Source organism: Giraffa tippelskirchi, chromosome 6, assembly GCF_054371585.1.
Source record: "Giraffa tippelskirchi isolate mGirTip1 chromosome 6, T2T-mGirTip1v1.2.pri, whole genome shotgun sequence".
NCBI classification, from domain to species: domain Eukaryota; kingdom Metazoa; phylum Chordata; class Mammalia; order Artiodactyla; family Giraffidae; genus Giraffa; species Giraffa tippelskirchi.
In genome coordinates this window covers 101757667-101901845 of record NC_137280.1, presented here as the reverse complement: position 1 = coordinate 101901845, position 144179 = coordinate 101757667, and the positions used below count along the sequence as shown (strand labels likewise).

Sequence of the window (144179 nt, the reverse complement as noted above, 5' to 3'; positions counted from 1 at the left end):
AACTAAACCAAAACAAAACATATTAATAAGCTCATTTCCCCAGAGTGTCTGCTGTTAAGTGAGACATTTAGAAAGCTGAGTCACATTAACTTCTTCTGATCATAAAGGGATATTCATGAACTTTAAACAGAGTTTCTCTATATTCACCAAAAGATGGTAAGTTTTGGATTTTAATTAGGAATGAAATTTGGTGGCACAGGCAAGAAAAAATCTACACTTATCTAGTTGTTGAAAATTGGGAGAGTGGTATCAATTGAAGCACATATGGGGATGGTGTCATTTCGCTCCTTCATATCACCTCAACAGGAAGAATAAGACAAAGATTGACTTATCGCATCAGGGACTCATTTTCACATAGGATAAAAGGTGAAAATACTGGTAAAAAGTATCATTTTAATATTTCTGCCAGAAGATTGAAAACAAAGCCTATTATTTTCCTTTTGTTTGGGAATTACATAGTACTTGACTTCAGAAAAATTTGCTTTCCAGCAGTTATCCGTAGGCTGGATATGAACAATTAGCCTTTTTTTATATGGAATATTTTCTCTTCTATGCTAGTATTAAAAGGAAGATTCTGATACATCTATGGAGAAAAGAAATCGTCTTTGTACCCTCAGGAGAGAAAACAAGTATTTCCAATCTCTTCCAAAAGGTGGAGATGAGGGACTTCCCTGGTGGTCCAGCGATTGAGAATCTGCCTGGCAGCGCAGGGGGTGGAGGTTTGACCCCTGATTGGGGAACTAAGATCCCACATGCCGCAGAGCGACTAAGCCCGTGCCGCAACTACTGAGCCTGAGTGCTGTAATGAGGGATCCCTCATGACTTAACAAACATCCTGTGTGCTGCAGCTAAGACCAGACTCAGCCAAATAAATACATAAGGATCTTAAAAATACATATTTTTTAGATAAGTATTTTTTTTTAAGTGAAGATGAGTCCCATGTTTGTAAAGCCAAATTCTTTTTGACCTTAAGGAAATGAAACTAGCTTGTTTCCTGAAAATAGTTTTTCTGTAGTTTTGCTGAGATTATTGATATCAACCTCATAGTTTTACTATGCAGTCAAGCTTTTTCATGAAAGGAGAGAGGATATCCTTTGAGTTGAGACTTTAAGAAAAAGTAATAGGTCTGACACAGGAGGCCAGGAGGGGATGGATAATGGTACCATTAGAATTAGTTCTGTGTGACTACCTGATGCTTGTGACAACAGAATTCAACCTTGGTCCTACATCCCTGGCACTAGTTTGTTTAGCTGAATTTCTGCCTTGGCCCTGGTTCCCATTCTGCTCCAATACCCCCAAGAGAAATAAGAATCATGTCCAACCTGTGCCAGGCTCCTTTACTGAGGTTTGGTATCACCTCTTCCCTTAAAAATGGCAGGTCAAAAAGGAAGACCATTATTTAGGGACAAACCATGCAGGTGGTATTTCTGGTTTGCCTTCCAAGGTCAGCTAGCTGCTTTACCTAGAATCCACGTTAAACAGTTTTTACATCAAATCCTCTGTACCAAGATGATGGATCATCAGTCACTGAGAAGTCCGGCCTCTTCCTAACTTCTCTGCCTTCTGAATAATCTGTTTTATCCCCAGTCCTGAGCGGGCCAAATTGTTCAGTTAAGAGGACAGGTTTTCAGACTACCCATCGGTTAGCTGGAGAAAATAATATGATATGAGATGAATGGTCAATAGCATAATATAAGAAACTAAGAGTAACCAATATCCTTAAGATCCCATCAAGAAGGAGAATTATATTCAGAATAGCTTCAGTCACTAATTAGGAGTAGTTTTCATTAAGAGACATCTCTGTTTTAAGTTGACTTTTTCAAAATATCTTAAAATTGGGGAGTTAGAGTTACCAAGTTATTTGAATTGTATTGTAAATCACTGGGAAAATTCAGTCTAATTGACTGTAAAACTCCTCAATTATCTTGGTAATTTAGAAAAATTAATGCTTCCTATCCTGATTTACCCAAATAATTATGGTTATTGACCTGAACTACTGTCTTTTTATTGTAAGTAACTTTCTGGTTTGGATTTGCAATCTTTTAAGTGACATTTTAAGGCTTAACCTCTTTATTAGGAGAAAGAAAACAAGAAAGAGAACTTTTTAAATCCCTTGCTTTGTCACAGTTGCTAATAAATCAGCAAAAATTCCACAACCACAAAGACTAGAGTCTAAAGTTGAGTTTATTCTGACATTTCATAGATAAAATTCTAATTTTCTAGTATGAAAAGATCTAATCAAATGCCAAGATAATTGATTTTAAAAGAAATTAATGATTTATTTAATTGAAAATACTGAAATTATTTGTTTATAATCAAATTTCCCAGCACTGCCAAATTAGTTTTTTTCTTATGAATTTTGTCAGGCTGTTTAGTCAACTAAATGGATGTAGGGCTTTCCAGGTAGCACTAGTGGTAAAGAACCTCCCTGCCAATGCAGGAAATATAAGAAATGCAGGTTTGATCCCTGGGTCGGGAAGATCCCCTAGGAGGAAATGGCAACCCAATCCAGTATTCTTGCCTGGAGAATCCCACAGACAGAGGAGCCTGGCAGGCTTCAGTTCACAGCGTTGCAGAGTCAAACACAACTGGGTGACTGAGAACACATGCATAGAATCACTGAGGGGTTCTTAACTCTAGAATTCACTCCCCCTGGTGGTCTAACAAATTGTAAACTTACTAGCCTTCAGGGAATGGCATTAAATACTTTCTCCTTGACAACTTTGAACACAAAATTAAATAATACTTTCATGTCAAATGATCAACTATAGTTAATTTAAATGCATTTTCATAAATAAGATACAATATTTATTTTTAGAAACTGGTAAATAATTCTAATTAATATACTTATGAAGTGAAATGAAGTGAAAGTTGCTTACTTGTGTCCGACTTTGCGATCCCATAGACTATACAGTCCATGGAATTCCCCAGGCCAGAATCCTGGAGTGGGTAGCCTATCCCTTCTCCAGGGGATCTTCCCAACCCAGAGATCAAACCCAGGTCTCCCACATTATGGGTGGTTTCTTTACCAGCTAAGCCACAAGGCAATTGTGTATATTCAAAAGGGAATTGTGAGCCACAAGGGAATTGTTGTGGTATACTTATACCAATTGTTTAATATCATAATAAATAAAACTTTTATTGACAAATAAAGTAGCAATTATTTAATAGCAATTTACAGTAGTAAGTTAATAAGACTGTTTATACTCTATTGCATTTGTATAGACAACACCTAACATATTTCTATTGTCATAATGCTTTCGCAAGCAAAGTGAACCAAACATTTATTTGGTAAATTTAGGCAGCAGAAGAGAACATTTGCAATTTATATGTTTCAAGCCAATTTGAGGAGAAGTTACATACCTCCTTCAAGCAATACAACCTAATATCCAAATTTTCTAACCCATCCTAAAGTTAACGAGAATCTTTGTTCCAGAGACACCTTGTGTGAAAGTTCATAACATTATCAAATGGCAAAGAGATGATTCTATACTATGCATTCTAAGATGCACTTTTCCAACTAATTCATGGGGTGCTATAAATGCAAGCATTTATAAACAATCGATGACATGAGAGGGTTACAAAAACAAAGATAACATTTTTCTGTTTCTCCTCTGAGGGCCAAAAAGCCTAATGAAATGAGAAAGATACAAGTCAAAAACAAAACCCTCAAAAAACTCCACCTGCGTGACATCCCAGAACATCCATGGGAAACCAGGTAGAAGGTAGGAAAGATAGGGACAGATTTTAGCAAATGTTAATATTTTTGAGTTATCCAATTATTTAGGACAATTGCAATTAATTCCAAAGCAAGTTTAACACTCAAGAAGAAATTGATTTGGAAAAGGTAGGTTGCGAGTTTAACTGAATATGAACAAAAATGAATGAATCCGTAATTAAACATCTATATAAGAAATGCTTATCTGGGAATTAAGCAAACTAGCTGAGACCTATTAAATGGTTCTGTCTTCCCATAATTTCTCATCTGCTGCTGTTGTCAAGACAGAAAGACTAATTTTCAAATGTCGATAACAACAGCAAATATTTTTGGAATGCTGTGCAAAGAGCTTCACCAGATTAACCTCAGTTATTCTCACAGCAACCTATGGAGACCTATTCAGACCCCTGGAGTTAGTAAGAAGATAATTTTAAACTAAAGACATTTGAGATTTAACAGATGCAGAAAGAAGCCTGTTCAGAGCTTCTCTTATCGAAATAAAGGCAGAAATTTCTGGAAGAGAGGTAGACATAAATCCCCTGTCCATGGGGAGCTTTACTGCCCAGAAAAAAAGATAGGGGTGACCCGCTGTACCTGCACCAACAAACTTTATCACCTTATTCCTCATTCGCCCCCCTAAAAGCCCATCTGTTCTTCCCATGAAGCCTCTTCTCCCCCTCCCCATCCTTATTAACTGTTGGGAAAATCTCATTTTTCCTTATGCTCCCATGTACATAGTTGATTAAAAGCTGTCTTTTCTCTTGGTAATCTGACTTTTGTCACTTTAGTTCACATGTCCCCAGTTACCAAACCCAGGAGGGTAGAGGAAGAGTTTTCCTCTGACAAATCCTGCAGTGTAAGTGATTTCATCTTCATTGCAGACATCAGAAAACTTAAGGCTCAGGGAAATTAGGAAACTTGTTGAAGTTCACTGAACTAAAGGAATCAAGATTTTAAATACAAGATTATTGCTTCAGAGTACATATGCTAGTTATCATTTCATTTAATTATTCATATTGGGTCCAAAGGCTCTACCAGCCTAAACAAACTGTCAAAACTTTAAAACAATTCTTCCAAGACCCTACCATTGATGTCTTAATTCTGAATGTTTCAGTATTTACCAGGAGGAACATTATTTGGATGACTGAAATTTACTCAAATTATTTGGTAAAAACAAAATACATAAGGCAATTATCTTAATTTTACTTCCTTCACAAGTTTCTAAAATTGGTATGTTTAATTCATGGGAAGAAATTCCTTACAAACAATTGGAAAACTGACTCAAGGTGAAAAAATCTAGCAAGAGCAAGACTCCGTTGGTCATACGTTACAAGGAAGAAATTGAAGACCTAGAGCAGCCAGAGACCAATGTCTCCGAGGCCTTAGACATGCCCCAACTTTGCAAAGATGAGGAATCTGCCCTAGGGCAGCCATTACTAACAGCCACAAAGAAAGGCAGCTAGCCTGGTCACAGAGAGTAAACAGTGGCTCAGAGAATGAAGATTAAAGGAGGTATAACCTGGGGATGTCCCTGGGTTGGGAAGATCCCCTGGAAAAGGAAATGGCAACCCACTCCAGTATATTCTTGCCTGGAAAAACCCACGGACAGAGAAACCTGGCAGGCTATAGTCCATGGAGTTGCAAATAATTAGTGACTTAGTAACTAAACAACAACAAACCTGGGGATGGGAGTCAAAAGGAAGTAGGAAGCCCTACATCATACAGCAAATTCCCATTGTCTATTTATTTTACGTATGGTAACGTATATGTTTCAATGCTATTATCTCAGGGGTGCAAAGGCAGTAAGAAAGTTCTTGCAATGGACACAGAAAAGCAAGGAGCCTACAAAGCACTGAAGCAGGTAGCACCACAGAGCTAATTATGTTACAACAAGCCAGAATAAATATTACTACCTTCTTCCAGTGAAAACAATTGGGATGAACATGGATAGAGTTTCAGGATATTTTTCAGAAAAAAAATCAAGTAACAAAACACTATGTACGATATGACACTGTTTCTGTTTTTAAAAATCCATAAAGCATCCAAAGAAGACATATAGATGGCCAATAGACACATGAAAAGATGCTCAACAACACTAGTAGAGAAATGCAAATCAAAACTGCAACTGTACCACCTCACACCAGTCAAAATGTCTTAAGATAGTAAATGTTGAAGATGTTGTGGAGAAAAGGGAACCCTCCTACACTGTTGGTTGGAATGTAAGTTGGTGCAGCCAGTATGGAAAACAGTATGGGGTTCCTCAGAAAACTAAAAATAGAATTACCATATGATCCAGCAATCCCACTCCTGGGCAAGTATCCAGACAAAACTTTAACCTGAAAAGATACATGCATTCCTATTTTCACAGCAGTGCTATTCACAATAGCCAAAACATGGAAAACTAAAAGCCCATCAACAGATGAATGGATAAAGAAAGTGTGGCACATATGTACAATGGAATATTATTCAGCCATAAAAAGAACAAAATAATGCATTTTCAGCAACATGGATGCAGTTAGAGATTACCATACTAAATAAAATAAGTCAGAAAGAGAAAGACAAATGCCATTTGTCATCACTTACATGTGGAATCTAAAATGGCACAAATGATCCTGTCTACAAAACACACTCACAGACATAGAGATCAGACTTGTGGTTGCCAATGGGGCTGGGAGGAGGGGGAGGGATGGACTGAAAGTTTGGGGTTGGTAGATGCAAACTATTACCTTGAGAATGGATAAACAACAAGGTCCTACTCTTTAACACAGGAAACTGGATCCAATCTCCTGGGATAAACCATAATGGAAAGGAAAAAAAAAAAAGAATATATATATATGTAAATATGTGGGGGTGTGTGTGTGTATAACTGTGTCACTTTGCTGTATGACAGAGACTGGCACAACATTGTAAATGAACTAGACTTCAATTTAAAAAATCGATAAAGCGGTATATATTTCCCAAGGATACACATGAATATCCATCTGTAAAGGCATAATAAAAAGACTGGAAAACTACTGTGGAAATAAACAAATGAGAGTAATCAAAGGATATTTATGCAGGGCTTGCTATATTGAGGGAGTCAGTCACCATCACTAATGTTTGGCAGAGGCTGAAAGACAGGCGGGGGAATGGTAAAAAGAAGTGCTATAGTGGGAAACAGGAAGGCTTTGGGTATTCTGTGATTGGAAATTGTCGGCATGGAAAGCTAGAGACTGGCTAGCTAGAAGCAGGGGTGTCTTAAGTGATGGGTTTAGGGAGCATGTTTTGCTCTCTGGTCGGTCCTGAGTTGGAAACTGGCAGTCATTGACCAAACTTGCTGAGCTTGTGGTTTGACTTACCAGCCTGGGTGCTAGAGAGTGTGTGTCAGTGTTCTGTTGATATATGTGGTCTGGCTCTTGTTCATTCATATATGCAGTCCCTCATTATGCACTAAACTGATATTTCCGGTTGCCATTAGCAAGGTGGGAAGGGGTATGGTCATCAAATACTAAATTCCTTACCTGTAATGTTTTACTTTTTTATAAAAAAATAGTACTATTTTTATCTGTATAATTTTCTAAAATCCTGAAGCAAAATGGCAGAAGGACAGTAGTTGTCATTTCTAATGTTTACAACAGCATCAAAGGATTGATGCTTTTGAACTGTGATGCTGGAGAAAACTCTTGAGAATTCCTTGGGCAGCAAGGAGATCAAACCAGTCACTACTAAAGGAAATCAATCCTGAATATTCATTGGAAGGACTAGTGCTGAAGCTGAAGCTCCAATACTTTGGCCACCTGATGCGAAGAACTGACTCTTTGGAAAAGACTGATGCTGGGAAAGATTGAGGGCAAGAGGAGGAAGGGGCAATAGAGGATGAGATGGTTGGATGGCATCACTGACTCAGTGGACATGAGTCTGAGCAAATTCCAGGAGATAGTAAAGGACAGAGAATCCTGACATGCTGCTATCCATGGGGTTGCAAAGAGTCGGACACTACTGAGTGACTGAACAACAACAGTGTAAGATGGAGCCTATTGTTATTGTACTATTGAGAATACTAAGGCACTAGGAAGTTAACTTGCCCAAGATCATACAGTTGATAAATAGCAGAATTTAATCCCACATATATCTGATCCTAAAAGCTACTTTTCATTATGCCATTCTGCTGCTTATGAAAATATAGTTATTCTATCATTAAAAGAGAGAATGGTCATTTATACCAGCTAGAAAGGGTAAGCATAAGACATGTTGGATTAACACAATATTAGCATCTATGAGTATATTAGACTCTGTCTACCAATATGATATTAGAACTCAGAAATTATTGCTATTCTTTTTAAATTGAATTTATAAGCCTATCATATAACAGTCCTGAATGAATTAATACAAGTCTGATCCTTTGTATTTCCAGAAAGGTAGCTTTGGCTTTTGAAAGAGATAGCATCTAAAATGCAGTTATAACTAGAGAAAATATAGGATGGGATAGTATGGAACCTCTTATATCTTCAGAGAATTCCATTCAGAGCAAAACTTATCACCTCTATTGCTGATAAAATTGCATGTGCCAATTTCTCCTCTAGGAGATGCTAATGATTCCACTTCCTGTAGGTTTAAAGCAGAATGTGAACCAGTTGACTGTTTTTCAGTGCTAATGTAGCTAACCTAACTTCATCAAGTTGATTTAGAGCTTATACTTATAAATGTGTTATATTTACCTCTGGCTGAAGGAGTGCCAAGGGCTCCTTTGGTGGTTCAGCAGGTAAAGAACCTGCGTGCAGTCCTGGAGACACAGGAGATGCAGGTTCATTCCCTGGGTTGGGAAGATCCCCTGGAGGAGGAAACAGCAACCTACTCTAGCGTTCTAGCATGTGACTGAGCACATAAGGAGTGCAAATGAAACTGAACTCTTCCTTTTCTTTAAATCTTGTTGGGATCACAGGTTATGATGACCTATGAATTTTTAAAGTAATTTTTATATCAAGTAACTATAGTACTCACATGAGACCACAGATATGTAAGTATTTTTGCTATTTTTCTGCTTTGAATATTACTTCAATGATTTACACAATAATCTAGTAGTTTTACACTGAAAAGCACATTACAATCATCTGAAGAGCTTAAAAAACATTACCACTGCCTCACTCCTCTCCATCACCACGTCTTACCCAAGAAATTCTGACTGAATTGGTAGCTTGGCTGGCTAAAGTCCATGGGATCTCAAAGAGTTGGACATGACTGAGCAACCAACACTTCACTTCAGAGTATCTGCATAGCTATTTTTTAAAAACTCAACAAGTAATTCTAACCTGCAGCATGAGTTGAAAAGCACTGCTATAGACTGTGAAAATTAATAAATAGAAAACATAATTAAAATACTCAGGAGGCCAGAAGAGGGAGCTCTCATGCCCTAGGAAGCTAGCAGAGACCAACTCTTCCCGCCTGGCAGGAGCCCAGCCAATGAGAGACTGTCACAACTCAGCCATTAAAACTCACTATACTTTCAACTCTCAGTTCCTCCAGCAGACCCTTTGTTCACAATAACCCTTCCAACTTTCTTTCCCCGCTTAAAAGAATTCCCTTCTCCTGTACTTGTGGACTTGCTTAGAGCAGACCAAGGTCATAGACCTCAAATTGAAATTTGTTTGTTGATCCCAAATAAAGCCATTGTTGCTGGGGAAGTAACTGGCAGTTTGTTTTAGGTCAGTAAGACCAAGACAGTTGTAATGCAAAGGATTTCATGATGCAGTTGTTCAGTGTGTTTGTCAGCATCCATTTCTTTGGGGAATGATAGTCTCCTCTGATATGAGGTCCTAGCAAGTTTGACTTTACCCCTATCCAACCACAGCAGTCCTAGTGATGTGCATACAACCCAGTTAAAAGTGATCCAGACCATGGCGGATACCTACCTAAAAAGTTAATGTCAGCAGGTGGGAAATGTCAAAATTGGAAAGGGAATATGTCAAGGCTGTATACTGTCACCCTGCTTCATTCAGTTCAGTTCAGTCCCTCAGTTGTGTCTGACTCTTTGCAACCCCATGGACTTCAGCACGCCAGGCCTCCCTGTCCATCACCAACACCCGGATTTTATCCAAACTCATGTCCATTGAGTTGGTGATACCATGCAACCACCTCATCCTCTGTCAACCCTTTCTCCTCCTGCCTTCAATCTTTCCCAGCATCAGGGTCTTTTCCAATGAGTCAATTCTTCCCATCAGGTGGCCAAAGTATTGGAGCTTCAACTTCAGCATCAGTCCTTCCAATGAATATTCAGGATTGATTTCCTTTAGTATTGACTAGTTTGATATCCTTGCAGTCCAAGGGACTCTCAAGAGTTTTCTCCAGCACCACATTTCAAAAGCATCAATTCTTTGGCACTCAGCATTCTTTATGGTCCAACTCTCACATCCATACATGACTACTGGAAAAACTATAGCTTTGACTAGACAGACCTTTGCTGGCAAAGTAATGTCTCTGCTTTTTAATATGCAGTCTAGGTTTCTCATAGCTTTTCTCTCAAGGAGCAAACATCTTTTCATTTCATGGCTGCTGTCACCACCTGCAGTGATTTTGGAGACCAAGAAAATAAAGTCTCTCACTGTTCCCATTGTTTCCCCATCTATCTACCAGGAAATGATGGACCAGATGGCAGGATCTTAGTTTTTTGAATGTTGAGTTCTAAGCCAGCTTTTTCACTTTCCTCTTTCACTTTCATTAAGAGGCTCTTTAGTTCTTCTTCACTTTCTGCCACAAGAGTGATGTCACCTGCATATCTGAGGTTACTGATATTTCTCCCGGCAATCCCGATTCCAGCTTGTGCTTCAACCAGCTCGGCATTTTGCATGATATACTATGCATATGTTAATTAAGCAGGGTGACAATATACAGTCTTGACATATTCCTTTCCCAATTTGGAACCAGTCTGTTGTTCCATGTCCAGTTCTAACTGTTGCTTCCTGACCTGCATACAGATTTCTCAGGAGACAGGTCAGGTGGTCTGGTATTCCCATCTCTTGACAAATTTTCCACAGTTTGTTGTGATCCACACAGTCAAAAGCTTTGGCATAGTCAATAAAGCAGAAGTAGATTTTTTTCTGGAATTCTCTTGCTTTTTCTATGACCCAACAGATGTTGGCAATTTGATCTCTAGTTCCTCTGCCTTTTCTAAGTCACACTGCTTACTTAACTTCTATGCAGATTACATCATGCAAAATGCTGGGCTGGATGAATCACAAGCTGGAATCAAGACTGTAAAGAGAAATATCAGCAACTTCAGATATGCAGATGACACCACTCAAAGGGCAGAAAGCGAAGAACTAAAGTGCCTCTTGATGAAGGTCAAAGAGGAGAGTAACAAAGCTGACTTAAATGGCAGAAAGTGAAGAAGAAGCAAAGAGCGTCTTGATGAAGATGAAAGAGAAGTGAAAAACCTGGCTTAAAACTCAACATTCAAAAAACTAAGATTATGGCATCTGGTCCATCAATTCATGGAAAATGGATGGGGAAAAAATGGAAACAGTGGCAGATTTTATTTTCTTGGGCTCTAAAATCACTGCAAAGGGTGACTGCAGTCATGAAATTAAAACACTTGCTCCTTGGAAGAAAATCTACGACAAATTGAGACAGAGTATTAAAAAGCAGAGACATCACTTTGCTTACAAAGGTCCATATAGTCAAAGCTATGGTTTTTCCAGTAGTCATGTAGGGATGTGAGAGCTGAACCACAGAAAAGGCTGAGTGCTGAAGAACTGATGCTTTTGAACTGTGGTGCTGGAGAAGACTCTTGAGAGTCCTTGGACTGAAAGGAGATCAAACCAGTCAATCCTAAAGGAAATCAACCCTGAAACTGAAGCTCCAATCCTTTGGCCACCTGATTCGAAGAGCCAACTGACTGGAAAAGACCCTGATGCTGGGGAAGATCGATGGCAGGAAGAGTAAGGGATGACAGAGGACAAGATAGATGGCTTGATGCCATCACCAACTCAATGAACATGAGTTTGAGCAAACTCCGGGAGACAGTGAAGGACTGGGAAGCCTGATGTTCTGCAGTCCATGGGGTCTCAGAGTCAAACACAACCTAGAGACTGAACAGCAAAAACAACAACGGGAAAAGTGTTTTTCCTCTACTCACCTTAGGTTTAATGGCTGGAGTTTAACTGACAAAAGAGGGATTAACAAGAGAAAAACAAACAGAAGTTTATTAACACATGCATTGCTCATACTTCCAGGAGAGTTCAGTGATGAAAAAAATGACCTCCGAGGGGTGTTTAAAAGTGGGGCTTATATATCTCCTTAATAGAAGAAAAAAGTTCTTGAAGAAAAATGACAAAACAAAGGAAAAGGTTTTCAGCTTCAAAAGGGAGCAAACTGTTGGAAAGTAAGTATTAACACTAGGAGGAAACTAATGCTGCCAAGCAGGGCCCTGTGGGACTCCTGGGCACAGCAGCCTTTTTGTCCCCCATTTCTAAACCTCCATGTCCTTCTCTCAGTTCCACATGGCAGTACAGTGGTTAATCAAAGGAGGAACAGCAACAAAACCAGAAGATTAAAGAACCAGAAAGGCTCATCAAAATTAGGAAACTGGACCACCTAAGATCCTGTACACACTCTAATCTTGTCAGCAACCCCACCCTTATGAAACTTTGCAAAAGAAAGAATCTTACTGCCATACTCTTGTCTATTATAACCTTTCTCTACTCACCAGGGAGGGGGGCAGAGTTCTTGAGGCCCTAGCCTACTGTGTTTCCCCTTTGACTGGCAAAGTAATAAAGCCACTCTTTCCTTCTCTGTAATAGTCTCCATATTTCTGTTCAACACTGGTGCAGAGAGAACCAAGATTTTGGCAACACTAACGAAAGATAAGGGCCAGTTGGTAAGGAATGTTGTGTAGGTCCCTCTGGTGCCACCCAGTGCTGATAGGAGTCTAGAGTCATCTCCAATGACTAAGAATTTTTCTGCCCTTTGTGGTATAGACCAGGAGCTATGCATCTGTTTTTTCTCAATTGCCTTCAGCTCAAAATAATCCACATGCCAGAGTGGCATATTTTAGGGTGGTACACTCTGAACCCTTTCAGAAATCCTCTTCTGTGACTATAGCTGTAAGGACAACATCAGGAATGACTCATACCATCTTTATTACTGCATGGAAGTATTCATTCACCAATAGAAGAGAAGTGATGCTAACCTACAAAGAGAAAAAAATCTAGAGGTGGAGAAAGCACTTTGATTTTCTTTCAGTAAATATTTACTTATGCTGGTTGGCTGGTTGTGAAAATGAGCAAGGACCCCAAGGTCCTTGCTTCCCATGTCCTCCATCTGCCTTTTGTCTGTGGAAAAACTTTAACCAATGAGTAAGTTTAATCAGAAAAGTGAGAAAATGAAGAGACAGAGGGAAACAGTTCAGGAGGATTAAATCATAATAGTTTAGTTATTAAGCATGGGCTTCTTGGGTAGCTCAGCTGGTAAAGAATCATTCTACAATGCAGGAGATCTCGGTTCCATTCCTGAGTTGAGAAGTTCCCCTGGAAAAGGGATAGGCCACTCACTCCAGTATTTTTGGGATTCCCTGGTGGCTCAGATGGTAAAGAATATGCCTGCAATGCAGGAGACCTGGGTTCGATCCCTGGATTGGGAAGATCCCCTGGAGGAAGGCATGGCAACTCACTCCAGTATCCTTTCCTGGAGAGCCTCCATGGACAGAGGAGCCTGGTGGGGTACAGTCCACGGGGTCACAAAGAGTCGGACATGACTGAGTGACTAAGCACCGCACAGCACAGTCATTAAGCATAGTTAATGATCTTTAGTTCCTTCTCAAGGGCTACAGATAATATTCTGAGCCATATCCTGTGAGCTGTTTTGTGGATCCTGAAACCCCCCACCAAGTGGAATATATTAACTACATGATGACCAGACTAGCCATGACATTAGCTGCCACAATTCCAGGAACTTGCCTCAAGGAAATGGGAAAAAAACTGACTTTGGAACTAAAGATTAATTGTACTTAAAACAATCAACATGACAGGGATCAGACCACTGATGACTAATTTTAAGATGAGTGTCAGGGACTTCCCCGGTGGTCCAGTAGTTAAGACTCCACACTCCTAATGCAGAGGGTATGGGTTTCATCCCTGGTCGGGGAACTAAAATACAATATGCAGCATGGCATGTCCAAAAGAAAAGATGACCATCAGAGTTGAACATGCTGTTTCTGCATATAGCCCCCTCCCTCTGTCTCTAAAAGCTCTTGCCTGCTGCTTGTCAGTGGTGAGGAGTCAGCCTTTGGATAGGAGTCTGCCCTCCCTGCCAGTTGCTGGATTCCAAAATAAAGAAAACTTTCCTTTCCACCAACCTTGCCTCTCTATTGCCTTTTGAAAAGCAAGCAGTCAGACTCCACGTCTGATTACAGGGGTAGGTGACTAATAATAAGCCCCTGGATTCATCATTAGAGTTTCTATTAGATGTTCTATAGAATTAGCTTAAGTTACTTCATGCCAGTTTGAGTTTACAGTCTATTGCATGAAACCAAAACTGCCGCCCCAAATATAGTATGCAGTTAACATTTTTGCAATATCAGAACCATTTTTTGAAGTCATGGAATAGATGACTCCCCTCTCCTGACTTCCAATCATGGTTTTAAAATCTTTTGGGGTATGAAATAGAACAGCCTATTGCTGACTGTAGAAAGTTTTAGTGCTCTGGATAGAAGATCCGATCAGTCATAACAACATTCCCCCGAGCCATAGCCTAATCCAGAACAATGCCCTAACTCTCTTCAAATCCATAAAGGCTGAAAAAGGTGAGGAAGCTGCTGCAGAAAAAAAGTTTGAAGCTAGCAGAGGCTTTTAACCAAAGCCTAATCCAGAGCAATGCCCTGCTGCTAAGTCGCTTCAGTCGTGTCCGACTCCGTGCGACCCCATAGACGGCAGCCCACCAGGCTCCCCGTCCCTGGGATTCTCCAGGCAAGAACACTGGAGTGGGTTGCCATTTCCTTCTCCAATGCATGAAAGTGAAAAGTGAAAGTGAAGTCGCCCAGTCGTGTCTGACTCCTAGCGACTCCATGGACTGCAGCCTACCAGGCTCCTCTGTCCATGGGATTTTCCAGGCAAGAGTATGCCCTAACTCTCTTCAAATCCATAAAGGATGAAAAAGGTGAGGAAGCTGCTGAAGAAAAAAAGTTTGAAGCTAGCAGAGGTTGGTTCATGGGCTTTAAACTTAGAAGCTGTCTCCATAACATCAAAGTCCAAGGTGAAGCGACAAGTGCATGTGTATTAACAGAAGCTGCAGTAAGTTAACCAGAAGATCTAGCTAAGATAACTACACTTGGCTACACTACACAATAGATTTTCATTGCAGAAGATCCCATTTAGAACTCTTATAGCTAGAGAGGGGAAGTCAATACCTGACTTCAAAGTTTCAAAGGATAGGCTGACTGCTGCCAGGGGCTAATACACTTGTGACCTAAGTGGAAGCCAGGGCTCATTGACCATCCTGAAAACCCTAGGGCCTTTAAGAATAGGAAAATATTTGTAACAAATAATAGACACAAAGTTAATTTCTTTAACATAATTGGTTTTACAAATCACAAATGAAATAAAAAATGATCATATGGGGACTGCCTGGACACAAAAGCCTTTCCTTATTCCTCTTTTTCTCATTTATAGGAAAAAAGATCTGAACCGACTGTGGCTCAGATCATGAATTCCTTACGGCAAAATTCAGACTTAAAGAAAGTAGACAAAACCACTGGGCCGTTCAGTTCAGTGCAGTCGCTCAATCGTGTCCGACTCTTTGAGACCCCATGAACTGCAGCACAGCAGGCCTCTCTGTCCATCACCAGCTCCCGGAGTCCACCCAAACCCATGTCCATCGAGTTGGTGATGCCATTCAGCCATCTCATCCTCTGTCGTCCCCTTCTCCCCCCGCCCCCAATCCTAACCAGCATCAGGGTCTTTTCCAATGAGTCAACTCTTCGCATGAGGTGGCCAAAGTATTGGAGTTTCAGCTTCAACATCAGTCCTTCCAATGAACACACAGGACTGATCTCCTTTAGGACGGACTGGTTGGATCTCCTTGCAGTCCAAGGGACTCTCAAGAGTCTTCTCCAACACCACAGTTCAAAAGCATCAATTCTTTGGTGCTCAGCTTTCCCCATAGTCCAACTCTCACATCCATACATGACTAGGGAAAACCCTTGGTTTGACTAGACGGACCTTTGTTGGCAAAGTAATGTCTCTGCTTTTAAATATGCTATCTAGGTTGGTCATAACCTTTCTTCCAAGGAGTAAGCATCTTTTAATTTCATGGCTGCAATCACCATCAGCAGTGATTTTGGAGCCCCCCAAAATAAAGTCTGATACTTTTCCCACTGTTTCCCCATCTATTTCCCATGAAGTGATGGGGCCAGATGCCATGATCTTAATTTTCTGAATGTTGAGCTTTAAGCCAACTTTTTCACTCTCTTCTTTCACTTTCATCAAGAGGCTCTTTAGTTCTTCTTCGTTTTCTGCCATAAGGGTGGTGTCATCTGCATATCTGAGGTTATTGATATTTCTCCTGGCAATCTTGATTCCAGCTTGTGTTTCTTCCAGCCCAGCGTTTCTCATGATGTACTCTGCATATAAATTAAATAAGCAGGTGACAATACACAGCCTTGACGTACTCCTTTTCGTATTTGGAACTGTTCAGGTATGACCTAAATCAAATTCCTTACGATTATACACTGGAAGTGACAAATAGATTCAAGGGATTAGATCTGATAGACAGAGAGGTTTGTAACACTGTATAGGAGGTGGTGAGCAAAACCACTCCTAAGAAAAAGAAATGCACAAAGGCAAAATGGTTGTCTGAGGAGAACTTACAATAGCTGAGGAAAGAAGAGAAGTAAGTGAAAGGGAAAGCAGAAAAAGAAAGATATACTCATCTGAAAGCAAAGTTCCAAAGAATACCAAGGAGAGAATAGAAAGCCTTCCTAAGGGAACAATAAAAAGAAATAGAAGAAAACAACAGAATGGGAAAGACTAGAGATCTCTTCAAGAAAATTAGAAATACCAAGGGAACATTTCCTGCAAAGATAGGCACAATAAAAGACAGAAATGCTATGGACCTAAGAGAAGCAGAAGATACTAAGAAGAGGTGGCAAGAATACAGAGAACTACACAAAAAAGATCTTGATGACCCAAATAACCACAGTGGTGTGATCACTCACCTAGAGCCAGACATCCTGGAATGTGAAATCAAGTGGGCCTTAGAAAGCATCACTACGAACAAAGCTAGTGGAGGTGACGGAACTCTAGCTGAGTTACTTCAAATTCTAAGAGGAGGCTGTGAAAGTGCTGCACTCAATATGCCAGCAAATTTGGAAAACTCAGCAGTGGCCGCAGGACTGGAAAAGGTCAGTTTTCATTCCAATCCCAAAAGATGCTCAAACCACCACACAATTGCACTCAAGGTCATGCTCAAAGTCCTTCAAGCTAGGTTTCAACTGCACAGCTAGGCAGCTGTGCAACGCTGGAGCAGCTGTGAGGAGACACTCCACATCCAACGGCAAAGAAGAAGTCCCAGCAAGACGGTAGGAGGGGCAAATTCGCATTTAGAATCATACTCCATTCCCACCAGAGACACTCAGAGGGCTCAAACAAACCTTGTGCACACCGGGACCCAGAGACACCACAGAGACTGAGACAGAACAGTGTTTGAGCGTCTTCTATGGAGGTATGGGTCAGCAGTGGATTGCCACAGGGCCAAGGGCTCTGGGTGCCACAGACTTGAGTATGGCATAAGCCCTTTTTGAGGAGGTCGCCATTAACCCCACCACAGAACTGCCAGAACTTACACAGGACTGGGAAACAGACTATTGGAGGGCACAAACAGAACCCTGTGTGCACCAGGACCCAGGAGAAAGGAGCAATGACGCCACAACAGACTGACCCAGACTTGCCGGGGAGTGTCCAGCAATCTCGGGTGGAGGTGTGGGTCAGTGGAGGCCTGCTACAGGGTTGGGGGCACTGAATGTAGCAGTACATGCATGGGACCTTTTGAAGGAGGTGGCCATTATCTTCATTATCTCCACCATAGTTTGGCCCCAAGTAAATAACAGGGAGGGAACAAACTCCACCCATCAACAGAAAATTGGATTAAAGATTTTTCTGAGCATGGCCTGGCCCATCAGAACAAGACCCAGTTTCCCCCTCAGTCAGTCTCTCCCAGGAAGAGAGACTTCCATAAGAGACTTCCATCAGGTAGCTTCCATAAGCCTCTTATCGTTCTCCATCAGAGAGCAGACAGACTGAAAACCACAATCACAGGAAACTAACCAATCTGATCACATAGATGACAGCCTTGTCTAACTCAATGAAACTATGAGCCATGCCATGTAGGGCCACCCAAGACGGACGGGTCATGGTGGAGAGTTCTGACAAAATGTGGTCCACTGAAGAAGGGAATGGCAAACCACTTCAATAATCTTGCCTTGAGAACCTCATGAGCAGTATGAAAAGGCAAAAAGATATGGCACTGAAAGATGATCACCACAGGTTGGTAGGTGCCCAATATGCTACTGGAGATCAGAGGAGAAATAACTCCAGAAAAGATGGAGATGGAGCCAAAGCAAAAACAATACCCAGTTGTGGATGTGACTGGTGATAGAAGCAAAGTTGGATGCTCTAAAGAGCAATGTTGCATAGGAACCTGGAGTGTTAGATCCACGCTGCTGCTACTGCTGCTAAGTTGCTTCAGTCGTGTCCGACTCTATGCGATCCCATAGATGGCAGCCCACCAGGTTCCCCCGTCCCTGGGATTCTCTAGGCAAGAACACTGGAGTGGGTTGCCATTTCCTTCTCCAATGCATGAGTGTGAAAGGTGAAAGTGAAGTCCCTCAGTCGTGTCCGACTCTTAGTGACCCCACAGACTGCAGCCCACCAGGCTCCTCCATCCATGGGATTTTCCAGGCAACAGTAATGGAGTGGGGTGCCATTGCCTTCTCTGGTTAGGTCCATGAATCAAGGCAAACTGGAAGTGGTCAAACAGGAGATGGCAAGAGCAAACATCACCATTTTAGGCATCAGTGAACTAAGGTGGACTGGAATGGATGAATTTAACTCAGATGACCATTATATCTACTACTGTGGGCAAGAATCCCTTAGAAGAAATGGAGTAGCCATCATAGTCAACAAAAGAGTCCAAAATGCAGTTCGGTTCAGTCGCTCAGTCATGTCCGACTCTTTGCGACCCCATGAATCACAGTACGCCAGGCCTCCCTGTCCATCACCAACTCCCTGAGTCTACCCAAACCCATGTCCATCAAGTCGGTGATGCCTCCAGCCATCTCATCCTCTCTCGTCCCCTTCTCCTGCTGCCCTCAATCTTTCCCAGCAGCAGGATCTTTTCCAATGAGTCAGCTCTTCGCATGAGGTGACCAAAGTATTGGAGTTTCAGCTTCAACATCAGTCCTTCCAATGAACACACAGGACTGATCTCCTTTAGGATGGACTGGTTGGATTTCCTTGCAGTCCAGGGACTCTCAAGAGTCTTCTCCAACACCACAGTTAAAAAGCATCAATTCTTCAGTGCTCAGCTTTCTTTATAGTCCAACACTCACATCCATACATGACTACTGGAAAAATCATAGCCTTGACTAGACGGACCTTTGTTGGCAAGGTAATGTCTCTGCTTTTTAATAATTTGTCTCGGTTGGTGAAAACTTGCCTTCCAAGGAGTAAGCGTCTTTTAATTTCATGGCTGCAATCACCATCTGCAGTGATTTTGGAGCCCAGAAAAATAAAAGTCAGCCACTGTTTCCACTGCTTCCCCATCTATCTGCCATGAAGTGATGGGACCGGATGCCATGATCTTAGTTTTCTGAATGTTGAGCTTTAAGCCAACTTTTTCACTCTCCTCTTTCACTTTCATCAAGAGGCTCTTTAGTTATTCTTCATTTTCTGCCATAAAGGTGGTGTCAACTGCATATCTGAGGTTATTGATATTTCTCCTGGAAATCTTGATTCCAGCTTGTGCTTCCTCCAGCCCAGCGTTTCTCATGATGTACTCTGCATATAAGTTAAATAAGCAGGGTGACAATACACAGCCTTGACATACTCCTTTTCCTATTTGGAACCAGTTTGTTGTTCCATGTCCAGTTGTAACTGTTGCTTCCTGACCTGCATACAGGTTTCTCAAGAGACAGGTCAGGTGGTCTGGTATTCCCATCTCTTTCAGAATTTTCCACAGTTTATTGTGATCCACACAGTCAAAGGCTTTGGCATAGTCAATAAAGCAGAAATAGATGTTTTTCTCGAACTCTCTTGCTTTTTCGATGATCCAGCGGATGTTGGCAATTTAATCTCTGGTTCCTCTGCCTTTTCTAAAACCAGCTTGAACATCTGGAAGTTCACGGTTCACGTATTGCTGAAGCCTGGTTTGGAGAATTTTGAGCATTACTTTGCCAGAATGTGAGATGAGTGCAATTGTGCGGTAGTTTGAGCATTCTTTGGCATTGCCTTTCTTTGGGATTGAAAACTGACCTTTGGATGCAATCTCAAAATCGACAGAATGATCTCTGTTCATTTCCAAGGCAAAACATTCAGTATCACAGTATTCCAAGTCTATGCCCTGACCAGTAATGCTGAAGAAGCTAAAGTTGAATGGTTCTATGAAGACCTACAAGACCTTCTAGAACTAACATTCCAAAAAGATGTCCTTTTCATTATAGGGGACTGGAATGCAAAAGTAGGAAGACAAGAGACACCTAGAATAACAGGCAAATTTGGCCTTGGAGTACAGAATGAAGCAGGGAAAAGGCTAATCGATTTTTGCCAAGAGAATGCACTGGTCATAGTTCATCTCACACACTAGTAAGTAATGCTCAAAATTCTCTAAGCAAGGCTTCAACAGTACATGAACTGTGAACTTCCAGATGTTCAAGCTGGATTTAGAAAAGGCAGAGGAATCAGAGATCAAATTGCCAACATCTTTTGGATCATCAAAAAAGGCGATGCTGTGAAAGTGCTGCACTCAATATGCCAGCAAATTTGGAAAACACAGCAGTGGCCACAGGACTGGAAAAAGTCAGTTTTCATTCCAATCCCAAAGAAAGGCAATGCCAAAGAGTGTCCAAACTACCTTACAATTGCACTCATCTCACACACTAGCAAAGTAATGCTCAAAATTCTCTAAGCCACGCTTCAATAGTACATGAACTGTGAAATTCCAGATGTTCAAGCTGGATTTAGAAAAGGCAGAGGAACCAGAGATCAAACTTTCAATATCTGTTGGATCATGGAAAAAGCAAGAGAGTTCTAGAAAAGCATCTATTTCTGCTTTATTGACTACGCCAAAGCCTTTGACTGTGTGGATCACAACAAACTGTGGAAAATTCTTAAAGAGATGGGAATACCAGGCCATCCTACCTGCCTCCTGAGAAATCTGTATGCAGTTCAGGGAGCAACAGTTTGAACTGGACATGGAGCAACAGACTGGTTCCAAATCAGGAAAAGGAGCACGTCAAGGCTGTATACTGTCACCCTGCTTATTTAACTTATATGCAGAGTACATCATGAGAAACGCTGGGCTGGAAGAAGCACAAGCTGGAATCAAGATTGCCAGGAGAAATATCAATAACCTCAGATATGCAGATGACACCACCCTTATGGCAGAAAATGAAGAACTAAAGAGCCTCTTGATGAAAGTGAAAGAGGAGAGTGAAGAAGTTGGCTTAAAGCTCAACATTCAAAAAACTAAGATCATGGCATCTGGTCCCATCACTTCATGGGAAATAGATGGGGGAACAATGGAAACAGTGAGAGACTTTATTTTGGGGGGCTCCAAAATCACTGCTGATGGTGACTGCAGCCATGAAATTAAAAGACACTTACTCCTTGGAAGAAAAGTCATGACCAACCAAGACAGCATATTAAAAAGCAGAGACCTTACTTTTCCAACAAAGGTCCATCTAGTCAAAGCTACGGCATTTCCAGTAGATGACTACTGACTACATACATGAGTATGGATGTGAGAGTTGGACTATAAAGAAAGCTGAGCGCCAAAGAATTGATGCTTTTGAACTGTGATTCTGGAGAAGACTCTTGAGAGTTCCTTGGACTGCAAGGAGATCCAACCAGTCCATCCTTAAGGAAATCAGCCCTGAATATTCATTGGAAGGACTGATGCTGAAGCTGAAGCTCCAATATTTTGGCTTCCTGATGTGAAGAGACAACTCATTGGAAAAGACCCTGATTTGGGGAAAGATTGAAGGCAGGAGGAGAAGGGGAGGACAGAGGATGAGATGGTTGGATAGCATCACTGACTCAATGGACATTGAGTTTGAGCAAGCTCCAGGAGATGGTGAAGGACAGGGAAGCCTGGCATGCTACAATCTATGGGGTCACAAAGAGTTGGAAAGGAGTGAGCGACTAAACAAGGACAGCAGGCAAAAACGGCTCGGCCTCTTAGACCTTCCTTGAGTACCAAAGGCACATTCAGACAGCTGTTAATCAGAAAAGTAAGGAAATGAAAAAACAAAGAAGGAACAATCAAGAAACAACAGTACAGCAGTAAAACAGAGATCCAGTTCCTCCTCAAGAAGTATACATAACAATATATCTCTGAGTTCGTTGGTAAGAACTAAGCTCCCCCACTCCCCACCCCAGGTGGAGGATAGCTATTCAGACTAAGCACTGGAGTCCTACAACATTGTCCTGTTACCTTACCACCAACCAATCAGAAGAAAGCTACACATCCTGTAGCCCAAATTTTGCCTATAAAGACTCCCAGAAAACTGTCAGAGAGTTCGGGGGTTTTAAGCACAAGCCACAAGTTGAAACCTTGCTTGGCCTTGAAATAAACCTTCAGTTCATTTCAGTTCAGTCGCTCGGTCATGTCCAACTCTTTGTGACTCCATGGACGGCAGCACACTGGGCTTCCCTGTCCATCACCAATTCCCAGAGTTTACACAAACTCATGTTCATCGAGACGGTGATGCCATCCAACCACCTCATCCTCTGTCATCCCCTTCTCCTCCCACCTTCAGTTTTTTCCAGCATCAGGGTCTTTTCCAATGAGTCAGTTTTACTTATCAGGTGGCCAAAGTATTGGAGTTTCAGCTTCAGCATCAGTCCTTCCAATGAATATTCAGGACTGATTTCCTTAAGGATGGACTGGTTGGATCTCCTTGCAGTCCAAGGGACTCTCAAGAGTCTTCTCCAACACCACAGTTCAAAAGCATCAATTCTTTGGTGCTCAGCTTTCTTTATACTCCAACTCTCATATCCATACATGACTACTAGAAAAGCCATAGCTTTGACTAGATGGATCTTTGCTGGTAATGTCTCTGCTTTTTAATATGCTATCTAGGTTGGTCATAGCTTTTCTTCCAAGGGACAAGCATCTTTCAATTTCATGGCTGCAATCACCATCTGCAGTGATTTCGGAGCCCCAAAAAATAAAGTCTCTCACTGTTTCCATTGTTCCCCCATCTATTTGCCGTGAAGTGATGGGACCTGATGCCATGATCTTAGTTTTCTGAATGTTGAGTTTTAAGGCAACTTTTTCACTCTCCTCTTTCACTTTCATCAAGAGACTCTTCTTCTTCGAAGTTCTTCGCTCTCTGCCGTAAGTGCGGTATCATCTGCATATCTGAGGTATTGATATTTCTCCCGGCAATCTCGATTCCAGCTTGTGCTTCATCCACTCCTGCATTTCTCATGAAGTACACAGCATATACAAACAAAGCTAGTGGAGGTGATGGAATTCCAGTTGAGCTCTTTCAAATCCTAAAAAATGATGCTGTTGAACTCAATATGCCAGCAAATTTGGAAAACTCAGCAGTGGCCACAGGATTGGAAAAGATCAGTTTTCATCCTAATCCCAAAGAAAGGCAATGCCAAAGAATGCTCAAACTACCACACAATTGCACTCATCTCACGTGCTAGGAAAGTAATGCTCAAAATTCTCCAAGCCAGGCTTCAATAGTACATGAACCATGAACTTCCAGATGTTCAAGCTGGATTTACAAAAGGTAGAGGAACCAGAGTTCAATTGCCAACATCCACTGGATTATCAAAAAAGTGAGAGAGTTCCAGAAAAACATCTACTTCTGCTTTATTGACTATGCTAAAGCCTTTGACTGTGTGGATGACAACAAACTGTGGAACATTCTAAAAGAGATGAGAATACTAAACCACCTGACCCACCTCCTGAGAAATCTGTATGCAGGACAAGAAGCAACAGTTAGAACTCTGCATGGGACAACAGATTGGTTCCAAATCAGGAAAGGAGTACTTAACAAACCTTTCTCTGCTTCAAATGACAATGTTTCCATTTTTTGGCCTCACAGTGCATTGGGCACAGGAACTTGCGCTCAGCAATACTAAGAGAAAAAAAAAAATGCAGCTATCTAATACAAAAACAGGTAAAGGATATTAACAGGCAGTTGAAAGAAAAACAAAGCGAATCATGTGCTTAACTTCACTCATAATTAAGTAAATGCACACCAAAACAAATTATGCTTTTCAATGACCAGAAAAGCAAGCATAAATTATTCTGCTAATGCACAAGGCTGGCAAGTAACAGGTGATGGAAATGTAAATTGATACAACATTTGGAGCGCAATTTTGCAACATCTATCAGAATTTAAAATGCTTGTACACTGTGAAGTGTAAGTCTACAGGTAGGATTTCATCCAGTGAGGAAACTCGCAAAAATTACAAGGCATATTTTTCCATATGTTTACTGACCCATCACTGGTAATAACAAAAACCTGGGGAGTTCCCTGGTGGTCCAGAGGTTAACTCTCTGTGCTTTCAACTCAGGGGGCTCCAGTTCAATCACTGGTCAGGGAACTAAGATTCCTCGTGCCACACAGCATGGCCAAAAGAAAAAAAAACCCTGCACATGACCTAAATACCCATCAATTAGTCTGCCTGGTTAAATAAATTATTATATACCCAATCATCAACATTATTTAGTACTGCAAATTAAGAGTTATATAATACGTGCTGTTAAAAGAATGGAATCATGCGTGCTGTTAAAAAAGTGAACAAAAACAAAGAATACTATATGCATTATCATCTATATGTATGAGGAGAAATATATTCAAACATTTTCCCAGGAAGCATACAAAAGAAACTGTTAATTAGGCAATCAGTTAAGGCAGAACTTTAGGGAGAGGAATTGGTAGAGACTTTTTCATTTTATGACTTTGCTTAATTTAAACTTTTATTTTACCATATATATTAACCTATATTATATATTTATGCTATACTATATAGTGTATTTCATATTTATTTATACATTATATATTACACGAATTTATCATTGATAAATTATATATTTTGTATATTAATACTACATAATTTATAATATAATAAATATTTTATATAACATATTATCCATATTGAGATACGTTTCAAAATCATGACTGAGAAAGGATGGGTTTCCATCCTTTCCAGAAGGTATTTTAAAATTTATTTTATAGTAAAATACAATACCATAATCAGCTTGTTTCTGTCTCTCAAGAAACTTTTAGCAAACATTTGAAGATATGGTAAAGAATCTTAAAAATAATACCATTCTTGGTACAAGCACTTGGAAAACTGTTTGCCATCTGTGGTTTGTCACCATCTATTGAAGATGAAGGACACACCCTTTGATTGAGCAATAGTCTCCTAAATACAGACTCTACAGAAATATACACACATATTCAACAAAACATATGTACTAAGATGTTCACAAGAAAAATGTTCCCAATAGCAAAAACAAAAGCTGACCTGGAAACCACCAAAATATTCACTAACAGTGGAATGGCTACATCAGTTGTGATAAAGCCATTTAAGGCAAAGCTATAATGTTGTGAAAATAAATGTACCACAACCCATCAGCATGGATCAACTATACAAACAAAGGATGAAAAGGAGCGAGATACAAAAGAGACATGCAGTATGAATCCATTGATACTATGCTTAGGGTGTATACACAGATAGGAAAACCGAGGAAATGACTATCACAAACTATCTGGGAGTGGGACAAAAGGGTTGTAAGCTGGAAGGGGCACCCTTGGGGGCTTCTGGAGACCTGACGATGTTATGTGACCTAGACTGTGATTTATACAGATATTTGCTTTGTGATTTTTATCAAAACTTACACATATGTTTAAATGCTTCCCTGTATCTATGTTATATATCAAAATAAAAACTACAAAAATTAAACAAAGCACCTGATACCATTCTGCGTCAAAACCATAGTTTACACAAACCAATATTCTATCTATGATACCAAAGGGTATATTATGCTAGTTTCCAAGGAGTCATCTTTTGGGCTTGCAGGATGAATTCTAAGATTTGGGCATTTATAACCCCAAAATAAAGTACAGAGAAACAGGATGTCAAACTGTGTCCAAACCGACATAGTAAAAATCAGCCCCAGTACTGAGTATATTTAGAATAGATGAGAAGATGGCACTTCAGACTATTCTTCATTGTTAGATCTTTAATAGTTATTCCTATCTATACAGACCATTGCTTTTCAAGAATATAGTATTTCTTGAAGAATTTACTACATAAATTTCAAGTCCTCTTAAATAATACTATTAATATATTCTTCCTATCATCATTGCTCATATCTACCTACCCTGCAAAAAAGGAATCTGACAGCTGAACAAAAGAAGTATATGAGGCATGCCAAGAGGCTTAAAGTCATCTAACTAAAAGAAAATCTCTTTTCTACTTAAGCTCCACATCCAAACACCTGTTGGTGGTGATGGTGAAGGAAGAGGATGATAAACTTTGAATTGCTATGGTACACACACACACACACACACACTCACACACACACTCACACAGTCTCACATACACCACCATTTTGTATGGGGAACTCCCCACAAAACATTAGCGGCGTATTTCATTTTCACTTAATATTTGTTGGTACATTTTCAGTTCCATGTTCAACATAATTACTATTCTAATAGGATGTTTTACAAGCCTGCAAAATGTAGATTTCTACCCACTGGCAGGACTCATCATCACAGGGAATTTCAGCTCCATGGGTTTTTAGCTGACCGCATCGATTGCCCAGTAAATGGTGATAATTTCCAACCTGCTGTGCAGAGCCAAGTGTCTAAATTTTGGCCAGTAAGATGCAAGCGTGTGAGTATGTGTGTGTTAGAGTGTGTGTGTGTGCGTGTGTGTGTGTTTAAGGAAGCTGCTTGTTTTCCACTCTCTTGTTCCCTCTTCACACTGAATAGAAAAAAGCAAGAAAAGAAGTAACTGCCTCTGACCCAGAGATGACAGTTCCTGATGAGAACAGCAGAGCTACCTGATCATCTTGAGACACATTTCTGGAGTGCTGTCTGAGTAAAAGCTAAACATTTATTCTATTTCTGCACTGAAATTTGAGGATACTGTTAAATTAGATTTTAATATAAAAGCTGAAATAAATTATTTGTAGTGGTGCAGGGTAAAGCATCTGCCTACAGTGTAGGAGACAAAGGTTCAATCCCTGGGTTGGGAAGAACCCCTGGAGAAGGGCATGGCAACTCACTCCCATATTCTTGCCAGGAGAATTCCATGGACAGAGGAGCCTGGTGGGCTACAGTCCATGGGGTTGCAAGAGTTGGACACAACTGAGCCTGCACAGACTAAATGAATATGAGTTTCACTTTAGACACATCTGGCAACATGCTAACTGGTAAGAACAACAAAAAATAGGCAGTATAAATTAAATCACTGCCTTATATCAAACAAAAGTAAATGTGATAAGGAGAGCAAACATAAAACTTTAACCTGAAACATATATGCTAATGCTAAGTCGCTTCAGTCGTGTCCAACTCTGTGCGACCCTATGGACAGCAGCCCACCAGGCTCCTCTGTCCACGGGGTTCTCCAGGCAAGAATACTGGAGTGGGTTGCCATGCCCTTCTCCAGGTGATCTTATGTATGTATTTTATGTACATGGTTTGGTAATGGCAAGTTTCTCTCTAAGCATTATAAAAAGGGTAAAAATCACGGAAGAAAAATTGAGATACTTGACTCCAGCTGATTTTAAAAATAATTGCACGCCAACACTAGGATGAACAAAACTACAATGCAATTGATAAACTGAAGAGAACCAATTTAGTTTAAGGTATGTGTTTGTGATATCTGAAGACTCCTAAAATCAGTAAGTAAAAGACATTGAGAAAATGGCAAGGAACATTGTATTAATACTGATTCTTGTTTGCAAGCCATGGGGACCAACACTGGCTAACTTAAAAGAGTGAATTACTGGGAGGACATAGGAAAGCTAAAAGGAAAGAGAACTGGATGCAGAAAGGACAAGAGAAGTAGTTCCAGAGGAACTACAATACAGTCTTCTCTGAGTGCTATCACTGGAATAAAAGGACAGCTCCCTGAGACATTTTGAGGTGGACGATGATGGTTTCCTGGTGACTGCTTTCAGGAGATAACACCTGAAAGGAAATGAGGTGAGACTGGGCAGAAGGAGAGGCCAACTCAAGCTGCGGATGCAGCTGAAGCCTTAGCCAACCCCACAGGGTCTTCCTGAGAGCAGCCCCAAGTAGATGCAAGGGTCTTTTTTTGGTGCTTTTCTCCAGTCCAGCCTTGGCCTGTCCACAGGTAAGGCAGTTGTCTATAGCTAAGGAGGCAGTGAAGTACGAGCAGCTAATAGACACAGCAGTGGCCTTATTTTCTGACTTTGCACCACACCACAAAACATTCAAAACTCTTAGAAGAAACAGACTGGCACACTTGGTCATGTGCTCACAGTCTGACTGGAGCAGTCAAGGTCATCTAATATCCTGTCCTTCTAAAACTGCACAGAGAGGCCATACCCACACCCCCCCACCAAAAACAAACAAACAAACCATTTGTATGCTCTTACCAAAACAAGGCAGAGTGGAAGCCAGATTCCCAGGATAGAGCCACTGTCTATTATAGAAATCAGTGGGCAATTCAGGAATAATGATATATAAATGACTGGTAGGTTTTAAAAAGTTCACCCTCACTAGCAACTGATGATCTGAAAATTAAGCCTTGCAAATGAGAGTGACAGGGCTTCCCAGTTGGCTATATTGGTAAAGAACCTGCCGGCCAATGCAGAAGACATGAGAGACACAGGTTCGATTCCTGGGTTGGGAAGATCCACTGGAGGAAGGCATGGCAACCTACTCCAGTATTCTTGCCTGGAGAATTCCATGGACAGAGGAGCCTGCGGGCTACAGTCCATGGGGTCACAGAGTTGGACACAACTGAAGCAACTCAGCACAATGAGAGTGACAAAGATTAAGAAGGATCTTTCTCAGAATTTCTAAGGGTGGTGGGAGATAGGCACTCAAATACAATGCTAACAGAAGAATAAAACTGTATAACCTGCCTGAAATCAATTTTGCAATGTATGCCAAAAGTTTTAAAAATACACCTATTCTGCAATTGCACTTCTAGGAATTTAGCCTAAGGAAATAACCAATTAGAAAAAAAGTTAAATGCACAAAAAGATATTTAATGCAGCATTGCTTGCTATATTTATAAAGGAAGGAAGTAAACTAAACATTTAGAATAGGTTACAGAGTCAGTAAATTATGGCAAATCCAAATGATGCAATATGATGAAGCCATTAGGAATCAATTGGTTGCGAGATAATTATATATACAGAGAGATGGTCATGAAACTGTAAGTTTTTAAAATTACAAAACAAAATACATAATAAATCTTCTTGTAATATCAAAAACCAAAAGGTAAATGCTGTTTTAGTGTGATGGCATTACAGGTATGTGATGGTATCCCAAATCTGTAACAGAAAAAGACAGCTTACATGACACTCAAAAATTATTTAAAAGCCTCTCAAAATCAAAACAAAAAGCACAATTTAAAAACTGAAGTAGGACACACCCTCCAAAAGATACAATTGAAAAGTTTAGCCTTGGAACCATTTTTTAAATTTCAATAAAACATTAAATGTTTCAAATATTTAATGTTTATATATACTAGGACTTACCATGTATCAGGTACTGTCCTAAAAACCTTCTAGATAGTCATTCACATAATCCTCATAACTCTATGAGTTAGGTACCATTATTATCCATATTTTACAGATGAAGAAACTGAGGCACAGACACCCCACTAGCTACAGGACTAGTAACTAGGGAAGATGAGACTCAAATCCAGATAGTCTGGCTATGGAGACCATTATTGTCATCACTTGGCTATTTTGTAAAAGTATTTATTTGAGAAATATTAATATTTGAGCTATTTCAAATCCTCAAAGGTGATGCTGTGAAAGTGCTGCACTTAATATGCCAGCAAATTTGGAAAAATCAGCAGTGGCCACAGGACTGGAAAAGGTCAGTTTTCATTCCAATCCCAAAGAAAGGCAATGCCAAAGAATGCTCAAACTACCGCACAATTGCACTCATCTCGCATGCTAGTAAAGTAATGCTCAAAATTCTCCAAGCCAGGCTTCAGCAATACGTGAACCGTGAACTTCCAGATGTTCAAGCTGGTTTTAGAAAAGGCAGAGGAACCAGAGATCAAATTGCCAATATCCGCTGGATCATCGAAAAAGCAAGAGAGTTCCAGAAAACCATCTATCTTTGCTTTATTGACTATGCCAAAGCCTTTGACTGTGTGGATCACAGTAAACTGTGGAAAATTCTGAGGGAGATGGGAATACCAGACCATCTGACCTGCCTCTTGAGAAACCTGTATGCAGGTCAGGAAGCAACAGTTAGAACTGGACATGGAACAACAGACTGGTTCCAAATAGGAAAAGGAGTACGTCAAGGCTGTATATTGTCACCCTGCTTATTTAACTTATACGCACAGTACATCATGAGAAACGCTGGGCTGGAAGAAACACAAGCTGGAATCAAGATTGCTGGGAGAAATATCAATAACCTCAGATATGCGGATGATACCACCCTTATGGTAGAAAGTGAAGAGGAACTAAAGAGCCTCTTGATGAAGGTGAAAGAGGAGAGTGAAAAGGTTGGCTTAAAGCTCAACATTCAGAAAACTAAGATCATGGCATCTGGTCCCATCACTTCATGGGAAATAGATGGGGAAACAGTGGAAACAGTGTCCGACTTTATTTTTTTGGGCTCCAAAATCACTGCTGATGGTGACTGCAGCCATGAAATTAAAAGACGCTTACTCCTTGGAAGGAAGGTTATGGCCAACCTAGATAGCATATTTAAAAGCAGAGACATTACTTTGCCAACAAAAGTCCGTCTAGTCAAGGCTATGGTTTTTCCAGTGGTCATGTATGGATGTGAGAGTTGGATGGTGAAGAAAGCTGAGCACCAAAGAATTGATGCTTTTGAACTGTGGTGTTGGAGAAGACTCTTGAGAGTCCCTTGGACTGCAAGGAGATCCAATCAATCCATCCTAAAAGAGATCAATCCTGGGTGTTCATTGGAAGGTCTGATGTTGAAGCTGAAACTCCAATACTTTGGCCACTTCATGCGAAGGGTTGACTCATTGGAAAAGACCCTAATGCTGGGTAGGATTGGGGGCGGGAGGAGAAGGGGACGACAGAGGATGAGATGGTTGGATGGCATCACCGATTCGATGGACATCGGTTTGGGTAGACTCCAGGAGTTGGTGATGGACAGAGAGGCCTGGCGTGCTGCAATTCATGGGGTCGCAAAGAGTTGGACACGACTGAGCAACTGAACTGAACTGAACTGAATATTTGATAACAATTTTGTACTCTTTTGCAAATGTTCACTGCCCGCAGAATTTGAGATATATCACTGCAGACAGCTTTCCAACAGAAAATCTGAATGAAGGTGATGTCCTTGATTAGTTTTATGACAAACACATGTGTAGGTGGAAGTAAGGAAGAAGAAAAGACAGATTATGTTAATTTTAAATGTATTTATCAGGAATTTACTGTTCGGATGAGAAAAACATAAAAGATTTCAATTCACTAAAATCTTGGGCTACCTTTTCTGAAAGATATAATTTACAAATACAAATTTAAATGTTATTGAGATAAAAAGCACAGTCAGATTTTGATTGATGTGTAATTCTATCCCTAACTTTAAAATCTTAATACATTTTTGGACTTCCCTGGTGGTCCAGTGGATTAGGAATCTGCATGCTGATGCAGGGGAAACAGGTTAGATCCCTGCTTTGAGAAGGTATCACATGCCTTGAGGCAACTGAGCTCGTGTGCCAGAACTACTGAATGCACGTCCTGCAGTTACTGAAGCCCACGTGTCCAGAGCCTGTGCTCCCTCCGCAGCAAGACAAGCCACTGAAAGGAGAGGCCAATCACAACGAAGAGAAGCCGCCTCCCGCTGCAACTGGAGAAAGCCCGCGCACAGCAACGAAAACACAGCACAGCCAAAAACAAATAAATACAATTTTAAAAAAATTCTATATTTTTAAAAAAGAATATGATTGGACTTACATGAGAAAAGAAAATTGTAACCCTTACAGCATACACAAACTTCTCTAGGAAGCCTTTTTCCATAATAATCACTTTATTTCTCAAGAAAAATACTGTTGACCTAATCTGTATGTTGATTGCTAGCTAGTAAAAAAGGGAAATCATAACCAGGCAAAACGTGAACACAGCTAACTAAAACTCACTGTAAAAAAACAAAAAAAGATAAATAAAACAGTGACTTTAAAGGCTCTACATGGTTTTATACCTTACATCTTCTGTTGCTGTAAGATATGAAGAGTTGTAGGTCTAACATAATTTTTATCTCCTTCCAGGACATTTTAGCAGTTGTGAAATGAGAGGCTTGGAACAACATCCTAAGTCCCTTCTAGTCCTAAAATTCTAAGTACATTCAATATATAGTTCTAAAGACATTTATACATACCTTGGCCAGCCAGACTTTCTGGTGAAAGGGGAAGATGAGCAAAATGCCTGGGTTACTCCTTCATCATGGCCCTTACAACAAGTCTGCTCTCAAAGTTAGTCTCTAAATTGACAACCAGTATATCTGATAAACGTTTGTGAACAGCAAACTACAGAAGACCTCTCCTGACAATGTCTCTACACATTTCACATGCATACTTTGATTCTATCTCCCGGAGCCCTTGCTCCCTCTCTCATTACCCCCTCATCACGTTGGCTAACACGTCACTAAATTCAATGTATATTCACCTTTAACCTTTCTCCACCTCGTGGCCCATTTAACACAGCTGATCCTACTTTGAAAATCTGGTTTTCTCCTCATATCTTAGGCCACTGCTCCTTTAAGTTAGTCATCAAATGTTGGAGTTACACAAGTCTGGGCCTTGGGCCTTCATTTAAACTCTCTATCTCTGCTGTTTATATGGAAGGCATGAGGCCATGGGACTATTTAATAAACTAAAGTTAATAAAACAAAAAATTCAATTCTTTAGTTGCCCTAGGCATTTCAAGGACTCAAAACCCACAAGTGGCTCATTGTGTTGGACAACAGTGAAATAGAATATTTCCAACATTCTATTACACAGTGCTGCCCTATACCATCTCCCTGAGTGACTGTATTTATGCCCATGTTGTCAGTTATTATCATCTATTTGCAGAAAAATCTTCACATTTATATGCTTGTACAAACTTCTTTTTTGAGCAAAAGACCAACATGGCCTTAATTTTCCACTTGGATATCTCAAAGCCCAAAATGCCCAGACCAGATTTCTCAAGTTCATCTCCAAACCTAGCTTTAGAATGTTCTTCCTAATGTCACTGCCATCTAATTCCAGGTGAACTAGTTTGAAAACTCAAGCTGTCTTCTATTTTTCCTCATTCCTTCAATCCATTTCCAAGGCCTCTGCATTATCTCTTAAGTACCATATCTCTCAAAATTTTCCCCTTCCTCGTTTTTCTGCACCTCCTCCACGCCCATAATCCATACTCCTATAACTTGACTAGTGGAGAAATTTCCCTGAATTTAAATCTTGACTGAGTGACCTCAGGCAAATTTCTTAAACTCCTCCTTAACCAAGTTCTTCATCTGTAAAAATAGGGATAATACTATGATATTCTTCATAGTCTTGTAAGGATTGAATAAGATTATGAATGTAGAGCTTAGCACAGTATACAGGACATAAATTCTCTATAAATATTAGCTACTATAATTACTATCATCTCATGCCTAGATTACTGAAATTGTATCCTGTCTTTTCCATACTTACTCTTGTGCCTCTCCAATCTTCTGCCCACAATATAACTAGAGAGACTTTTAGTAAATGTAAACCTGATCATTTGCCCCCTCAATCTCCCTGGAAACCCAGCTTATAGGTCTTACAGGTCTTTTGGAATAGACCTCTTTTATCACACTCGTCCTTTAATCCCTGTGTTTTAACCAAAGTGGTCATATTCATTCCAAGCAGGCTTTTGCTCATGATATTTCCCTTTTCTGAAACTCCCATGAAAGTTGTGGTGAAATAGACAAGACCAAAAAAAAAGAAAAAAAAAAAAAGAAAGTTAAAATTTTATTCTAATCATCCTTCAGACCTCACTGAACAGTCACTCCTACCTAAGTTTGGTCCCTCTCTTTTGCACTCTCATTATGCTGTATTCCTCTCTGTCCCAAAACTCCTCGGTTTGCAATCACACATTTATATGAGTGGCCACTGTTTATTATTACTATGTTTCTTTGTTTCCTTCAACAGTCATGTTGTATTGAACCTCTGATATTCCTCCAACTCAAGTCTGCTCGGAGAAGGCAACAGCACCCCACTCCAGTACTCTTGCCTGGAAAATCCCACGGACAGAGGAGCCTGGTAGGCTACAGTCGATGGGGTCACGAAGAGTCAGACACGATTGAATGACTTCACTTTCACTTTTCACTTTCATGCATTGGAGAAGGAAATGGCAACCCACTCCAGTGTTCTTGCCTGGAGAATCCCAGGGACGGCGGAGCCTGGTGGGCTGCCATCTATGGGGTCGCACAGAGTCGGACACGACTGAAGCAACTTAGCAGCAGCAGCAGCCCCAGCAGCAGCAAGTCTGCTACATTCACCATCTTCTTCATCTCAGAAAATCGCAACACCATTTTTCTAGGTGCTCAGGCCAAAAGTCTTGAACTCTCTTCAATACTCCATAACCATCAGCATAGTCTATTGCCTCCACACAGTCTGACCACTTTCCTCTCATTTCCACTGCTCCACACAGCGGCCAAAACCACAATATAACTTCCTGGATTGTAGCAATATCTCTTAACATTTGCCTACTGCTCCAGTTGTGTCCGACTCTTTGTGACCCCTATGGACTGTAACCCGCCAGGCTCCTCTGTCCATGGGATTCTCCAAGCAAGAATATTGGAGTGGGTTGCCATTTCCTCCTCCAGGGGATCTTCCTGACCCAGGGGTCAAACTCAACTCTCTTACATCTCCTGCATTGGCAGGTGGTTTTTTTTTTTTTTTTTTTACCACTAGTGCCACCCACATGTGACCATATTGAAGATACTGCATTAAGGAGGTGATTAATGTTAAAATGAGCCATAAAGGTGGAGCTCTGATCAGATAGAAACGGTGCCCTATAGAAGAAGCAACACCAGAGTTCTCTTCCTCTTCCTATGTCTTCACTGAGGACATAGTGAAAAGGCAGCCCAAACTAACATACCATTCCACTCAAAGTAAAAGTCAAAGAGGTGCTATACAATCTGGTTTTCATGTTCCAAATCCCTAAATTCTGATTTAAATCTCCTTTGATTCTCCTTAACCCTTAAACAGCTTCAGCCACATCCACCTACATGCAATTCCATCAACATTTTGGGCATGCTCTCACTTTCCGACCTTTGCTTCTCCTCTGTCTGGAACACTCTTTTCTAATGTTTGCATAGTTCATTTCCACAGTCAAATGTCACCTTCTCACTGGGGCCATCCCATGAAAAATTTGGTACCTCCATCTTACACACATATCCTACCCCCTACTTCAGTTCAGTTCACTTGCTCAGTCATGTCCGACTCTTTGCGACCCCATGGAATGCAGCACGCCAGGCTTCCCTGTCCATCACCAACTCCTGGAGCTTGCTCAAACTCGTGTCCATTGAGTCAATGATGCCATCCAACCATCTCATCCTCTGTCGGTGGTCCCCTTCTCCTCCTGCCTTCAATTTTTCCCAGCATCAGGGTCTTTTCCAGCGAGTCAGTTCTTCACATCAGGTGGCCAAAGTATTGGCGTTTCAGCTTCAGCATCACAGTAGTATCATAGTAAGCACATAGTAGGTGCTTACTATTTGCTTAAATCAATGAATGCTGAATTCCTATAGCCACCAAATTAGCTCTGTAGCTAAAAGATACCACAAACGCCAGCTACTAAGGCAGCAGAAACTGTACTGCCACTTGATTGCTCTGGCCTCGTCTAGTTTTCCGAGCTTCCCTTGTGGCTCAGCTGGTAAAGAATCTGCGTGCAATGTGGGAGACCTGGGTTCGATCCGTGGGTTGTGAAGATCCCCTGGAGAAGGGAAAGGCTATCCACTCCAGTATCCGGGCCTGGAGAATTCCATGGACTGTACAGTCCTTGGGGTAACAAAGAGTTGGACACAACTGAGGGATTTTCAGCTTCACTTTCACATAGGTGACACTAGTGGTAAAGAACTTGCCTGCCAATCCAAAACACAAGAGGCATGGGTTCGAGCCCTGGGTCAGGAAGATCCCCTGGAGAAGGACATGGCAATCCACTCCAGTATTCTTGCCTGGAGAATCCCATGGACAGAAGAGCCTGATGTGTTACACTCCATAGAGTTAGAAAGAGTTGGACCTGCAGTTTTCTGCCAATATAACTAAAGCTCATGAGGGACTTAAATTGTGGCTACATGATCCAAGAGTGGTTCCTTCCTCTCTTCCATCTTTACAATAAAGATAATAAACTAAGATGAAAAGTGAATGTCAAATAAAATCATGGATAGGACAATTTTTTGAAAATTGCCTGGTTGCAGTCTTCTTCACAGTATTTCCAAACAGTTCCACAAACTCTGCCTCTCTGATCATGCTTCCAGGATTCAGCAAAGGATGGTTTTCATCTCCACAAATAAAATATTAAATTACATGAACAACAATACAAAAAGACACATGAAGGAAGAAGTCATTCATGGTTATGTTTTTATGTAGGGCTGTGGGTAGAACTCATGTTAAAAATGGATTCTCTCTACTGCTAAGAAAGTTACAAAGTTCCCCTGCTTTTGACAGAAGAAAAAATAGGCCTGGACAGGAGAGAGGTACCTTTCTATCTTACTTGAAATAGAATTCTTCATAACCCAAGCCACGTCGAAACTTCCAGGCGAGTGCTCCACTGTTGGTTTTTGCTCTCAATATGTTCATTAAAAAAAAATACTTCAAGTTAAAAATCGTCTTGAAACAATAAGTTACCACAACTAGCTCCGTTCTCGTCTTCAAACACCAAAGCTTTTAAAATGAAGGTGTCATCGTAAGAGTGAACACACCCACCGCATCACTACACGAATTAGTAACAGATTATGCAAATTAACGCTGCCTGGGGGTAAACGCCTCAAAGACGGTACAGAGGAAATCCTTCCTCCCCCTAGGCTCAGGCCTGCAGTGAGTGAGGGGAGTAGCGGCGGGCCGGATCTCCGCGCAGGCCTCGCCCCGGGCACATCTTGCCTAAAACTCCGGAAGCACCTGCGGGATGGGCGAGAAAACCGGCCGCATCACCCGCAGGCGCGCTGGGCGGTCAGCGACTCCAGCATCGCCTCGGGTACCAAGCGCCGCAGGGTAATCAGCCCAGTAGCCCTGCAGCATCTCGCGAGATCTCGCCTTCTAAGCCCCGTACTGCGAGCTCAGAACTTAAAAAAAAGGCGAGCGGGCGACAGCCCCCGGAGCCGCCGCCGTAGTGGCAGCTGGCGCCTGAGCATCAGCGATCGGCGTGCGCCGAGGCAGGGCCCGCGCGCCCCTTCTCCAGCCGGCTCGGGCTGGGCGCGGTCCGCAGCTGGTCCGCCGTGGCCTGGGTGCCGGTCCACTGACGCGCGGCCCCAGGGGCGGGGAGAAAGGGAGGAGGCCGGGGGCCAGCTCCTCTCCGCCGCAGAGTGGGGCGGGGGAAGGAGGTGGAGGGGTGGGAGGAGGGCGACGGAAGAGGAGGTAGCCGCGCAGAGATCTTCCCGGCGACGGCGACGGGCGGCCGCTCCCCGATCGCGCTGCTCGTGCTGCCGGAGGCCCGGCGCGGACTGGCCGGACGCGATTCCTGCGTGGAGCCGCGCAGAAGCCGGGACCGGCAGGGAACCGAAGGAGCCTCTGCCGCGCGCCTCTGCCAGTCCGCGGGTGGGCGGGCTGAGGGGCGGAGGAGCCGGGGGCCCCGCCTCCCGCGTGCTGCAGCCGGAGCCGCCACTGTCGCGGCCCCGCCGAGGCTTTAAACAGCGGGGCCCGCCCCGCGCCCGCCGCACTAGCGCGCAGACTCGGCCGCCGGAGGCGTTCGTGCCGGCTCGGGCTAGCGGCGGCGAGCGCGCGGCTGGAAGAGCGACTTCCCCACCTGGCGTTGCGGCCGCTACCACCGCCGGCCGGGGGCGAGGAGGGTGTGCAGCCCGCGAGTTCCGCCAGGCTCTCCGGGTCCGCCGGGGGTCGGGCGGCGATGGAACCGGGGCCCACGGCGCCCTCCTCCGGCGCCCCGAGGCTGGCCGGGGTTGGGGAGACGCCTCCAGTCGCCCCGCTGGCCGCCGCCGGGATGGACCTGCCCGGCACGGCCGTGCCCTCAGTGCCGGAGGATGCTGCGGCTGTGAGCCGTGGAGGCGGTGGGGTCCGCGGGGAGGGCGCCGCGGCGGCCGGCGACGGGCTGGGCAGACCCCTGGGGCCCACCCCAAGCCAGAGCCGCTTCCAGGTGGATCTGGTTTCCGAGAATGCCGGGCGGGCGGCGGCGGCGGCTAGCGCTGGGGCGGGAGGCAAGGAGCCCCCCGCGGACGGGAAAGCCAGTGTCGAAAGCGGGCAAGCTAAGGCCAGCGAGGAAGCCAAGGGCCGCTTCCGCGTGAACTTCGTGGACCCGGCTGCCTCTTCGTCGGCGGACGAGAGCGTGTCGGATGCGGCAGGGATCGGAGGCGACGGGCCCAACGTGAGCTTCCAGAACGGCGGGGACACGGTGCTGAGCGAGGGGAGCAGCCTTCATTCGGGCGGCGGCGGCGGCGGCAGTGGGCACCACCAGCACTACTACTATGACACCCACACCAACACCTACTACCTGCGCACCTTCGGCCACAACACTATGGACGCCGTGCCCAGGATCGACCATTATCGGCACACGGCAGCGCAGCTAGGCGAGAAGCTGCTCCGGCCCAGCCTGGCGGAGCTCCACGATGAGTTGGAAAAGGTGAGCTCTCCCGGCCCTCTCCCTGCAACCCTCCCCTCCTCCCCAGCCGCTGGTTCTCGCTGACCACGGGACGCAGCCGCCGGCTCTCCGCGGGTAAGGCGGCGGGAATGGACGTGCACGACTCGCTGGCATCTCTGGATTCAGCTGTCAAGGGTGGAATTGCAGAGGCATGTAACTTAATCTCTTGAAAGTTTGCAGCGGGTTAGGCTAGTTACGTGATACAGGAGAGGCTGCTTTTAACAACCTTCCCTATCCAGTTGTATATCTAGTATGCCTTTTTCTTTTTCTTACCCGCGCTTAACAATTACCATCCCTCTGAATGACAGTTGTGCTTTTAGGTCTGGAGAAGGGAATGTGCGGGAGGTTTAGTTGAGGACATCTCTCAGAAGAGAGTGGAGAGAACCTGCCATCCGTGTCTTTTTTTAAAGGTTGTATTGTATGGCTTTTGTACACCCATTAGGGCTCCCAAGAGTGGGAACGTTAGTGTTTGAAGGGAAAGCCTTAGCAGCGTGTGTTTGTGGTCTATGAATTATTAAAGCTCAGTTCCTGCAATCTTGAATGTGCAAAGATCATAGAAATCTTAAATCTTGGGACAAGTTGTACCTGATAATGGCATAAATCCACCTTTTATAATGTAAACCTTTTGGAAGAGGGTCACATCAAAAGGAGGGTGGAGTGGGCAGAGTCTAAAAGAGGGAGAGGAAGAGAGAAACAGGAGACTTGTTTTTTCTGTAGAGGATGTCTGTCTAGAAAAGACCTTTTGGGGTCTTGCGTAAGTAGTTACACTTTGTGAACAGAAAGCCATCCCTGTAAACTATTGATTTCTGTAATTCTATTTTTTATTACCCCATAAGACTTTTTATTTCTTCAGGGTACAAAATTGTTCTTTTGAGAAAACATTGATGCTTTTGAGATTTGATTAATAATTAACTTTTAATAACTTGGATTACTTGAAGTCTGCCTTTACAAGTGTATAATGACTACATTAATGGAATTTGTGAATGCTAAGAGTTAGTAGTACCATGTAGATTGATGTGATCATAGTGTCGAAAAGTTGAAATAGAAATACAGGAAGTATGTAATTTCTTTTGGATATGATTATTTGATTTCATACAGTCATTTTATACAAGATTGCACCTGTCCCGGTGTTTGAAAATGTGACATAACATTCACTGAAATAATTACTGAGGTCCCAACCCTTACAGTGATCGATTGTTTAAAAGCCTGGCATCATTTAACTTTGGGTAATACTACTCTTTTCATTCTGTAATGGTATTTTGTCAATTCAGAAGAAAACATTTTTTTACAAACACTTATTTTATTCATATTTCTGTTGTTTCTCTCAAATCTATTCTTCTTTTCAAAATTCCTTACATAATCCTTATAAAGTAGATTATGTAGCTGGTAATGTCCCTTTTCTTAGAGCATTTTTGTTATTGAAAATACTATATAGATATTTTCAGGTTTATTTCATCAAAGCCCTTAGCTGAGTAGTAAAGCAGTCTATATTTATGCATAAGTCTTAAAGGCTTTTTTTATTGAAGTATATTATTATATACCTTGAGCTTGTATGCTTCCTGGGAAAGTTTTTGTTATTTTAAATTAAATTCTCTAAATAGCAAAGCACTTCTAGTTCTCCCCAAATTTCAGGGTTTTGTTTGGTGTTTTGGGTCAGCTCACAGTGTATGAGAAAGAACACCTGCATTGTTTAGATGTATAGTAGTTGAAGAAGTCACCTAGCCTGTCAACCTCAGCTTCCTCATCTTTCAGAGTTATTTTGAAGATTAGAGAAAAAAATGTACACAAAGGCCCTTGTTCAGTACCAGCAAAATAATGGCTAGTATACTTACTATTTCAGTCTTATATTGGCCCTTCATTAAGTAAATAGTTAGGAACTTCCCTGGTGGTCCAGTGGTTAGGACTCTGGACTTCCAATGCAGGGGCAGGACTTCAATCCCTGGTCAGGGACCACCAGGCCCCATATGCTGTGTGCTGCAGCCAAAAAATAAAAAAAACAATTTTAAGTACATAATTAAACTTTAGGACTTCACTTTTAAGATTCTCTTAATTTCTACAATTTTCGATGAATGTAGTAACTAAAATGTTACGTTCAGAGTTTCATTTCTGTGGCATGTGGTGTAATAAGTTCTTTGTAGTTTTTTACCTTTTACTATTCAGGTGCTTTACGGGCAGTGAAAAAGGTTTATTTGGTTAAATAAGTACAGAACCTCATCTTGAAGATAATTTTGCTTAGAAATTAGCAAACGGATTAAAGAGACTGTCGTGTTAAGGAGTACCAATCTGGCCACAGATAGACCGCTGTTGAAGGAGGGCAGGGTGCGGCTGATAGTACAGGTTGGCAAGATTCCCAAACGTTGTTCTTCACTTTTTAGATTGACTTTTACTCCTTAAAACCTTTTCTACTGCTTGTAGCCCTAGATGAAATCATAGCGCTCAGAATTCTATAGCATTTAATCCTAGCTCTTGCTTGACTGTCATGGGGTCTGTTCAGGTCACTGAGTTCTTCATTATCTACCATGGATCTAAGTCTGTGCTGGGAACTATGGAAGAATAAAAAAAGTAAAAGAAAAGCACTCCAGGAACTTGTTGGGGGAAAGGACTACACTGTCTTCCTGTACTTGAGTTCCTTTCTTTGCCTAGCACTGTGACTTTTTAAAGCATTTTGCCTAAAAATCCAGCTGAAGGGGAATAGTTAAATAATCAAGGTGCATCTTGCTGTATTACACAGCCATTCTAGGGCCAGGACTCATGAGTCCTCCATTTACCAAATATTTATTAGGGAAAAGAGTTTCTTAGATGTAGGTCACATGACTGTGGCACTATGGAACAATGCAGTGATTAGCAAAATAGATACTGACTCTGTCATACTCTAGTAGGCATACATTAACCAAACAAATACTGTAATTAAATCCCACCCCCGCTGGTGCTGTGAAAGCAGAGTATAGAATGTTGATGAAGATATAATAGGTCCTAATTTTAGTTAGGTTTGGGGAGGCCTTTTTCACAAAGTGTGGCACTGAAGCCGAAACTTAAAGGCTAAGCTGATGACAGAGCAGAACAACGTGCCGGGTCAAAGGAACAAAATCTGTGAAGATAGCGAGAGTGGTGTGTTCAAAGAACTATAAGGAGGCCAATACAAGATTTATTTATAAAGGTAGTGGAAAGTGATTGATTTTGTGTGATGTAGCAACATGAACTGTTTTAACATCTTTTGATTGCTGGATTAAGAAGGGATTGGCAGGAGGGAAAACAGAAGCAGCTTTTGCTGTGGTCTCATTAGACATGATAAGGGTTGGGGGCAGAATGAGTGGGATGTATGTGGGTTGGATATGGGCATGAAAGAGAAGCTGACTCCTAGGTTTTGGACCTGAGCAGCTGAATATATGGTACTTTGCTTAAGATGGGAAAGACTGGAGAAGGAACATTGATTTGGGGAGGGAAGAAAGAATGCTTTTTGAGTAGCTTGTAAGACATCTTAGTCCAAGAGTCATTTTGAGGGAGAAGGGGCAGAATATATATGTATATGAAATATATGTGTGTATGTGTATATACATATGTATGTGTATATGTATTGATGGCCTAAAGTTGTACATGAAATTACTTGGGGAAAGTGGCCAGATAAGAGAACAGAAACATGGTCTGGCCTTCGACTTGGGGAATGCCTAGAGGTCTACTGGAGATTGTGGAGACACTGGCAAAGGAAATAAAGAAGGAGCTCTTAGGCTGGTGAGAAATAGCCAGGAGAGCAGTGTCAGGGAAGCTGAGAGAAAATAATTTTAAAGAGGACGGAAAATCTTCAAAGCTGATGCCAATAATTGATTTTTTTTTAAAAGAATAAAACTGACGTAGTGATTCCTGCCCCTATAAGAAGAAATTAAAAAGTAGATGGTAAACAAATAAGTATTTAATAGACAATTTCGACATTCAGAAAACTAAGATCATGGCATCTGGTCCCATCACTTCATGGGAAATAGATGGGAAACAGTGGAAACAGTGTCAGACTTTATTTTGGGGGGCTTCAAGATCACTGCAGATGGTGATTGCAGCCATGAAATTAAAAGACACTTACTCCTTGGAAGGAAAGTTATGACCAACCTAGATAGCATATTAAAAAGCAGAGACATTACTTTGCCAACAAAGGTCCATCTAGTCAAAGCTATGGTTTTTCCAGTAGTCATGTATGGATGTGAGAGTTGGACTGTGAAGAAAGCTGAGCACTGAAGAATTGATGCTTTTTGAACTGTGGTGTTGGAGAAGACTCTTGAGAGTCCCTTGGACTGCAAAGAGATCCAACAAGTCCATCCTAAAGGAGATCAATCCTGGGTGTTCATTGGAAGGACTGATGTTGAAGCTGAAACTCCAATACTTTGGTCACCTGATGCGAAGAGTTGACTCATTGGAAAAGATCCTGATGCTGGGAAGGATTGGGGGCAGGAGGAGAAGGGGATGACAGAGGATGAGGTGGCTGGATGGCATCGCTGACTCGATGGACATGGGTTTGGCTAGACTCCGGGAGCTGGTGATGGACAGGGAGGCCTGGCGTGCTGCAATTCATGGGGTTGCAGAGAGTCGGACACGACTGAGCGACTGAACTGAACTGAACTTCACCGTGTATGATAGAAAACATCAGATGTGGCAAAATGTCTTATGTTTCACTAAGCATGTTGGATTTTTCATTTAATTCCTAAGAAATAAGTCTTAGACACATTTTACTCATGATAAAGTGGGCTCATAGAACCTGAAGAAATTCCTTAATACCACTGTCATAGAAAGTGGTACAGATGAAATTCACACCCAGGTTTTTTTGACTGTTGCCAGGACATAGTAGCTCCTCTTTCTTTTTGTTTCTTCTTCCTCTGTATTCCTTGGGCCTGCTCTGAGATGGCAGGGATGTTGAGGGGGACAGTTGGGGGTTGCCAACATCACTCTTCTATCTTGACCTAAGAGTGGAATGGTTACGTAACTGAAAGAAGAGAGGAGGAATTATTGACTAATGTGACTGTTTCACTAGGACCTGAGCTGGTATCTCATTCATCCCTGGACAGAGAATAGGTAGTTAATAAAGATTTGCTTGTTGAGTGCATAAGGGTGATCAGTTCCTCCCACTTAACAAGGACTTTAAACAAGTGTAGCTACCGCTGTAAGTGGGTTGTGTTGAGTCTTGGACAAGAAATCCCACACACTGCTAATCATATCAGTACAGAGCTTGAGTTTTGAAAGATCACCCAGGAAGAAGAAGAATGGGTCAAATTCTGGGGATAAGGAGTAGAGTAGGTCCAGGAATGAGTACAGGTGGGACCTTGATCAGAAATATTTGTGTGTGGCACAAACTCGGATTGTTTCACGATTTTGCCAGGGGCCCCACCCTCTAAGGGCTTCCCTGTGGCTCAGCTGGTAAAGAATCCGCCTGCAACGTGGGAGACCTGGGCTCGATCCCTGGATTGGGAAGATCCCTTGAAGAAGGGAAAGGCTACCCCCGCCAGTATTCTGGCCTGGAGAATTCGACTGAATGACTTTTACCACCCTCTAAACCAGAGCCACCAGAGCTGAAGTCTGGTTTACCTATAAGACTATACACATTCTCCAAGTATACACCAACTGACTGCCTAGGAAGAAGGAAAGATAAATTTGGGGTTTAAAATGTGGCAAAAAATCTGTATACTGCTATTGTAATCAATGTCTTCGTGTGTTTGTGTTCACACTTACATTCCCAATCTTGTTAGACCAGAGTTTAAAGGACCAAAAGAGAGTTTCTTGGTTCTTATGTGTCGAGTATGTTCATTTTCACTAATTTTTTTATTACATGTTTCATATGTGTTTGTAAAGTCTGTGGTACTAATCAGATTGGCTTCATGCTGAAGTGAAATGAATATGAATTTTTTAGTTATTCAGAAAGTTTTGATTGAGCACCAGTAACAGCCCTGTTGTGAGTGCTGGGGATACAGCAGTGAGCATGAAAGAACTATAGAGCTTTCATCTTAGTGGTAGGAGAAGTAAGCCAGTAAGTCTGATGTAACTGCTGTGAAGAAAATGAAAGGTAGATAAATGGTAATGGCTGGGGTGGTGCTGTTTTAGGGGAGTTAGAGAAGCCCTCTCTGACTCATGAGCAGTCACTAGACAGGAGCTAAAGATCAGCCCATGCAAATACCTTGGGAGAAGAGTCGGCAGAGGACTGCAAACACCAGGACCTTGAGATAGGAGTGTGCCTGGGGTGTGCTTGACATGACTGAGAAACAAGGGGACCAACAAGACTGGGGTGACTAGCAAGAGAGTGATAGTTGAGGTTGAAACAGTAGTGAAGAGCAACAGTGTGGAACCTGGTAGGTCATGATGAAGACTTAGAATTTTACCCTGAGTGATGTAGGGAGTCATGGAAAGCTTTGAGCACAGACTTGACATGATCTGACTTAACATTTGTAAAACATCACTCTCATTGCTGTGTGGGGAATATCCCATAAGCACATAAGAGTGGAAGCTGGGAAACCAGTTAGCAGTGTTGTAGTTATGATGACTATTATGAAGGTGATAGTGTTTGATATGATGACAAGTGTTTAAATGCTGATTATGTTTAAAAGGTGAAATTGTTGAGATTAGCAACTGTTTGAGTGAGGAGTTTTCCCTTGTTGAGAATAGAGTCAAAGTTTATGAAGAGGTGAGAGACTGGGAGGAGCAAGTTTGGTAAGTGGACGCAAGAGTTGGGTTTCATTCTACAAGTTGGTTCTATAATGGGGCAAACACTTACAAAATTGCAGCTGCTGGTTTGTGAAGTAATAGAACCTAAGAAAATAGGTTTTAATTTCTAGCATAAAAATGTGTTTTTATGAGAACTGGCAGTTTTTCAAAGAGTATAAGGGAGTAGGTAGGGAACTAGTGAGTTGACTCCGCAAAGTGAAGGAGTGAGGGATGGACAAGGAAAACTACTTAACTACCAAAGTTTAAAACGTATCCATGGTTTCCCATTAAATATTACATTTATCATCTGCCATTGGCTTTATTATTCTTCCATTTTTCACTGGAACCTGTAATAGTGCTTTCCTAAAGCTATTTGAGAAAGATCCATATAGTCAAAGCTATGGTTTTTACAGTAGTCATGTATGGATGTGAGAGTTGGACCATAAAGAAGAGTGAGCCCGAAGAATTGATTCTTTTTGACCCTTGGTGTTGGAGAAAGCTGTTGAGAGTCCCTTGGACTGCAAGGAGATCAAACCAGTCAATCCCCAAAGAAATCAGTCTTGAATATACATTGGAAGGACTGATGCTGAAGCTCCAGTACTTTGGCCACCTGATGAAAACAGCTGACTCATTAGAAAAGACGCCGATGCCGGGAAAGATTGAAGGCAGGAGAAGGGGACGACCAACAGAGGAAGAGATGGTTGGATGGCATCACTGACTCAATGGACATGAGTTTAAGCAAGCTTCAGGAGATGGTGAAGGACAGCAAAGCCTGGGGTACTGCTGTCCATGAGGTGGCAAAGAGTCAGACACACCTGAGCGACTGAACAACAACAACAAAGCTATTATGGTAAAGAACCTGCCAGCCAAGGCAGGAGACATAAGAGACATGGGTTCGATCCCTGGGTCAGGGAGATCCCCTGGAGAAGGGCACGGACAGAGGAAATTAGAAAATCCCATGGGCAGAGGAGCCTGGCTGGCTATAATCCATAGGGTCGCATAGAGTTGGACATGACTGAAGCAACTTAGCACAAAGCTGTTATGAAAAACTTAAAGCCCATAGAAAGCTTGGGGACTTCTGATTAGAAGAAAAGGAAAGTCTGAAAAGCAAACATAGCTTAGTGGAATCTCATCTCTGTGTAGAAGCTGACTGCAGCTGGTGTAGTCATAGTACCCTTGGACTCAGAAATTTCTCTGCCTGAAATTGTTGCTATGCAGTTCCTGTTCAGTTCAGTTCAGTCGCTCAGTTGTGTCCGACTCTCTATGACCCCATGAATCGCAGCACGCCAGGCCTCCCTGTCCATCACCAACTCCTGGAGTCTACCCAAACTCATGTCCATCGAGTCAGTGATGCCATCCAACCATCTCAACCTCTGTCATACTCTTCTCCTCCTGCCCTCAATCTTTCTCAGCATCAGGGTCTTCTCAAATGAGTCAGCTCTTCGCATGAAGTGGCCAAAGTATTGGAGTTTCAGCTTCAACATCAGTCCTTCCAATGAACACCTAGGACTGATCTTTAGGATGGACTGGTTGGATCTTCTTGCAGTCCAAGGGACTCTCAAGAGTGTTCTCCAACACCACAGTTCAAAAGCATCAATTCTTCGGCGTTCAGCTTTCTTCACCGTCCAACTCGTACATCCATACATGACTACTGGAAAAACCATAGCCTTGACTAGACGGATCTTTGTTGGCAAAGTAATGTCTCTGCTTTTTAATATGCTATCTAGGTTGGTCAAAGCTTTCCGTCCAAGGAGTAAGCGTCTTTTAATTTCATGGCTGCAATCACCCTCAGCAGTGATTTTGGAGCCCCCCAAAATAAAGTCTCTCACTGTTTCTGCTGTTTCCCCATCTATTTCCCATGAAGTGATGGGACCAGATGCCATGATCTTAGTTTTCTGAATGTTGAGCTTTAAGCCAACTTTTTCACTCTCCTCTTTCATTTTCATCAAGAGGCTCTTTAGTTCTTCTTCGCTCTCTGCCATAAGGGTGGTGTCATCTGCATATCTGAGGTTATTGATATTTCTCCCGGCAATCTTGATTCCAGCTTGTGCTTCCTCCAGCCCAGCATTTCTCATGATGTACTCTGCATATAAGTTAAATAAGCAGGGTGACAGTACACAGCCTTGACGTACTCCTTTTCCTATTTGGAACCAGTCTGTTGTTCCATGTCCTGTTCTAACTGTTGCTTCCTGACCTGCATACAGGTTTCTCAAGAGACAGTTCAGGTGGTCTGGTATTCCCATTTCTTTAAGAATTTTCCACAGTTTATTGTGATCCACACATTCAGTGACAAACTAGCTATTTATCTAGAGTAAGCCTACTAGAAACCTCTGGGTGGTTCTTTGTTGAGTTGGTGTGAATTTGTTCCTTCAGTGACGTAGTTTCCGACAGAGTTTATTTAGTGTGTGAGTCCTTTCGGAGCTATATTGCAGGTAGGTGGCTTGGAAGGTAGGCTTGACTATGCTCCATTAGAGCAAGACTTAAAGGAACTATGAGGATCCTGGCCATCTTCTGTAACATGACTTTTACCCCATCATTTCACCTAAATCAGTTCAGTTCAGTTCAGTTCAGTCGCTCAGTCGTGTCCCACTCTTTGCGACCCCATGAATTGCAGCACGCCAGGCCTCTCTGTCCATCACCAACTCCCGGAGTCTAGCCAAACCCATGTCCATCGAGTCGGTGATGCCATCCAACCATCTCATCCTCTGTCGTCCCCTTCTCTTCCCGCCCCCAATCCTACCCAGCATTAGGGTCTTTTCCAATGAGTCAACCCTTCGCATGAGGTGCCCAAAGTATTGGAGTTTCAGCTTCAACATCAGACCTTCCAATGAACACCCAGGATTGATCTCTTTTAGGGTGGACTGGTTGGATCTCCTTGCAGTCCAAGGGACTCTCAAGAGTCTTCTCCAACACCACAGTTCAAAAGCATCAATTCTTTGGCGCTCAGCTTTCTTCACCATCCAACTCTCACATCCATACATGACCACTGGAAAAACCATTGCCTTGACTAGACGGACTTTTGTTGGCAAAGTAATGTCTCTGCTTTTAAATATGCTATCTAGGTTGGCCATAACCTTCCTTCCAAGGAGTAAGCGTCTTTTAATTTCATGGCTGCAGTCACCATCAGCAGTGATTTTGGAGCCCAAAAAAATAAAGTCTGACACTGTTTCCACTGTTTCCCCATCTATTTCCCATGAAGTGATGGGACCAGATGCCATGATCTTAGTTTTCTGAACGTTGAGCTTTAAGCCAACTTTTTCACTCTCCTCTTTCACCTTCATCAAGAGGCTCTTAATTCTTCTTCACTTTCTGCCATAAGGGTGGTGTCATCTGCATATCTGAGGTTATTGATATTTCTCCGGGCAGTCTTGATTCCAGCTTGTGTTTCTTCCAGCCCAGCGTTTCTCATGATGTACTCTGCATATAAGTTAAATAAGCAGGGTGACAATATACAGCCTTGACGTACTCCTTTTCCTATTTAGAACCAGTCTGTTGTTCCATGTCCAGTTCTAACTGTTGCTTCCTGACCTGCATACAGGTTTCTCAAGAGACAGGTCAGATGGTCTGGTATTCCCATCTCTTTCAGAATTTTCCACAATTTATTGTGATCCACACAGTCAAAGGCTTTGGCATATTCAATAAAGCAGAAATAGATGTTTTTCTGGAACTCTCATGCTTTTTCGATGATCCAGCGGATATTGGCAATTTGATCTCTGGTTCCTCTGCCTTTTCTAAAACCAGCTTGAACATCTGGAAGTTCACGGTTCACGTATTGCTGAAGCCTGGCTTGGAGAATTTTGAGCATTACTTTACTAGCATGTGAGATGAGTGCAATTGTGAGGTAGTTTCACCTAAATAGTTCTTATTAAATATATAATATATGTATTATATATTTATACATATATATTATATATTATGTATATAAATAGTTCTTATTAAAAATCACCGGTGACCTCCTTCATCCTTATCACTAATCCCAGCAAACCCTTTTTCTCCGTAGCATTCAGCTTTCCAGCAGCATTTGATATTCTTTTGAAGTCTTCTTGACACTTCCTTGGCTTCTATAACATCACTCTCTTAATTTTCCTTCTCCCTCTCTAGCTTTTTCAACCCAGAGTCTTCTGCAGTCTCCTTTGTCTCTAAACTGGCCATCCTCTAGGCTTGGTTCTGGCTTTCTTTCTTCCTTTGTCATCTTCTCTCTGTATATCACCTTTGTGCATCACCTGTAGGCTAATTACTCCCCGGATTTTGTTTCTTACTATTGAATACGAGCTTTCTGAGTCCTGGGCATCCAGTGCCTGCTAGACATTTTTGCTTCATGTCTAAAGATACCCCACACTCACAAACTTATTTCTCTCCCTCCCAAAACAAAACCACCCAGGCCCAATTCCAGAGTGTCCTGTGTTTCTGAATGGTACTACCATTCATCACATTGCACAAGTGAGAAGACTGAGGCATCCCTGACACTTTTCCTTCTCTCTATATATCCAGGTCATCACCATGTTCTTTGCATCATCTTTATTTTCTAAATATGATTTTCATCCTCGCTGCTGCCATCCTGGACAACTGCAGCGTGTCCCTCTCCAGCAACCTTCTGTGGCTTCCTCTTATTCACTGTGCCGTATCACTATTGTGCCCAGAGTGATCCTTTCAAAACAAAACTGACCATGTTATTCCTTGGCTTAAAACTAGCCCAGCATTGTCTAGCTCTGGGCTACATCCTCTTAAATGTTTCAGTTCTTAACAGCACAGTATTTTCTTTGGCCATTGGGCCTTTGTAGTATGTAATACGATCCAGGAAATCTTCCTCCTTTCTCCCCCATGCCACACTGATAAAACTTTTCAGTCTTAAAGTTTCACTTCAGTCCTTATTTCCTGGGAGAGGAAGCCTTTAACCTCCAATCTGGGACAAATCTCTTTTCTCTTGGAGCACTTATTTCAATTAGAGGGAGTATGTTTGTTAAGATGGTTATTTGAGTCAACTTGAGTTGACTTCAAGCTCCATGACAAGCAGACTATGTCTGTGGCTGTTTATCATTATATCCCTACTACATAGCAGATCCTCAGTCAGTACATGTTGATAATAGAACTGTTCTTTATAAATTAATGTTGCAGGAGAATCTTAAAATTTTATGTTCCTTATATTGTCGTCTAGAGTTTCTAAAAGATATTTGACAGCCATGTGGCCCCAGTTTGCACATTTGGAGTTGACCACGTGAAAGAGCTAAGTGACCTACCTATCCAAAATCATAGGACCCATAACTGGCAGAGACAAGGCTGGAACTTGCAACAACCTTTTTAACTCCCAGTTAATTCCAGTGTCCTATAGTTTAATACTATACAAGTTCTTGCTATTTCAGTAGTTTGTTTCTTTTTAAAATACCCATGGCAGTTGTTTTTTAGTTCATTGAAAATAAAGTAGAAAAGGTTTGGACTCCTCAGTTTCACAGTGTGGATAGATCTCTTCCTGACAGAAAATTCTTTTCAAAAAATTTTAAGAAAGTTTCTTATAAAAGGACTCAGTAAGTTTTTTTTGTTGTTGTTCTTTTTCCATTTCTTCTGCCTTTCTTATCTGTATCTCCCAAAAGTGGGATGTAATTTTTATGATCTGGAATTTCACTTTTCAGTACTATAACCACTAGTCACATTTGGCTGTTAAACTAAGTTTACACTAAAGTCAAAAATACGTTTACTTGAGCCATATTTTGAGTGCTCAGTACCCACATGTTGGCTGGTGGCTACCATACTAGACAGTAAAGATGCAGAGCATTTCCCTCATCACAGAGAACCTATTAGCCTGTGCTTCCATTTAAATAGTCACCACTAGTTTAAAATTGTTAAACAGTCACTTTTTTTCTAATTTTGCATGAGATCCTTCTTTAAATAAAGTTGTCTAAACATATCAGGCCCTCAATGAAATATTTGTTGAGTCAGTGGACTTTATCTCTTTCTGAGTCTTTAATATTGGAAAGTCTGTGAAGAATCTGTTAATATTGTATAAAGTGTTACATTTCCAAAGCACTCTTACTCACATTTCTGCATCTGGTCTTCCACTCTGTCTTTGGAGGAGGTGGGTTTTCAGAAGGTCTTGGTGTAGCAGTTATATTTTGCAAGGTTGTGGTTTTCCTAAGCACTTAACTAACACTTGGTGAGGCTGCATCTCTTTGAAATTAGCTCTGTCTCTCCCTTTCCTTTTGTTTGGACCAATGATTCCCAAATTTTAAAAGACTTACCTGGAAAAAATTTACTCCTGCCTCCCAAAGAGTATGTCTTAGACAGATTTTGGTTATCATTATGACAGTGGTACATTGTTGTGGGTTGTTTTTTTTTTAATAATATGCTGAGTGTCAGTTCTGAAACATCCTAATATAGGAATCTAACTATCAAAGATCTGGATTTAACCCTTAGATAGGTGTATTGTTGTTTTTCAGTTGTGTCCGACTCTTTGCGACCCCATAGATTGCAGCACGCCAGGCTTCCCTGTCCTTCACCATCTCCCGGAGCTTACTCAAAGTCGTGTCCATTGAGTTGGTGATGCTATCCAACCATCTCATCCTCTGTTGCCCCTTTTCCTCCTGCCCTCAATCTTTTCTAGCATCAGGGTCTTTCCAGTGAGTCAGCCCTTCACATCAGGTGGCCAAACTACTGGAGCTTCAGCATCAGTCCTTCCAATGAATATTCAGGATTGATTTCCTTTAAGATTGACTGGTTTGATATCCTTGCAGTCCAAGGGACTCTCAAGAATCTTTTCCAGCACCACAGTTCAAAAGCATCAATTCTTCAGTGCTCAGCCTTCTTTATGGTCCCAACTCTCACATCCGTATGTAACTAATGGAAAAACCATAGCTTTGACTATATGGACCTTTGTAGGCAAAGTGATGCCTCTGCTTTTTAATACTCTATCTACATTTGTCATAGCTTTTCTTCCAAGAAGCAAGCATCTTTTAATTTCATGGCTGCAGTCACCATCTGCAGTGACTTTGGAGTCCAAGGAAATAAAGCTTGCCACTGTTTCCAGTTTTTTCCCCATCTGTTTGCCATGAAGTGATGGGACCGGATGCCATGATCTTAGTTTTTTGAATGTTGAGTTTTAAGCCAGCTTTTTCACTCTCCCCTTTCACCTTCATCAACATGCTCTTTAGTTCCTCTTCTCTTTCTGTCATCTGGTCTTTACTTGTTTTCAATTTGTCCTAGTTTTTTTTTCCGTACATAGTTAGTTGACTGTCAGTCAGGGGTTTAAATCTTGCCCTTTCCACGTAATACTTGCATGATCTTTAGAAAGAGTACTTGCCACCTCAGGTCCTCAATTTTCTTCTGTAGAAAATGGGAAAGACATTGATTCATAGTGAGAAATAGCATATATTCATGTAAGAAATATATGAACTACTAAGTGCATACTGTGTACCAAATGAAGTTTTTGTTATCACGTGTTTCTCCATGCTTATTGCTTTTCTAATACTATATATTTAGGATGTCACTAAGTCACATGTTTATGTCCTTGACAACTTCTGGTTCTTATTTTAAAAATAAAACAATTTGAAATGTAAATGATACAGTTATATCTTCCAGTATCACTTAATAAATTTTCTGGTCCCTTGAATTAAAATGTTCTTTTAATCTATAGTTTGTTGACATCAGCAGGTTGTGTGGAATTTGAAATGATATATAAATTATTCTTAATGCATTTTGTTGTAACTCAGTCTTGAACAAGATGGGCTAGGTAGAGGACTGAATTCTTTGACTGTAATCAGCAGTTCTGACTTGGTTCATTGTAAAGTCACATGGTCACAGCATCCACTTTTATCTGTGGCACTTGAGTTTTGAGCTCTGCATTAATGCCGCTGGATATTAATAGACCATTGTTAGCCAGAGCAGATTGGATTCCTGTAAAACAATACTTTGTTTTGAGAGCATAGTCTGTATGGGGGGCATTACACTGAATACACCAATCACCGACAGCACGGATAGGAAATGTTGGTAGCTTTGGGATGATATAATTGGCTAGTGCTTGATGAAAAAGTGGTTAGAATAAGCCCAGCCGCTTTGACATCTATATTTGCATATGTATGATTTGCATACTGATTTGGCTTTGCTTCATAATATTAATTTTAACACTTTAGCTTACTTTAGTATTAAGTAGATGCTGTTGAAGTATATGAGAAATTTTTATCTAAAGTATCTTTATGAATGCCTTAGTTCAAAAGTTTGTTTTTACAATTTAAATAGCATTTTTGGGGTGAATTTTAACTTTCTTGAAGTATAATTTTTTTTAAATCAATAATAAGCTGCTTGTAAAGAAAGTAGTGAATTCTCTTATACTAACTGTACCCTGAAATGAAGATTTCCCACTCCTCATTAACAATGATTTAATTTGCTTAAATCTGGGCCCAGAAGTTTAGTTTCTGTTCTCTTACTGTGCAATATAATATTAACGCTTGCTAGCCCTGCTCTAAAGTGCTTATTAGTTGCCACTAAAGCAAACAACACAGGGAGGAAGCTCTCATTTATTAAGCACATTTTAAACACCAGAGACAGTAGAAAGCATTTCTAGCAGAGTGATCACTGGTCCTCAGAGCCATGTTCTTCACACTGTATGCTGTTGACTTGCTGATGGTAGAGGGTATAATCCTTTAGCACGATTCAGGATGGTGATGCCATGTTTGTATGTATAGGTCATGTTTTTGTTTATTCTTCCAAAGGTAATCTTAAACTGTCAATATTATAAGAAGCAATGTAGTAAAGTCTAGATTAATAATGTTTTGCAGTATTTATTTTTATGTATTTGTTCAACATCTAGTTATTTAAACTCACCCATGGGCAGTTGAATAATAGATCACTTGTTTGTTGTCCATAATAATAGCCAAAATTTATCAACCACTTACTTTTAATGTCAGACAATGTACCAAGTAATTAATACATTTTCTTTTTTAACCTTTTAAAGGTCTTTTTAAAATTGTGAAATATAGCAAAGAAAAAACATAAAGCCTGCGTGTAATTTAATCAAAGAATAGACCGTTGCTAGCACCCCTGAAACCCTCTGTGTACCCCACTCTAATCTTCCTGTGCTAAAAGTAACCACTGTCCTAACTTAATGGTGATTAAAGTAACCACTGTCCTAACTTAATGGTGATTATTTCTTTGGGTCTGGGTCTTGGTCTTTTTATTTATTTTTTTTTAATGTCTTTTGTCACCTTTATGTATTCCTGAAGACCATTAGTCTAGCTTTGCCTGCTTTAAAACTTTATGTGGAATCCTATGGTTCTTTTTTATCTGTCATCTTTTGTTCACTGTGTGTATTTATAATTTATTCATTTGTACTCTTGATTATCCTCCTTTATATGAAATGCTACTGTTCTGTAGTTGTGGATGTTTGAGATTGTTTCTGGTCCTTGGCACTTGTTAACAATGCTGACGTGAACATTTTAATGTAAGTGTCCTGCTTCATTTAAGTGTTGTTTATCTATAGGGATATTTCTAGGAGTAGATTTGCTGGATTAAAATGTATGCCTTTTTTTCAGCTTACAAAGATAATATGCAAACTGTTTTTCCAAAGTTGTGTACCAGTTTATATTCCACTAGCAGTCTGTGAGAGTTTTTTGTGTTGTATACAATCATGTTTTCTCACTTTATCTTCTCAAACATTGTGGGATAGGTAATACAATCTCCATTTTACATATGTGGAAACTGAGAGCCAGAGGTGTTAACTTGCCAGAGTTTCACACAGCTAGTGAGTAGCAGAGCTGGGTTTTGAACTTGGATCCAACTCAGGAGCAGACACATAAAATTTTACTTGTTACTATTTCAGGACATTATTTGGAAAACAGGGATTGCTCATAAAGGCCCCCAAAGGCTCAATATTCATTCTCTGTGTCTTTGATTAAAAATGACAGTAAAGGCCATTTTAATATATTTTGAAGGAGCAGAGGTAGATGGTTAGATAGCAAGAGCTGAATAAATAAATTACCGAGTGTGATACATGCTATGAAGAAAATAAAAGGGGCACTGCTGAGAAGAAACTGTATGTTGGGTGATCTGGAAAGGAGGCTACATTTGAGTGAAGACCTAAAGGTTGAGAAGGAGCCAGCAGTTTTCAAAGTGTGTTAAAGACAGAGGGAATAGCAAGCAAAAAGTTCCCCGGGAGGAAATACTTTAAAATCAACATTTCAGCAATAAAGCAGTGTTATATCAAATTAAATATTTTAGTTAGAAGTCTTTCAGTAATTTCCTAACTTAAAAGATAGGATTTTGAGGATGTACAAAAAACTTAAAGAAAAATTAATAGAAATAGTAAAGTCTATAATTGTAAAAATCAGAAACTTTACTTCTAAAACAGACTAATATTTACTTTTTCTTCAATTATGTCAAATCTTGCTATGCGTGGACACAAACCACTAATGATAAACTTCAAGAATTCTGTGTGAATAATTTTATTTTTCAAGCCTTCCAGAAAGGGCATGGATGCGTAAGTGGATTCCAGGGGTCAAGAGGTTGCAATGATAAATCATATATGGGAGGAAAGAACCTAGTATGACCTTAGTTCAGTTCAGTCGCTCATTTGTGTCTGACTCTTTGCGACCCCATGGACTTCAGCACGCCAGGCTTCCCTGTCCATCACCAACTCCCAGAGCCTACTCAAACTCATGTCCATCGTGTCGGTGATGTCATCCAGCTATCTCGTCCTCTTATCATCCCCTTCTCCCGGCTTCAGTCTTTCCCAGCATCAGGGTCTTTTCTAGTGAGCTGGTTCTTCACATCAGGTGGTCAAAGTATTGGAGTTTCAGCTTTGGCATCAGTCCTTCCAATGAATATTCAGGACTGATTTCCTCTAGGATCTACAGGCTGGATCTCCTTGCAGTCCAAGGGACTCTCAAGAGTCTTTTCCAACACCACAGTTCAAAAGCATCAGTTCTTCGGTACTCAGCTTTCTTTATAGTCCAACTCTCACATCCATACATGACTATTGGAAAAACTGTAGCTTTGACTAGAGGGATCTTTGTTGGTAAAGTAATGTCTCTGCTTTTTAATATGCTGTCTAGGTTGGTCATAGCTTTTCTTCCAAGGAGTAAGCATCTTTTAATTTCACGGCTGCAGTCACCATCTGCAGTGATTTTGGAGCCCCCCAAAATGAAGTTTGCCACTGTTTCCATTGTTTCCCCATCTATTTGCCATGAAATGATGGGACCAGATGCCATGATCTTAGTTTTCTGAATGTTGAGCTTTAAGCCAACTTTTTCAGTCTCCTCTTTCACTTTCATCAAGAAGCTCTTTAGTTCTTCTTCACTTTCTGCCATAAGGGTGGTATCATCTGTGTATCTGAGGTTATTGATATTTCTCCCAGCAATCTTGTTTCCAGCTTGTGCTTCATCCAGCCCGGCATTTTGCATGATGAACTCTGCATATAAGTTAAATAAGCAGGTTGACAATATACAGCCTTGATGTACTCCTTTCCCGATTTGGAACCAGTCTGTTGTTCCATGTCCAGTTCTAACTGTTGCTTCTTGACCTGCATACAGATTTCTCCGGAGGCAGGTCAGGTGGTCTGGTATTGCCATCTCTTGAAGAATTTTCCACAGTCTGTTGTGATCCACACAGTCAAAGGCTGTGGTGTAGTCAATAAAGCAAAAGTAGATGTTTTTCTGGAACTCTCTTGCTTTTTCAGTGATCCAGTGGATGTTGGCAATTTGATCTCTGGTTCTTCTGCCTTTTCTAAATAGCATTTTAAAAAATATTTTGTGATTTTATTTAATTTTTGGCCGCTTTGGGTCTTTGTTGCTGTGTGCGGGGGTTTTCTTTAGTTGTGGTGAGCTGGGGCTGCTCTCTAGTAGCACTGCTTGAGCTACTCGTTGCAGCGGCTTCTGCAGTTGTGGAGAACAGGCTCTTGGGTGAGTGGGCTTCAGTAGTTGTGTCTCCTAAGCTCTAGAGCACAGGCTTAACAGTTGTGGTGCACAGGCTTAGCTGTTCCGAGGCAAGAAGGATCTTGCTGGATCAGGGATTGAACCCATGTCTCCTGCATTGGCGGGTAGATTCTATACCACGGAGCCCCCAGGGAAGCCCTGACCTAGAGCATTTGATCAAAAGAGGTTGCTAACTTGAGCAGCTAACATGGTTTGTAATTGGAAAAAGAATATCCTAGGTAACATAGAAACCGAATGATTGATTGGTCTGTCTTAACTGCCCTGTCTACCACCATAGCATCCAAAAAAGCTTCCAAAGTTAAGTAACTCATGTAACTATCTTGGACAATTTCATATTTAAACATTTTATATGCCTTCCAGGTGGGTTCTGTCTGTACATTAGCAATTCTTTCTCATAGGTGGTCTCATGCAGCTGTCTAGCAGTCTCGTATACACTGTAGACCCTGGGGGAATTTCTGCAAAGTGCAAAGATATTTTTTAAAAATTCCCTCCACTGTCATGCAGTGCAGAACTACTTCTGTCATTTTTTTACGAGGATTATGTCAGAAACCCTTAGCTTCCCTAGATTGGGAAGCAGAGGAAGGAAGGGAGGAAGGATGAAGCAAGGTAAGAGTGAAAATAGCTGAGGAATTGGGAAGTATAAGCAGGACAGCTTCTCAAGTTGGGCAATTTGTCTATTGTCCTCTTACCCAAAATAGACAGCTTAAAATAATTCACTTTGGCTCACTCACTGTAATATGTGGAATTCTCTCGTTTAGAAGATTCTCTGCATTGCTACATTAACAGCTGCATGGCTTGGGTAAGTTAACCTGTCAAAAGACTGTTTCCACCTTTGTTAGGTGGAGATTATATATCTATCTCTCAAAGATATGCCAGTTCAGGGAAAGAGGATGTGTAAACATTTAGGGAAGTGTCTGGCACAAAGTGGGCTTTCAGTAAATGCTGGCTGTTATGAAAGGAAGCCAGACAGATAATAGGAGTCCAAATATACAAAACCAAATTATTGCCTAACCTACAAATCAATTCATATCCAGAGTCAAACTCGTTAAAAGTCATGGGGGAAAAATCATCCTTTTCTCTGTGATATTTTCCATGTGTGTATGTAGTTATAGGAAATAATAAGAGAATTGCTCAGAAACAGATGAAAATAAAGTGTATTTAACAACTCAGGCAGATTGTTGCACTGTTAAATAGGCTTTTCCTACTTGTTTTTCATTTAGTACAAATGTTAATTTGGAAGAATTTGAAACTTCTGGAATGGATTAATGTTTCAGTTCTACTTATATGGGATCACCCTTCATGCTGGACTTTTGACCTTTTTGGTGGTTGTAGTTAACAGAAATGTTTAGCATTGTCTGCCACAACCACATCAATGAATAGATAACTTGATAACCTGAATAAGGATAAGCATTTTTGTATATTTAAAAATTTCTCTGTTCTCTGGTAGAGAGTAGCTACCACCCTACGCATAGCATCTTCTAAATAGTGTTAGTCGCTCAGCCGTGTCCGACTCTGCAACCCCATGGACTGTAGCCCACCCGGCTTCTCTGTCCACGGAATTCTCCAGATAAGAAGACTAGAGTGGGTTGCCATTTCCTTCTTCAATCTTCTAAATAAGTAGTTGTTAAATGCATTTGAACTTTTATAGCTTTATATCTGCCCCCGACATTGTTTTCCTGTTCATGTTTTTTTTTCCCTGTGGCTTAAGATTATTTGGTAAGGTTGATCTGCTGTCTAAAAAGTCACATCAGTTGTGTTTAGAATCCAAATATTACTTCATAGATCAAAATGCTGTAATGCAGTGTAGTTCCCTAGTCTTCATTTGGCAGGGTAAATGATTCATTAGACCATATTTTGTGGCAGCCAGAAAGTGATTAGCCAGTAATATAATTTTGTCATGCTGAAAAACTAAAACTATCTAATACTGTTTCCTGTTTTTCTTTTTTTTGCAATTTTCATCTTCAATAATTTTAACTTTGTGTTTCTATGTAAATGAATACCCTATCTTATACAACCCTCACATTAACTCTGTAAGTTGGTGTGTTAGTTTAATAACTACTTTCTAGTTGCTGAGGTAACACTAATAGAAAATTTTTTTCCTGTAAATAAGTGGACCTTTACACAGAAGCATTCATTCGTGAGACCATAAAACATGATCGAGGTTTAATGCAACATATGTATCAGAGATACAGTGTGGGGACAAAAGGAGAAGGATCCCTAGTTGTAAGAGGTGTTAAGGAATGCTCATTGGCATGGGCTTTGGTCCTCCATGTAGCATGGTGGGTTTGAGCTTCCCAGCAGGTGCCATGAGAGCAGCATTGTGTGGGTGCTGAGAGCATGTGCAGCCCCAGGGAAACTGCTGCCTTTGCTCTGATGGGGTCAACTGAGTGTATAGTCTTGTCCTTGTTGAGAAGTGGCCAGGCATTGAAAAGCCAGGCCATCTAGGAATAAGTTTTCTGCTAATCCTTTTGAAATGTATTAACTGTGAGTCACACTCTCACATTTTTCACATGGCACTCAAAGTTAAATTGCTGTACTACAATTAAGTCATATCAGCTGACTTGATAGTCAAGCTCTAGAAGCCTCAACTGCTATATGTGGCTGTAACACATTGATCTTTTATTTACAGTTTTGAGACTCCAAGGAGATGGTACACGTAAGCAGGGATTCTTATCCTATTTTACAGATTAGGAAACAAACTGTCATAAAGAGGCTGTGACTTGAAAAGAAGCACCCAACCGTTTTTTTGACTGGTTGAGACTTATTGGTGTAGTAGAAAATGCCCTGGATAAAAGATAGAAAACCTACCTTTCATTTTTAGTCTCTACTATTAAAATATCAATTCTGGGAGGGCTGAAAAGTCCCTAACATGGTTCTTAATAAAATCAATTAGTAAATATTTGTTTAATGAATGAATGGAAGAATATGGTTGTAGTTTACGCCCAGAAACTGCTTTTTGCAACTGTAGAATCTTCAAATAAGAGAAGAATATCAGGAGTTATTTTAAGGGATTGGAACATTTCCCTCTTCATAGGGTGTCCATATTTCAGCAGCCTTAAGTCTGTCTGGAAACAATATTTTAGTAGCCATAGACCTCAAGAGATAGTTTGGTACAGCTTTGCTCAGTTAGTTCTTTAAAACATCAGTAAAGCAATAAAAACCCAAACATTTTCCCCTCCTCTCAAATTAAAAAAAAAAAGTGTGTAGCTTACTGTCTTTTGCCTGCTATGATCTAAAATTGCTGAGCTGAGATACTTTTTACCAAGCCTTTACCAGTTTAATTGTAAAAACAGAATGAATTTGTATAAAAATAGATAGGCAATAGGCTTTTGCCCAAAATGTGTTTTATTCGTATTTTTTACCTGTATTTAGAAGTTGCACTGTTCAGACAGTCTTGATTTTCCTTTGCACAATAATAAGCCCCTTTATTCCACTTTGGAGAAAACGTGATCATAAATCATTCTGATCTTTCATGGGTATTCACATCCTTGTCTAGTGATGTCGCAAACACCATCTATACTACTTTGTACACTTGAGATGAAAATTTTGTGGACTTAGTAACTGGGATGTCCAAAGAAAGAGAACAACTGTGACATTTTAATGTAATATGTACTTAAAGCATTTGTCAGTGGAAAGTGTGTTGGCGTGCCCATGGTGAGCATGTACACAGAAGATAATACTGCACTCTAGGTTACAGAGCCAGTGAGACGTTTTTAATTGTAATTAAAAAATCCTTGGATAAGTATTTTTTTCTAAAGCTTTGTTTTTGTCCATTATTGTAAAAAGAAATCTGGCTTCATCCTAGGTTGTCTCTAAAATACTCAGGAAAATTCTTGTGTTAGGGAAGAAACAATAGGTACATTTGGCGAGAAATTTTTTTTTTTTTCCCCCACTGAGGAATCATCTTTAAACCAACCCCTTGTATTGAAGTAGTATTTTCTCTTGCTGCTGCTGCTGCTGCTGCTGCTAAGTCGTGTCAGTCATGTCCGACTCTGTGCAACCCCGCTTGGGTCATGCAGAATACGAACTATGACTTCTGATATGTAAAAGATAATTTAAACCAGTGAATTAAAAGACAAGTTAATTTTTGGATATTAGAAACTGAAAAACTGCAAATTCTTAAAGACATGCATTGCAGAATAAATCTAAATTAATTTATATTGTGAACAATTTTAATTATTAAGAACTTACTGTCTTTCTGAGCAAATACCTTTTTTGATGTTTAAGTGTTTGCTGAAACCTTTAAGAATTAAAAACTAATGCAAAACAGAGAAATTACTTCCCTCTCCTTTTCATTTAGGAAAAAGTTGTTGTTTGTGATACACTGACAATTTCTTTTTTTCTTATATGGTGAGGCTAGAGTAGTAAACATACTGAACTGTTCAAGTGACAACATCAGTATTTACATAGAGGGCTGAAATTCAGAGGGGAGATCTGATCTGGAAATGTATGGGAGCCATCACTTATTACTCATCACATATAGATGGTGGTTAAAGCTACAGGTCTGGTGAGATGACCATAGGGAAGAAATAGGGTGAAAAAAAGAGATGGGTCTAAGACCAAGTGTTGAAGTGACTTCTACCATTTAAATGCTGGGAGGAAGAGGCTGAGAGAGTATGGTATTTCAAAAAATGCTTGAAGGAAGAAGGGTTTGTCAACAGTATCTATATATAGAAAACTGTAAAACACTGGTGAAGGAAATCAAAGAGGACACAAATAGATGGAGAAATATACCGTGTTCCAGATGCATGAAACAATTTTATGGACTCTGAGGGAGAAGGTGAGGGTGGGACGTTCTGGGAGAATAGCATTGAAACATGTATATTATCGTATGTGAAACAGAACACCATTCCATGTTCGATGCATGAGACAAGGGCTCAGGGCCGGGGCAATGGGATGACCCAGAGGGATGGGATGGGGAGGGAGGTGGGTGGGGGGTCCAGGAAGGGGAACACATGTAAACCCATGGCTGATTCATGTCAATGTATGGCAAAAACTATTACAATATTGTAAAGTAATTAGCCCCCAACTAAAATAAATAAATTTCTAAAAAAAAAAAAAAGAAAAAAAAAAAAAAAGAAATATACCGTGTTCATGGATCGGAAGAATCAATATAGTGAAAATGAGTATACTACCCAAAGCAATCTATAGATTCAATGCAATCCCTATCAAGCTACCAATGGTATTTTTCAGAGAACTAGAACAAATAATTTCACAATTTGTATGGAAATACAAAAAACCTCGAATAGCCAAAGCAATCTTGAGAAAGAAGAATGGAACTGGAGGAATCAACCCGCCTGACTTCAGGCTCTACTACAAAGCCACAGTCATCAAGACAGTATGGTACTGGCACAAGGACAGAAATATAGATCAATGGAACAAAATAGAAAGCCCAGAGATAAATCCATGCACCTATGGACACCTTATCTTTGACAAAGGAGGCAAGAATATACAATGAAGAAAAGACTATCTCTTTAACAAGTGGTGCTGAGAAAACTGGTCAACCACTTGTAAAAGAATGAAACTAGAACACTTTCTAACACCATACACAAAAATAAACTCAAAATGGATTAACGATCTAAATGTAAGGCCAGAAACTATAAAACTCCTAGAGGAAAACAAAGACAAAACACTCTCCAACATAAACCACAGCAGGATCCTCTATGACCCACCTCCCAGAATATTGGAAATAAAAGCAAAAATAAACAAATGGGACCTAATTAAAATTAAAAGCTTTTGCATAACAAAGGAAACTATAAGCAAGGTGAAAAGACAGCCTTCAGAATGGGAGAAAATAATAGCAAACGAAGCAACGGACAAAGAATTAATCTCAAAAATACACAAGCAACTCCTGCAGCTGAATTCCAGAAAAATAAACGACCCAATCAAAAAGTGGGCCAAAGAACTAAACAGACATTTCTCCAAAGAAGACATACAGATGGCTAACAAACACATGAAAAGATGCTCAACATCACTCATTGTCAGAGAAATGCAAATCAAAACCACAATGAGGTACCATTTCACGCCTGTCAGAATGGCTGCTATCCAAAAGTCTACAAGCAATAAATGCTAAGGAGAGGGTGTGGAGAAAAAGGAACCCTCTCACACTGTTGGTGGGAATGCAAACTAGTACAGCTACTATGGAGAACAGTGTGGAGATTCCTCAAAAAACTGCAAATAGAACTGCCATATGACCCAGCAATCCCACTGCTGGGCATACACACTGAGGAAACCAGAATTGAAAGAGACACATGTACCCCAGTGTTCATCACAGCACTGTTTATAATAGCCAGGACATGGAAGCAGCCTAGATGCCCATCAGCAGACAAATGGATAAGGAAGCTGTGGTACATACACACAATGGAATATTACTCAGCCATTAAAAGGAATACATTCGAATCAGTTCTAATGAGGTGGATAACTGGAGCCTATTATACAGAGTGAAGTAAGCCAGAAAGAAAAACACCAATACAGTATACTAACACATATATATGGTATTTAGTTAATTGATAAAGATAACCCTGTATGCGAGACAGCAAAAGAGACAGATATATAGAACAGTATTATGGACTCTATGGGAGAGGGCAAGGGCAGGATGATATGGGAGAATGCCATTGAAGCATGTAAATTATCATATGTGAAACGAATCGCCAGTCCAGGTTCGATGCATGATACAGGGTGCTCGGGGCTGGTGCACCAGGATGACCCAGAGGGATGGGATGGGGAGGGAAGTGGGAGGAGGGTTCTGAAAGGGGAATACATGTACACCCATGGTGGATTCATGTCAATGTATGGCAAAACCAATACAATATTGTAAAGTTAAAAAACAGATAAACTAATATAATAAAATAAGAAAAATAAAACCTTAGAAAACAGTATCATGAGCTACTTCAAAAGACCTTTGAGAGAGAGACTAAAAAATTTACATTAGATTTATTATATTTGGCAGCAGAGAAGTCTTTGAATGTCTTGAAACTATTTCAGTGTTGTAGCATGGTGAAGCCAGATCAGTGTGCATGGGTAAATATACTGTATAGTATTTCAGCAAGTTTGCCTGGGCATTTGGAGGTGGGATGTGCAGTATATAAGCGAAAAGATAACCGTGATTAGAAGAGAAAGAATGATCAAGTTGAGGTAGAAATTTGAATATACAAGGGAGAGTATCCATAGTGTATCTCTATCTGTTTCATTGAGAAATCCCGCTGGTCACTGAGGGCCTACCTCTCTGGGTCTCCCATTGTTTCCCTTGCCTCTTCCTCTCTCCCCACCCTGTTCTTGCTCCCATTCTCAATCCCTGCTTTGTAGGTTCAGGTTCATGGTGCTACATTTTGAAACATTATTTCCCCAAATATATTTAAATTAATTTGGTCCATCTCATTCAATATGGTATTATCCAAAAAATCACTTACTTTTGACATTGTATTCATTATATGAAAAACAGTAAAAAAAAAAAAAAATCATTTCTCCAAAAATGGTAGATAGATAAAAGAGTTTATTTATGTACCTTCTGTCAGTGTAATATATTGTCCATAATTGTACATGTGAAATTCTTCTGGTAATAATATTTGTATATAATAGTGTGTGTGCGTGTGTAGATAAAATGCCGTACTCAACAGTTTCCATATTTCTCTGAAACTAATGTATTTATAGAAACAAAATGTATATTCTACGTTGGTTTCCTGTTATGTCGGAAATTAATATAATTATAAACCCAATTTCATTAACTTAAATTTATTGATTTAAATATAAATGACATAATTGATTTTAATTTTTGAGTTGTATTTTAAAGATTAATAACACTTTTTAAAGTAGAGCTATTGTAACATGATGAGGAAGTTAGAAGTGTATTTGGATTCATCTTTGTTTTAAAATACATTATTCATGCAGAAAAGCCTTATTTTGTGTTTTAAATATAGTTCACAGTATAGTGGAAAGTAGTATAATTATTGCTAGATCTTCAACTTTGAGGTGGAATTCTAATAAACACCCACAGCAAAAGTTTTGAGATGCCATCTTGCTTCTGAATTATTAAAGACACCCACATTAGTACTTAGCCTTGGAGAAAGTAGCCTGTTAGGTACACACATCTTTAGTTTTCTTTTAATAGAAATGGGAATAGAAAGTCTCTATTACTATAGGTATTGAATTTTCTTGTAATACTTGTAGGTTATAGAATAACTTAAAGTGTTATTTTATAACTGAAGAGCATTAACTATCCTAGAGTGAAATCTAAGGAACTTCTGGCTATTTTAAAGTTAATTGAGTTAAGAGGCAGACATTTTTGTTCTTGTTTTATTTGAATAATGGAACAGTTGAGTCATCAGTTCTCTTTTGGGGGCCAGGCTTGGGGAACTTACCAGTGATGTCCTGCTGTCTAGAACATAAACAACAGTGGAGGTAAAGCCAAAGTGGGGTGCTGAGCTACCAGGTCCCTGATTACATTTTCTCTGTACATGTTTCTAACATGTTTAGCTGTTACTGGTTTATGTCAAATTCTACACAAGAAAGAGGGCTAAAAATAGGCAGGTACAGTGACTGAAATCAGGAGTGACGTCTGCAGTCTGATAGGGAAGAGGTGAGAAAGATGACCAGATGTAGTCATTGCAACAAGTACTTCACGGCCTAGCAATTCTCCTATGTGTAATGAAAAACACATGTAGCTCAGTAGTGAAGAATCTGCCTGCCAGTGTAAGAGATGCAGGTTCAATCCCTGGGTTGGGACGATCTCCTGGAGAAGGAAATGGCAACCTACTCCAGTATCTCTGCCTGGGAAATCCCATGCACAGAGAAGCCTGGCAGGCTATAGTCCATGGGGTCACAAAAGAGTCGGACACAACTTAGCGACTAAACAACGGCAGGTCTTGGTTGACAGCACTTTGAAAAACCATCAGCAACAATGCATTTGAATCTACTTGGCTAACAGAAGTCAAAGAAAAAAAGGAAGTTTGTATTATTACATACATTTCACTCTGTTGTAACACAAAACTTGCTTCAGCTCATTTCTATGAGAAAAATTATATTCAGAATTCAGTAGAGGGTGTAAACACTGAAAATGATTTTTTAAAAGGAACTATGGGCAGGGAAAGAGAATGTAAAGAACAGAAACTAAGAATTATAGAATCAGATGTGAAACCTAAAAGCCTTAGAGGGAAGCACTTGTGAAAATGCACTGTGTCAACCAGTTCATGCCTGAATCTGAGCAAACTTAGAGAGGAAAGAGTGAAGAACACTGAATGAAGTACTGCGTAAAGACAGGAGTTAGGAGTGAACCTTGGGGTCAACAGAGTCCTACTATCAGCAACTGTACGGAGAAAACTGTTCATTGGTGACAAAGAGGAGTTTGACAGTGTTAACACTGAAATTTCAGATATGGGTTGGAGGCATCCAGGCAATATGAAGTTGTGACTAGAGAGAGGTCTGAATTGACCTACCTGGCTAGCCTATACTTAGCAAATAGTATTCTTTGTGTTCTCCAGATACGACCAAGATGTAATTAAAATTTGAAATTATTAAAATGGATTTGCTGTCACAATAAGATTTACAGATTTAAAACTCAATGATTAAGGCATAAAGATAGGACACTGACAGAGAAACTCCCCGGGTCGGTAGGTGCCCAATATGCTACTGGAGATCAGTGGAGAAATAACTCCAGAAAGAATGATGAGATGGAGCCAAAGCAAAAACAATACCCAGCTGTGGATGTGACTGGTGATAGAAGCAAGATTCGATGCTGTAAAGAGCAATATTGCACAGGAGCCTGGAATGTTAGGTCCATGAATCAAGGCAAATTGGAAGTGGTCAAACAGGAGATGACAAGAGTGAACACTGACATTCTAGGAATCAGCGAACTAAGATGGACTAGAATGGGTGAATTTAACTCAGATGACCATTATATCTACTACTGTGGGCAGGAATCCCTTCGAAGAAATGGAGTGTAGCCATCATGGTCAACAAAAGAGTCCGAACTGCAGTACTTGGATGCAATCTCAAAAAGACAGAATGATCTCTATTCGTTTCCAAGGCAAACCATTCAGTATCACGGTAATCTCAGTCTATGCCCCGACCAGTAACGCCGAAGAAGCTGAAGTTGAATGGTTCTGTGACAACCTACAAAACCTTTTAGAACTAACACCCAAAAAAGATGTCCTTTTCATTATAGGGGACTGGAATGCAAAAGTAGGAAGTCAGGAAACACCTGGCGTAACAGGCAAATTTGGCCTTGGAGTACAGAATGAAGCAGGCCAAAGGCTAATAGAGTTTTGCCAAGAGAAAGCACTGGTCATAGCAAACACCCTCTTCCAACAACACAAGAAAAGACTCTACACATGGTCATCACCAGATGGTCAACGCCAAAATCAGATTGATTATATTCTTTGCAGCCAAAGATGGAGAAGTTCTATATAGTCAGCAAAAACAAGACCGGGAGCCGACTGTGGCTCAGATCATGAAGTCCTTATTGCCAAATTCAGACTTAAATTGAAGAAAGTAGGGAAAACCACTAGACCATTCAGGTATGACCTAGATCAAATCCCTTATGATTATATAGTGGAAGTGACAAATAGATTTAAGGGACTAGATCTGATAGACAGAGTGCCTGATGAACTACGGACAGAGGTTCATGACATTGTACCGGAGACAGGGATAAAGACCATCCCCATGGAAAAGAAATGCAAAAAAGCAAAATGGCTGTCTGAGGAGGCCTTACAGATAGCTGTGAAAAGATGGGAAGCAAAAAGCAAAGGAGAAAAGGAAAGATATTTCCATCTGAATGCAGAGTTCCAAAGAATAGCAAGGAGAGATAAGAAAGCCTTCCTCAGTGATCAGTGCAAATAAATAGAGGAAAACAACAGAATGGGAAAGACTAGAGATTTCTTCAAGAAAATTGGAGATACTAAGGGAACATTTCATGCAAAGACGGGCTTGATAAAGGACAGAAATGGTATGGACCTAACAGAAGCAGAAGATATTAAGAAGAGGTGGCAAGAATACACAGAAGAATTGTACAAAAAAGATCTGCACGACCCAGACAATCACGATGGTGTGATCACTCACCTAGAACCAGACATCCTGGAATGTGAAGTCAAGTGGGCCTTAGAAAGCATCACTACGAACAAAGCTAGTGGAGGTGATGGAATTCCAGTTGAGCTATTTCAAATCCTGAAAGATGATGCTGTGAAAGTGCTGCACTCAATACGCCAACAATCTGGAAAACTCAGCAGTGGCCACAGGACTGGAAAAGGTCAGTTTTCGTTCCAATCCCAAAGAAAGGCAATGCCAAAGAATGCTCAAACTACTGCACAATTGCACTTATCTCACACACTGGTAAAGTAATGCTCAAAATTCTCCAAGCCAGGCTTCAGCAATACATGAACTGTGAACTTCCAGATGTTCAAGCTGGTTTTAGAAAAGGCAGAGGAACCAGAGATCAAATTGCCAAAGTCTGCTGGATCATCGAAAAAGCAAGAGAGTTCGAGAAAAACATCTATTTCTGCTTTATTGACTATGCCAAAGCCTTTGACTGTGTGGATCACAATAAACTGTGGAAAATTCTGAAAGAGATGGGAATACCAGATCATCTGACCTGTCTCTTGAGAAACCTGTATGCAGGTCAGGAAGCAACAGTTAGAACTGGACATGGAACAACAGACTGGTTCCAAATAGGAAAGGGAGTACGTCAAGGCTGTATATTGTCACCCTGCTTATTTAACTTATATGCAGAGTACATCATGAGAAACGCTGGGCTGGAAGAAACAGAAGCTGGAATCAAGATTGCCGGGAGAAATATCAATAACCTCAGATATGCGGATGACACCACCCTTATGGCAGAAAGTGAAGAAGAACTAAAGAGCCTCTTGATGAAGGTGAAGGAGGAGAGTGAAAAAGTTGGCTTAAAGCTCAACATTCAGAAAACTAAGATCATGGCATCTGGTCCCATCACTTCATGGGAAATAGATGGGGAAACAGTGGAGACAGTGTCAGACTTTACTTTTTTGGGTTCCAGAATCACTGCTGATGGTGACTGCAGCCATGAAATTAAAAGACGCTTACTCCTTGGCAGGAAGGTTATGGCCAACCTAGATAGCATGTTTAAAAGCAGAGACATTACTTTGCCAACAAAAGTCCGTCTAGTCAAGGCTATGGTTTTTCCAGTGGTCATGTATGGATGTGAGAGTTGGACGGTGAAGAAAGCTGAGCGCCGCAGAATTGATGCTTTTGAACTGTGGTGTTGGAGAAGACTCTTGAGAGTCCCTTGGACTGCAAGGAGATCCAATCAATCCATCCTAAAGGAGATCAATCCTGGGTGTTCATTGGAAGGTCTGATGTTGAAGCTGAAGCTCCAATACTTTGGGCACCTCATGCGAAGGGTTGACTCATTGGAAAAGACCCTAATGCTGGGTAGGATTGGGGGCTGGAGGAGAAGGGGACGACAGAGGATGAGATGGTTGGATGGCATCACCGACTCGATGAACATGGGTTTGGGTAGACTCCGGGAGTTGGTGATGGACAGAGAGGCCTGGCGTGCTGCAATTCATGGGGTTGCAGAGAGTCGGACACGACTGAGCGACTGAACTGAACTGACTCCTTGGAAGTAAGGTTATGACCAACCTAGATAGCATATTTAAAAACAGAGGCATTACTTTGCCGACAAAGATCCGTCTAGTTAAGGCTGTGGTTTTTCCAGTAGTCATGTATGGACGTGAGAGTTGGATGGTGAAGAAAGCTGAGCGCTGAAGAATTGATGCTTTTGAACTGTGGTGTTGGAGAAGACCCTTGACAGTCCCTTGGACTGCAAGAAGATCCAACCAGTCCATACTAAAGAAGATCAGTCCTGGGTGTTCATTGGAAGGACTGATGTTGAAACTGAAACTCCAATACTTTGGCCACTTCATGCGAAGAGCTGACTCATTGGAAAAGACCCTCATTCTGGGAGAGATTGAGGGCAGGAGAAGAAGGGGACGACAGAGGATGCAATGGCTGGATGGCATCACCGACTCGATGGACATGGGTTTGGGTAAACTCCGGGAGTTGGTGGTGGACAGGGAGGCCTGGCGTGCTGCGATTCATGGGGTCGCAAAGAGTTGGACACGACTGAGCAACTGAACTAACTGAACTGATTAAGGTTTTCTTCCACTTTATTGATTTACATTTTCGATTCCTGGGTTGGGAAGATCCCCTGGAGAAGGGAAATGCTACCCACTCCAGTATTCTGGCCTGGAGAATTCCATGGACTGTATAGTTCATGGGGTCGCAGAGAGTCGGACACAACTGAGTGACTTTCACTTTGAGGTAAAATATTTAGAAATTCTTGGTTGTTGGAATTCTGTACTGTGCCCTCATTAAACATGGTTAAGTGTGTTTAGTGATGTTTGTTTCATCAAGTGGTTTTAAATGTTAAATAATTCTTAAGCATAATTCACATTTCCTCTTATGACCAGGAACCTTTTGAGGATGGCTTTGCAAATGGAGAAGAAAGCACGCCAACCAGAGAGGCTGTGGTCACGTACACTGCAGAAAGTAAAGGAGTCGTGAAGTTTGGCTGGATTAAGGGTGTACTAGTATGTACCTATAGACTTAATTTTAGAGTTACATATTTCTGTTTATTAGAAAATCTTCCTAGTATTATCATCAGTTCTCAAATAATGCTTTCTCTTCCTAAAACTGTTTTATCTGGTTTTTAAGGAGGACCAAATTAATAACTTATACCTCCTTTTCTTGTGTGTATTAAATTGGGTAAAGGAAATATGCTTATTCATTTAATTGAATTATACTTGGTTACTTCTGATTTATATTTTATAAGCTCTTATGAATCTCACATATTGTCATTTCTCAGAAATTAAGTATGAAGCTATTTCATTGATGTGAGCAGCAGAATTAAGGAAGCTGGGCAGGCAGCATAGCTGAAATTTGCCTGCTTCCTTTCCTGCTACCAGATTGTCTTTTGAAGAGAAATGTGTAGAAGTTAAGCAGCAGAGTATACGAGAAATATTTATGTTGAGATCACTTCACTAGACAGGTTAGGTAATTAAGGTTCAGATTTACTTTTTTTTTCTCTCCTGTGTTTGAATAGGCTCTAAGGATCTAACTAGAGTAGACAGTCCGATTGAGACTTTGGAAGCACTAAATTAGAGTTGTATTGACATTTAAGGGAGTAGAAGGAAAATTCCAGTTCTAGTCATTGTTTTATTATCTAATTGATAGAGTGCATTTTATGCTCTGGGTTGTATTGTTTGCCTAGTCTTAAATTTGAGCATTTCAGAAGACTATATACTATGTATGAACATAATAAATAAAAGTAAAAATAAGTTGGGGATACTGTCTTACAAAGAGTTTTGGTTTCTGAAATGTGTGAATAGCTAGCATTTGAGTTGACAAATATTACAGAGTATTTAAGGCTACTTAGAAATTATGAAATGAGGATGTTATTAAAGAGTAAGTTAAAAATTAAACTTACTTGGATTGAAAAGGGGGGAACATACACTGCTCTTCTTTAGGGCTGAAGTCTTAAAATATTCCTTGTATCTTTCTTGTTCATTTGCTTCTGCTGCTTGAGATAATTTGTGTGTGTGTGTAAAATATATACACACACACTCATATATTACATCATGCTACTTTAATTAGCTCACATTGAAGCTCTCACTAAAGCTCTTTTTAAAAATATCTGTTAAAGAAAAGGTTCAGATAAGAGATTTGAAATGACTTTCTGTAGTTTTAAAAGTATCTAACTATTGGATAAGTAAGTTACCCAACTGTTGGCTAGTTGAGCATTTACTGTGTATTGTATTTCATTACTTTTCCTCTGTGACTTGGTTCTTTCTCTTCTAGGTACGTTGTATGTTAAACATTTGGGGAGTGATGCTCTTTATTAGATTGTCATGGATTGTGGGTCAAGCTGGAATAGGTGAGTGAAGTTACATACTGTTGATTCATTTGAGAATGAGTAGGCAAAGTAACTGAGTGCATGTGTAGGCTCTAAACTTCACAAAATTCAAGCAGTTGGAATCATTCTAAGCTACATTCTCCTTCGTGTCAGACAGTTGTCTTAATGTCCCTTTTTCTAATTCTAGATTTGATCTAAAATGGGTTAAAAATAAGATAAGTTATAATGTTAATTCAGTATACTTAGACTCATAATTTCTAGATGTGGCAGGTTTAAATGAGACAAAGTATTCTCAAGTTTTCTTTTCTTTTTCCCTAAAGGTCTGTCAGTCATTGTAATAGCAATGGCCACTGTTGTGACAACTATCACAGGATTGTCTACATCAGCAATAGCTACTAATGGGTTTGTACGAGGAGGTAAATTCAGTCTTTTCACATCATCATCATTGGATTACTGACACTAAGTAAACAGATTTTAAAATATTTTTATTTTTTACCTTAAAAACAACATTTTGGGTTCTATATAGGCAAGAAAGTTACTGTTGAGCACTTCTGAAGTAGATTTTGAATATAAAATTTTAGATTGATCCATATACAAACATGTATGCTTCAAATTGTTCAGGTGTCTGGTAGCAAGAATGGAGCTTCTAACTGGGTTTCTTCTCCGTCGAGGCACCCTATGTTACCTCCTCCCATAATTTCACCCTTGGATTAGTGTTGTGCAGCCTGCATTTCGTCAGTATTATACAGGTGTCACCTCGTTCCTCCCCCCTGAAGGAAACGTAGGCAGAGTTCTTTCCTCATGGTCTAACAGCTTGTCTGAGTTAACCCTGGGCCTCTGAATCCGTACCCTCAACTCCAGCTCTCTTCTGTGGGTACCCTGGGGCCTGTTGTATTGGAGCTCACAAGATCTGCCTTGTGAGGTTTTACTCTTCCCAGGAAGAATACCCAGGACAGCAGGAGAAGGGCTTTGGGACCCCTGAGAACAAGAAGAAAAGAAATCCATTTTCCAAAGCAAAACTCATCATTCAGCTGGAGGGGAAGATGCTGAGAGAAAGAAGAGAAGATATGTACCAGCTCCTATAAATTCATCATAGCAGATCAACTGAGAAAGGCATCTGCCTGTTTCGTCTGCCTCAACTATTTTGCAGATTTGTATTTAACATTACATACATACAATTTCTGCTCTATCTGTATTAGTACTTGGAGAAAGAACCAGATTGAGCTTTTCATTTTTCCCCAGTCGTCTTCATATATCTTATGTGCCAGAGGATTCAGATCACTGTAGCCCTAGGGGAAGCTGGTAGCTCATATCAGTACAGTTATGACTATGTGTTGGCTGTTTTATGTATACATGAAGTTGGGGTCTAAGATGTGAGTATGCCCAAGAGTTAATCAGGCAATGCTGAGAGATTCTTGGTTGCTTGTGTACTGGGTGCCCCATGCTTCATTTCATTCTGCTACTATTAGGGAATGGAAGTAGAAGGAGAAATTGATGCAGTATTAGTTATTTGAGAGGATCAGCAAATCATCATCGACTTTCTCCTTGTCTTCAGCCCTTCAAATCTAGGTTGTGAGCCTCAAGGGGAGTGGGGCATGGACCCACTGTCAGCACAAACCCCAGATTGTTCTCTGTGTAAGTTCAAACTTCTGGAAAGTATAGATTTTCCTGCATTGTGACTAAAAAGCCACTTCATGCAGTGCTACCAGTAGTTTTCATATATTTTTACAAATACTTCAGAGAATTGTTTCTAATCTTCTGTCCTGGGACACAAACAAAGTATGAAAATGTAGAGTGCATGAAGCTGTGTCCCAACAAAGTACCATGTTGCAGTTTTGTCTGAGTTCCCTCAAAATGTTAAGTTAGTTTACAGAGTAAACTAACTATAGGGAAAACAAACAAACAAACATGGAATTATATAATTTGAAATTTTTCTGTTACCACTTATTCTTAAATGACAAAGTAAATATGTTTGCTGAAATAATGAAACCTATAGGAAAAGAGAAGCCATTAATTTAAAAAATGACCAAATACTTTGAAGCTTTGCTAGAAGGCATTCATTTTTCATTTAGATCTGTCAGTGATGTTAGAAACCTAGCTGATCTTTTATAGAATATAAGTGAGCTGCATTATCTGAAGTGAAAGTTCCTGGAGATTCTTGCAATGAATGTAAAGTCCTTCCGTCTCCTCTATATATGCTTCATAAACTTTGAGATCCCTAACAGAATTTATTTTGGTTTCTTGGTAAAACAGTATTTCCACATGGGAAAAAGTAGATATAGGTATAAAACTGGTGAGATTACATTTTATTCTGTGTTCATGATTCTAAATTAAAAATACCAGTATGAGTCATACAGTTTATCCCAAAAGAATGTATTTCTTAGCTCTCTCCACAAAAATCACCTGTCACAGATGGTCAGCCCAGTACCAATGAGCACCCCTAGTGCCCACATTGTGTATTTTCATTCAAAGGAACCAGGAAACCTTGGAGAAATTATTGATTCCATATCTGGGTAGGAAATGTACTAGACAAGTCTAGACATCTTTTCTCATCAGTAAGTAAAGAAGATAACAAAGGCTATTGTTTCATGTCAAAAGGACTGAGGAGCCAACTTGAAAAAGCTAACACTTCACTTTGGATAGTTTGAACAGGAGTAATACTACTAATTATAACTGATTTAAATGATATATAATACACGATAATATACGATAAAATCCGTATGTTCACAGACATCACACAAACTCACAAAATCTCATTTTTACCTCTGAAGAATGCTAGAGAACTAACTTATTTTGAAAACTGATAAAGAATCTAGTGTAAATCAAGTTTTTTGAATGAAAATTTCCTTACCTCAGTGTAAGCAAGAAATTAATAAAATATTTATCCTTTAGGTAATTATTCTACAAAATAAGTGAAGAAGAAAAAGAAATTGGACTATCCTAACTCTGTAAACACTTTACTTAATAAGAGCACCTGTGAAGTACTGAATGTGAATTATCTTGTGCCTATAGCTCCAGGAAGCATAGAATAGGCAGGGAAGAGAGGAACTTACAAATGAGACTAAGGATGACAGCAGCAAATGCCAGACTGGGAATCTCTGGAACAAGGAATCCTCATTCAACAAAATTTTGCAGGGAGCAAAAAGATAGAGAGGGGGGTTATGGTTTAAAACTAACTTTCAGACTTGGTTCATGTATAGATGGAGTTATCTTTCAGTTTTGTGGGACCAGGGTGGCCTACATTGAATGCCTTCTATCCCAATCATTGAGGACTTAATTTTGACTTCTTCTTTGAAAGGGCTGCATAAGAGGAGAGATCACGAGAACTGGAACTATCTAGAAGGTCAGGGTACAAAGACTAAGGTAGAGATACAATGGGAATAGCAATATCTGCGTTGGATGCCCTCTAGCCCAATCACTGAGGATTGAAAGTTGACTATTAAGGGAATTAACAAGAAAATATTTGACTCAAAATATTGCTGATTGTGGTTGCTCTGTTTAATAATTTCGTTTTCAAGAGCCCTCTTTTAAACTTGAGCATGTAGTAATTAAACTGTTTTGAGGTAATCTTTGACAGTTTGTTTTATCTTGATTCTTAACTGAATTATAATATGTATTTTTCTATATTAATACTGAATAATATTTTATTCTCATTTTATAAGGTGTGTGCTTCCAACTCCATGGAAGTGTGTGAAATGTGTTTTGTTCTTTATGCCATAGGAGAGATTTAATGTTACTAAGTAGCCTTTGCATTGACTTTAACAGTACCTTTTAGAGATTTAAACAGGTAGAATCTGGAGAAGTATAGTTTTTTTAAAAATAGAAATTAACTGTCAGCTTGTAAAGAAGTGTGCTGTTCTGTGCTTAGTCGCTCAGTCATGTTCAACTCTTTGTGATCCCGTGGCCTGCAGACAGCCAGGCTCCTCTTGTCCATGGGAATTCTCCAGGCAAGAATAACTGGAGTGGGTTGCCATGCCCTCCTCCAGGGGATCTTCTCAACCCAGGGATCGAACCCAGGTCTCCCGCATTGCAGGCAGATTCTTTACCGAGTGAGCCACCAAGGAAGCCCAAGAATACTGGAGTGGGTAGCCCATCCCTTCTCCAGGGGATCTTCTCGACCCAGGAATTGAACTGGGGTCTCCTGCATTGCAGGCGGATTCTTTACCAGCTGAGCTACCAGGGAAGCCCTGTAAAGAAGTATAACGGTGTCTGATTATGAAGTCTAGGATAAAAATAATATGGAAACATTCAGGGGGGAAAAAAAAGAGTTAAAACTTAGAAAATGCAAGGTTTTTAGTTTCAGTCTTGATTGGATTATATAATAATGGGAGGCGGGTACTATTTGAAGCTGTTAGCAGCAAGTTAGAGAACCATCTCCTCGGTCCTCTATTTCCACGGAGTGGAACTAGCACCACCAACTAGCTGATGGAGTCCCCTCTTCGCTTCTCCTCTGGCATACTCCCTGCCCTATAGCCATATACACATGCAGCCCAGAACTCTTTCCCATCCTGCAAATCCTGCCAGTGTTCTTGAAAGCTCCTATTTTACAGAATTTACCTGGACCATGTGCAACAGATTCTGCAACTCAGATGGTGCTGGCCAGCTTCCACTGTCACTCAGATCTGTGTTTCCTAGATTTCACAGGCCAGAGTTTTCTTCTGTCCACAGACAATTAATCCCTGAATATCAACTCATTTATGAAATAGAGGACAACCACAGGCAGCCTTTTATAATACAGAGATGTAAATTCTGGTTTTTGATTTATAGTGTATTATATGAACTGAGTAATAGAAGGGGACAGTTCTTCAACCACTTTATGATTTGGAGCATTAAAAACAGAGGTCAGTACACTTTCAAATAAAAGCCCAGACTACATCAAATTTCTGATAGGTAGTTCTGAGAATCTAAAATCAGTAGAAACCTACCTATGTGACTAAGGTCAAATTTTTGTATTCCTTGTATTTTAGTTCATCAACAGATAATTGTTGAGTATGGGTTTTAGATTTTTAACTATGAACAGGTTCACATTATGTGAGACAGAGATTGTGTTTCTCCCTATTACTGTCACCCCCCCCGCCCAATAGATAGCCACTTGTCTAGCACCATTTGTCAACAAACTATCTACTCCATACTGGATTAGTTTTGGTGCTGTTGTTGAAAACCAAATTTCCTGTGTATTGTCTTTATTGTATCCTGTTCCATTGATTCATTTATTCTTATAACAGTTATTCCAAGACTACCCTGTTTTGATTGCTTAGTTTTATAAGTTCTAAGTCTTTAAACTTTGTTCTTTTTCAAAATTGTTTTGACTCTTCTAGGTTCTTTGTATTGCCGTATAAAATTTTTGAATTGGCAGCATCAATTTCTCTAAACACAGAAAACCTCGCTGGGACTTTGGGATTTCACTCTTACAATTTTTTGGGGGGAAGAATGGTCATGTTAACAATATTGAATCTTCCAGTCTCTAAACATGGTGTATCTTTCTATTTATTTAGATCTTTGTTTCTGTCAGCAGTGTTGTATATTTTTCAGTATAGAGATCTTGCATGTTTTGTTCAATTTATCCCTCAGTCATATTTTTCATCTGGTAAATGGTAATTGTAAATTTCATTTTCCAAATTTTTTAATGACTGTAGAAATGCAGTGGACTTATGTGTCTTGGTTCTGTGATTTTACTAAACATAAAGTCATGTCATCTGTGAACAGACATGGTTTATACTCTTTCTTTTCAATCTTTAGTGTTTTCTTCTCTCCCTCTCTTTTTCCCTCTCCTTCTATTTTGTCAATCTGTTGAAATAGATAGGACTCTCAGTACCATGGTGAAGAAGTGGTGAGAATATACATCCTTGTAGTGTTGCCAGTTTTAGGGGGACTGAGTTGAATATATCACTATTAAGATGTTAACTGTGGAGTTCTGGAAGATGTAATCTGTCAGATTGAGACAGTTCTATTTCTAGATTGGTGGTAGTATTTATCATGAATGAATGTTGGATTTTGTTACACTTTTTCTACATCTGTTGAAATGGTTATGTGGGGTTTTTTTCTTTTATTCTGTTATTATCATATAACAGAATATTATATTATATATAATATTATATTATATGGTATTTTGAATCTCAGTAACCTAGCATTCGTGGCATAAACCCCACAAAGATCAAAGATATATCTGGTCAAAAAATATTATGGTTTCTGCTGCTTTTTACTTGCTAACATTTTGTTAATGACTTTTGAATCTATGATCATGAAAAATATTTGTCTAAAATTTTCTTTTTTTGTGATAATCTGTGTCAGGTTTTGGTATTAGGATTAAGCTCAACTCATAAGGGGTGTTGGCTAGTATTGGTTCTTCCTCAATTTTCTGAAAGAGTTTTTGTAAAATTGATCTTATTTCTTCCTCATTGGTGAAGCTACCTGGGCCTGTGATTGTGTGTGTGTGTGTGTGTGTGTGTGTGTGTGTGTGTATTACAAATTTAATTTCTTAGGAGTATTTCAATTTACTGTTCTTGTCATAGTTCTGGCAACTTTTTCAAAGAGTTTGTCCATTTTCACCTTAATTGATTTTTCTTTATTGTTTTCTGCACCTGTGGTTTTAACTCTTTTTTTTTTTTTCTACATTAGGCTTTCCTTTTTTTCTGTTTTCTTAAGGTAGAAGCTTAGATCATTGATTTCATATTATTTATTTACTTTTAATAGAAGTGTCATTTTTTTTTTTTAATATTAGCACTTAAAGCTGTAATTCCTGCTTTAGGTTTATCCCACTAATTGTGATAGGTTCTCTTTTCATTATTATTCAGTTCAAAATACTTTTTAATTTCCTTTGTGATTTGTTCTTTTACCTAGTGGGTTACTTAAAAATATGTTGCATAATTTAAAACATATTTAGGGGAAGTCCATACATTTAATTCAGCACTATTGTCAGTAATGCTATCTCATTTCAGTTCTTTGAAATATATAGTGACTTGTTTTATGGCCAGTAATCATATAGCTGTTGATTAACCTAGTCAGAGTTTTGGTTATTGATTTGAAATCTACTGAGAGCTGCAGGGACATGTATCCCCAAATCAATATGTAGTAATACTGGAACCCAGTGTATAGTATTGTCATTACTTAGCATCTCTGGTGTCTGATTCATTGGTGTCTTCTTCACTCAGACGACAGGGCATTTTAAGGCCAAATTTTGAGAGTTCATGAGGATATCTTTTCCATATCAACTTTCTGTGTTTGCGTGAACAACAAATTTTTTGTAAATAAAACAGTTATTTTTTCTGTTGTTGCCTTTTAATTCATGATAATTTTTTTATATTCTTCAGCTTATTCAATGATAATAAAAAGGCTTATTTAATTTCACATACTGTATTGAATAAGCACTCAGAGAGACTTGAGTTTAAGCCCATTTCTTCCCTTCCTATATGTGTGACTGTGGTCAAGTTACTTAACCTCTGTAAGCCTGAATTTTCACATATGTAAAATGGGAATGATAATCGTCCAGTTGTCCCTTGAATAACACATAGGTTAGAGATGCTGATGACCCCTGTGCAGTTGAAAATCCTTGTATAACTTTTGAGTTTCCCAAAACTTAACTATAGATTACTGTTGGCCGGAAGCCTTGAAGGTAACATAAAATATTGATTAACACATATTTTGTGTATATGTATTATATACTGTATTCTTACAGTAAAGTAAGCCAAAGAGAATAAAATGTTATTAAGAAAATTTTAGTGAGGGAAAAGTACATTTACAGTACTATACTATACTGATGCCATAAGTTTTACATCATCTTTTTAAAAGATGAATCATTTGTTAATACCTGCATTAATATTGTCTTATATGATACAAAACACTATATATGTCACATGTATTGCTAACACTAGAGATAAAATGAAAAGATTCACTTTGCTGTACACCTGAAAGTAAGACATCATGCAAATCAACTATATTCCAACAAACGTTTTCTAAAAATGTGAGAAATTAAAACAACATTTAACAAATGGAAAGATAATGTAAAAAATGGAATTTATATTGATTTACAGGTATAGCAATTCACACATTGAAAACAGAGGCAGCAATATGATTGCTTTATTGTAGCCTAGTATAATGATATGATTGTATCATGGTAGCCTAGCCTCTGCACTAATGAGTGAATCCTTGTACAGTTTTTATGGCATACAGTATTATAGTCATATTCATAGTATAGTATTACAAACACTGTTACATTTTTAAAAAACCACTTATCTGTGATGATGCGCAGTTTTTCTAATTACCAGAGAGGGAGGGACGGAGCACAGCATGTTTTGTATGTTAATTCTCTGAGCAAAGTTAATGTATTAGAAAGAAAATTAACATATTAATTTTGTATTAGGTATCATTCACCTTAAACCTATGTAAAGATAGACTAGTATCCACATACATTTTATGTATTCATGACATACCTAACTTGTTCTTAATTTTTTCTTTATTTCTATACCATGTGATTCATCTGTGAGTTTTTTCAAATTATCACAAATCTCCAAAACAAATTTTCAGTATATTTATTGAAAAAAATCCACATATAAGTGGACCTGCACATTTCACACCTGTGTTGTTCAAGAGTCAATTGTACTTGCTAGAATTAAATAAAATGTGTAATTTTACTTAATTACAGAATAAAAACTTTATTTTAAGATGTGTATCACTCTGTGTTGATTAGTAAATAGACCAGTCTTTCAGAGCAGTAGATCTTTTATACTATTTTGTTGCTAAGGAAAAAAAGGAGGGGAGAAAGCTCTTAAAACTGGTTGCCTCAAGGGCACAGGAATAGAAATGAGAATAAATAGGGTGGAGTACTGTTGCTTTTCATCAGGAATTTATAGGAAGATGAGCAAATGCTTTTAAAAAATTCTTCATGTGTAACTTTTTATTTTCATTAAAAAATAAAATATTTTAAAAAGTAGTGAAAGTAGGTCCTAGGTTTTAAGTTTAGGTATCCCAATTAGTGGAAGGTTTTTAAATAGTTCTGAAATGTCAGAATTTGTTACTTATATTCATTATTTCCCTTCCAGTTATCTTTACCAATGTTAAATACATCTTAAGATATATTTTTTCTTATTAGTAACAGAAAGACTTGAAATTTCAGAAAATCAAAACTTTAAACACATAACAACTGAATTCCATGCTTTTATAGGTTCTCTTGGTGTATTTCTCATTCTAAAGAATATTATCAACTATTGAAATACATGAGTGGCTGACTGATTTCAGTTAACCTTTTATTGTGACTTAATTGTCCTGTCTATAAAGTCAGGGTAAATAATACTTGTCTTAATTCATTATTGATATTGAGATTAAATGACATGTTCATTAACTGTTCAGTTCAGTTCAGTCGCTCAGTCGTGTACGACTCTTTGCGACCCCATGAATTGCAGCACGCCAGGCCTCTCTGTCCATCACCAAAACCCGGAGTCTACCCAAACCCATGTTCATCGAGTCGGTGATGCCATCCAACCATCTCATCCTCTGTCGTCCCCTTCTCCTCCCGCCCCCAATCCTACCCAGCATTAGGGTCTTTTCCAGTGAGTCAACCCTTCGCATGAGGTGGCCAAAGTATTGGAGCTTCAGCTTCAACATCAGACCTTCCAATGAACACCCAGGATTGATCTCTTTTAGGATGGGTTGATTGGATCTCCTTGCAGACCAAGGGACTCTCAAGAGTCTTCTCCAACACCACAGTTCAAAAGCATCAATTCTTCGGCGCTCAGCTTTCTTCACCGTCCAACTCTCACATCCATACATGACCACTGGAAAAACCATTGCCTTGACTAGACGGACTTTTGTTCGCAAAGTAATGTCTCTTCTTTTAAATATGCTATCTAGGTTGGCCATAACCTTCCTGCCGAGGAGTAAGCGTCTTTTAATTTCATGGCTGCAATCACCATCAGCAGTGATTTTGGAGCCCCAAAAAATAAAGTCTGACACTGTTTCCACTGTTTCCCCATCTATTTCCCATGAAGTGATGGGACCAGATGCCATGATCTTAGTTTTCTGAACGTTGAGCTTTAAGCCAACTTTTTCACTCTCCTCTTTCACCTTCATCAAGAGGCTCTTTAGTTCTTCTTTACTTTCTGCCATAAGGGTGGTTTCATTTGCATATCTGAGGTTATTGATATTTCTCCGGGCAGTCTTGATTCCAGCTTGTGTTTCTTCCAGCCCAGCGTTTCTCATGATGTACTCTGCATAGAAGTTAAATAAGCAGGGTGACAATACACAGCCTTGACGGACTCCTTTTCCTATTTGGAGCCAGTCTGTTGTTCCCATTAACTATAGGCTGTGATAATTATGATATTCTAGGGATTTTCTGTGTGATTAATTATGTGATTTAATATCTTTAACTTTAGCTCTTTGACATAAAAATTGTCATTTTATATAAGTCCATTAGAATTTTTAGTGTTCAAAAGTATTTGGGGAAAATTTTTGTTGTTTCATCTCATTTTAAAAAATGAGACTAATGGTAAATGATCAGGTTGCAATTCTTTTTCTTCAGAATTTTAGAGATGATAAAAATTATTAATTGGTAAAGTGAATTACTAAGAAAGTTTTTTTTTAATTGGCCTATAGTTATTTTACAGTGTTGTATCTGTGCCTGCTATACTGTAATGAGGAAGTTTTGGTGGATAGGTTTAAAGTATAGAATATTTGAGAAACTTGATAAAATTAACCCCAAAACCCATTATAGGCATTTTCAAAACAAAGTTTGCATATTTAGTAATTTATTAAATTGTAGAATCTGTTGTTGCTTTTGTCTTCATTCTATGGTCTTAAGACTTCCTTAAGGCAGAAAGTGAAGAGGAGCTAAAGAGCCTCTTTATTGAAAGTGAGAGAGTGAAAAAGCTGGCTTAAAACTCAGCATTCAGAAAACTAAGATCATGGCATCTGGTCCCATCACTTCATGGCAAATAGATGGGGAAACAATGGAAACAATGACAGACTTATTTTCTTGGGTTCCAAAATCACTGCAGATGGTGACTGCAGCCATGGAATTAAAAGACGTTTGCTCCTTGGAAGAAAAGCTATGACAAAGCTAGACAGCATATTAAAGAGCAGAGACTTTACTTTGCCAACAAAGTTCCATCTAGTCAAAGCTATGGTTTTTCCAGTGGTCATGTATGGATGTGAGAGTTGGACCATAAAGAAGGCTAAGCGCCAGAGAATTGATGCTTTTGAACTGTGGTGTTGGAGAAGACTCTTGAGAGTCCCTTGGACAGCAAGGAGATCTAACCAGTCAATCCTAAAGGAAATCGATCCTAAATATTCATTGGAAGGACTCTGTTGAAGCTCCAATACTTTGACCACCTGATGTGAAGAGCTAACTCATTAGAAATGACCCTGATGCTGGGAAAGATTTAAGGCAGGAGGAGAAGGGGACGATAGAGGATGAGATAGTTGGATGGCCTCACTGACTCAATGGACATGAGTTTGAGCAAGCTCCAGGAGATGGTAAAGGACAGGAAAGCCTGATGTGCTGCAGTCCACAGGGTTGCAAAGAGTCAGACACAACTGAGTGACTGATCAACAAAAAGAATAGAATATTTCATCAGTGTCTAGAAAAATGTATATAACTTAATGTAACTTCAGTGTTACTAAAACTAAGTTTTGATTATGACCTTATGACCTAGAAACCAAAAATAAATTAGAAATTTAGGGGAGCTTTTAGAGACTTTAGATAAATATTACACTGACTCAGAATCAAAATACTGATTTAAGTTAGAAAAATACTTGCTTCATAATGATAGCTTGTTTAATGTCTTTGTCTACTCTGCCATTTAGGCAGGATTTATAATATAAATTAATATAAAATTATAATATAAATTATACTAAATATAAATTTATTAATTAATATAAATTAAATTTTATTATAATAAAACTATGTCTCCTCAGGATGTCAGTATGTGCTATTCATTAAATTTCTTGTGATACCTTCATTTTTCTTTAGTATTCACATTCAGCAAATTATCATGCTAAGTAACTGAAATCATGTCAATTGTCATTTAAAATGTTATTTAAGATTAAAAATATTACTTAGAAAATCATTGGGAAATGATCTTGATGTCTCTGAATATGAGGAGGAGGCTGTTACCATTTTAATCTAAGCTTTAGAAAAGAAAGTAGGGATTTAAATAGGATGATTTTTATATTTAACGTAGGGAAAATTTTCTGGCTGTTCAGAACTGTTATGAATGAAGTGGGTTGTAAAGAATTCTTTATGGGCTTTTCTTACTAAAAATATGTTTACCCACTTGCCTGTTACTTTAACTGCTATGTTCGCTGGTGGCATGTGTTTTGTGAACTCTTGTGTAATTGAAAGGATTATTTGACATTTAAAACTCTAACATTAGTACTTGTGTTTTTTTCTTTTCTTTAGGAGGAGCATATTATTTAATATCTAGAAGTCTAGGGCCAGAATTTGGCGGTGCAATTGGCCTGATCTTTGCTTTTGCCAATGCTGTCGCAGTTGCTATGTATGTGGTTGGATTTGCAGAAACTGTGGTGGAGTTGCTTAAGGTAATTCACCTTTTTCCAGTCATTTGTTTCCCGGATCTTTATTGAGGATTTATGTGCCATTCACCATGTAAGATGCCGGGAAAGCAGCAAGGAACATAGAACTCATCCTTCAAGAAGTTTAGTGTGGGAGATAGACCAACAAATGTCAGAAATGGGAAACTGCAGGAGGTCTTGACAAACTAGGAGGATCACTTAATTTACCTTACCATCCAGGAGTAGGGTGGCAGAGAAGTGTCAAGGCAGCATTTTCGAAGGAAGGGAGTCAAGACATTAGCACCCAGATAGAAGAGGTGAGATATGGTATGAGGGAAATAGGAAAGAAAAGAAAACAAAGACCTCGGAGGGGTTGAGTATGGTGTGTTATTAAAAAAAAAAAAAAACACAAAATGGGAAATATTTCAGTATGGCTGAAGCACAAAGTGGCACGAGGTTTAAGATGAGAGGAGAAAAAAGAAAGGATCAAGTCAGGAAGGGTCTTGTTTGCTGTTAAACCTGAATTGTATCTTAACTGGAGTTGAGATCCATGATGATCAGATTTGGTGCCTCAAGAAATATATGATTACAGTGTAGAAAATTGTGAAGGGTCACAGTTGGACACGGAGGCCATTTAAAAGGTTGTAGCTATCCTGGGAGAAGAGATGTTGGTGAATATTAAATCAGTGATGAGTGGAGCTGGAGAGATGTACTTGAGTGGTTTTTAATAAGTTGAGTAAGTGGACTTGATTGATGGGATGTGGGAAATTAGAGAACAAGAAAGGAGGACTGAATTAGATGGATGGTGATGCCATTTGCCATGAGATAGAGAACAGAACATTTCAGTTTTGGATGTCTAATTTGGTATATGTAAGACAAGCTGGCCAGGAAGTGGTTGATGATACTGCCCTGGAGCTGAGAAGAGAACTTAGTTGAAAAGAGTAATTAGAATGTGTGTAGTTAAAGCAGTAGAAATAGGATTCAATTTTATTAACTGAGAAGAATCTTGAATGACACCTGTAGTTGTTCATGTTAGGTTGTAACTTCTTATACTGTAGTATATGGTATATTAGGAAGTATAACATCTGAAAAGGACTGATACTTGCATTGGCATTGACCTTAGCTGCCTAGGCCAAACGGACAGAGAAAAGGAAGTAAGCAAACAGTATGCTACTGCTAAGTCACCTCAGTCGTGTCCGACTCTGTGCGACCCCATAGATGGCAGCCCACCAGGCTCTGCCGTCCCTGGGATTCTCCAGGCAAGAACACCGGAGTGGGTTGCCATTTCCTTCTCCAGTGCATGAAAGTGAAAAGTGAAAGTGAAGTCGCTCAGTCGTGTCAGACTCTTCGCGACACCATGGACTGCAGCCTACCAGGCTCCTCCATCCATGGGATTTTCAAGGCAAGAGTACTGGAGTGGGGTGCCATTGCCTTCTCCAAGCAAACAGTATAATTATTAAGAATTCATAGTCTTTCGTTGTTTAATTTAGTATATGTTTTTAATGTCATTATTTTAGCCACAAATAATTTTGTTCTTAGAATGGAACAGTGTGATTTCGGACAGCTGCATGAAAGTGTGTTCATCTCTTTTGCTTATGCAATGGAAGAGACTGTTGAAAGCTGAATTCACTAAACACAATGAATACAAAATATATTTCTGCTTTGTAACGTAAAAAAAATCCTATTAGTACTACTTAGTCATATTATGGTTTTTTTTCTTTGCTTGTTAGCAATCCATTTTTTAAATTTGAGTCTTTATAAATATAGCAGTATTAATATTTGATCATATTTTTGATGTCTTCAGATGTTTGAGTGACATCTTAATAGTAAACAGTACTTCATTCTTTTTTGCTAGATCTCTCTATTCATTCCTTAAATAGGAATTTATCCAACTTCTATCTGTGAAGAACTGTGATATCTCTAAAATGTTTTAAAAAGAATTGAAGAATTTAGCTGAAGTAAATAATATTGTTCATTCTATTATTTTCTTTTTGTAGGAACATTCCATACTTATGATAGATGAAATCAATGATATCCGAATTATTGGAGCCATTACAGTGGTGATCCTTTTAGGTATCTCAGTAGCTGGAATGGAGTGGGAGGCAAAAGTAAGTAATGGTATCATTGGGACCTCTGTTAATGTTGAATGTACAAACTTTTAGAGCTTATGTTTTAGGTATGTTCTAAGGTATAGTAATACCTTTAGATTTTGAAGATTCCTGAGTGGCCATTTTCAAAGACGTTTACATATAAGGTCATTTCTGCTTGGCAAGGTGGGGAATATTTGGAAATAATAGTCATTTAAAGAGGCAATCAAAGAGTATGTAAGAAAAAATGAATTACGGGGTATGTCAGAGGGAGTTACTAAAGGTAATAGCAGTATAATATACTTTAAATTTTTTCTATATTTTAACATTTGTGTTATTTGTTAGCACATCTAACATGCACATGTTTAACTCACTTTGGAAATAGTTGGCATGACCCTGCTTTTGCTCTCCATTTTCCCCCAATGTATTGAACATTCTGAGATTGTTCTTTTAAGAAAAATTTATTAATAAGGACCTGCTTTGTGCTTGGCACTGTGTGAGGCTCTGGGAAAACAAGACAGAAATCTTTTCCCTTACGGGAGTTATATTCCAATGGCACTGAATTGATGTATAGACATAGTATGTTTGATTTTGATTTTTAACGTTTAAAATTTCAGGCTCAGATTGTTCTGTTGGTGATTCTACTACTTGCTATAGCTGATTTCGTCATAGGAACATTTATCCCATTGGAGAGCAAGAAGCCCAAAGGTTTCTTTGGTTATAAGTGTAAGTAAGAAAGAATGTTTTTCTTAAGGTGCACATTTTAGCATTCTAGTGTTAAATAAATTTAGTACATTTTTCATATTTTGTAATGTAATTGAGTTTGGTGTAGTGACTAACACTAATTGACAGTCCAGTTTAGTTTGGTTTCTTTATGTTTATTGTATAATTGGAGTAAAAAAGATCACTTTTATTTATGTCTTTCATTTTTCATCATTAGCAAAACAAAAGGTGATAAAACATAGAGAAATCAGTGCTACTGAGGAAAAGTACTTTTGTTCTTATTTGGAAAATTTGTTACTGAAATTGTAACTTCTGTTCTAATGTTGCTTTTTCATTCTTTTAGTTGTATTTAAACACAGTAGTCTAAAAGTGCCTGAGACTGTGAAAGCAACTAGAAATAGTTTCTTGATGTAATTCTACAGTTTACATTATTAATTGTGTGAGAATTTTCCAGTTTTCATCTTCCATAACCCTTTTCATTCTGCCTCTTAACTTTCACTACAGCTGTAATTTATGTGACATTTATTATTGTATAAAGTGTCTTTCTGTATCTCTGCCCCACTCCCTCCGCTGAGCTGCCGTTCTGAACCTGTCTGTTCAAGGCAGAATGAAAGCCAGAAAGAAGAGTTGCAGTAGCATCAGAGTTGCTTTTCCCTTAGGGTAAAGGGTCTGCCTGTGTTAAATTGACCAAAACTCCTTGTTTTTTTAGTCTCCTGACTCTCAGCAACATTCTGTTTAGCTGTCCCATTCTCCTTTGATGTCAGACACTGTATTCTAGTGAGTTCTTTCCAACCTAATTCTCTGGTCGCTATGTCTTTTACTCCTGTTACCCCTTCTCTTCTTTCATCCTCTCAATGTCAGAGTTGTACGTGTTGTCCTGGGCCTTCTAACTATATTCTTTCCTTTGGCAATATCTATTCTCATGGCTCAAAATGCTTTCAAGAGACTGACATGGTTCTATTCCTGGGTCTCTCCTTTAAACGCCAGATATAAGTATATATTCAACTGCTTATTTGATGTCCCTCCTAACTAACCCTTCTCGAACTTCCCCATCCTGATACATGAGAGAAATCAGGATCTCAGTGTTTTCTGCTTGCTCTTTCCAGTCCTTCTCTCATCAGTACATTATTCTCCCATCACTAGATTGAACCCCTACAGTAACCTTCTAATTGGCTCCCCTGCTTCAGATGCTGATCCTTCCATCCACTGTCTCTGCAGCACCCACATAAGCACTGATCATGCCATATCATTTGCATGATTCTATGCCCACCTTGACTTTTCATTACATTGAGGACAAAAATCTAAACTCTTATAAAATAAAATTTTGCATGATCTCACCCCTGCTGATCCCTTCCATCTCCTTTCATCTCCCCCATACTGTGAGAGCTTTGCCTTCTTTCAGTTCTTCAAAAGAGCTAAACCTTCTTCCTGCCTCAGGGCCTTTCTACATGTTATTGATTATTCCTGGTGTACTCTTTCCCTGGAACATCACATGGCTGATTCCTGCTTGGTAAAGTCTCAGCTTAAGTGTTCACGCCTTAGTTGCATCACTTTAGCTTTGTGAAATAAACACATTAAATTAGATTATCTCTCTCTGATTATTTGTCACAACATCCTGTTTCCATTGAGTACTTTTACTGCTGTTTGCAGTGACCTTTTTTTTTTTTACTTATTTGATAGCTCCCTATTGATACTACAAGGGCTTCTCTTGTAGCTCAGTCGGTAAAGAATCTGCCTGCAATGCAGGAGACTTGGGTTCGATTCCTGGGTCAGGAAGATCCCCTGGAGAAGGAAATGGCAACCCACTCCAGTATTCCTGCCTGGAGAATCCCATGGATAGAGAAGCCTGGCAGGCTATGGGGTCGCAAGAGTTGGATACAACTTAGTGACTGAACTACAACTACTACTACTATTGATACTTTTAAGTTCCATGAAGGTAGCTTGTTGCTATTGGACTTCTCAGTACCTTGAGATACCAGATGGCTCCAGTATTGGCACACAGTGTATACTCAGATACGGGATGGATGGATGGATGACAGTTTATTGGTTTTTTCAATTTGAGGACCTATTAGAATAGATGGAAGTAGTAGGAACTAGTTGACGCTTCCATTATTATTGAAATGGAAAGGACCTTTACCTAGTTTTCTTAGCTAAAAATTATCTAGATGCCTGATGGATAGCCTCAAAAGTCAAACAGTTCACCCCTAGGAAATAGAGAAAACAGTACAGATAAGTTGGATGTAAGGGAAAAAAACGGTTCCAGGTTTGTGTGATGTCCTTTTTGTTCTTCTACCTGCTTTCTTGTTTCTTTGACCTCTTGGCCTTTCTTAAGAATCAAGTTAGAGGTATTTCAAACATAATTAGTAAGGTATCCAAAATAATAGTGCATGAACCAGATCAAACCACCATTTTGGATGTAAACTGTTTTCTCATACAAGAAAAGAGGAACACCGATACTTGAATTTGAAAATATTCAAGAATTTACCAGTTACTGGAACTGAAGAAAAGTCAGGGATCAGAGATCACCACTTACTCTTAACCTAAAATTTTATGTCCTAATCTGCTATCCATTAATTGCCAAAAATATTTTATTCTCTATAGCTGAAATATTTAATGAGAATTTTGGGCCAGATTTTCGAGAAGAAGAGACCTTTTTTTCTGTATTTGCCATCTTTTTTCCTGCTGCAACTGGCATTCTGGCCGGAGCAAATATCTCAGGTGATCTTGCAGTAAGTATTATAAAGTACTTTACTGATTTCATATAAAAATGATATACATATATTTATTTTTAAAGGTAGACTTTAAAAAATGTTTTTTTCTTCTAGGATCCTCAGTCAGCCATACCCAAAGGAACACTCTTAGCCATTTTAATTACTACGCTGGTTTACATAGGAATTGCAGTATCTGTAGGTAAATAACCTTACATTTCTTTATGTGTTTCAGTCATTTAATGAAGTATGTACTATAAATATTCATTTTCATGACATTATATTTCTAACTTTTAAATTAAGAACTATTTCAATAAAAAGACATGGGGTTTTGTAGTTTATTTCAAAAGTACTTAAGTAAGTTAGTGGTGACTTAATGCATGTTGTCTAAGCCACCAAATACTCTATTGTTTCTTGTCTGGGATTTTTATTTAATTATATAGTAAGTTAGAAAGTTATGTAAATCTCATCTGCAGATTCTTAAATTTCACTGAGACATATTTATAGAAAATATAATTCATGTGTAGAAGTAAATGAATTTTACTTTCTGATCTTCTCAAATTTTAGCATATTTTTGTTTATGATGGTTATTTTTTATATTTTTATATAACCTTACTGTATTAAGATTGTTTCAAGGCCATTATGCAGAACCTGACATTTTTTACCGTAAAAATTTGATTTCAATTAATAGATACTACATTGAATGAAAAGTATTACTAAATTAATGAAAATGATTTTAAGCTATTTTAATACATTGATGGAATCATAATATTATAGTACTTGAAGAAAGGACTTAAGAGGTCAGCCAGTCTCTAAATCGTTTATGTGTGAGGAAATCAGTTTTGCTGCCAAAAATAAGATAATGGCACTGCCTTTAAAAATTGTTATCACGACAAAGAGGGTTTTGGTGTTTTTATTTATAAGTAAGTAAATAATTTTGAAAGACTAATTTAAGATAGATTCTTTAACTGAAAAATTCTAGTCTAGAAAAAAATTTAATAACTACTGATTTTACATATAATTTGCATACACTAACTATAGATGCTGTCTTGTCTTGAATTTATTGTACATTCATGAAATTAAATACTTTATCCAGAAATCATATTCCTAAAGTATAAGCATTGTGTTTAATGTATAAATTCTAAATTCAGGTTTTACAGTTAAAAATTTTAAGCATACTACAAGAATAAATCATAGTCTAGTACTAATCAAAAGAATCACAAACTCCAAATTCATTGACTATAGAATATAGATTTTTCATAGTATTTGATTATTCAGTCTGCTGCAAATCTCAAATACTATATGTTTTCTTTTTTTAATTTTTAATTTATTTTTTATTGCAGTAGAGTTGATTTACAATGTTGTGTTAATTCCTGCTTTACAGCAAAATGACTCAGTTATATGTGGATATACATTGTTTTTACTAATCTTTTCCATTATAGTTTATCCTAGGATATTGAATATAGTTACCTGTGCTATATAGTAGGACTTTGTTTTTTATTCATTCTATGTGTAATAGCTTACATCTGCTTACCCTAGAGTCCCAGACCATCCCTCCCCGACTCCTCCCACCTTATATTTTTGTATTGTCAAGGTGGACTTACTTGATAACAAAGGTTTAAATAGAATTATATGATTCATTCATGTTTAAATTACTTTTCCTCACAGAAGATTGATGTTACCGCAAGCCTAATCTTTGGCACATTTTAAATATAAAGTATTCAGAGTATATGAAACTGTTCCTGCCATTTGGAACTCTTTCAACATAGTGTTTCTGTATTTGCTTTAGGATACTTTAATCAAGTAGTACAGGAAATGATTTTGCTAATACATTATTTTCACAGTGATGTTTACAAGATTTTTAAGTGTCCACATATACATACTTTATTAGGTTTCATTTCACTGACTCAATACTGGGGACCATGATGCTTTCCAGATTCTGTTCCAGGTAAAGCTTTCTTAACTGTAATACACTGTATTCTATTAATATTATAAACAAGTACATACAGTCAGTACCATAAATTTCTTTATGGGTATATATAATTTTGAAACGAAGGTAAATGTTAGCTTGATCATTTGTCCTCATTGTCACTTGTGCTTCAGGTTCTTGTGTTGTTCGGGATGCTACTGGGAACATTAATGACACCATTGTAACAGAGCTGACAAACTGTACTTCTGCAGCCTGCAAATTAAACTTTGATTTTTCATCTTGTGAAACCAATCCTTGTTCCTATGGCCTAATGAACAACTTCCAGGTGAGCATCAAATTTATATTATACCAACATTCTGTGTTCATCTAGAGGTCAAACTGCTGTCAATTCTACCATTCAGAGTATAGCAAAAACTTTTACGTTTTTGCCATACTTAAAACTTTTTGCTATTGCTTTATACTCAGATGTCAGTGAAGACGGTATGCAGCGCATAGTGCATGCTCAGTCGCTCAGTCTTGTCCAACTCTATGCAACCCCATGGATTTCAGCCCGCCACACTCGCCTGTCCATGGCATTTTCCAGGCAAGAATACTTGAGTGGGTTGCCATTTCCTCCTCCAGGAGACCTTCCCCACCCAGAGACTGAACCAGTGTCTGCTGTATTGATAGGTGGATGGCACCACTGTGCCATCTGGGAAGCCCCATGTAAATAATTGGGCAAACAGAAAAATATAAAAGAATGAAACCTGAGCCTGTTCAGGGGCAAAAGGGCCCCAGAAGCCCCAGAAGGTAACACTTCTATAACAGGGTGTGTGTGTGTGTGTGTGTGCCCCAGAAGGTAACGCTTCTATAATAGGGTGTGTGTGTGTGTGCCCCCCAGAAGGTAACGCTTCTATAATAGGGTGTGTGTGTGTGTGTGTGTGTGTGTGTGTGTTACTCAGTCGTGTCTGACTCTTCGCTACCCCATGGACTGCAGCCTACCAGGCTCCTCCGTCCATGCGATTTTCCAGGCAAGAGTACTGGAGTGGGTTACCATTGCCTTCTCTGCAGTATCAGCAGTCTTATTTAATTAAATATGGCTAATATAGTGATACTATGTTAAACCACCATTGAACAGCAGAATTAAATTATTAATGAATGCTTAAAAGTTTGTGAACTAGTAAACATATGAACTCTGTAAAGATTAGTAGTAGTAGTTTAGTCGCTAAGTCACGTCCGACTCTTGTGACCCCATAGACTGTAGCTTGCTAGGCTTCTCTGTCCATGGGATTCTCCAGGTAAGAATACTGGAGTGTATTGCCATTTCCTTCTCCAGGGGATCTTCCTGACCTAGGAATCGAACCTGAGTCTCCTGCATTGCAGGCAGATTCTTTACCAACTGATCTACAAAGGAAGCCCCAATAAAGACTAGTACTACTGCTCAAGTATTTGCAGCATATCAGTTCTGCTTTTTATTTATTCTATTTTTGTAAAATTTATGAGTTTTAGATAAGATTTATAAGATGAAAAGGAACTACTAAAATTTGCAGGATATTTTGAGAGTTGCTTGATAATTCTCAGGATGCTAGAAAGAAAAAACTCAAAGGTATAGATAGATTCAGGAGATTAAAACAAGATATTTTGTGGTAAAGTTATAGAAAAGATCTACAAATTCAAAGTGGAAAATAAAAATGCTGCTCCCTCGTGTTTTTCTAGTAATATTTAAACCTAATAAACGGAATAGTTGAGGATTTAATGTATTTCAGAACATTATGTAGAAATATTATGTAGGCATTTTATGTAGAATCTGTGTAGTTTACATGAAAATTTTTAATGGCATTATGTATATTTTCTTTTGTATAGTTTCAAACAATTGGCTGCACTTTCAGTGGTTAAAAATATTGAACTCAATTATGTAATAGATGTTTGTTTTTTTCTAGTCACAAGACTAGGCAAAATCGTAGAATGAAAGAAAGTATTCATGTCCGGCTAATTATTCAGGCCAATTCTGACATTGATATTGTGTATGAAAGGCACAAATGTTGGTCTCTGCCCAGTGACTGAAAATGCCAATCAGATTTCTGTGTTGTTGCCTTAAACTACAAAAGTATGTTGTCTTTATTAAGTCTAAGTATGGAAAGTATGGACCTACTCAGTCAAAGTATAGGAGTTTGGTATATGTAAATCTGCTTTTCTAATTTAAGTAAATTTTTTAAAAGTACTTTGTGAAGTGATAGAGAATAGAAAGAAAATTCTGTCAAATTATTAATTGCTTGTCACTTGGAGAATGAAGAATGGTGAATAGAACATTACTGAGGAGCATATAAATGGAGACTCCATCATGAAATCTATACAAAGGCACAGTAAATAATGCTATTTTGCATATAATTGATAAATATATGTACATATAATTGAGTCACTTTATCTTAAATGTTAAATTTTATTTAGTTTTATGTTTATTATATTTCTATATTTTAATGTCCTCAGAAACCTTTGACTCACCATTGTTTAATAAACAAAGTGTGATGATCATTCACTACTGGTAAAATTTATAATGGATAGATCAAATTAACAGTACCTAAATCCATTAAACAGTTCTTCCAAATAGACTTTATAGTTTGACAGATTTTAAAGGTACACAAGGAACAGTGCTATGAAAACCTACCCTACCTACTTAGCCTTCATTTGTATTTATTAGTTGTTTATCTTTATAAGTATAGTATTTTTTTCCTCAAACCAATGAGAATAAATTATAGACATCACAACATGACAGTCAGATTGAAGTATTTAGAACATTCTTTACAAGTGTGGTTGAATTATCCCAGCCAAGTAATTCCAGTGTTGATGAAATACTGTTGTATAAATATATATTCCATATTCATAGCTCCTCACTTGTTCCTGTAATGCCCCACATCATTTCTTCCTGATCCAGGATTCACTCTGTTGTCACACATGGCCTTTAGTTGTGTTATTTTAAAATGCTTTAACCTAGAGGAGTTCACAGCCTGCTTGTTTTTAATCTTTCAAGATGTTGACATTTTGAAGGGTTCAGGTAAATTACTTTGCATTATGCTCCTCAGTTTGGGGTTTATTTTATTGCCTTCTCATCATCTAAGTTAGTGATCTATTTTTTTTAATTTAACTTCCTTATAGGGAAATATTTTAACATGTTCAAAGAGAGAGAAAGCAGTCTAATGTACCTGACATACACATTCTCTAGCTTCATCAGTTATTAAAGCATGGCTAGTGGTGTTTCGTTTATGACCCCCAATTTGCAGATTACTTAGAGGCAATTCCTAGACGTAAATCTTTTTGACTGGATATTTCTACTTTTAGCTTAAAAAAATAAGGATTCTTTAAAAACAAACAAAAAACATAACCACGATACCAATCTACTATCTTAACGTCAGAAAAAAAAAAAAGAACCTTCCTGACAGAAGTGTATTCATACCAGTTTGGAGTATTATTGTGCACCTTAGTCTGATTAACTGTCTAGATGTACCTACCAGTTGACTAGAAATAGAGGTGAGAGGAACAAATTAGACAAGGCAGTGGAGATTGTCAGCAAAATCCAGAGCGTGGGGTTTCTATAGGAGAAATAATATAAAAATAATAAAATGTAAAGAAAGGATGAATCTGTGGATTGAAAAAGACAAAACCACCAAATATAAAGTGTAATCCTTTTGTGGATCCTGATTTTAATGAACTATTTTAAAAAGCAAGAAAAGAGAAAGAATTTGGGAATTGTGGATGCGATTGAGTATTTGATGCTGTTAAAGAATTAAGCGTTTTTAAGATGTGACAGTGACTGTAGTTACAGTTTTTAAAAGTTCTTACCCATTAGAGGTATGCACTGAAACATTTATGCATGAAATGATATCTGTAACATTTATGTGTGAAATGATTTATAATGATGCAAAGATTGGCCTGTTGAAACTGATGCATATTTTGTAGTTCGGCATGCTCTTCTCATTGCCGTTGTGTTTGCCTTTGATATTGTACAAAATAAAAAGTTTTTTTTTACGTTAATTAAGGGTTGGTGATACATCATTTTCAGAAGTTTGTAATGCATGTAAGTAACCATTATTACTGTGGACTCTTGCTTTTTGTTATCATATTCTCCCCAGTATTACTATCAGTGTTCTTCATAGGAATAGTAAAGATGTATAGTGTTGTGGATTTTTTTGAATTGTATATGACTTACTTTTCCATTGTTGTCTCTTTTTAAGGTAATGAGCATGGTGTCAGGCTTTGCACCATTAATTTCTGCAGGTATCTTCTCAGCCACTCTTTCTTCTGCATTAGCATCTCTTGTGAGTGCACCCAAAATATTTCAGGTGAGTATTTTCACATTGCAAATTTTATTAAAGAGGTAGGCAAAGTAATATATTTCAAATGGGAATTTTAATATTTTTAAATGATTTATTTACTTCTATCAACCCTATGTATTTATATGATACATGCCAACACATATATCAAGTGGCATGTTTAATTTTATGCACAGGAATGTGGATATGTATATTTATATAAACAGTTGTGCATTTATCCACTGACAGGGTACAGTTTTTCAGTTGTCTTTCTGGAAGTGGTAATGAATTTTTGCTTTTTTGACATACTCTGTTAGCATAAATTTTCATGTCTTACCAAGGATAAAAAGTACCATAAATCAAAAGAAGATACTTTATCTTGTTCCTCTTAGCATAATGCCAAAATAAGTGTTTTATTTTTATGAATATTTGAATGTCTAGTATGTGCCGTACATTATGTTAGGTGCTCAGGATATAATGATAAATAAAACATTATCTCCCTTTAGTGAGCATCAAATAAATAAACAACTGATACTGCATAGAAAGTACTTTTTATTACTAAAACAAATGAAGTATTGATTTTGCAGCTTTGTTCTTAATTTCTTGTTATAATTAATACAGTAGAGGTGTAGAATATTTCCTAAAACGATTTTCAGTATTGTTTTAAGAAAAGTGATTAAGTTTTATAATTAGGATTTTTATTTGCTTTAAGTCTTAGATTTGGACTTGGTTTTCTTAAAATAGGTCACACATCTATCATACTTCTCAAGCTTCCACACTCCTATATATATGCCTGCTTCTTTGACTCTTGATTCATGTAAGACTATTAACCTGGTGTGGGGTAAAATAGATAAAAACTACAGTGTATTCTAAATCTTCTGCCTTTCTGATACTGGAAATGTTTGAATCTTCTTTACAATTTGTTGATGAAGCAGTATGAGAAGAAAAAAAAGAGAACCAAGAGTTAGAAACTTGGGTTCGTTTCCTGATTAACCTGTTCTAACTGTAAGCAGATCTGTATGTCTCATTTCGATGTATTCTGTTTTAATGTTTACATTTCTTTATTAGGCTCTATGTAAGGACAACATCTACCCAGCTTTCCAGATGTTTGCTAAAGGTTATGGGAAAAATAATGAACCTCTTCGTGGCTACATCTTAACATTCTTAATTGCACTTGGATTCATCTTAATTGGTTAGTCTATACATGTGTGCTAATGTAGATTTTGATGCACTTATAGTATTAACTGTCAACATTGAGTCATTAAGTCATAAAATGTTACTTTGCCTGCTATACTAAGTTTCTTTTTGATCAAAGGAAAAGAGTGTTTAGAAAATACTGCAGATAATAGCATTCATTAAATATTTGCTCAAACTCATACCCTCACTAACTCCCTATTAGGCTAAAGGGAGCTCCTAGGTTCTTATCCCTAAAACAAGTATGATAATAACATAGGGTAAAGGATTACGGTGTCTTTAGAACCTCTTCTGATCTTTTTGGCTCCTTTGTCTCTGATTGTAAGGAAGCTAATGGATCTTAAAGAACTTTTGGACTTTTGATTATACCATGGAAACTAACACTCATCTGATGCTTAAAAATGTATCTGGTATAGCCACTTTTAGTGTCATTAATTATAATAGTGAAAAATGGAAACAACCTGAGTGAAACAGCAGAATAATATTCAGCAGTAAAAATGTGAATAAACTTGGTTTTCATATGTTAATATGGATGAATCTCAAAAATAATGAATGTAAAAAAAATCAAATTACTGAATGATAATATAGTATGATGTAATTTATGTAACTTTTAAAACACCCAAAACAGTGCTCCATAATCCTTGTGAACCATATATGTGTGTAGGAAAACAGTATAACATCACTGAAAGAATATTCAACTTTGGGAGAGTGAGTCATAAAGGAGGTTTCTACTATAGGATATGATTTAACGTATATGAAGTATGTATAGCAAAGTTCATTAAATCTGGGTTGTGGATTTAGGAGCATTATGCATTATCTAAAGGTTTGAAATGATTCATAGTTTTGAAAAGTTACAAAATGTCTAATATGTCAGTTAAATGTGCCTCATGTTTCTTTTGCAGCTGAATTGAATGTTATTGCTCCAATTATCTCTAACTTCTTCCTTGCATCATATGCACTGATCAATTTTTCAGTATTTCATGCATCACTTGCAAAATCTCCAGGTGACTTTACATTTTCTTTAAAAGTTTCATAAATGTGGCAATGTTTGATTTTAGAGAAAATAAAACTTTAATACATTTCAAAAGATGGCATGTGTGGACTTAGTTCACTAATGCTTCATTCTGCCTTTATAGTTGAGTCTTCAGAGATCTTTTATCATGCAGTTTATTGGTAAACAATGTCTGTTTCTTGCTTCAAATAATTTAAAATAGCATTAATCTCAAATTCTGGCTAACTGTGAAAGAATTATTTTGTTTTTTTTCTGTATTTATCAGTTAGTTCTAAGAACATTGTTACGATATAGTACCCTATCCAGGAATATTTTTAACACAATGAGTTCTGTGGAATTCTAGTATAAGGGGTCTTTATCAACTGAAAAATTACTCCATATACAGTTTTTATGGGTATTTTGTTATAAACCATGACAACAGTTTGGCATCAGAGAAGGAAATGAAGTAACAAAAACACTATTGCTTCTATGGGCCTAGAAGTTTCTCAGAACAAGAAAGATAAAACATGGGAACTTAGGACACAAAAACACCTTCAGTTTTTAAGAATATAAAGTTTAGAGATGGATGTGGGTGTAGCTATAAAAGGGCAACACAAGGGATTCTTGTGTTGAAATCAATATTTTAGCTGTGATATTTTGGTATCATTTTGCAAGAGATGGGAGAAATTAGGTAAAGGGTCCCCAGAATCTCTATATTATTTCTTAAAACTTTGTGTGAATCTGCAGTTATCTCAAAATTAAAAGCTTAATTTTTAAAAAATAATATAAATTTTATTGAAATGAAATACTTCCTCAAATGGTAAGATATGTTTCTGTAGTCAACCCATAGTTTTTCTAGCAAGTAGATGAGGTTTTTTAACAATTCTGAAGAACAATTTATTTGAACTGTTTTCTGTATTCATTAACATATGGATGTGTCTTGTGCTAAAAACAAGAAAATAAAATATCACTAAGGACTCAATTTGAAACCTAATTTTTTAATCTCTGATTTTTAGCATTCACTGAGTTGAGGTTGATTTGTATTTTTTTAGTAAGGGCTTTTCGAATAGGGAACTAGTAAGATAGGATAATGTTGGTGTAAATAGATGTGCCCACTTCGTGGCTATCAAGAATCATAACATTATGATCAGTAATGGTCTAGGACTTTCCTGTTTAATTAGCTTTACAGTTCACATTTAAAGGCTTCTCATTGTAGCAGCCACAGAGAAATTTATTTTGTGCATGCATATTTACCACTGTCTAAAGCAGATGAGATAGCTGAGTGACTTTTATTTATCTGTTTCTGTTAGGGTGGCGTCCTGCATTCAAATACTACAATATGTGGATATCACTTCTTGGAGCAATTCTCTGTTGCATAGTGATGTTTGTCATTAACTGGTGGGCTGCATTGCTAACATATGTGATAGTTCTTGGACTTTACATTTATGTTACCTACAAAAAACCAGGTCAGTAGTCTTCTTTCTTAATATTTAGTATTTCAAGCTAAAAAATGTTTAGATGTTCTTTGTACCTTTTCATATCTAAATATCCATCTTTTGTATTTTGCAAAGGCCCTTTGCATAAAACCTAAAATGCTTTACTTCTAAATATATGTAGTTTTAATGAAAAAGTTACTACAAGACTTTTTATTCTGTGGAATTTCATTCCTACCCATGAGTTAAATTTAGTTAATCCTATTTATAGAAAAATAACAGATTCATGTAATAAACATTCTGTTTCACTCAATATGTTTTAAAATTAATCTTTGAAAGGATTTTATGTACAGTACAGTAATTTCTATTAGCCTGATAAGCATTATATGTATTACCTACTATGGTTTAGTACCTACTATAATTTGTACCACAGAATCACAAAATACTAGAACACATAGTATCTTCCCACTAGCTTACTGTGTAGCAAGGAAAATTAGACAGACATACTTAACTGGGAAATAAAGAGGGAAACAGTTAAAGATTATCTAGAATGTGTAGCATTGATAACTGCTGGGTATATCTTCACATAAGCAAATGCTGGGACAGGTTAGGATTAGTCCAATTATTTAGTGTGATGACTAACAAGAAAATCTACTGAAAAAGACTTGAAAAGTTGTGGCCCTATAGAGCAGATCAGGAAGAGATGACAAGAGTGGTTGCAGTGTAGTTATTTTAAACAGTGAGGAAACATTTTGTAATCCAAGTATAAGAGAATGAGATTTTGGATTAGAATGGTGGCTTTAGAAATGAAATGGACAAAGAAGATATTGTTTTAAATATCTTAGAAACAGTTATTTCTCTAATATGCCTATTAAGTCTCTAAAGTAACAAATGTCTAAAATCATCATTTGTGTTTAGACTGTTTATTCAATAAGAAGTAAAATTTGCCTTGATGTTCAAATAACTTAAATGGTGAAGTACTATAAATAGTACTTTATAACAATCATAGATCTGCCTCTTTCCTTTTTGACCTTTGGCTGTATAAACAATAATTTTTAAATGTTTTCTTTGTTTGCAGACTCATTTTGAGTTGCATGCACAGCATGTCTGCAGCCCTTTTATCTCAGTCTTTTCCAAGTTGTACATTTTCTTTAAATGTTAATAATAGCTCAGATTAGCACTGTCTTAATTTCATGCTGTATACTTGAACTATTGAAATTCCTGAGTACAACAGTTTATTTTAGCACCTGACTTTTTAAATGTGAAAGCATTGGTTATTGATGACTTGTGATCACTGGTATTATGGTTCATGAACACTGTCCTCTCACAGATGTGAACTGGGGATCCTCCACACAAGCTCTGACCTACCTGAATGCACTGCAGCATTCGATTCGTCTTTCTGGAGTGGAAGACCACGTGAAAAACTTCAGGTAAGTGATTAGGTAACACAGAAACATTCTGTCTTAGCTGGCAATCAGTTCTTCATTTATTGTTTAGTAATATTTTCATATGGTGATATTTCATGAAAAATTATCTAAAAGCATAGAATATTGTTTGTTTGGTTTGATTTGAGCAGTTTATTCAAAAACAAGGTAGAGGCTTCTTGTTCTCAAAATTTTACAAAGAAAAAAATTCAGTCAGTTCAGTCACTCAGTCGTGTCCAACCCTTTGCGACCCCATGAACCGCAGCACGCCAGACATCCCTGTCCATCACCAACTCCGTGAGTCCACCCAAACCCATGTCCATCCAGTCGATGGTGCCATGCAGCCATATCATCCTCTGTTGTCCCCTTCTCCTCCTGCCCTCAATCTTTCCTAGCATCAGGGTCTTTTCAGATGAGTCATCTCTTTGCATCAGGTGGCCAAAATATTGGAGTTTCAACTTCAACATCAGTCTTTCCAATGAACACCCAGGACTGATTTCCTTAAGGATGGACTGGTTGGATCTCCTTGCAGTCCAAGGTACTCTCAAGAGTCTTCTCCAACACCACAGTTCAAAACCATCAATTCTTCGGTGCTCAGCTTTCTTCATTGTCCAACTCTCACGTCCATACTGCTACTGCTAAGTCGCTTCAGTCGTGTCCAACTCTGTGTGACCCCATAGACGGCAGCCCACCAGGCTCCGCCGTCCCTGGGATTCTCCAGGCAAGAATACTGGAGTGGGTTGCCATTTCCTTCTCCAGTGCATGAAAGGGAAAAGTGAAAGGAAGTCGCTCAGTCGTGTCCGACTCAGCGACCCCATGGACTGTAGCCTATCAGGCTCCTCCGTCCATGGGATTTTCCAGGCAAGAGTACTGGAGTGGGGTGCCATTGCCTTCTCCGGCATTGTCACGTCCATACATGACACTGGAAAAACCATAGTCTTGACTAGACGGACCTTTGTTGGCAAAGTGATGTCTCTGCTCTTCAATATGCTGTCTAGGTTGGTCATAACTTTCCTTCCAAGGAGTAAGTGTCTTTTAATTTCACTGCTGCAATCACCATCTGCAGTGATTTTGGAGCCCCCAAAAATAAAGTCTCTCACTGTTTCCACTGTTTCCCCATCTATCTGCCATGAAGTGATGGGACCGGATGCCATGATCTTAGTTTTCTGAATGTTGAACTTTAAGCCAACTTTTTCACTCTCCACTTTCATTTTCATCAAGAGGCTCTTTAATTCTTCTACACTTTCTGCCATAAGGGTGGTGTCATCTGCATATCTGAGGTTATTGATATTTCTCCCGGCAATCTTGATTCCAGCTTGTGCTTCCTCCAGCCCAGCGTTTCTTATGATGTACTCTGCATAGAAGTTAAATAAGCAGGGAGACAATATACAGCCTTGACGTACTCCTTTTCCTATTTGGAACCAGTCTGTTGTTCCATGTGCAGTTCTAACTGTTTCTTCCTGACATGCATACAGGTTTCTCAAGAGACGGGTCAGGTGGTCTGGTATTCCCATCTATTTCAGGATTTTCCACAGTTTATTGTGATCCACACAGTCAAAGGCTTTGGCATAGTCAATAAAGCAGAAATAGATGTTTTTCTGGTACTCTCTTGCTTTTTCGATGATCCAGCGGATATTGGCAATTTGATCTCTGGTTCCTCTGCCTTTTCTAAAACCAGCTTGAACATCTGAAAGTTCACAGTTCACGTATTGCTGAAGCCTGGCTTGGAGAATCTTAAGCATTACTTTACTAGCATGTGAGATGAGTGCAGTTGTGCGGTAATTTGAGCATTCTTTGGCATTGCCTTTCTTTGGGATTGGAACGAAACTGACCTTTTCCAGTCCTGTGGCCACTGCTGAGTTTTCCAGATTTGCTGGCATATCGAGTGCAGCACTTTCACAGCATCATCTTTCAGGATTTGAAATAGCTCAACTGGAATTCCATCACCTCCACTAGCTTTGTTCAGTGATGCTTCCTAAGGCCCACTTGACTTCACATTCCAGAATGTTTGGCTCTAGGTGAGTGATCACACCGTCGTGATTGTCTGGGTCGTGAAGATCATTTTTGTACAATTCTTCTGTGTATTCTTGCCACCTTCTCTTAGTATCTTCTGCTTCTGTTAGGTCCTGACCATTTCTGTCTTTTATTGAGCCCATCTTTGCATGAAATATTCCCTTGGTATCTCTAATTTGCTTGAAAAGATCTCTAGTCTTTCCCATTCTGTTGTTTTCCTCTATTTCTTTGCACTGATGGCTGAGGAAGGCTTTCTTATCTCTCCTTGCTATTCTTTGGAACTCTGCATTCAAATGGGTATATCTTTCCTTTTCTCCTTTGCTTTTCGCTTCCCGTCTTTTCCCAGCTATTTGTAAGGCCTCCTCAGACAGTCATTTTGCTTTTTTGTATTTCTTTTTCTTGGGGATGGTCTTGATTCCTGTCTCCTGTACAATGTCACGAACCTCCATCCATAATTCATCAAGTATTCTATCAGATCTAGTCTTTTAAATCTATTTCTCACTTCTACTGTATAGTCATAAGGGATTTGATTTAGGTCATACCTGAATGGTCTAGTGGTTTTCTCTACTTCCTTCAATTTCAGTCTGAATTTGGCAATAAGGAGCTCATGATCTGATCCACATGCAGCTCCCGGTCTTGTTTTTGCTTGTATAGAGCTTCTCCATCTTTGGCTGCAAAGAATATAATCAATCTGATTTCGGTGTTGACCATCTGGTGATGTCCATGTGTGGAGTCTTCTCTTGTGTTGTTGGAAGAGGGTGTTTGCTATGACCAGTGCGTCCTCTTGGCAAAACTCGATTAGCCTTGGCCCTGCTTCATTCTGTACTCCAATGCCAAATTTGCCTGTTTTTCCAGGTGTTTCTTAACTTCCTACTTTTGCATTCCAGTCCCCTATAATGAAAAGGACATCTTTTTTGCGTGTTAGTTCTAGAAGGTCTTGTAGGTTTTCATAGAACTGTTCAACTTCAGCTTCTTCAGTGTTACTGGTCGGGGCATAGACTTGAATTACCGTTGTACTGAATGGTTTGCCTTGAAAACAAACAGAGATCATTCTGTCGTTTTTGAGATTGCATCCAAGTATCGCATTTCGGACTCTTTTGTTGACTGTGACGGCTACTCCATTTCTTCTAAGGGATTCCTGCCCACAGTAGTAGATATAATGGTCATTTGAGTTAAATTCACCCATTCCAGTTCATCTTAGTTCACTGATTCCTAGAATGTTGATGTTCACTCTTGTCATCTCCTGTTTGACCACTTCCAATTTGCCCTGATTCATGGACCTAACATTCTAGATTCCTATGCAATATTGCTCTTTACAGCATCGAATCTTGCTTCTATCACCAGTCCCATTCACAACTGGGTGTTGTTTTTGCTTTGGCTCCATCCCTTAGCTCAGCTGGTAAAGAATCTGTCTGCCATGCAGGAGACCTGGGTTCGATCCCTGGGTTGGGATAGACCCCCTGGAGATGGGAAAGGCTACCCACTCCAGTATGCTGGCCTGGAGAATTCCAGGGACTGCATAGTCCATAGAGTCCCAAAGAGTTAGACACGACTGAGAGAAAAATTATCATCTACCTTAGAAAAATGTTATGGAAGTTTTGGAGGTCTCTCTTTGAAGGCTTTTAAATAAGTATCATTAAAGTAAACTTTCCCCCCCCTCTGTTGCCATTCAAGTTTATAACTATTAAGGATAAAATTCATAAAAATACTTGTTTTATAATTTTACTAAGGCAGTAAATATTTTCATGTTAGTGGGTTTTGTTCTCACTGTGGAACTGGAAATCAGTTTTTGTGATAAAGGATCAATGTCAGAATAAAGAGCATTTCTTACTACTTCCTTCAATAAATTACTTTTTATTTTATCTTAAAATAGTTTATCAGTCATCAATTTAAAAGCTATTCCTTAATTTAACATGTTTCTAATAGTTGCTGAGATTCAATTATTAAAGCACTATTATAAATCCAGAAGTATTAATTTATTTATATAGATTCTTAGAAATTACAGAGTATTCTTAAGTGTAGCTAAAAGTAGGCTTGTCATTTTTTAAAAATAGACCATTTGACAGTCATTCTCATACTGTTCACGTAAGCCTGGCTCTGACAGGCAACTCCTTAGTCATGAGTAATTGCTTCTCATTGGCTTCTGCACAGTAATCATAGGAATAAGTTCCTGTTTTCAGTAAAACAAAAGACAAAATCTTTTTAAAAGAAAATTTCAAGAGTGGATAAGTGCCAGAAAAGAAGTGCTCTACCAAATTTCTCCCAAGAAGAAACATCTTTGCATTAATATATTCTTTTTGTCACTCTTTGAATATCATCCCCCCCGCCGCCCACCACCACCACCACCAATTTGTTTTCTCGAATGAAAGATTCCCATAGACCACAGATCTTCAGTTTTGGAGTAGAAAGAAATAGGGAAAAGAAATGAGAGCCCTGGGAGGAAAACTTTAAATTTCAGCACATTTTTAATGTCGTGAATAGTTAATGCAAAGTATGGCAGAAAATAGAAATCCTTCCTTTGCGTAAAAAGCTGTGCCCCAGAACTGAGAGTATGATCAAGAATCAGAATTAACTTGCGGTCAATAAAATACTGTTCTTTGGCTTATTATAGAAATGGGAATTTTTTTAAAAACTTAAAAAAAAAAGTTTACTCTAACAAGTGTTTTAAAATTCTTATCAGAATTATACATGAACATATTTAAAAGAGGAAAAGCTTACATTTGTTGTGAAAATTAGTAGTTGTCCTGCTTCTCAAATCCCTATTTCTTTTATGCCACCGGCAACCAATTTCAACTCTTAGCTGAATTGTGTAGTATTTACTTCATATTCCCCAAAAGCATGTTTGTCTTATTGTTTTGATTTTTAATTTTAGGCATTATCTCTTGATTTCTTTCATCCACGCATGCCCATTACACACACGCACCCTTCTCTTTACCCTATCCTCCCAGTATATTTTTATGTCATTATTTTGAGTAGGTTAGACTTGATGTTTATATTTTTAATGACTTTTAAAGCATAATTCAGAGCTTAGCCTTGTAAATTATGATTACTTTCTTTTCCTGTACAGGTTTTATATTTTTTATGTAGCCAATAAACTGTTTTTCCTATTTCAATTTCTATTTATCACTATCTCAGCCTTCACCAAATTTGCCAAAAGATTGTGTTTTCTTCACTTTGTAGTTTCTATTTCCTTGAAGTATCTTTCTCATCATTTCCTGCCTCTTTAATTTGGATTCTTAGATTTAGCCTTGTCTGAAATGTCTGTGATCTGGGGTTAGGAAAGTTCTGTATTGAGGGTGGGGCTCTCAGTCAAGCCCTTAATGGAGATTAATGTGACTGTGATGGTTCTTTGAGAAATTTAAGACATCTTAAAAGTTTTCTTTTCTAATTTGATTAGATTTCTCAGAAAAGAATCTTTTAATCTTTGCTTACTGATAAAGTTCTGGCTACCACAATTCTGAGAGCTAAGTGAGAAGGCAGCTTGGAGATTTCAGTTTCCAGCATATAGTGAATGTTCTCCTAACTCCCTGCTTAAAGTAGCTGCTTATGCCCTCAGCTATTGCTCCCAGACCACAGGCCTCTCTAGCAAATAAGCCCTAGCCTAATAGAGTTGGAGATAGGCAGGGACAGTTGCCCATCATAGTGATGGAAATGACTTGGGTTCATCTAGATGCTTCTTAGGCAAACTTTAAATCAGTTCTTCTTATTTTTTCCTTTAACACATTGCCCCTGCCACTTCCAGAAGCATCTGCTGCCTGTCAGTCCTAGGCATTTTGATGATTCTTAGGTGTAAAATCAGGTGGCTTCACAGTTTTCTCTTATGCTTATTTATAATTTAGCCTTTTCCTGATTTGTCAAATCCTTTATTGTTCTTGCATCTGCTTTCTGGCTTTCAAAATTTCAGTGCAATTATGTCCTATCCTCTTCTCCATATTTTGGTGCCTTAAAAAAAATCCTATCATACTATGGAGATTTTTAAAGAAGGAATAAAGATGAAAGCAGATATTCACACTCTCTTGTTACTAGAAGTCATCCCTAATATATTTTGTTCTGTACCTTTTTTTGGTATAATGTTATACCCAGATTATGCCTTTGTGGTATGTTTACTAACATGTTTACTATTGAGTAAAGATAGGGACTACAAGTTCATTTCCAACAGTACTAGGTTATATTAGTAATAGGTTAAACTACCATAACAAAAAGCTGAAAGAACAACGTGGCTGAACAAGATGGGTATCAGTGTTGTGTGATAGTCCAGAGGTAGATGGACAGTTCATGGCTGCTACATAGATGGGCTGCACCTGGTCACTCAAGTCCCACATTTCTTCCTTTTACCTCATCAGCCTGCCATTGCCTAGGATATGTTTTTATGTCCATGTGGCCAACTCCACAGTCTAGATTACAGAAAAGGGAAAGAAAGTATGGAAGGTGACCCAGGTTCCTTTTAAAGGATAGGATGAGGAATTAGGAACATCATATGGGCTGGAAATCAGTCATAGGGCCACATTTAGGAAGGCTAAGAAAGGCAGTGTTTAGCTGGGGAGCCATGTAACCTGCTAACGCTCAGATGGAGAGACTGGACTACTAGCAGTCTCTGGGCCTTTAGAAGATGACTTCATGTTTGGTTGCCTCAAATCTGTTCCTCCAGACAGAACTGGCTTTTCAGATGGCTTGCTAAAATTCTGAATCAGTTTGTAGTCTTTATTCAGCTTTTCCTGCTTATTTTATGAGTATAGTTAGGAGCTACTAATTTAGTAGGTAAGTCAGAATTCACTCTATTTGCTTTTTGTTAAAGTTTAACTATACACATTGTTGTTTTAATGAGTTTTTGTGAATCTGCTTGAATTTATAAAATGGATATGTGAATATTTTTTCCTCAAACAAGATTGATTTTTATTTCTAGTCAATGAAAATCAGGAGTTAAAAATACATGAAAAATCATGTGACTGTCTTATTTTTGGAAAGGCAGTTGAATTAATTTTGGCTTTCATTGTAATGAATTATAATTAAAACTTTTAGTTCAAATAGAAACCTTTTATTCACCATAGGTGATTTTACTCATAGAACAACATTCATTAAAATTAAGCTAGATTAGGGAAGACTGATATTACTAAGCATAAGTGAGTATGATGTGATCAAGCTAAGAAGGAAAGGGACCTGTTCTTTACATGAAGACATGGCCATGTTCTCAGGAAGTTTTGTGAACTCTGTGAAAGAATTGTAATGTTTATTACCTTTAGAAGATGAAAAGTTATTACATGTTTTTAATCAGTTATGGTCATTTCTTTTTGTAGTATCTCCCAGAATCTTGATGTATATTACCTATTAATTTAGGATATTTGGTATGATGTTTGCTCAAAGAAGATTTTGTTTCTGCATTTCTCATGTACCAAGAAATCCTAGTTATGTCATCCTCTATGAGAATCGTGTAGCCTGTGTCTTGAGGACAGTTGTGTAAAGGAGAGTCTAGTGTAACAATGTACTGTTAAAGAAGCAACTTGAAATCATGTCCATGTTATCAAAACCTTAAATTTCTCTAATTACATTTCTCCTTTTAATCTTAAATTAGGCCTCAGTGTCTTGTTATGACAGGTGCGCCAAACTCACGCCCAGCTTTACTTCATCTTGTTCACGATTTCACAAAAAATGTTGGCTTGATGATCTGTGGTCATGTGCATATGGTAAGTCCCAGTTTTGTCTTCTCTATTAAAACATTTTTCACTCTGTGTATATCATTTGTAATTTGTGAATCTTTCTAGATTTGAAATAATTTGAGTAGCTTTTAGAGAGCAATATTGCTTTAGCTAAGAAAAATAGCCTACTCAGGAGCTAAAAAAAACTAAGGAACCTGAATGGAATTCGGTATGTGTTTTTTTCTTACTAATAAATCTCATAAAGTCTTGAGAACACTAGGAACATTTACTTGTCAGAATAAAAAAGAGGTGGTGGACAAATCATGGTATTGATAAATATTTAGTATCTGGTATGTAAAGAGTAGGGTGAAAGCTGAATTCTTGCCCATTCATTTTAGTTTTATTCATGAGTAAGGAAATTACTAAAAATAGGGGTAAATGTTCATCTAAAAGTAGTTTTATTTTTGGCCTCTTGGCTAAAATCACTAGATGATGGATCTTTTCTGCATAAGAAATTGGAGTATTTATTTGCCAGATTAACTTATCTCCCAGGCTCTATTGCTTATTTTATTTTGGTGCTAGAAATGCATGTTATATGCCCTATGTCCCAGCCCCTGCTAGAGTTAACCTTCTACTCATATAGTAGTAAAATATGTGTGTAGGGTAGTGGAAGAACATACTGAGACACTGACTCCACTTGAGACCTGTGGAGTCTCACAGTTTGTCTCCAGGTAGATCAATTCAGGTTGGAGTCTTGAGCATAAGAAATTGCACAGAGGCAATTTTTCTACTAATAATGATAAATTGTACTATTCCTTGTCTTGTTTAGTTGCTAAGTTATGTCTGACTCTTTACGACCCCGTGGACTGTAGCCCACCAGGCTCCTCTGTCCATAGGATGTTCTAGGCAAGAATACTGGAGTGGGTTGCCAGTTCCTTCTCCAGTTCCTTGTCTTATTCATGTATAATTAAGGTGAACTTTTAATCTTATTTTTAGATTTTTTTTTCTTAATACATGTTGGGTAAAACATATAATACATTTCATGTGTTGCTTACAAGGATCAAAATAGAATTGCAAGTTGAAAAAACTCATTTCCTTTCATATGTTATGTCATTGTTTAACAGAAGTACAAAGGAAAAAATGAATTTATATAGCTAACTCTGAATTTTAATGATATTTCTATGTTCCTGAGAATTAATAACTCAGACATTAGAGACAGATGAAAAACAAGATGGGAAACTTTCCATAGAAAAACAGAAGGCTCTTATTTTCCTCTGTGTAATCTCTTCTCCATTTTCAATAATTTATAATTTCTCTCATTTACTACTACCAATACTTATTTATTTTTCAAAGTCTGTGTGTCCTTCTCTTCTTTCTGTGCCTTTGTTCCATCAACACTGTCTTCATAATCTTTGTTGGATATAATTCACCGATTTGAGAGTAAAATGCTAGAATTATATTGTACTTCTCTTCTCCCCCCACTGCCATGTTTAGATGCCTTGTTTAAGCCAAGGTAACAGGAAGCTTTTTTATGAAAATGGAATAGATTACCTTTCAGTTAAAGACTTATTAATATTTTTAAAGGGCCCTCGAAGACAAGCTATGAAAGAGATGTCCATTGATCAAGCCAAATATCAGCGGTGGCTTATTAAAAACAAAATGAAGGCTTTTTATGCTCCAGTACATGCAGATGATTTGAGAGAGGGTGCACAATATTTGATGCAGGTAAATTTCTTACCTCTTTTAATCGATAATATTTTAATTCTGTGTAAATGTTCAAAGATTTTTTTATTCCAGGTTTCATTATTCACATTAATAAAAATTGTAAACCTTCAACATATCTTGTTACCGTATACCACTACAGTTTGTGTAATTTGAGAGTTAAAAGGACTATAGAAATACTGTGCTGTTAGCTGACAGCAAAGAACCTCTTTGTGAATTATCTTGGCCTATTTCTGTCCTTTTCCTAAGGTATTTCCCATTCACTCCCTGCTGCAACTCACTGGGGTTTTTGGAGAGAGTGTTAAGTAATGGCAGTCCTTATTTAATTTTTTAAGAAATTTTAACTCCTTATTTTATTTCTCATTATTATTTTACTAGTTCTAAACTTAGACTTCTCATAGGTTTTGTGTTTGGCATAGTAACCAGAATGTGGGATTTGGAATCAGTCCTAGGTTTAAATGCTAGCACTGCTACTTCCTTATTATAGATTTTGGACCAAACAAAAAAGTTATTTAACATCTATGAAACTCAGTTTCCTCAACCCTTAAGGTTGTAGGAAGACAGTGTTGGCCAACTTATTTTTACAGGAACCTCTTTCTTCAAAAGAAAACTTCAAGCAAAAGCCCATTGTTTTGTTTTGCTTTGTTTGAGCTGCTTTGTTAAAATAGAGTGGGAGGTTCAGAGTACTGTCACTGGCCTTTTTCTATTTTGTGTCTTTTAAAACTTGACAAGCACGTGGTTAAGAATAGCCTAGGCAGTCCTCTGGAATAATAAGAGGTGGAAGTAGGATTGCTTTGACAGACATAAAGCCTTATCATAAAACTATAGTGATTAAGAAATATGGTGTTGAAGTAGGCACAGACATTTCAACTGAGTAGAAACTGAGTCTTTGATATAGGCAATAAAATACATGACAGAGGTGACACTGAAAGGATGAACTGGGAAAACTGATTATGTGAAAAAAATTACATGTCTGTATAAAGATGAACAAAAAACATTTCCAGGTGAGTTGAAAGACCTAAACAAGAACAGAAAAATTTTTAAGCTTTTAAAAGAAAACAAAATAAATTTTTGATCTTGGACTAGGGAAGAAGTTTTTAAATGAGACACAAAAAGTTGAACTATGAAGAAGAAACCAATTATTGTTTTTAGTTAACATATAAAACTGCTTCTTAAAGAAAGCATGAAAATGAAAAATGAAGCCACAGACCTAAAGGAGAAAACATGTTAACAGCAAAAGAATATGGTTCACAATATATAAAGAAAAACTATAAATCAATAAGAGATTTTTTTAAAAGGAGTAAAAGACATGAAAAGAAGAGGAAACCTAAATGACAGAAGTAAAAATTAAAACCATAGTACAGTCTTTAGTGCCTTTTCTGGTGGCGGTAGATTTGAAGCGCTTTAAAGGACCGGACCCAGGGAAGAGGAGATTGGACTGGTGGAAAGAATTTAAGAAGGCTTGCACAAGTTATTTAGAAGATAAAAGATAATAAGGAGCAAAATGATTGGATCACTTTGTCCTTGATTTTTCCCTATTTAAAGTGTGTTCACCTGAAACTGTATTTTACTCAGAGATCGAAGTATTGACACCATGGGAATAAAGGTTCAGTGTCCTAGATGTTTCTTTGACATCGCCATTAATAATCAGCCTGCTGGAAGAGTTGTCTCTGAATTATTTTCTGATGTGTGCCCCTAAACATGCAAGAACTTTCGTTGTCTTCATACAGGTAAAAAGAGGACTAGGAGATCAACTCAGAAGCCATTATATTATAAAAGTTGTCTCTTTCACTGAGTTGTCAAAGATTTTATGGTTCAAGGTGGTGACTTCAGTGAAGGAAATGGACAAGGAGGGGTATCCATTTAAGGAGGATTTTTTTGAAGATGAGCATTTTGCTGTTAAACACAATAAAGAATTTCCCTTCAGTGTATCCACGGGAAAGATACAAAAGCATCACAGTTCTTCATAACAACAAAATAAACTCCTCATTTAGATGAGTATCATGTTGTTTTTAGGCAAGTGATTTATGGTCAAAAAGTTGTGAGAGAGATAGAAAACCAGAAAACAGATGCAGCTAGCAAACCATTTGCTAAGATGCAGATATTTACTTTTGGGGAGCTAGTTCCCAAATCTAAAGAAAACAGAAAGACTTCTGAAGAAATCTGACTATCTGGGCCCACCTGTATGTGGTCTTGCTCAGTTCAGTTCAGTCGCTCAGTCATGTCCAACTCTGTGACCCCACAGACTGCAGCACACCAGGCCACCCTGTCCATCACCAACTCCCAGAGTTTACTCAAAATCATGTCCATTGAGTCAGTGATGCCATCCAACCATCTCATCCTCTGTCATCCCCTTCTCCTCCCACCTTCAATCTTTCACAGCATCAGGGTCTTTTCAAATGAGTCAAATCTTCGCATCAGATGGCCAAAGTATTGGAGTTTCCGCTTCAGCATCAGTCCTTCCAGTGAATATTCAGGACTGATTTCCTTCAGGATGGACTGGTTGGATCTCCTTGCAGTCCAAGGGACTCTCAAGAGTCTTCTCCAACACCACAGTTCAAAAGCATCAATTCTTTGGCACTCAGCTCTTCATAGTCCAACTCTCATATCCATACATGACTACTGGAAAAACCATAGCCTTGACTAGACAGACCTTTGTTGGCAAAGTGATGTCTCTGCTTTTTAATATGCTGTCTAGGTTGGTCATAACTTTTCTTCCAAGGAGTAAGTGTCTTTTAATTTCATGGCTGCAGTCACCATCTGCAGTGATTTTGGAGCCCAAGAAAATGAAGTCTCTTAACTGTTTCCACTGTTTCTCCATCTATTTGCCATGAAGTGATGGGACCAGATGCCATTATCTTAGTTTTCTGAATGTTGAGTTTTAAGCCAACTCTTTCACTCTCCTCTTTCACTTTCATCAAGAGGATCTTTAGTTCTTCTTCACTTTCTGCCATAAGGGTGGTATCATCTGCATATCTGAGGTTATTGATATTTCTTCTGGCAGTCTTGATTCCAGCTTGTGCTTCATCCAGCCTAGCGTTTGTCATGATGTACTTGGCATATAAGTTAAATAAGCAGGGTGACAATACATAGCCTTGATGTACTCCTTTCCAGATTTGGAACCAGTCTGTTGTTCCATGTCCAGTTCTAACTGTTGCTTCCTGACCTGCCTACAGATTTCACAAGAGGCAAGTCAGGTGGTCTGGTATTCCCAGCTCTTTAAGAATTTTCCACAGTTTGTTGTGATCCACACAGTCAAAGGCTTTGGCATAGTCAGTAAAGCCAAAGTAGATGTTTTTCTGGAACTCTCTTTCTTTTTCCATGATACAGCAGATGTTGGCAATTTGATCTCTGGTTCCTCTGCCTCTTCCAAATCCAGCTTGAACATCTGGAAGTTCATGGTTCACGTACTGTTGAAGCCTGGCTTGGAGAATTTTGAGCATTACTTTACTAGTGTGTGAGATGAGTGCAGTTGTGCGGTAGTTTGAGCATTCTTTGGCATTGCCTTTCTTTGGGATTGCAATGAAAACTGACCGTTTCCAGTCCTGTGGCCACTGCTGAGTTTTCCAAATTTGCTGGCATATTGAGTGCAGAACTTTCACAGCATCATCTTTTAGCATTTGAAATAGCTCAACTGGAATCCCATCACCTCCACTAGCTTTGTTCGTAGTGATGCTTCCTAAGGCCCACTTGACTTCTCATTCCAGGATGTCTGCCTCTAGGTGAGTGATCACACCATCGTGATTATCTGGGTCGTAAAGATCTTTTTTATATAGTATAGTAGATAATATAGAAGATCTTTTTTTTATGTTTCTTCTGTGTATTCTTTGTATAGTTCTTCTTAATCTCTGCTTCTGTTAGGTCCATACCGTTTCTGTCCTTTATTGTGCTCATCTTTGCATGAAATGTTTTCTTGGTATCTCTAATTTTCTTGAAGAAATCTCTAGTCTTTCCCATTCTGTTGTTTTCCTCTGTATCTTTGCACTGATCACTGAGGAAGGCTTTCTTATCTCTCCTTGCTATTCTTTGGAACTCTGCATTCAAATGGGTATATCTTTCCTTTTCTTCTTTGCTTTTCACTTCTCTTCTTTTCCCAGCTATTTGTAAGGCCTCTTCAGACAGCCATTTTGCTTTTTTACATTTCTTTTTCTTGGGGATGGTCTTCATCCCTGTCTCCTGTACAATGTCCTGACATCTGTCCATAGTTCATCAGGCTCTCTGTCTATCAGCTCTAGTCCCTTAAATCTATTTCTCACTTCTACTCTATAATCATAAGGAACCTGATTTAGGTCATACCCGAATGGTCTAGTGGTTTTCCCTACTTTCTTCAATTTAAGTCTGAATTTGGCAATAAGGAGTTCATGATCTGAGCCATAGTCCGCTCCCGGTCTTGTTTTTGCTGACTGTATAGAGCTTCTCCATCTTTGGCTGCAAAGAATATAATCAGTCTGATTTTGGTATTGACCATCTGGTGAGGTCCATGTGTAGAGTCTTGTGTTTTTGGAAGAGGGTGGTGTTGCTAAGAGAGACAAAAAGAAAAGGCATAAATCATCCTCTTCATTTTCTTCATCCAGTGTTCAGATAGCTTGAAGCAATTCTCAGTCCTCTTCTGATTCTGAAAGTGCTTCTGAAGAGAAGTAAAAAAAAGAAGAAGAACCATCGGAAAATTCTTGTAAACACAAGAAAGCAAGAAAAGTGCATCTAGTGAAAGTGAAGCTGAAAATTTCACAACCCCAGTCTACTGTCCATCCAGAAGAAATCTCTTCAGTACCTGAAAACAGATTCCTAATGAGAAGAAAATCCTCCTAAAGCTGATGAAAAAGAAAGGAAGAACAGGAAGAAAGGGAGAGAATGTAATCTACCTAACTCCCAGCCTGCTTCATACCAGAGGTGACTTTTAGTTACTAAGTCTGGCAGGTAAATTAAAGGAAAGGACCAAGGCATTATTGAACTCCTTCTGGATCCAGATCTAGGGATCATTTCAGATGTGGCAAGACCTCCACATTGGAGGCAGGAGATGCAGAGAGCTCAGAGAATGAGAGCATCCGTGGTGAAAGATGGATTAAAGGGGATAAGAGTGAGTTATATGAAATAAAAGAAAATCAAAGAAGCCCAGTCAGAGTAAAAGGGAAAAAAAATAGCTGATCATAGACCATGTGTCTGAGAGTCCAAACAGGAAAAGCGAAAAGGAAAGGAAAGTGAAATCTAACAGCAAAGAGAGAGAAATCAGAAGAAATTCAGAAAAAGATGATAAATATAAAAGGTAAAGAAAAATCCCATATCAAAAAAGTAGGAGTAAGAGCAAAGAAAAATCCAAGAGTAAGGAAAGAGACACAAAGCATAATAGACATGAAGAAAAAAGGATGAAGTCAAGGAAAAGGGATCATGAGAATATTAAAAAGAAGAACCTTATTCTAAAGGAAAAGATCAGGAAAGAAGTAAAGAGAAGTCTAAACAGAATTCAAAAGCAATGAGCATGATCATAATAAAAATAAGGACAGGGACAGATGTGCACAGTCTAGGAGTAGAGAACGTGATATAACTAAAGGTAAAAACAGTACAACAGTAGAACAAAGGAATGAAGCAGAAGTAGGAACAGGAGCAGAAGTGTGTGCTCTAGAAGCCAGGGCCAAGATCGCAGCAGAAGCAAGGAGTATCATAGATACAGAGAACAGGAGTAGAGAAGATGAAGGTCACGGAGTCGAGAGAAAAGAGGAACACCTGGAAGATCAAGAAATAAAGATAGGAGGAGAAGGAGGAGAGATACACGGAGCTCCAAGAGAGAAGAAAGTCAAAGCAGAAACAAAAAAAAATACAGAAACCAAGAAAGTAGAAGTAGCTCAATAGGGAAAAAAGGCTGATAGAGATCAAAGTTGATTCTCAAAAGTGAAAAAAAGTAATCAGGACAATGAACTAAAGTGCTCCACTTTGAAAAATGAGGATTAGAAGACCAGATCCTCAGTGGAAAAAGAAAACCAAAAATCAAAGGGACAAGAAAATGACCACGCACATGATAAAAATAAAAAAAAATTGATCATGAATCAAACCCTGGAACAGAGAAGACAAAAGTGGATGAGTGACTTATGTAAACTTCTTATTTCCATTCTGTCTAATATTTTAAGTTTTAGAGACTTTCTGATGAATCTCCTTTATGTTGTTTTCTTTTCATTGTTTGGGGGCTATGTTTGTCTTTTTTTTTCAGTGTGGACTTTATTGAATTGATCTTTTGATAATCTGCAACCTGGATAATTTGTACTGCTAAAATTTTAATAAACTTTAAATGAGAAAAACAAGAAACTATAGTACAGCTTTATTCCATGCCTGTCATATTGACCAAAATTAGGTCTGCCAATACCAAGTGTTCAGCATGGTGTAGAGCATTTGGAAATTCTTGCTGCACAGCTTTGGTAAATGTGGATTGGACAAACACTTGGGAAAGCAACCTGGGAATACTCTGCATCTTTGAAAGGATGGATATCCCAAGACATCCCATTCTCAAGTGTATACTACAGAAAAACTTTTACATCTGTGAAGAAGGCCATATGTTATAAAGGCCATATAAGTTTCTTGGCACTCTCATTTGTTACAGTGAAAAGGAAATTAAAGTAACTCAACAACCATCAGTCACATTATTAAAACTGTGGCATAATTATGCAGCAGAATTCCATACAGTGGTGAAAAGATACTATACATATCAGCAAGGGTAAACCTCAGACAGAAATGTTAAGGAAAACAGCAAGTTAAAATAAGAACATAAATAATGTGAAGATATTATAAATTTTTTAAAATATGTAACTTAAAAATTCAAACATATATGCCTAAATAATGGAATATACAGTAAAAATATAAGGAGATCTTGAAAAGGATTCATAGTGTGCTAATATGTATTCGTCAAGCTTATTAAAGTGAGTGGTGATTATTACTTTATTCAGTTTTTGTATGTGAAATATGTAAATATTTCAAATGGAATGCTACCCCTGGTCATAAGGCTGTTTCTAGTGCTTAAATCTTGCTTACTTTTGTATAATTTATAGGAGAACTTTGATAATTAATTTATATATTTAATAAGTGTTATAAAGGAAATGAAGGAAAATACTTGCTTAGAGCAATGTTTCTTAAGCCTGCATCAGAATCACCTGTTGGACTTACTAAAACACAGCCTGCTGGGCCCTGTCTTTACAGTGATTCAGTAGGTCTAGGGTGAGGCCCAAGAATTTGCATTTCTAACAGCTTTTCAGGTGATGCTGCTGCTGTTCCAGTCCAGGTACTACACTTTGAGAACCATACCCTCAGGGGTTTTTGTAGTATATATTACAGTATTGTAAATTTGCCAAGAGTGAGAAACTATCCTGCTTAGCATTCTCTTCCACCTAACATGCTCATCCCCACAGGTCATGACAGTTTCACCAGTGTGGGCAAAGGGAGCATCAATATCATTCTGAGACTGCCTTATAAACCTGACAAATGCTGTTTCCCTTACAAAGATGCCCGGGAGATGGTTTCTTGCAGTGGCAGGGTGTCTGAGGAACTGTTTTAAAATACCCTTACAAATTGCCTCTTTCGAACTAATCACTGAAATATGAGTATGAGTTGCCACTGAGAGTATTTCTCTTTCCTTCGTACCTTCTCAAAACCCATTACATAAAGTGGCAAATGCCTCTATGTCTGTTGGAGGTTTATAATCTTTGTCAAAGTAGTTTGTGCATTGATTTCTTTATACAGTCACTTTTTCATAGTTCTAGAGATGCTGTTTTATATGGGTTTGTTTATTATACATTCTCATTTTTTTCATTTCTTTGTCATTTTGTTTATCAGGTTACTAATTATATTCATAAGCATTTATTTAGAGACTCACTATTTTAAGAGGTAGTCTTGTCAATTGTTTGCTTATGGAGCCCTTTGGCAGTAAGACATTAACACTGCTAACTTTTTTTTTTTTTAAGGCAGGAGCCACTTGATTGTTAACTGAGTTTGAAACAGTCATTTTAAATTAGTAGAAAATTCTTGTTTTTACTGAAAATTCCTATTACATCATGATGCCCTTTAAATCATGGATCTCATTCAGTCTTAGTGTAGCTATAATTACCTTTTTTCCTGGGCAAAACTAGCCTACAATTATCCTATAATGTATACTGAGTGTTTCTAAAACCTTTCCTCTTCTTCATCAGCTACATTTTGAGTAAAAAGCAATTTTTAAAAAAATTTTCTAAAGTAGGTCAAAATAACTTAATATTGCCAATAAGAATATTTAAAACTAAATTATACCCATGTCCTGTAGCTCCTTTCCATATATGTATATAAAATGCCGTAATATTAATTAAATAATGATTTAAAACCAGCACTATTAACTCAACCTTTTAAAAACAAACCATCCAAAACATGAAGCCAAAACTATAATTTTTATCAGTGATTCTTAAAGTAATACAAATCTCATGTCAGTATTTAACTGGATAACCATGATATTTGGAAATGTTTTCACTCAATAGCCGAAGACATACTATTGGGAAAACAGCTGTTCTTTCTGCCGCACTAAAAGCAGTTACAATGATACAAAGAAAAATATTATAAAAAACTAAATGGATTTCTTGTCAGCAAATTCTGGTGGAAGATATGCAAAAAAAATTGCTAACGATTCAAAGAAATGACAGAGGGAGAATATCTTGATTGAAACTAAAGATATTTGTAATAAGCTTCAGATGATTGCATTTTGCTAAATCAGTTTCAATTACTGAAGTTCACAAAGAACTTATTTTCTCTGAGCCAAAAGAAATATGTTCTAGAGAAGACATATTTTCAGTAATGTTATTTCTTTAAAATACAGGATGTTTATGGAAACATAAAATATTACTCCTAACTAAATAGCTACTTTGATTATAATTTACAAAGGATTTAGAATGACTGATAGATGTGAAATTTCTTTCCACAATCATTCAAGGGAAAGTTATTACGGTAATGAAGTTGAAAGCAGAAGTGCACAGAATACCTCAGGATGTTACTGTTAACGTTATACAAATAGAACCTTTTAATAAGATTGTGCAAAAGTTTGTGATGAGAAAAGGAATAACTCTGACAGTATTTTGTATCATCAAGAAGTTACCAGTCATCTTATAGCTTAGTTCTTTAAAAAAAAAACAAAACTATAAAACTTGAAGATACTTCTTGGTTTTCTTACCAGAAAAGCAAAAGAAAATTATGCTGTGTAGTTGGTGGCCACCTTGCTACCTAACAGTTTTAAAAACCAAAATAAGTATTTTTTATCTGTCTCCTAAGGGTAAATAGTTGTTTATAATTCTGAGTTTAAAAAAAATCTTATTTTTTGAAACTTGTGCATGAATAGAACATTTTGGAAATGACTGTGAACTTTACATGGGTAGGCTTATTGCTTTTGTTCCCCAGTTATCCAGTCTTTAGGACAGTGGCACATGGTCAGCTCTTGATAAGTACTTGAATTAATCTTTAACCAAAAATGATTTAGGTATATATCACCTATAAAAACTTAAGTGTGACCTCACAGCACATAAAAACTTAATTCAAGGTGGATCTAAGATTCACAGGTAAGGGTAAAACCATAAAGCTCTCCAAAGAAAACATGGAGGGGTAAATCTTCATGATCTTGAATTTGACAACATATTCTTAGATATGGCACCAAATGCACAAGTGGCAAAACCAAACAAGTTTGACCTCATCACAACTAAAAACTTTTGTGCATCCAAGGTCATTATCAAGAAAAAAAATAAATTTAATTTAATTAAATTAAAAAAAGAAAGTAGAAAGACAACCTACAGGATGGAAGAAAACGTTCTCACATTGTATATATGATAAGTCCTAATATCCAAAATGTATATAAAATTCCAAAGAAACAAAAAGACAACTCAATTTAAAAAGGGGCAAAGAACTTGAATAAACATTTCTCCAAAGATATAAAGGTAACTAATGAACACATTAAAAAATGCTCAGTATCATTAGTCATTCAGTTCAGTTCAGTCACTCAGTCGTGTCCGACTCTTTGTGACCCCATGGACTGCAGCGTGCCAGGCCTCCCTGTCCATCAAAACTCCCAAACTCATGTCCATTGAGTCGGCAATGCCATCCAATCATCTCATCCTCTGTTGTCCCCTTCTCCTCCCGCCTTCAATCTTTCCCAGCATCAGGGGAGTCAGTTTCAAATGAGTCAGTTCTACACATCAGGTGTCCAAAGTATTGAAGTTTCAGCTTCAACATCAGTCCTTCCAATGAACACTCAGGACTGATCTCCTTTAGGATGGACTGGTTGGATCTCCTTGCAGTCCAAGGGACTCTCAAGAGTCTTCTCCAACACCACAGTTCAAAAACATCAATTCTTCAGCACTCAGCTTTCTTTATAGTCCAGCTCTCACATCCATACATGACTACTGGGAAAACCATAGCCTTGACTAGATGGACCTTTGTTGCCAAAGTAATGTCCCTGCTTTTTAATATGCTGTCTAGGTTGGTCATAACTTTCCTTCCAAGGAGTAAGTGTCTTTTAATTTCATTGCTGCAATCACCATCTGCAGTGATTTTGGAGCCCAAGAAAATAAAGTCTCTCACTGTTTCCATTGTTTCCCCATCTATTTGCCATGAAGTGATGGGACTGGATGCCATGATTTTAGTTTTCTGAATGTTGAGCTTTAAGCCAACTTTTTCACTCTCCTCTTTCACTTTGATCAAGAGGCTCTTTAGTTCTTCACTTGGGCAATGCAAAATCAAAGCTACAGTGTGAGATACCATTTTATACTACTAGCTTGTATGTAATTAGGTAAACAAACAAGAAATAACAAGTGTTGCATTGCTGGTGAGAGTGTGAAATGATGCAGCTGCTGTGGGAAACAGTTTGGTGGTTACTCAAAAGGTTAAACAAGGAATTAACTTTTATCCAACAATTTTACTCCTAGTCATATACCCAAAGAAATTAAAAGCGGGGAGTCAAAAAGATGTTTTTAGGCCAGTGTTTGTTTCAGCATTACAGTAACCAAAATGTAAAAACAACCTAATTATTGTATCAACATATGAATGGATAAACAAAATATTGTAAATACATAGAATGGAATATTATTCAGCCATAAAAAGGAGAGTAGTTCTAATAGATGCTGTAACATGGATGAACCTAGAAGACAGTATGCTAAATGAAATAAGCCAGGGCCTGGAAGGAGGAAAAAATGGGTAGTTATTAGTGTTTAGAGAATTTCTATTTAGGGTGATGAGAAAGTTTTTTGGAAATAGATAGTGGCGTTGGTTGTACAACATTGTGAGTGTGATTAATGCCATTGAACTGTGCATTTTAAAATGGCTAAAGTGGCAAACTATTTTATTTATCTTTTATGTGTACCCAACCTTGGGAATAGGATTTTCAATGTGTTTTAAAATATTATAAAAGAAGAAATTAATTGGATTTGGGGGCATATTTGTTAAGCACGTTGAATTGCAACTCTGCACGAAGTTGTGAGAACAGTTGATGGAATTCTAAACTGTAGCCAACAATGCATGTCTTCAATTTGGACTTCTGATCAGGTTTTAATGGCTGTTATCAAAATATATATAATTGTTATGATTTTTATGAAGGGTTAAGTATATTCCATCATCTTTCTCTCACTAAAATCAAAAATATTTGTCATAAAAGTAGAAAAAGTTTAATTTAGAACTTTTCAGCTGTTTAATTTTATCTTCTATTTTTATATGTTTAATCATAAGTAATATGATTTATATAGTATATGTAATTTAATATGCTTGTATTGCTCAAGAATTTTTACTGATAAGAGTACACAATTTTAAAATGTTTGGAGTCTGTCCATTAGGATATTGTCATTTAAAAACCATTTTGTGAATAGTATGTCTTTAAAGTTGTATTTTTTCTGTGTTTTAGGCTGCTGGTCTTGGGCGTATGAAACCAAACACACTTGTCCTTGGATTTAAGAAAGATTGGTTGCAAGCAGATATGAGGGATGTAGATATGTATATAAACTTATTTCAGTAAGTATCCTTTTAATTCAGTAATTTAGTTGATTCAGAAAGTACTGATTTTGAAAGCTTGCACTGGTTTTTGAAGTCTGTTCTTACATTGTCTCTTCTAGTGAAAGGATAAGAATGAAAATAATCAATTGGAAATTATTTCCATTTCCTTTTTTAAGTGCACTTAATATGTTTGCTTTTCCACACCTTTGAGTTTACTGTTCACTTTTCAGTGGTATTGCCAATGAAGTTTATAAGATAGCTTAGTTTTGATTTACATCAATTTACAGGTTGTCTAATGAGTTCTTATCCTTTTGTTACTTTGTCTTTCTGATATTACTCTAGCCATGTTGTTATTAATTTTTGCATATGTATCTGTTTAATTTAATATATTATAAATATGTTTTGGAACTGATTTAATAAAAAGAATAAAATTTCTTTTTATTTTGTCAGATTTGTTTTTAAGCTTGAAAAGTACTTTCTTTTTCTATAATAGTACTCCTAGTATTTATTTAGCAAATCTCTTTGTCTCGTCCACATGAGCATAAGGATTCCCCCTCCCTACATCATAGTTGATTGAAGGGTAGCTTCTTGTCATAGCTCCTGATGAAATAGAACAGTTCACTAAGTATTTCTTCATAAAAAATTTCATTTTAAAGAAAAATTTGTATCCGGCAAAATAACTCTTAAGATCAGTTTCACATCCTATTTCTCTGTGAATTTTTGTCTGTTTATCCTTAACTAACCGGAGCTATTTCCCTTCCCAGAGCTCCTATTGTGTCTATTGATAGAACCATATAATAATTTGCCTGTGTCACATATAATACTTTTGTTTTTGTAGCTGCCTTGAAACATTTTTGTGGAAGTACCCAGATCTTATGCTTTATTTTTATAGATCTCTTTGTATTGATTAGTAAAATATGCCATAGATAAGATTTCGCAAGTAGTGGTTTTAGTAAAATTCAAGCTCTGCTGGTTTGTCAGAAGTTGTGACTGCTCTTTGGGTTTGTTACTTGTTTATAAACAGCATTTCATTCTCCCTTTCTTATTCTGTGGTCTGTACTTTGTATACATGGGGATCAGGCAAAGAAGGACACTATGAAGGAAATAATCCATCATGTGGGCCTTGAGCCAGGGAGTATGCTTTTTTTCCTTTGAAGATGTAAGACCAGTGAGATGGAGTAGTTATCCTAGAAGACAGAAAAAGGGACATTTTTGCAAATTATCATTCATTATTTGCTGTGTTTGTAATAATGGGAGCACTGAAAGAAGGGAGTCTTATCTGACACTGATCTTGCAGGAATTGAAGTGAATGTTTGCTCTGAAAGTCAGGTATTATGTGTCAGGCAGCAGTTTAAAAATAGGTCAAATATTGCTCTCTGGTTTCTGGAACTATAGAAGTTGATGGCTGCTTGAAAGCAGAGATTCTGCTTACTCTTTTATCTTGAGACACTTATGTTCTGGCTGTGATTTGAAATACCTGGAAGAGTTGAGGTATACTTTATTTACTATGTATGTATTAACAGTATGGAGGGTCTGAAACTGCAAATCAATTTCTATAGCCTAAAGAAATTATATAGATTATAGAAATTTCTTTATGTTATAGCAAAAACATTTAGCTGTTTTAATCTGAAGTAAACGTAGGGCTATAGTCCCTGAATTTTCTTAAAGGAAATTGATTTTGGTTCAATTACTTTATTAACTATTTAAAAAAATACTTATAGTTATTTCTTTTCTAATAATTAATTAGATCTTTGACAGTAGAGCTGAGAATGTCTATTAATTTTTTCTCCAGTGAGTCTCTTTTGACCTTGTTTAAAATTCAACCAAGGAGAAATGAAGTCGAATTTGTCTCCCTGTGATTTAAAACAACAATGACAAAAGACCTTTTACAATGACATATTTATCAATAGGAGCAAAAATTTGATCATTTTATTAGTTTTGTTATGTCTAGCTATAGGTTACCATATAATTTTTATATGCGTATTATAAATATTGATTACTTGTGTAATTAAAGATACTAACTAGAGAAAAGCCTGCTGCCATTGGGCTTCCCTCATAGCTCAGTTGGCAAAGAACCTGCCTGCAATGCGGAAGATCCTGGTTCGATTCCTGGGTTGCGAAGGTGCCCTGGAGAATGGATAGGCTACCCACTCCAGTATTCTTGGGCTTCCCTTGTGGCTCAGCTGGTAAAGAATCCGCCTGCAATGCAGGAGACCTGGGTTCGATCCCTGGGTTGGGAAGATCCCCTGGAGAAGGGAAAGGCTACCCACTCCAGTATTCTGGCAATGCAGGAGACCTGGGTTTGATCCCTGGGTTGGGAAGATTCCCTGGAGAAGGGAAAGGCCACCCACTCCAGTATTCTGGCCTGGAGAATTCCATGGACTGTATTGTCCATGGGGTCGCAAAGAGTCAGACACGACTGAGTGACTTTCACTTTCACTCCAGGGAACAATCAGTTTTGCAATTGGAAATTTTTTCAGTAGCTCTAACAGCTTAGGTCTACATGATTTATAATGTTAACAAAGTTTTCAGAATTTAAGTCTGGTTTTAGAGTTGTCTTAGAGGTTTTAATGTATTTTACCTATATATAAGATGCTCCTGTTTTTGTTTTTAAAAAATTAAAAGGGCATATCAAATACATGTCTGCAAAGGCATATATAATCTTAGGACCACTTTTTAAACCAGTTTTGTAAAAATTTTTAAATTACTTGAAAAATACCCTTCTTCTTTCATAAGTGGTAAGGGATCCCTTCATACTACACAACCTGGTCTCATTCTCAGAACCTGTCTTCTTTGCCTTCACGTATTTCTCTTGGCTTTAAATGTATAAGCCTAAATTATATATGGTGAGATTACTGAAAGTTTTTTTTTTCCCCCATAATTTTAGTTTGTTTCTGATAGATAAAACTATAGTTACTGCTTTAAACCACTACTGTAGGTAAAATGTCAATACTATAAAGAGCTATACTTAAGTAGATTTTAGAGGTATTACAGAAAAAGGGGATGGGAAATGGTATAGGTTTTGAAAGTAGCATATGATATCACCATAATTTTCAAAGCATATTTGAAAAATCAGATATTTAAACCTGAAAGTAATTTTAGAGATTGACAACTATTGGCTTCATTTTATAGAGGAGACTGAAATTTTTGTGATTTAAAAAATTGCTATTTTTTTCATGTTACAGTGATGCTTTTGATATACAATATGGAGTAGTAGTTATTCGCCTACAGGAAGGTCTGGATATATCTCATCTTCAAGGACAAGGTAAATCTTGTTTGAGATAAGATATATATATATCTTAATATATACTTAAGATATACTCTTAAGTATATCTTAAGAATAGAAATTACTTTGTTAGAAAAACATCCTTCAATACTTTTAATATTTACCCATATACTTATTGTTTGTCATTTAAAGATCTGTTTGGCACCACCAGAGTTTGTCTTTTCTCTTTGTACCAATCTGGATAAAAGCTAGTAATTATTAATAGAATACAATTCAAATTGTAAGTTTAAGAGAAACAAATGTTAGCTATGATTGTAGTTTGGCCAGATTTATAAAAATACATGATAAATAAAATAATCAGAGGAAAACATTTTAGACATTTTCATGTTTATGAAAAGTATACTTTGTACATATTATTAATGAAAGGCATATTATTAATGAAAGACTCTTTCTTCAGAGAAGACCCTATAAATATTTTTTAAACTTTCTCATTTTGAAATAATTATGGATTTACAAAAATGTGTGTACCCTTCATCCACTTTCCCCTAATGGTAACATCTTATATTCCATTTTATCTTCAGTTCAACATCAAAACCAGGATATTAACATTGGGACAATTTGCATACCTTACTCAGATTTCACCACTTTTATATACACATGTGTGCACACAAGCACATGTACAGTTCTGGTTTCACTTGTCATGTTTGTTTCATGTAAGATACAGAGCTGTTCCATCACCACAAAGATCTCTCTTGTACAACTGCTTTATACCTTCTATCATATTCTTTCCTTAGTCTTTAACCCTTGACACCCTAATCTCCTCTCAAGCTGTATAATTTTTCAAGCATTAAAATTTTTTAAGCATTAAAAATTTTTTTCATTAAACTTAAAACCTGTTAAAGTATACTTAGCATTTTTACCAACTTTATAAAAACTATGGAAAATTCCATACCCTCTAATGCTTTCCTGGGTAGTTTAAAAAATACTATAATCTTAAGAAAATTTGCATACCTAATATTTACCCTTATCAATTAATTAACGAGGTCATCAAAATTAGCTAAGCCTAAATAGCTGAGAGCCATGTAATGAACTTTTGTCATCTGTTTATGTATTTAAACTGTTTTAATCCTCCCACTCCCCCCACCATTTTAAGGGTATTGTGCAGTTCTGAAAGGAATGCTTTGAGGTCTTTATCCATGTAACACAAAAGTATGACCTGCTGAAAATGCATTTTCTTACTCTGGAATAGGCCTTGCAAAATACTACTTTCATTCTCTCTTGCTCTCACAGTAATTTTGGTTTAGGATACCTGTTAACTGTGCATAATTATTACTAGTGTTCCCTTTCACTCTCAAAAATATCAGTTTGGCTAATAAATTATATATTCAAGTGTTAATAATCATTATGAGGATTGTTTTGAAACCCTTGTTATTCATCATTAAGATTTGGAAACAGGAATTTGCTTTAGCACAGGGCTTAAAAGCACAAGCTGTGGAGTCAGATATGCTTTAATAATTTCCAGCCTTTTTTCTCTTAGTAGTTTTGTAGCCAGGCCAAATTTGCTGACTTCTAAGCCTCAGTTTTCTCATCTTTATTCATAGGATTATTGTGAAGATTAAATAGGAGATACTGACTGATATCCTCTTAGCACAGTGCTGGCACCTAGGCTTATATACTTCCTATTTTTATTTCTCCTAATGCATGCATATCAGTGGTGAGGACTATGGATAATCCTCAATTTCATATCATGTTTGTCTTTATGATAAATATTTTTATCGTGGAAGCTAAATGTTTGCTAACCCTTTCCTGAAAAGCAGAAAATGAAAAACTTTAAAAATAAAGAGAGAGCACGTTTACCATGAGCTAAGGAAAAAACTCTATCCCTTAGTTTTAGTTCTATAGTCATGGGTGTAAGTTTTCACTGTTGTCTATCATCTTATATGTACATCAACATTTGTCACACTCTACATTTTTTTACATGTGTAAATGACTTTGAAATTAGAGTCGATTCACATTTTATACATCACTCTTTGTCTACCATATTATGTTCTGTAAAACTCATTTCTGATTTCTCATCACCTAATTAAAATGTCTGACAGTTGTGGCCAAATATAATTTAGTTGAATGATCATTTCAAAATGGATTATCACATTCATTTATATAAGAAATAATTTATTATGAACTCACCATTATCTCATAATAAACTTTGCTTAAAATTGTCATTAAATTGATGTTACACCGTGATGCCCTCTTTGATTGAAAAAGATGTAGAAAACATTTTGAATACTTTTATGTCTACAGAAGAATTACTGTCATCGCAAGAGAAATCTCCTGGTGTAAAGGATGTGGTACTAAGTGTGGAGTATAGTAAAAAATCAGATTTAGATACTTCTAAACCATCCAGTGAGAAATCCATTACACATAAAGGTAATTTTTATTAAACAAGAAATTTTATTAATGGTTTAATGTTAGAAGAAATGGTTTTTACTATATGGCATGTCTCTCAAAGTAACTAGTTTTCAAATATGTACTGTTCATTTCTACTTGCTCAGGTGAAAGTTATGCCTTTCAAAAATGGCTCCAAATAATTAATTATTTTTAAGGAATTGAGTAGCTCATAGAATAGAAACCATGCTAGTTAATTAAATCCTAATATGCTCTTGTATTTTTTGTTTATATTTAATTTTAATTTGAAGCATAGGTTAAAGCTGAGTTTGGAAAGAAACTTGGTAGTTTTTGAGTAATGTGTACATAGTATATGATAACACTGAAAGGAATGAGGCTTATAAGATTAGTTTATCTGATTTTTTTTGGTTAATCAAGATATTTTAATATCAGAAGTTTTGTTTATGTACTGAGAGACCCAGAATATTTATATATCTGCTGTACCTAGTATTGTTCAGGTAGAACAGTGTAATAAAAAATCAGTTTAATCTCCTCCCAAGAAGTGAGCTATTTATGTTTAGTTGCTGAACCCTGAGTCATAAGTATAGACATAAATACCCCTGGTGGCTAAGCCAGGGTTTAAGCCACCAAAAACCCTTCCAAATCTCCTGAGACTTCAGGGTAATTTCATCCATAAATCTCTGTCATGTCTATGAGAAGGAAAAAGGAATGACTTCCAAATCTTACTCTCCCACCCTCACTCTCCTACCTCTGTTCAGTCTAGTATCTCCATCTGTCCTACTCCCAGCTGACATGCAACAAGAAAAATCTGCACTGTAAATCATCAAACCATATCATACTTTTGATTCCTATAAAATAATTACCATTCTTTTTCTGAAATTGATTACCATGGAAATTTGATAACCTAACTCTGAAATCTCTTCTAGATCATTTAGAAGCATTAATGCTGCTTTTTCCTTCCTCCTTATTTGTTTGCTTAGAGTAGTGATAGTTCAAAGTTCAGTTGCGACCCATTTTCCGTATCAGTTCTTTGCTGGCCTTTTTTTTTTCTATTTCACCTCAAAATTCTATAAACTGATCCTGCTAACTCTTAAACGTTCCTGCATTTATTTTTAGTTTATGGTATACATTCTTTCATTTTCTCTTACTTTTTTGTTGTTGTTCCCCTTTTCTCTTGCCTCAAAACAGATCTTTTCTTTATGGGAATCTGTTAGGAATTAATAGGTGAAGCTATGACAGGAGAAGTAATATTTATCAGTCATCTACTGTTCCTCTCACACTGTAGTAGTTATCCTTACATTAGCTCATTAATGTGTGTCACAATCTTATGAAGTCATTATTTTTATAGAGTAGGGAACTAGGTCAGTATATTTCGGCTCATCTTTTTCTTTTAAAAATGTAAATGCCTTTAAAATTAGTTTAAATCACTTTTAAGTGTCAGTATTTTCTTCACATTTCTGAGCTGTTTGAAATGAATACAGAATGTCCATAGTTATGTTTTTTATTACTGTTAAAGATAGATAATATCAAACATCTGCTTTATAAGAACAGTATATTTAATATTATAAAATTAGATGTAATAATTGAAATGTTTCTTATTCCATAACAGGCATAAAAATTAGCATTCAAAAATAGCATACATTTTATTTTGTTAGCTTTCTATTTAGCTAATTATTTTCAGAATTACGTAGAAAATGTAGAAAAGTTTATATAAAAAGCCTGCAGAATTATAAACATTCTGTTAATTGTTTTTATATTTCGTATGTCTATCTTATTGAGGCCTTCAGTATGCAGAGGGACAAAAAGATTACCCTTTGAATACATGTTTAATGATAGGCACTGAGCTCAGTGCATTAATGCTTGCAATATAACAACCTTAAGACGGAGGTATTGTTCAATCTTTTAACAAATGAGGAAAGTGAGGCATTAAGTAATTAGCTCAGGGTCACACCACTAGAAAAAGGTTTAGAGGTAATCTTGGAATGCTGGGAGTCTGACTCAAGAGCCCGTCACTATAGTGTACTCTTTCCTGTCCAGGTTGGAAGTTTCATGTGTCTTTAACAAATAGTACAGCTTATATTAAGAAAAAAAGTTTAGGTTAAGAAAAATATCAATCCCGGGAAATATTTATAGATATATAAATATAAGTGGACTGGTATATGCTACATATATGCATACACACACACACACACATATATATGTATATACACATTTTATGTATTTGAAAAATCACTCCTGTATAACCTGGTGTTTTATATAAACCAAAAGACTCTTGTCTTTGATCAAATTCCTTAATATTTCAAGTGGTAATTAATTTTTACAAAAACCAAATATTTGTGCTCCTAAAATTACTTGTCAGCCATTTGCAAATGATGCAGTGGCATGTTTGACTGCAACATCAATTTTTTAATATCATGTTTCTACTCTATAAGCCATAGCAACTGATTTCAAGTTTGCCAGTTTAAAAAAATTCTAAAGTTTTTGCCAGTTTTACAGGAATAAAATTTAGGGGCGGGTGTTACTCAGTAGCCCTATTGGAGGAATCTAATATGTTTACTTTTTCAATCCTGAACACTCAGTGTAGAAGATATCTTCGGTCTTAATTATTTTTCACACTGTTTCTTCATACTATGTTTGCTTATAAATGTGTTCTAGTTACATTTTCATTATTTTATTAATAAAAAGGCAATTAACTTATATTTTGTGTTTCTTAAACATAATCTAGATGAGGAAGAGGATGGCAAGACTCCAACTCAACCACTGTTGAAAAAAGGCAGGCATTTTTCATCATTTTATTTTAATCTCTTTTCTCATACTGTTAATTCTTTAACTTCAATTTTATTATTTTCTTTCTTTACCTTGGTTTTTATTTTCATACAGTTATTTATTAAATGCAGATTAGAAAAATAATGACTGGTCCAAATAAAGCATTAAATCATCCCAGGAAAAGGTGATATATCAAAAACAAATTCTTTTATATCATAGTAGCATTTCAGGAATATTCAAATCCTGAAAGTCAGTGTTTTAATTTTATAATTTAAACTGCATGGTTTAGATGATAAGTAGAGACACTGAAATAGGTTATTTGCAGTGTCACTTGCATTCTTTACCATCAGTTGTACCCAGCCAAGTCCTTAATTTTGATACTAATATATTTCTCATTTCAAAAATTACAATATTTCTCACAGTCCTGCTGCGTTTGGGAGATACAGTCATGTCAACGTACATGAATTTTATGAGAAGGAGATAGAGGTGAGAGTTATGGAGCAGTGTGGTTTGGTAGCCATATTATTTCATCATGCAAAGTCATTCGTCATGTTTGCATACATCATGGCAGCATGAAACGTGAATGATAAGACATTCTTCAGAAGTGATCAGATTTCTTTCTGTGGATTTATGCTTTTAAAATTTGGTATAGGGATTTCATTATAGTCATTTGCTTGCTCACAGTCAGTGCTGATTTTTTCTTCCTTTTTAATTTCTAGGGATATAAATGAGAATTCCCTTGACAAATTGTTCTTTAGACTTGCAGCAAATGGGTGCTCTTCTTGGGAGTTCCCACATTCTTTTTGTAGTTCACAGAAAGATGTGGTGCTTATATGGCTTTAGAATTGGGCCTCACATATTGAGGGGACAAGAGTTAGGTAAAGATGAGGGAGTTTTTCCTTCTTCAGTGAAACAGTGAGAGGTTTTACTGTGATAACTGCATGATTGTATTGATATGTCTCCCACTTCCTTCCGTCTTTTATATTACAGATAAAAACATTTTAAATATTTTTGAGCTTTAAATTATTGAGAAACTAAATTACAAAAGAAATATGTTCATGGAACAGGCATAAACTTACTTTGCCCAGTCAGCCTAAAACAGCTTTTCAAAAGTCAAAAATCTAGCAGTTAAATTTTATTTACTGGTTTTTGTGATTCTCTTTCATTCAGAATGCTTCAAAATATTAGAAATTAGGCAAGGTAGTTTGGATGAGTATAGATATATTTATCTATAACCATTTAAAAGTATCTTTAAATTACAAGCAACTAATTGTGTTGTGAAGGATGCCATGTATATAATTGTCTATGTTATAAACATCTGAATATAAAAAAGTTAGGGAACTATAGGAATTTAGCAAGATATACTTTAACATTACCTCTCTTACATCTTATTTTTCTGCTTAATCCTTCAGAATCCAAAGGCCCTGCTGTGCCTTTAAACGTAGCTGACCAAAAGCTTCTTGAAGCTAGTACACAATTTCAGAAAAAACAGGGAAAGAATACTATTGACGTCTGGTGGCTTTTTGATGATGGAGGTAAGGTTGCTAACCTTTTTTTTTTTTTTTTAACAAGTTAAAATTTTTTGAAGTTGTGGGGGTGTTATTAGGAAATAGCATGTACTCTTTACTCACTGACCCATTCCCATTAGGCCAGCATTCCCCAAAGCATTAGGATTAGTTCCAGAATCAGGCATCACACTTAGTTGTCATATCTCTTCAGTATCCTTTGGTTTGAAAGTTGCTCAGCCCTTCCTTGAGCTTCATGGCTTTAAAATTTTTAAAAAAACATTAGTCCATTTTGTAGAATGTCACTTGATTTGAAGTGCTGTTTAATGATTCATAATAATTAGTTTCAAGTTATGTATTTTGGGTAGAAATATCACAAGAGTGATGCTGTGCCTTCTGTCTGCATCTCATCAGGTGGCTCATGATGTTGATTTGTCTCATCACTGGTGAAAGTAGCTTTGACCTTTGAGTAAGGTGGCTTTCACTATGTTTATATACTGAAAAGCTATTATTGCCGCCTTTTATAATTACAGGTATTTGGGCATGGGCAATTTCTTTGAGACTATGTAAATATTCTATTGTTGCTGTGATTTTTGCCACCATCTTGAGCATCCATTGATATTTCCGCCTGAGTTTATTCTTGCTATTATTGTTGTGGTGTGTATGTGGTTTCCAAATGATGATTTTTCCAATCCCATCATTTCTTCCTTGTTTTTTTATCTGGTGTTTAACTGTAAAGAAGAAGAGCTTTCTCTTCACTTCTATCTGTGTGGACTTAACTATCTGTGTGGACTTAACAGTCTCCAATTTTATTCAATGGGTTAGCATTTTTCATTTTTATAATTTATTTTGATGTCCCTGATTTGACAAGCAGTATCCTCTTTAGGCTAACTTCTGTGTCCATTTGTCATGTCCCGATCATTATTTATTTTATGATAAAATATGATGTTCCAGGCTCAGTTTTGTATTTTACCTGCACCAGCACTTGAATGACCCTTTATCCAAAGAGCCTTGATTCCTTTCAGTGAAGAACTGTATTTAGAAACATAGGTCAGAGCATTAGATATGCCCGTTTCTACTAGGGTGTCACTGCTCCCATGCCCTCTCAGTGGACAGATGTAGGAAACACACACAACACTTATTTGTATATACATGTGTAGATTGAAACCACTTCCATTGCCAACACTGCAGGGTTGGCTCCAGCTTCTCCCTTTTTATGTTTCTCATTGTTGAGAAATATGACTCCCATTAGCTTCAGTGAACATTCTTTTTCTCAGTCCTGATAAAACAAACCTCCCTACCCTGCAAGGCCAGTACCTCATTTTTGACATGGGCCCTGTCTTCACTGGACCTCCCTCCTTATTCAGGTCTGCCAAGTGGATTTTTGACTGAATCATTACAGGCAGGACAGAAAGAAAATGTTTGTTGTATATGGAGGTGTGATAAAGGAGTTTTTAGCAGCTAACTTGAATTAAAAGTTTTTAATTGAGAAATCAATGTTAAATATAAATGACCTGTTATATTTTTATGACTTAGGTTTGACGTTATTGATACCTTATCTTCTGACTACCAAGAAAAAGTGGAAAGATTGTAAGATCAGAGTATTCATTGGTGGAAAAATAAATAGAATAGACCATGACCGAAGAGCGTAAGTCTGTTTTAAACTTATGAGCTTTTATCTAGTAGTATTTCATTATTTCAATATTGGTTTGGCAGGGTGACAATTGACAGTACAGAAAATGTCAGTAATGTTGCTCTGTTCTGTAGTGAAGCTGAAGAGTCTAAAATAAAACTTCATTCTCTTTAATTTAGTCTTAATGTTCAAGTTTAGATACTTGGTTTTACTCACATGTAATGTTTTTAATATGTTGACACTTTAGAACATCTTTAAATACTTGTGGCATAGAAGCATTAATCAGCCTTTTATGAAAAAAATTAACGGTAAAGAGTGCACAAAAGTTACATATTCATATGTATATTATACTTTTCAGACTTCTAGACAACAGAAATGCATGATGGCATTGTCCATTCTCTCTGTCTGTCCTGTTCCATAATTCTAGTTCTGGTTTCAGTGCTTCTCTAAGTTCCCTCTGTCTCATTTCTGACCATTTCATAATACAGTGTACATATTGCTCCCAGTTTCACATTTGGAAAGAAAAGCTTTGATCATATGATGCCTCTGCCCCAGGATTTTTAACTACTTCTCTGTTACATACCATAGAAAGCCTGTGTGACAGTCAGGGCCCTTTATAGTCTGTCTTGTTTCCTTTCTGTCTTTATCTCCTGTTCCCCCCAATATCCCTTATACTTCAGTTTACATCTCTGCACCCACCCCAAACATACATATGATTTCAGACTTTTATTTCTTTGCCTGCTCTCATCTCTCTACTACAAATAGTTCTTCACCAGCCTCCCTTCTGTGTTAAAATAACTCCATTCTTTAAAACCTGGTACTTATTGTCACCTTCCTCATAAGCCTTCCCTGTTTCTTTCTAGTTGTTACAAATAACTGTTTACCAGTTTTTATTGAAATCCATGTACTTACTAATACAAATTAACTAAAATTTAAAAAACTAGGTGCCATTCAAATTTATTTATTGTCTTCCTCTGTCCATTGGATACTAAGGAAAAATTCAGAGAATGTAAAAGAATACAGCACAAGTTTCTACTCAGAGAATTTAGACGTCTACTTTGTGAATGAGTAGTATAAATTAATTCAGATGGATTTTGCTCAGCACCTGATATACTTTTCCTGTAAATCATTCTTTTCCTATAAATCATATGGAGTCAGCCCTAAATAGAAAAAAAGTATTTCTGTTTACAGCCTTCATGTGTCTCAGTGCTGTTCACTTTTGTTCTAGGATGGCTACTTTGCTTAGCAAGTTCCGGATAGACTTCTCTGATATCATGGTCTTAGGAGATATTAATACTAAACCAAAGAAAGAAAAGTAAGTTATTAGATAAATTATTTTGTATAAATTTCTGATTCTTTTATGGATGACCTACTCAGACACTGTAATAGATCATTTAACTTAATTACCTGAGGGGTTTGCCTGCTTTTAGTTACATGTGACGTCAACTTTTTTTTAAGCTAGCAGATAACTGACTGACATTACATATATTGAAGTAAGTCCAAAGGGTTTTCGATAATTAGAGAAAAATTCAATTACTGATTTACAAGTAATTTTTGAAAATCGTTAGTGCCACAGAAATTCTAAGTGGTTCTTTAAATTTCCGTTGTTCATTATGACCACTCAATCCCTATTTCACATGTGTGTTACTTTCCACTATTTTATTACCAAAATGAGGAAAAAAAATCTAAGAATCTGCCTACAGTTACTGCATTTAGGATTTACAAGAGTTAAGCAAAAGTAGATTTCATGGGATATTCTACCGAAAATGGTATATGGAAGTTGTTATATGTATTTATATTACTGTACATAATTTCAGTTACTCTCAGTTTTACGTTAAGCATATGATGAAGTCAGAAAAAAGAATTCATTTTAAGTAGAAAACAGTAAGGTATACCTTGTAAGGTTGTAGTCATGGAGACTGTTTTTTCTCTTATAGAATTATATATACTGGGAGCTTTGTATGAGACTGATATTGAAAAATACAGTTTTCCCATTCATAGGGGGTTAGAATGCTATTCATGTTCTTTCACCATCTTTTGTACTATTAAGTATCTTTGGATCCAGAGCTTAATTCTGCATCTTCTTAAATGTTTAATATCTGCCTTTTCCTCCCTTCAAAATGTTCTAGTACCTTTTCTTACACTGCTTCTATTCAGTGATACTGGAACTGGGAAAGTGATTGAGTGTTTTGAGTAAAGGAGTAACACAATTTGACTTACCTCATGGGTATCATTTTGGCTAATGTGATGAAATTTATTTAGGTTGAGGGAAGTGGGCATAGGAACAGGGACCGATACAAGGAAATCTGCATTAGCAGTTAAAATTGCAGTTCTCTTATTATGACTATGGTTCTAAATTTCTAATCAGTTAGAGAAACTAGTGATTGCTATTTTCAAAATAAATTGCCAGAGTTAGGGTACGGAAGGGAGCACAACAGCTGGAAAACACTAACTTCTGAAGTTATAATTACATTAACTTTTCAAGTTATAATTTAATGTTTAAGATCTTACTGTTAAGTAATTCAACATAGGTTAACTGTCTGTATTCTTTTTTTTTTTAAGTATTGTAGCTTTTGATGAAATGATTGAGCCATACAGACTTCATGAAGATGATAAAGAACAAGATATTGCAGATAAAATGAAAGAAGATGAACCATGGCGAATAACAGATAATGAGCTTGAACTTTATAAGACCAAGGTATTCTTTCTCTCCTGCTTCTTTTTCATTAATCTTCCTTGTGGTTTTTTTTTAGAAAATACCTAAGAAATAAATATCAAGAACTACAGTTGGTTATGAAAAGAACTAGTTGTGTAAACTAAATCTACTTTAAGTTGTACTTATATTTGGATAGTGCAAAGCACTGATTTTTTTTTTTTTTTAAGTTAGGGAACGGATATTTTTATTACACCAAAATTGATTTTGGTTTCTCTTTATCTATAGTTTTATGCACCAGGGAAAATTCCAGTTTTTGAAAAGACTAAGAATGACTGTTATGTTTCATTTCAGACATACCGGCAGATCAGGTTAAATGAATTATTAAAGGAACATTCAAACACAGCTAATATCATTGTCATGTAAGTAATACATATACTAAGATTGTCTTGGGTATTTATTTTATGATAATTCAATTAGGATTCATTTCTTCTACAAAAAAATATATCTATAACCATAATAACTTAGTGGTTATGAGAGAAAAACAAACTTTTTTAATACACTTTGCTTTAAGCACATGAAGAAATCATTTAAGATAGGAAAGATAAACAAAAATATTAACTTTAAGCTTGTATAAATCTAAATAATTCCTTATCATAATAGCTTATTCTGGGGTTTTTTTCCTTTATGCTTTTTCCCACTTTTAAAAAATTCCTTACCTTTGGAAATACCACAGCATAACCATCAACATTTGTCAGGTAACAGGGCTGCAAGTTAAATTTGGTTCTTAGACAGTTTCTTCATAGAAATAATTCCATCAAGTTAGGTTGAGGATTAAATTTAAAACATGGTTCCTATCTGAATTCCCACTCCCAAGTTCCCGCATACAAAATGTCATATAGACACAGTGTCACTCTGGCTTTTCCTTCACTAAGCCAGGTTACCTACATCTTTCTTGAACCCGAATTTCCTAAGTCCTGGAGCCTGGTCCTTATATAGGTAAACAAGGCTCAGATCTCCGAAAACATGTCAAATTATGAAACTAAGTAATACCAAAAGATTGCCATTTTGACTAACAACAAATATTTAGTACACCAGGAAATTTCAGATTTTCTTGATGGTAACCAAGTATCTGTAATGGAAGTCACTAAAACATAGGAATCTAGAGAAAAACACTCTGTGGAGCAACTGGACACACTTTGACTACCTACAAATGAAAATGAAATCTCTGAGATAGGTGCAAGAAATTGAACATTAATATGTAGAATTAATTATGTTTGAATTTCATTCATCCATATGTAGTTACCCCTATCAAAATCCAGATAGAAATATCCCTTTCTCCTAAAACAATTTTAAGGGGAGATCTGAGGTTTAATTTTAGATACTAATTCAGCAATGGCCACAGGACTGGAAAAGGTCAGTTTTCATTCCAATCCCAAAGAAAGGCAGTGCCAAAGAATGTTCAAACTGCCACACAATTGTACTCATTTCACATGCTAGCAAAGTAATGCTCAAAATTCTCCAAGCTAGGCTTCAACAGTATGTGAACCAAGACCTTCCAGGTGATCAAGCTGGATTTAGAAAAGGCAGAGGAACCGGAGATCAAATTGCCAACATCCACTGGATCATTGAAAAAGCAAGAGAATTCCAGAGAAACATCTGCTTCATGGACTACGCTAAAGCATTTAACTGTGTGGATCACAACAAACTGTGGAAAATTCTTCAAGAGATGGGAATACCAGACCACCTTACCTACCTCCTGAGAAACCTGTATGCAGGTTGAGTATCAACCAGACATGGAACAACGGACTGGTTCCAAATTGGGAAAGGAGTGCATCAAGGCTGTATATTGTCACCTTGCTTTTTTAACTTGTATGCAGAGAACATCATGCGAAATGCTGGGCTGGATGAAGCACAAACTGGAATCAAAATTGCCAGGAGAAATATCAGTAACTTCAGATATGCATATGATACCACCCTTATGGCAGAACGCAAAGAGGAACTAAAGAGCCTCTTGATGAAGGTGAAAGAGGAAAGTGGAAAACCTGGCTTAAAACTCAACGTTCAAAAAACTTAAGATCATGGCATCCAGTCCCATCACTTCATGACAAATAGATGGAGAAACAATGGTAACCATGACAGATTTCATTTTCTTGGGCTCCAGAATCACTGCAGATGGTGACTGCAGCCATGAAATTAAAAGATGCTTACTCCTTGGAAGAAAAGCTATGACTAACCTACATAGCATATTAAAAAGCAGAGATATTACTTTGCCGACAAAGATTCATATAGTCAAAGCCATGGCCATGGTTTTTCCAATAGTCATGTATGGATGTGAGAGTTGGACCATAAATAAGGCTAAGCACCGAAGAATTGATGCTTTTGAACTGTGGTGTTGGAGAAGACTCTTGAGAGTCCTTTGGACTGCAAGGAGATCAAATCAGTCAATCCTAAAGAAAATCAATCTGGGATATTCATTGGAAGGCCTGATGGTGAAGCTGAAACTCCAATACTTTGGCCACCTGATGCAAAGAACTGACTCATTAGAAAAGACCCTGGTACTGGGAAAGATTGAAGGCAGGAGGAGAAGGGGATGACAGAGGATGAGATGGTTGGATGGCACCCCTGACTCAACGGATACTAGTTTGAGCAAGGTCTGGAATTTGGTGAAGGACAGGGAAGCAGTACATGGGGTCACAAAGAGTCGGACACAACTGAGCAACTGAACAACAAAAATTTGCTATTCTTAAGATACTTTGTAAGAGATACTTTGTTCAAACTTGAAAAAAAAAAAAAGGGAATATATGGTGTAGTTGTTATAGCATATACTGTAACTACAGTAATTTTTAGTTACTATTACTGTGACTTATAGTTTTTATTATTTTATTCTTAGCTTAAATACATTGTCTAATTCCTGTTGTTTTTTGATACCAGGAGTCTCCCAGTTGCACGAAAAGGTGCTGTGTCTAGTGCTCTCTACATGGCATGGTTAGAAGCTCTATCCAAGGACCTGCCACCCATTCTTCTGGTCCGTGGGAATCATCAGAGTGTCCTTACCTTCTATTCTTAAGTGTTTTATCTGCACAGTGGACAGCCCTCCAGACGGTACTTCAGTGCCTAGTGAAGTAACTATCACTGAAATCTTCAACATCACAATGGCGAACTGTGACTTTTTTTCACTATTTCATTAATTTGAAAGCACACAGGGAAGTTGCTCCATTGATATGTGTATGGAGACTTCAGTTTTAGTCAATTCTGTATTTCAGTCTTAGTGAATGATGATTCCTTGTTGGACTGAAGCTTGTGAGAGTAAAGTTTTTCCTTTGCTACTTGAATAGCAATAAAAATGTGTTATTTTTTGATTGATGAAAGGAGTACAAAAAGCCTTTAGCCTTGAGGTGCCTTCTGAAATTAACCAAATTTCATCCATATATCCTCTTTTATAAATTTGTAGAATGTCAAACTTTGCCTTCAGCTATTTTTATTTCTAATCTTTCCCACCTTAAAATGGACACTGCTTTTCTTTTTCCATTGACCAATTAGTGTTGAGTACTGTATGTTTTCTATTACTTTTGTAAATGTGTTTGTTAGCTATCAAAGGTGAGAATTAGAGTGAGTTAATGAAAATGCAAAGAAAAAAATGAGAACCGAAAAGTGACCCCAAGGTTAGGTTTGCATTAGGATGTATAAATGTAGATCTAGGGGGAAAAAGGCCCAATAAACCTTTTTTTTAAAACCTCTAATTGGCTGTTATTTATATCTTTTTTGATTATTATTTCTTGAAACCTTAGGGGAGGTTGAAGATTTATCCAGTACTTCTATATACCATCCTGAAAAATCACATATTATCATTCTTTAAACAAAGTCTTTAAGATCATTTATATTTATTAGAAGAAAGATCTGTCCTAATTTAGGGTTTTCCTCAAATCTGAGGGACTTTTACAAAATGCTAAAAGATTTTTCTGGTTAAAATTAGACAAAGCATTGTCATTTAATATAATATTTCAATAAATGTATGGAATATCACTATATCATCCTTTTTATAAATCATTAAAATATTTAATGTTTCATCAAATGGTTAAATGGACCACTGGTTTCTTAGTGAAATGTTTTTAGGTTTAATTCATTCAACTGTCAAGTACATAGTCTTAATTAATATACTCAGGTTTGAACAGATTATTCTGGACATTTAAATTTAATCCATTCTTAATACTTTAAAACTTTTGTGTTAAGAAAAACTGCCAGTTTGTGCTTTTGAAAGTCTGTTTTGACATCATAGTCTACTAGTACAATTTGGACAGTGCATATGTACTGTTACTAAAAGCTTTATATGCAATTATTAATGTGAAGTTTTTTGTTTTTTATTCAAGGAAGGATTTCCTAGAAACATTTCAAGGGATTATATGTCTACATATCTGTATGTGTGTGTGTACATGTATATGCATACACATATGCATATGTGTATTTATAATGACACGATGGTTTTTTGCATTTTAAAGTGATCAAGATTTATCATAGTAAATTTTTTGTTTCAGTTATGAGTTCACAGATTGAAAGACAGGTTTCATGGAGAACAAATGTGATCACTGGAAGGGCATGTAACTTCACAGTTATCATTCGATTAGGAAATGGAGAATGTTTCATCTAAAGTACTGTTCAGTGTGTTCACTGGTAAAAGTTTCACTGGTGAAGAATTTATGTAGGTATTCATGAATCTCAATAAAAATCTATAAAATTACTACTGTTGTTCAGTAGTGCAATATCTTTGCTGCATGAGTATGAACTAAGTTAATATCAAAACAGAGATCTGATAGTAATTTTAAATTCAGAATGTTAAGAGAATGAGGTAATTGTTTTCCTAAAAACTTTTTCCTGTGTTATAACTCACACCATTGTACCATTTTTTGGAGGTTTTGTAGTGTTTAAGAGGAAAGACAGCAGAAATGTCATATTCAGTAAACAATATCATGTCTCAACTTTTTAAATGGATAATAGGGCATAACTGAGTGCTGCTATCTTGAAATGTGCACAGGTACACTTACTTTTTCTTTTTTTAAGTTTTTCCCATTCAGGAAAACCTCATTGTGATCTGTACTGCAGGAACCAAATGTCATGCATCATACATATGTGTATAAAGTACATAAAATATATCTAAATATACATAATGGGGGAGGGTAATATTATCTGTGAAATAATGTAAGAAGCTTTTCACTTAAAAAGAAATGCATTACTTTTACTTAACACTAGATACCAGGTCAAATTTTTCAAGGTTGTTTTTGTGCTCTGATAAATTTTAACAATTAATTCTTAGAAATGTTAGCTAGTGTTGAAGCTATTCTACTCTATTTTATTTATGCTGAATTTGATTGTTTTAATGCCAAAAATTTTAAGTTCTAATCATTGGTGAAAACTTGGAAATAAACAGTTATGCAATGGCATATGACCGTTCATTATTTCTCTAGGTAAAAATTCAGTGGGTTTAGAGAATGGTGGTGTTAAGCTGATTATTAACCATTAATTAAATCACGTATTTATTTGTCACATTATTTCATTTGTATTTTAGGTTTTCTTTTACATTCTTTTTTTATGCTTTCTGACATTACATATTTTTAAAGACTATGGAAAAATAATTTAAAGATTTGAGCTCTGGTGGATGTTTACTAAGTTTGAAAATGTAATATTTTGATAATACTGTACTATAACTGTCACACAAATGCTTTTCTAATGTTTTAACGTTGAGTATTGCAGTTGCTGCTTTGTACAGAGGTTACTGCAATAAAGGAAGTGGATTCATTAAAACAATTTAATGTCTATTCATTTTATAAATCTATGTCAACTCTGTGATTTTTACCTCATTTATACAACTTATTTCATGGATGTCTTGAGTTTTTTTAAAATGGCTTTTATCCTAATATTCATGGTTTGGAAAAGTTGTTTGCTATCCTTAAACCTTTGTAGTAATCACTAATTTTCTTGATAGATTGAGCTATATCAGACACAGCTCATTTTGATATTTTGTAAATCATTTAACTTTTCTAATTCTGCTTTATTTGTCTTTTGGTTAAATCATGTGTTTATGAGTGAAGAAAGCAGAATATTAAAATGGATTCACAGTCCCTGAGTATAATCTGATTCATTTCTTGCTAAGATTTTTGGCAAAGTTAATTTACAATTTTACAAAGCATTTTCACTTTACCATTTGAACATTACAGTAGGTGTATTACACGTGCAGGACAGCTGTTTCTCTCCCTTCTACTCTTGAGAAAGTAGCTTGGAGAATTGTAGCGAGTTTCCCAAGATCATGTGATAAATCAACAAAGGATGCTGGTCTAGAGCACAGATCTTTTCATCTTCACGCGTATCACCATTATGCAGTCACTGCTGCCTGATCCATAACTTAATTACTGGTTTAGAATGGTCATTTCCAAACTACTCATACTTATCTGCCCAGGAAGTTTGTGCTCTGGTAATACAAATTACAGTTACAAGTGTATACTGGCCACAGGCAACCTAATAAATCTGAAACAAATGTAAGTGTCCATTGTATGGTCTTTGCTTTTTGCTTATTCCTCACTAAGCTGCTTATTCAAGTTTACTCACTTCTTTGTGGAATAGGAGGGAGGGTTAAGAAAGAATTCAAAGGCAGCTATGATTATGGCATTTACTATCAGAGCATCCAGTGGTTTTCGAAACAGGAATGTAATTAAGTCTTTGAGCTAGCAGAGTTTTTTGTTTTGTTTTTATTTGGGTAATAAAAGATAAAATGCTTGCTTCTGTCTTTGTTTATGTATCAACAGGATGTTTATAGAATTAGAGGAAATAGATGATAGTTTGATGTTTAACTGGGTAAACAAGTAGTTAAAATATCAAAATAATGGTTAAAACAGCATAAGTCTTAGGATGCACTCATCAGAAAGTACTGTTTAGCTAGTTCAGATAGTAGGTACA

General features: G+C 37.7%; 1 protein-coding gene, 1 long non-coding RNA gene and 1 pseudogene across 3 annotated transcripts in view; 2 read left to right on the top strand and 1 right to left on the bottom strand.

Annotated features, from left to right (window-relative positions):
- LOC145510491 (uncharacterized) overlaps positions 1 to 1701 on the bottom strand; it is a 5136-nt gene extending 3435 nt beyond the window's left edge. The window contains exon 1 of the long non-coding RNA XR_014057056.1: positions 1 to 1701. This exon is cut by the window's left edge and continues 1141 nt beyond it. This is a non-coding gene — a long non-coding RNA (uncharacterized LOC145510491).
- A 36319-nt stretch (positions 1702 to 38020) lies between these two features.
- On the top strand, positions 38021 to 143033 carry SLC12A2 (solute carrier family 12 member 2). 2 transcript variants are annotated; one of them, XM_081501847.1, is made up of 27 exons: positions 38021 to 38938; positions 70983 to 71102; positions 72370 to 72445; positions 72745 to 72840; positions 84816 to 84955; positions 86926 to 87036; positions 87633 to 87741; positions 90340 to 90467; positions 90564 to 90648; positions 92550 to 92701; positions 96585 to 96692; positions 97731 to 97854; positions 98759 to 98860; positions 100158 to 100313; positions 101611 to 101710; positions 109287 to 109398; positions 110935 to 111075; positions 122954 to 123060; positions 126228 to 126307; positions 128570 to 128695; positions 131400 to 131447; positions 132853 to 132975; positions 134482 to 134593; positions 135807 to 135893; positions 137141 to 137276; positions 137586 to 137653; positions 140166 to 143033. In XM_081501847.1, exons 1-27 carry the CDS (start codon positions 38210 to 38212, stop codon positions 140299 to 140301), a joined length of 3612 nt encoding a protein of 1203 aa, XP_081357973.1. In that variant the 5' UTR covers positions 38021 to 38209; the 3' UTR covers positions 140302 to 143033. The 2 variants fall into 2 exon arrangements, with proteins under 2 accessions (XP_081357973.1, XP_081357975.1); XM_081501849.1 differs by lacking the exon at positions 131400 to 131447.
- Positions 112667 to 117152, top strand: LOC145509377 (peptidyl-prolyl cis-trans isomerase G-like; annotated as a pseudogene).
- Positions 143034 to 144179: the final 1146 nt, after the last annotated feature.

What these genes read in the sequence shown, in the direction of transcription:
- SLC12A2 (XM_081501847.1), top strand. Translation starts at nt 38,210, where the DNA reads ATGGAACCGGGGCCCACGGCGCCCTCCTCCGGCGCCCCGAGGCTGGCC. An exon ending in AGGTTTCTTTGGTTATAAGT is followed by an intron (nt 87,742 to 90,339) that starts GTAAGTAAGAAA and finishes TATTCTCTATAG; the next exon opens with CTGAAATATTTAATGAGAAT. An exon ending in TCTGTGGTCATGTGCATATG is followed by an intron (nt 109,399 to 110,934) that starts GTAAGTCCCAGT and finishes ATATTTTTAAAG; the next exon opens with GGCCCTCGAAGACAAGCTAT.